The following is a 144179-nucleotide window of genomic DNA, read 5'->3' as shown; positions in this document are numbered from 1 at the left end:
GTGAGTTGAGATCATTAACATTCAGCATTACTAAGGATATGTGTTTGTGATTTCCTGCCATTTGGTTTTTTGCTATATTTTATCCTGTCTTAATTCTCATTTTGTAGATTACTGTTCTATTGAACATCCATTGTTGTTGGCTTTGGGAATTGTATTTTTGTTCCTTTGTATAAGGTTTTTCTTCCAGTGTTCTTTGTAGTGCTATTTTGGTGTTCATGAATTCTTTTGGTTTATTCTTGTCATGAAATGTTTTTTATTTCTCCCTCAAATTTGAAAATGAGTTTTGCTGGGGATAGTAAGCTTGGCTGACAGTTGTTCTCTTTTAGGGTTTGGAATATCTCATTCCAGGCTCTCCTTGATTTTAGGGTATGAGCAATCAGAAATAAGTCTTATTGGTTTGCCTCTAAATGTGACCTATTGTTTCTCTCTTGTGACTTTTAATGTTCTTTCTTTGTTTTCTATGTTAGGCATTTTGAATATGATATGTCTCAGTGAGCTTCTCATTTGGATGGGTCTATTTGATTTTAATTATTTCCTGTCTTCTACTGGTTTGGGGGTTATTTTGTTCTTCGGAAGAAGACTTTAAGCCTTCTGTATATGGTTGTGTATTTCTGATATGGGAGATGTTTTCAGTTAACTATCTAATTGAAAATGTTCTTAATGCCTTTAGTTTGTATCTCCATGTTCTCTTCTATCCCAATGATTCTCAGGTTTAGTCTTTTAATGTTGTCCCAGAGTTCTCGAATATTCCGATCAAGCTCTATAATTTTTTTCCCTTTTACCACCTTCTGTGTATTCAAGATCATATAGCCTATCTTCAATGCCTGGAATTCTAACTTCAAGAGCTGAAGTTCTATCTTCCACACCATGTAGTTTGTTATTGATACCTTCAAGTAAGTTTGTAATTTGATTTTTTTCTTTTATTTCTAGGAGTTCTACTTGGCTTCTTTTCACTGTGTCTATTTCTTTATTAAACTGATCTTTCATCTTCTGTAATTGCTCTCTTAATTCCTTCTTTAGCTCTTCTTTTAGTTCATTGAATATTTTGATAAAGAGCTTTTTATAATCTTTCTCTGGATTTTTGTCTACCTCTCAACAGAGAGGTTGTGGGTTTTGTGGGAGATTTATTTGAATTTATTAAAATTTATTTGTTTATTTGGTTTTCTTGGGTTTTCAGAGGGAAAATATGAACTTTAAACATAAATAAGTGAAACAAAAAGTTCACTAGAAGGATAGAAAGGCAGATTTGCATAGACAGAAGAAAGAATCAACTCGAAAATATAATAAAAACTATGAATTTTGTGGAATAGAAAGAAAAACATTGATTTTTAAAATCAGGAAATAGAGCCTAAGAGACATATCTTACCATCAAGTAGACCATTATGGGAGTCTCATAAGAAAAAGTGGGAAAGAAAGGGAAATTGGAAGAAGACTTTAAGAAGTAATGGTTCAAATTTGTTGAACCATTATTTGTTGAAGGACATGAATATAAACACTGATGAAGCTCAATGAATTCCAATTAAGATGCAAAAAGACCCATGCTGGGATTCATTCTGATTAAGCTTTCAAAACACAGAGACTCTTAATCAAGAGAAGTGTTTTATCATGTGGAATTCTTGATAAGATTATTAGAAGAATTTTTTTTTATCAGAAATTTTGGAGTCCAGGGCTGGGGATGTTCAGTGGGTGAGTATTTACTTAGCATGTGCCACCCATGGGTTCAATGACATGTACTACAAAATAAATAAACAAGAAACTGCAGGCCAAGAGGAAATGCGCTGATGCATTCAAAGTGAGAACAACAAAAACAAAACATCTGTCAACCAAGATCCCTACATCCCCACAAACTGTCCTTTAAATGTGAAGAAGAAATTAAGACATTCCAAAGAAACAAAAACTGATAGTTTGTTAATGCTAGACAATGTGCAAGAAAAGTCTTAAGGGAATCCCTACAGGGTCATATCAAAGGGCACTAAATAATACCTAAAAGCAGTATGTAGAAATAAAAATCTCAAAAAAGGGAAATATATAGGCAATTATAAAGGTTGTTTTACTTTGACAATTGCTTATAATAGTTCTCAGGTTTAGTCTTTTAATGTTGTCCTAGAATTCTGATTTCTACAAAATTTAAGAACCTAATGCATTTAAAATAATTATGATTGTTTTGGAGACAAAATGTCTAAAGAAGTAATTTTGTGATATATTAATATTAACATATTAATATAATATTTTATCCTAAAAGAGGTAGGGTTGGATTTGTAAAAGAGCAGCATCTTTGTATGTTAAGATATTTTGATATAAATTACAGCATTAAATTTAAGATGTTCGGTGCAATTCTCATGGTAAGAGAAAAGAAAAGGCTCAAGAATACTCTAGAATATACACAAAAGGAAATAAAAATGTCAACTTTTTAGTACAAAAATTCTGCAATAATCATTAAGAATTTTAAACCCTCTTCTGTTCTACCTTTAGGTACAGATTTTAACTAAGAAAATGGAATTAAAACAATAAAATATTCATTCTAATAGATGTAGGCAGAGCACAACAACAACAGCATACAGATTCTTCTCAAGTACAAATGGAACATTTTACAGTATAGACCACATATTAAGCCACAAATTCTCAATATACCTTCAAAGACATGTTACACAAAATATCTTATCTGGACACAAGGGGATGAACTTAGAAGTGAAAAACAGAAGTTGGAAAATTCACAAAATTGTGAAAATGAACACACATAACCAATGTTCTGAAGAAGAAATCACTGTGAAATTAGAAAATACTTAGAAAGGAATTAAAATGAAAACACAACATACCAAAACTTTTTAGATGCACTGAAATCAGGATTAAATGGGAAATGTATTGATATAAATGCTTAAATTTTAAAAAGTAAATCTCAAATCAACTTTTTTACTTTATATATGGATTACTTTTTTCTAGTTATAATGAAGCAAAGGAATAATAAAAATTAGAGTACAGATAAATGATGCATAGACTAGAAATACAATAGAGAAAATCTATAAGACAAAAGTTATTTGGAAAGAACAAAATTGGCAAATTTTTATCTAGATAGACAAAAGCAAGAGAGACTCAAAATCTTAAGTGAATTTTGGGATATTATTACTATCATTATTATTATTTTGATACTGGGGATTGAACCCAGGGGCACTTTACTATGGAGTTACCTCCCTATTCCTTTTTTATTTTGAGACAGGGTAGCATTAAGTTGCTGAGGCTGGCCTCAAATCTGTGATCCTCCTGACTGAGCCTCCCAAGTTGCTGGAACAACAGGCAGAATATTTCATCCTTCAATGAGTGAATACACATTCTTCTCAGCAGCACATGGATTCCTCTCTAGCATATATTATGCCATAAAGTAACTCTCAACAAATACAAAAATTATTGAGATACTACCCTGTTTTCTATAAGATCATAATGGAGTGAAACTAGAAAACAATTGATAAAATAAAAAATAAAACTACTCCAACATATTTAGCATACACTAAATAATATGCTACTGAATGAACAATAGGTTGCAAAAGACATCAAAGATGAGATTAAAAAACTCATAGAGGTAAATGAGGTCACTGATAAAACATATTGAAGTTTCTGGGACACTATGAAGGCAGTACTAAGAGGAAAGTTCATTGCAGGGAGTTCATTCCTTGAAAGAAGAAAACATCAACAAATAAATGACCTAATATTACATTTCAAAGCCCTAGAAAAAGAAGAACAAATCAACACCAAAAGCAGTAGAAGACAGGACATAACTAAAATCAGAGCTGAAATCAATAAAATTGAAACAAAGGAAAGAGCTGAAAAAATTGACAAAAAGTTGATTCTTTGAAAAATATAAATAAAATTGACAAACGGTCATGCTAATGAAGAGAAAGAGAAAACTCAAATTACTAACATATGTGATAAAAAAGGAAATATCACAATAGATGCTACAAAAATACAGAAGATAATTAGAAATTATTTTGAAAACTTGTACTCTAATAAAATAAAAAATATCGAAGGCATCAAAAAATATCTAGAGTTACATGATTTGCCTGAATTGAATCAAGATAATATACACAATTTAAACAGATGAATTTCAAGCAATGAAATAGAAAACACCATCAGAAGCCTACTAAACAAGAAAAGCCCAGGACTGGATGGATACACAGCTAAGTTCTATAAGACCTTTAACAAAGAACTAGTACAAATACTCTTCAAATTATTTTGTGAGATAGAAAAAGAAGGCCTCATTCTATAGTGAGGCCAGTATCACCCTGATTCCAAAACCAGGCAAAGACACACCAAAGAAAGAAAAATTCAGACCAATATCTTTAATAACATAGATGAAAAATTCTCAATAAAATTCTGGCAAATAGAATTTTTAAAAAAATCAAAAAGATAGTGCATCCCAGGGATGCAAGGTTGGTTTGATATATGAAAATCAAAAAATGTAAATCATCACTTCAATAAACTTAAAGATAAGAATCATATGATCATTTCAGTAGATGTAGAAAAAAATTCAACAAAATACAGCACCCCTTCATGTTGAAAACATTAGAAGAATTAGGATAAAAGGAACATATCTCAACATCACAAAAGCTCTCTATACTAAACCCCAGGCCAACATCATTCTAAATGGAGAAAAACTGAAAGCATTCCCTCTAAAAATTAGAACAAGATAGGATGCCCTCTTTCACCATTTTTGTTTACTATAGTTCTTGAAACACTGGCCAGAGCAATTAGACAGATGAAAGAAATTAAAGAAATACAGATAGTGCTAATTTGTGTTGTTCTTTTACTATTCGCCTACAATATGATTCTATACGGAGAATAAAAAAAAAATTCCACCAGAAAACTACTAGAACTAACTAGTAAGTAAATTCAGCAAAGTAGCAGGACATAAAATCAATACCCATAATTGACGTGAACATACTTTATACAGAGATATGAAAAATTGTGTTCTATATGTGTAATAAGGACTGTAATGCAAAAGAAAAAGAAAAAGATTTAAAAAATCAAATAAATCAAAATGAGAAAAGCTCTGAAAGGAAAATGAAGAAAACTACCCCATTTACAATAGCCTCAAAAAAAATAAATAAAAATAAAGTACTTGGAAATCAACTTAACGGAAGAGGTGAAAGACCTCTACAATGAACACTACAGAACACTAAAAAAAGAAATTAAAGAAGAACTTAGAAGATGGAAATATCTATCTTTTGACCATACTACCCAAAGCACTAAACAAATTTAATGCAATTTCTATCAAAATCCCAATGACATTACTCATAGAAAAAGCAGTCTTGAAATTCATCTGGAAAAGTAAGAGACCCAGAATGGCTAAAGTAATCCTTAGCAAGAAGAGTGAAGCAGGTGGCATTACTATACCAGACCTTAAACTATACTACAGAGCAATAGTAACAAAAACAGCATGGTATTGGCACCAAAATAGACTTGTAGATCAATGGTACAGAACAGAGGACAGAGAGACTAACCCACATAACTACAATTATCTTATATTAGATAAAGGTGCCAAAAACATACATTGGAGAAAAGATAGTCTCTTCAACAAATGATGCTGGGAAAACTGGTAAACCATATGCAAAAAAATGAAATTAAACCCTCATCTCTCACCATGCACAAAACTCAATTCAAAGTGGATCAGAACCTAGGAATTAAACCAGAGACTCTGCATCTAATAGAAGAAAAAGTAGGCCCTAATCTTCATCATGTGGGATTAGGCCCCAACTTCCTTAATAAGACTCCTATAGTGCAAGAATTAAAACCAAGGATCAATAAATGGGATGGAATCAAACTAAAAAGTTTCTTCTCAGCAAAAGAAACAATCTGTGAAGTGAACAGAGAGCCCACATGCTGGGAGCAATTTTTTACCACTCACACATCAGAGCACTAATCTCTAGGATATATAAAGAACTCAAAAAGCTAAGCACCAAACAAATGGGCCAAGGACCTGAACAGACACTTCTCAGAATCATACGTCTGATAAGAGATTAATATTCAGAATATAGAGAGCACCCTAAAAACTTAATAATGATCCAATTTAAAAATGGATTAAGGACTTGGACATTTCTCCAAAGAAATAAAAATGATGAATGAGCAGATGATAAGATGGGCTACATCACTAATTTTTAGGAAATGCAAACCAAACTAAAAGATATCAGTTCACAACCATTGAGATGGAAAATACTGGGGGGAAAAAAAGGCAAGGTATGGTGGTGCACACCTATAATCCCAGTGCTCTGTGAAGCTCAGGCAGGAGGATCACAAGTTTGATGGTAGCCAGGAAGCTTAGTGAAACTGTCTCAAAAATATAAAATGGCTCAGGGATTAATTTCAATGAAGGATCCCTAGGTTCAATTCCTAGTACCAGAAATAAAAAAGAAACAGAAAATGCCAAGTGCTAGGATGTAGAGAAATTGGAATTAGAACCTTTATATGCTGTCTGGGGACTGTAAAATGATATAGCAGAATGATGGAAAACAGTACGGCAGTTCCTCAAAACCAAAAAAAATCATCTTCTGACTCAGCAATTCAAGACTTCTGGAGATAGATAGATAGATAGATAGATAGATAGATAGATAGATAGATAGATAGATAGATCCCAAATAATTGAAAGTAAGGTCTCAAAGAGATATTTAGACAAAGAAGCTAATGCATGGAAACATGGAAACAAGACAAGTGTCTACTGATAAATGAAGAAGGAAAATATTAAATATCCCAATGTGTTAATATTTTACCTTACAGAGAAATTCTGCAATATACCACAACATCGATGAATCTCCAGAATACTGTTAAGTGAAATAAATCAGTCACAAAATAAGCAAATACTGTATGATTCCCCTTATATAAAATACTTTGAGTAGTCATTCAGAAAGTTGGTCAATTGTCAGGATTGGGGAAGGGGAAAAAGGGTAGTTGTTTAATAGGTACAGAGTTCAGTTTTAAACGAGTTATGAAGATGAACAGTGGTGATGGCTGTACAACATTATTAATGTATTTAGTACCACAAAATATATACTTAAAATGATTAGTATGGTAAATTTTATGCTATATATTATCATAAGAAATAGAAAAATATGAAATAAATTTTAAATAGTGTTTAATATTAAGGGGGGAAGATGGAAATTACTTTTTGTTTTATATTTTGAGGTTGGATTTTTGTATTTGTTTTAGTATATAAAGGGCTGGGGCTGTAGTTCAGTGGTAGAACGTGTGTGTGTGTGTGTGTGTGTGTGTGTGTGTGTGTAATATATAATTTTTTGTGTAATGGGGGTCTCATTAAATTGATGAGGTTGACCTTGAACTTGTGATCTTCCTGCTTCAGCCTCCTGAGTAGCTGGGATTACAGGTGTGCACCACCATGTCCAGAAAAAAGAAACAAATGTAAATTCATCTCTATAATAATATTACTCTCATTATTTGTTTTGCATGATAGCTTATTGAATAGAGGAGAAAAGGCAAAAGCCCACCGGCACATCAAGAATTGCAACAAAACTTAGGTAAGCCAATTGAAAATTCATTTCGTGTTTGAACATCTTTTTTTGTTATTGGAAGCAAAAACCCAGTTGAACAGTTACGTTAGACATAATCTATAGGAATTTTTGACTATGTCCATTCTAATTTGGTTTATATAGAACACAATATTCTACCCATTATTACATATACCCTGATTACCATTGTCAGAGTAGTTCTGTGTCCACAATTTGACCAGAACACTGCCTCCATTAAAACGTTTGTAATACCACACTACAGTACAGCATTCTTCCTTTACCTTCACTTCATCCCCCAGAGAACACCTCTCTCGTTTTCTTTGTTTTCCAACTCTCTGAATAAATCTATCTATCTATCTTAGGAATCTTCAGGATTATAAATCATTTTTGCAACTTGTAATTATTTGAAACAAAATATATTGAGTTTCCAAAATAACATGTTCATACATTATTAGTAGTAACACATATATTAATAATTGCTTTCTTGTCTCCCACACGCCCTCCCTTCTTCCTCCTTACCTTTCTGTACCATGTATAGATAGTATGTCTTTCTGGCCCCAAGTTTATACCACCTATGATGTTTTCCCATCATGAATTTCTCATTTTGAAGACATTTTAGCATATGTAAAATAAATCTCAGAATGAAAGCATCTAGGATGCCATAACCAGGAGCTTCTGATCCCATTTAAGTTTCCTATGTATTTGCCTTGTTTGTTACTCGATATGTTAGGTGTTCAAATTTAAAGCCTGAAGGAAATTTTCATAGTCTGTTTTTGGGTATTTTTCTTTTCATTTTGGAATTGACTGGTAGATGATTTATTGGTGAGAACACCAGCTCAGATAAAATAGTACTCATTGGAGCAGGACCATAAATAACATGTTTGTAAACTGTTAGTTTCAAACAATAACAATTTATAACCCTTACCTAAAAACTAAGATATTGTTCTAAGACTTTCCTATTTTTCCCTTTTCCACTATTCAGACTCATCCCCATCTGATTTATAATTAAATAAGTTGCTTCTTGGCATAATTACTCATGTCTGAAACCTGAGGCAGAATTTCTTTCAAGAAGAATCACATTTATCTCAACTAATGAATCATTAAGTTTCATTTCAATTGCCAAACGCACATTATCCTTTATTCAATATGATATGCTGAATTGAGAAACTTTCATGAGTGCCAAAAATATAGTTTCTCTTCTCTGCACACTTTTTCTCCAGGGATATAAACATTTCTGTTCACTCACCTCAGCCATGATCGACATGCCTGCTGTTTTCATTCCAGCCATCTCCACGAGCTGTCCATCATACCATACTGTGCTAGAAGGCTAGTGGCTTTTGGGTTTGTTCAGCCAAATATCTAGAGACTAGGTTTATTCCATCTAACACTTTGGATTTTGATTTTGGCATTATCTTCACACAGACTTCAAGAATTTAAAGATTGTTTTACCAAATTACCTTGCTACCTGGCTCTTCCTATTTATATTTTTCATTTTCCCATTGACAATGAAGCAGCCAACCCAGGAGAAGACAGCAGAGAGGTTAGGAGGTGCATTGCCTTTCAATGAATACATGCTGCCTCACTGCTGGCCAGGATGCTTATTTTTCTGAAGGGTTTGTACAATTTTGTGTCTTTTTTCCAAAGTAACCTCAGCAAGAGCTTTACTCTTGGATTTTAGTGGTTAGGGGTGACAGAATGATGACAGTTTGGCATGATGTAGCCTTTACCAATTGATTAGAAAGATGCTCAAAGACTTGGAAAAAAATAAAATCTGGAAGTAGCTAGAGATTGTTTCCTTTGAAAGAACTGAAGAGTCAACTGACTTGATTATAAACTACTAACAGTAACCTACTGATTCTAAAAGTACCATTCATTTTCCTTCTCAAAATTTGAAGTAAATATATGTTTTGAATTAGCATTACTCTGTTTTAACTCACATTTGAAGATTTTATTGTTAGGATATACAAATTCTAGTCAATTTGACAAGAGGATTTAAAAAAATACCATTTTATCATAGTTTTTTGTATATTCCTCATGAATAAAAAAATAATCACATTTCTTAAATCCACCCTCCAAAAGTGACATTTAGCATAATTAAAACTGTATTCTCCTGAACTCATAGGATAGTCTGGCTACCATTTTCAAACCTGATGTTCAAACCCTCACTGACAAGAAATAGGTTAGCCTCATTTCAACTCCTTGTACAAGTAGAGAAACCCCAAACAGAACATTTCTAACTCCCAGTGGCACATACTTGGCACAATTTTCTCATCTATACCTGGATTAAAATACAGGTCATATCTGGAGACCATGACATACGTGGAGTGCTAGTGGAGTTATCTTAGTAGCCTAGCATTTGACTCTCAAAATGTTATATGGTAAAAAGTCCTGTTAAAATTGTGAGTCTAATTTAAAAATGTATTAGAAATACATTTATAAAGCAAATTTCAGATACATATATTTATATTGCAACATTTCTTTCCAGTAATCAAAAAATCATTTGTATTATACAATAAATTCCATTCCTCGTAGTGAAGAACTTAGTAATCAAGTTGGCAAGCAGAGATTAGGGAAGGACCTCAGTGGGGTGGAAGATTTCTCCACTTAAGCCCTTTGAACACTGCCTTTGCCCGACCCCAGGGTCCAAAATATGTTACTCAGATCTTTCAAATATAGTCAGTCAATCTATTTCTCCCTCTCTCTCTCTCTTCCTTTTCCCCCTCTCATTCGCTTACTCTTTGCTTTCTAAAATCAATATATTACTTAGTTTTTTTGTTACTGTGACCAAAATACCTGACAAGTCCCTATTCAAGTGAGCCTATTGCCCTGGGTCCAGGATAAGGCAGAAATGTATGACAGAAGGGTGTGGTAGAAGGGCTCTGTTCTATCCATGGCAGCTAGGAAGTCTCAGAGGAAAGAGGGAAAGTATCACAGGGAAGATGAACTCTTCCAGGGCAAGTGACCTACTCCCTGAGCCACACCCCACCTACCTACAATTCCCATCCAGCCTATGCAAACTAGGATGGATGATTAGGTTATGGTTCTCCCAACCTAATCATTTTATCTCTGAGCATTTCTGCATTAACACAGGATTTGGGGGAGACACCTCATATCCAAACCATAATAATTCTCATCATCACCTGCACATTTTTTCTAGTTAGTTTTCTGTCTTATCTCCCCTTATAAATGTCCTTCATTTTCATTACACTAGTCTCTTTCTCCATTTAAACATACTTTCACATTAAGTTAAATTTACAATGGTATAGATTTTTCTTAGTTTTCTTGTGGAGTATCTATTTCCCATTTTAAAAAATTAATCCTACCAATAAGCCATTTCAAAATACTACTTTTTTTTGCATGCAGTTCAAATAATTTTGGAGAAGAAATCCTATCTATTCATAGTATATGTGTTTTTATTCAGTTCTTTCAAAATTGCTGATTTCTTTTGAGAGTCTATCTATATTTTAGGACTTTAAGTCTTATACATTTCCTAAATTTCCTCAACTGACACTTTCAAAGCACCATTGGAATTATAGAACCACCTACATTGAAACTACATGTGAAAATAATCTGGCTTTGGTTCCCTTACCCTAACCAGCAAGCACATAGTAGGAATAGATTAGAGGGGCAACATTGTGTGCAGTTCAGAATTCAGGTTGTCTGATCACATGGGTTTCCATTTGAACCTCCACATCACTGTTACTGTAATTATGAAAGCATGGATTGCTTATTTCTTTTATCTTTTGTTTTCCTTAATGTAGAAAAAAATCCCCTCCCCTTCCTGCACCCTTCCCTGTGCCTCATACACCACCACTAGGACCATTGGAAAGCATCAATTTGAAAATATGAAATGCTGAGCACAGAGACTGGCAAGAGTGGATTACTGAGAAAATGTTGGCCAATGTGCTTTCACCTGAAACACAGTGAGCTTGCTGGGCTGGACTGTCTATTACAAACTCATAACCCCACCCTTCTAAGAGGTGAGACATTACATTCCCCAGACACCCCTTCCCTATTGTGTTCCAGGTAGAATCTCCCCCACTGTAGAGAATGTCACTTGAGATTTGAACAGCAGAAGAGTTTTAAAGCCATTATTCTCTCAATGAGGTTGCAGCGTAACTTGTAGGCAGGGATGGGAGGTGACCGGTTTTCGGTGAACACATGAGAATCATGCATGGCACTGCTGCAGGCAACAGAGATACTTACCAACTCTCCTGATTCACAGCTTTAGTGCCTTAATTTTTCCACAGCAACATTCAGACCTTCCTTCTAAAGCACTCTCAAACACTTACAAGAAGCCTAATTTCTTAATGAAAGCTTTTATTATTAGAATACAGTGGCTCTGATTTTCTGACTGATGATAGTTGGCTGTGCTCAGGTTCAGAAATCTGTCAAAGTGCAATTCACCTGAAACAGGGCAGCTGTTCTTGTTCTCCATAGAGAATTTACAGATTCTGTGATTAAAACGATTCAGTCTTATCAGATTGTAGCACCAAATCTAGTGCTTTGCAAGTAGTAGACACCAGATAAACATTAGTTGAATGCCAGGATGCATATGGGATATGTTCTGTTTGACCTACCACCCATTCTGCTGCCTCTATGATGCATTCTTTCTTCCTCTCTTGTTCTCTCCATGTTTGAACAAGAGCCAAAATCAGCTTTCTTTCTTTTTTTCTTTTTAATATATTTTTAGTTGTCAATGGATCTTTTAATTAATTAATTTATTTGTGGTTTATTTAATTTAATTAATTTATTTATTTATCTGAGGATTGAGCCCAGGGCCTCACACATTCCAGGCTAAGTGCTCTCTCACTGAGCCATAACTCCAGCCCCCCAAAATCATCTTTTAATCATCTTTTAGACTCTATGTTTCTGGTTACACATTTTATTGTTCCTGGTCATAGATGACCTGTTATGTTTTTGTTTCGCTTTGTATTTTTGTATTGGAAATGATAGAAGGGTCCCTTGCTCCATCATGATAGCCTGGAAACTATCAGATAGCCATTACTTAGTGTTGTGGGGTACATTTGTCAGGGACAATGAAATTGATATAGAAATACTAGGCATGTGAGACAGTGACAAAATCCACCATCGTGGCATCCAAATCCTCTACCAGCAGTAGACACCCTTCCTTGAGGAACTAAACCTCATCTTTCTTGTATAAGCAATTTTGAATTTGATTTGTCATTGCACCTATAGAGTAACTTCTGATATATTCACTACCCCAATGATCTTATCATACACTAACTCCTGCCTTCACCCCTGGCTAGTGAACTTACCATCCAATTTTGAAAGAACAGAACTGATAGAGGTAAAAAACAGATCTGAATTAGAAAGAAGATATGTTCACTAGTCAAGGGAAGGCATGAAGAATGTTCCCAAGACTTCTTAAAAACCTCCAATGTGAAAAAATAAAATTTCATTAAAAGTGATTTATAAATTCATCATTATGGCAAAAAAAATGAACTGGTGTTAGAACAACTGCTTAGTGCTTCTTGTGTTAGTTACCTTATTCTCAGGATACATTGCTAATTTAGAGCCATTGAATTACACACTTGCTATGTTATATCATGATTTACTACCAGTCATTCTATTTCATTAAGTCATAATCTACTGGAAGGTAGAGATCATATTTTGTGTTTACATCCCCAGCACCTAGCAAATTGCATGACCTATAGTAGGTGGTCAATAATTTTAGGTCGAATGAATTTTAAAAATTGCATAAAAGACATGACAAAGGAACATTTGTTTTGACACACTTTTAAAAACTTCCAATTGGCACCTTAATTTAAAGAAGTACTGAATACATATTACATTTATGAAATGAGGGATCATGATAATCATAATTTCTTGGTATTTTGATTATGGGGAAACATAAGGAAATGTTCATGTAGTACTATCAATGTTTCTTAGAATTCTTAGTAAAAAAAAAAAAATTGGAGATAACTCTTTGGCATTTCTTTCCTAATTTCCCCTTCCCCTTTCTTTTTTGTCTGAGTGCCAGGTTACATGCTAGAAGCTGGGACAGCAAGAAGTACAAACTTTAAGTCCTTCCTCAAGACAGATGGTGAAATCTAGTGGTACAGAGTAGAGGTAGAAGCACTGACATCCATCCGTCTATCAGTCACCGTGCTCTAGAGTTAAGAAAAAACAAATATATTTTTATCATCAATTGACCAATAAAGGATCCACTGGTCACAGCAATTTTGTAAGATACTTAGAACAAAACACAACTGTTTTTAGTCTTGAAAATATTGGAAGATCATATAAAAATTCAATAGATAAAAAATACATGGAAATGATTATGCAGAATGAATGCTTTGTAATAAATAATAACAATGATAATATCTAATACTTATAGAGCACTTACTAAGCACCATGAACTCTAAGAATATTACATATATCTGTATTAGCCTCACAACAGTCTAATGCAATAGGTATAAATTGTCTCAGCAATGAATAAACGATTCTTAGAAGTGTTAAGTTAGATTACAAGATAACATGAGATGATGTCAATATTCAAATCCAAAGATGTCCATTTTCAAAGCCAGCACACATCTATAAAATAGATGTCATTGGGCTGGGGTTTTAGCTCAGTGGTAGAGTGCTTGCCTCGCACGTGTGGGGCACTGGGTTTGATCCTCAGCACCACATAAAAGTAAATAAATAAAGATATTTAAAAAATAGATGTTATGTTCAGGGCTGGGGATATAGCTCAGCTGGTAGAGGACTTGCTTCACAAGCTCAAGGCCCTGGAAGCTGTGTGAAACAGAGCTTGCCAAAAGCCTAGCAATAACCATGCGTTTGAAGGGATTGGAAATGAGGTTTAAATAGCTCAGAAGTAATCTTAGCAGGTAAAAGAAAAGGTTCACGCTGTCAGAGACAGAAAAATGTATCCTGCAAATATTTAACTAAAATACAGTATAAACATATTATCATACAATAGATGAAATCTTTAACAAGTCATATCTCAGAGCTTCGAAAGATAATACAGGAGAATATTCTTTTATCTACTTTGTAATGTTTATTATACAAAAAATGTCAAATCTTCAAGGGCAATAAATGCAGAAATACACAAATTAGCAATAATATTGCTCCTGAAAAAAGAGGTTCCATTCAAGTTACCAACTATGAAAGTCTGGAAGAAATATTTCATTGAGGAATTTTTTTTTCTTATTAAAAAAAGGTAATGTTGAACAGAAAAATAAAGAAGTAAATATTTACTTCATGTAGCATTAGGAATATCTGAATTTTTGTCTAAGATATCTAGCTGGACTTTTGAGTTATGTGTTTTTTTTTATTGTTGGTTGTTCAAAACATTACATAGTTCTTGACATATCATATTTCACACATTGATTCAAGTGGGTTATGAACTCCCATTTTTACCCCGTATACTGATTGCAGAATCACATCAATGGAAGTGTAACTGATGAGTTATGTGTTTCTCAAGATATTTGACTTGACCTTTTGTTATTGTTGTTCTACTCTTGCCTTTACAGGTGTCTTATCACTACTGGCTGGTAGCTTTGGTTTGTCACAAAAGAGGTCAGATATTATAGTAGGAAGAAGACCAAACTGAAAATCCTGAATTCTAGGCAGAACTCCATGAATTTTTTTGGTCTGCAATCCATTAAACTTCAACTGACTCTGTTCTAAATCAAAGGAAATTGGAGACTAAGAACCCATTCAGTTTTAAAATTCTATTACTCTTTGCTGGTCCTTGGCCCTTAAATTGTGAACTTCCTTCTTACAGCACTCCTCTCCATGGCCATGTTGAGTTGTCACTTCCTCTGTATATATTAGCATGTGAACTTGTGATCTCTGCCAAGTAGTTTTTGTTAGGTAAGAAAATTTATCTTTATGAATATCTATATATTATCTGAGCTATGAGCATGTTTTTAAAAGTACTATGAACATTATATAGTGTGGAAAATACATATTAGGTTCAATATAGTTGTTCAATTGACTAGAAAGTACCAAGTCATTTATCTCTTGGAATGTGGGGAAAAAAAAGTAATCTCTCTGAAAGAATTGTTTTTATCATTAGAAATCATTTAGTATAGTTTTATGTCAGAGAGGTAATGTGAAATGAGAGGAAGCTGATTCTTGTCTAGGTCTTACCTTTCATGTCTTCTGATTCTAAACAGAATTTTCTTCTTTCTATACAACATAATTATTTTATATAAATTGCATGATTGAAATTAACTGATTAACAACCTGAATCTTATTCTGCATGTCCATCCATTTATTCAACTTCACTATGTTATGTGATACTATGCCTCAGGCCCTATGCCTGGCATAGGCAACAGAAGGAAAAAGAAGCCAGTGATAGCTCCAAGTTGGCTTCTGGGGTGGTGGCAGGCTACTTGAGAGCAGTAAAATGGCAATAGTACCACAGCGTGAGGAGTGGAGGGGTGAGCCAAGGCAGTGTTTACTTTGGAAGTAAATAATGTCGCAGCACCTAATCCAGACCGAATGTGCCAGGGAAAGTTTTCTGGAGGATGTGATGATTACACTAAGTCTTAAAGGGTAATAGAAATCATTCAGGCACAGAAGAATGGAAATTCTAGGCAAATGAAGCATCATACACAAGACCAAAATGAGATAGAGCCTTATACTTTTGAGGAATACTGAGTGGTTGGGCTAGGTTGGTACCAGAGAGAAGAAAAGGCTTGATACAAGAATTCTTCTGTAGAACAATTAAAACGGTTTATACTGTATTTTAAAAGGACCTGCAATAATAAAAAAGTGAAAATGTTTTTTTTAAAAAAAAAGTAGGTGTGACAATAATATAAAGCCTGTAAGAATAGCACCAACCCCAGAAGGAAGGAAAATGAGACAGAAAAGCATGAAAATAGCTTGACCTTTGGTTGCTGGGAAGCAGATGAAGGTCTCTCCGTGGTCCCATCAGCACAAATCAAGTCAGCCAAGGTGCAAGTCACCTGAAGAAACAGTCATAAGTCATTGTGTGCGTTTATTTTCCCTACCACAACCCAGAAGGAGGACCAAATCAATTCAGAGTCCCTGGCTTTGCCTGCATGAGTGATAGCAGGTTGTTTTCAGTGGGCCAAGTCCAGCATTGTATTTATTCAGTGTTGAAATGTAGTGAGGGAACAGGGAATTGGTTCATTTCCAGAATTATGAAATAAAGCTCTTGGCTACAAAATTAACCAAATGAACAAGCGTCTTTTGAGGTTTGTTGTGGTAGCTGCATTTTGCATCAAGCCTGCTTTAGGATGTTCAGATTTTCATCTCAAACAACATCTCTTTGCCTCAGCTGATGAAAATCATTAATGTCAGAATACATATGATATTCTGTATCATGAGATCCCAATTCTTCAACAGAAATTGATACCCAGATCAACATAAAGGAGATTTGCTTTCAGCACTGGTCTTCCCACCAGGGATGTAAACCTCTATTTTTTTTTTAATTCTTCACATACTAAATATTAACACAATCCCTGAAATTCTCAATTCTCATCACTTTAATTGTCAGGGATTTTTTTTTTCAGTTGGGTTTAAAACTGGCTACCCAACTAGACTTAATTGTATTTTCTTAGCTCTGGATTTTGTAACTATTCAATAATGCCTGATAAAATGGAGTGGGCCCACCCACTCTGTCAAAATTTCCAAATTAGGAGGAAACATATCATATCAAACTATTTTCATTTCTTTATTCTTTTTATTCCATTGTGAATTCCAAAGCATAATTCTAAAACATGATTTTTGAGTAAGAGCTGTAAATTACCATTGTATAATAGCAAAAGCAAATTTTAGTTTCAGTATAATGGAAAACTTGGATTGGAAGAACAAGTTCTTTATCCCATATCTGGAACTGACTTCACACTGTATATTGAACAAGTCAAACCTCCCTGTTCTCCTATTCGTCTCATGTAAAATAATGTGCATAGACCAGTTGTCCTTTAATTCCTTCCTATGTCTCTCTGATTATTTAAACAAATATAGCATATTCAAGGCCTCTATTAAGGGAGAAATCTAGAGACAAAACATACCTTACCATGAAGTCATGGCATCGAATTCTTTGAATAGGTTCCATAACCACCTTAATAATGATAGCCACAATTATCATGATGTAACATTTATCAAATGTCTATATGTTCACGTCACCATGCTAGACACCAAGATATATCAAATAAATTAAACAGCTGTGGTTCTGGCTGGACTCTGAGAAGCACAATAGATAAAAGAGAAAATGGTTTCCCACATGAAACTTTTTCCTCAAAGGAAATATTTATCATACTTTTCGCTCAGCATGATTCATGATGTGTAGTATTCTGTACACTTCTAGGGTAAGAAAGAATAACCAGGAGCAGAACTGACAAGTCACTCAGTGCCACCTGCAGTTGGAACAATGACATAAATTCTACCACTTAAAGAAAAAGAAATGGAATATCTAACATTTTCTTACTGTTCAAAAGAAAATCAGTGAAGCCATCAATATTTGGTACTTATTAGCTAGGGTTTTTGAGGATGAGTAATAACATAAAATTGAGTGCCATTGTGCATTTATTCTTTAGGTAAGACAACAGTATTAGTTCTAATTGTAATTGATTCCAGAAATGCCAGTTTTTATCTTATGGATAGAAATATGTATGAGTGAACAAAGAACTTAATGATTGGCATTAACAGAAAAGAGTTTATAGGCTAAATATGAAGTACCTGCTCTGATCTTTCTAAAACCCAATTATACTTTGAATAAGGGAGAAATTAAAAAGCAAGGTTTGAAAAAAGGGATAAAGGAACTGAAAAAATGTATTGTTTTATATTTTACAAAGCACATTTATGTAGTTGATTTTATTTACGTTCCAATGATAATAAGGATAACAATGTCGATATTTTATGCATTGACAAAGTAAAAATATTTAATAATGAGAAAATGGGAGAGTATATGAAAATTAGAAAAAAATGCACTAATTGCCTCTTTTAAACTCTCTAATAAAGGTGTAAAAGAATTCATGTTTTCCATTAATTTTGGAAAATTTGTAGCCATCACTTTTTCAAATGTTACATCTCCTTTTTTCTTATTTTTCAGGAATTATAGTAGATATATAGTAACACATTTTAATTACTCTATCATTTCTTTTAAATTTCCATGCCTAATCTCCCTCAGTTGATATAAACTGAGAAATATTAAGTATGTCTGTTACATACTTTGTAACATCCAGGTATTTCTCAGTGGGCAAGGTTTTCCGAATTTTAAGTTTAACACAAGAATTAGTAGCATTGTTAGATTATAAAAATAATGACAGACATTCTAATTTTCCCAGGATTAAGTATCCCAGGCTTGAAAATTTGTAATCATCTTGATTCTGTATGTTACCTTACCTCTGTGCTCTAGTCATCAGAATTATTTTTTCCTGCCATAACATAAGGCACATGAATTCTCAAACTTGGCACCTATCAGGATTAGCCCTGTTCAGGTCATTTCCCTAGTTACATATTCCTTTTGTCCTCAGATTATCTCTAACACAGGAGAGAACTATTTTAGTTAGGATTTAATAAATTCATGTTGAAATGAGCTGCAATGACTCAGATGTTTGTTTCTACCTTTCTTTTTCCAAAGCTGCTTTTTAGTGCAGAAATCGAGCTATTTAGACAGACAATGAGAAAATCATTCTCACAGGAATCCCTGACTTTATCATCATCCCTTTTTCATTTATTTCTGCAAATTGACCTTAGAATTACCTTCTTCAATAATCCCTGCCACCATATGTTAATTCAAATATTTCATTTTCTACAAATGGAAGACTGCTTAACCGAATTTTTTTAAACTAAGGATTGAAATCAGAGGTGCTCCACTACTACTGAGTTACATCCCTAATTCTCCTTAATTTTTTTTTTTAATTTTGAGACAGGGACTCACTAAATTGCTTAGAGTTTCATTAAATTGCTGCGGCTAGCCTTGGATTTACAATCCTCCTACCCCAGCCTCTTGAGTTATTAGGATTCATTGGTGATTTTATATATGCTTTGCTCTGTTATTTCTTCAGGGATCCCAAATTTTTTAAAAATAGGTCAACTCAAAAGCTGGTTCTTTCAAAAACAATAAAATCAATAGTCCTCTGGCCAGGTTAAAAGAGATAGAAGACACAATTATAAATATAAGAAATCAAAGAGGGGATCCTCCTTCAAGTCCTGTAGACACTAAAAGGAATATTATGAATTCTAAGACCTAAAATTAGATAACTTAGTTGTAATGGATTAATTCCTTCAACGAGACCATTTTCCCAAAACTCCCATCAAAGAAAACATAAATAATCTATATTTTAACTGATAAAGGCATTTAATTATTAAAAACTAAAAAATAATCTTCCAAATAGAGGCACCAAGTTGAGTTCACTGTGGAACTCTCTCAAACATCATCAAAGAAAGAAATTATACCAATTCAGTACAATCTCTTCTAAAAGATAGAAGCAGAGGGAATACTTCTTAATTTACTGAGGGCAACATTACCCTAACACCAAAATCAAACAAAAAAAATTACAAGAAAAAAGGAATTATTCATTATAACCAAGGGTGATTTGTCTTAAGCATGCCAGACTGGTTCAATATTTAAAAATTAAATTGATCCATCAATCATTAAAATTAAAAATTTATGTTTCATAGAAGTCAATATAAGATAGTATTAAGTGACAAACTGTGAAAGTGTTTGCAAAGAACACATCTGAAAAAGAACTCTTATCTAACACATATAAAGAAATCTTAAAAGTCAACAATAAGAAAACAAATTTTAAAATGGAAGAAATCAAAATACCCTTTGTAGGTGAGTAGATAAATTGAGCTGCACCTAGATAAGAGTATACATTGAGAACTAAAAAAGTTTTTGACCCATGAAAAGACATGGAGAAAATTTAAATTCATATTGACATGAAAGAAGAAATTTTGGAAATTCTATATACTTTATGATTCCAATTACATAACATTTTGGAAAAGACAAAAATATGGAAACACTAAAACCAAACTAGTGATTAGTGAAAAGGGAAGGATATAGGGAGAGCATAGGATATTTAGGGTAGTGAAACCATTCTGTGTGATGCTACAATTTTTCAATGCTTATATAATGTACAAAATCAAGGGTGTAAACCCTACTGTAAAGTATAGATCTTGGGTGATAATGATATGTGAATGTAGGTACATTGATTGCAACAAAAATACTACTGTGGTACAAAATTCAGGAGTTGTGCATGTGAGGACAAGGTGTTTGTGTAAACTCCCTGCACTTTCTCCTCAATTTTACTGCAAAACTAAAACTAAAGATTAAACTTTAAAAAATTATTAAATTTATTAAAATTATTATTAAACTTAAAAATATGATAAGTAAAAAGTATTAACATATAAAATTAAAAATTAGAATACTAAAAGATTCTGCTCCATTCTCTGAATTTTTAAAGTTACTTTAGAATATAAATTTTAGAAGCAGAGTTTGATACTTGATTATATTAAAGGAGAGATAATGAGGCATGGGCTGGAGTTACACCTTAGTGATAAAGTACTTACCTAGCATGCAAAAAGCTCTGAGTTCAATCCCCACTACCTCAGAAAAGGGAGGGACGTAAGGGAGATAATGCTCATGGCAAGAATGAAAAATGCATCCAAAGATTAATAATCTGCCCCCTTGCAAAATTTAACCTAAATTAAGGGAATTTAGGCAAATATGATCTTATTAGAAAGAATCTGCCATTAGAACCAAGAAGCCAAAAACTTTGGGATGATACTTCTACATGCTGAAAGGAAAAGACACATCCCCCTCCAACACACACAAAATTCTACAACTGGTAAAACTGCTCTTCAAAAATAAAGAATAAATTAATTCATTTCTAACTAAACAAGGTAAAGGAGTTTATTCTTAGTAGATTTGCCCTGTGAGAAATGCTAATGGGAATCTTTCAGGATGAAATAAATGAACACTACATTGAAGCTGTATAAAGAAATAAACAACAGTAGTGAAGGTAATTCTAAAGATAAATATAATTGCAATATTATTGCTTTTGTTCCCGCATTAATAAAAATTAGAAAGGTCAAAATAAATAGAAAGTCATGTTGTTTTCATGGATTGAAAAAGACTCTAAGATGACATCTCCTCCCAAAGCAGTCCAAAGATTCAATGCAATTCCTATCAAAATTCCAAGTACCCTTTTTCTACAGAAATGGAAAAGACAATTCTAACATTTGTAGAATTTCAAGGGGTCTAAAGAGACAAGAGTATTGAAAGAGAAAACCAAACCTAGAGGGCTCATACTTCAAAACTTACTACAAAGTTACATTATTCAAAATAATGTGGTATTTGGCATAAGGATAAAAAAACAGATCAATGTAATAGAACTGAGAGTCCAGATAGAAGTACAAAATTTGATGGACAATTGATTTTCAACAAAAGTGCCAAGATCATCTAGCGGGCAAGACAATGGTATAACCACAAGCAAAAGAATACCCTATCTATTTTTTTGGCTTGGGGAGGGATACCAGGGATTGAATTCGGGGGCACCCGACCACTGAGTCATATCCCCATCCCTATTTTGTATTTTATTTAGAGACAGGGTCTCACTGAGTTTCTTAGCATTTTGCTTTTGCTGAGGCTGGCTTTGAACTCATGATCTTCCTGCCTCGGCCTCCTGAGCTACTGAGAATACAGGCGTGTGCCACCACACCCAGCCAGAATATTCTATCTTTATTTACAAAAATTAACTTAGAATGAAACAACAGCTTAAAGCCTAAAATAACAACTATTAGAAGAAAATATTGCCACTATTAATTCTCAATGACCTCACTATTGGCAATAAATTCTTAGGTTTGACATCAAAATCCCAAGCAACAAAAGAAAAAGATAAAATAGACTTTATAAAGATTAAGAAACCTTTTCCCTTCAAAGGACATTATTTAGAAAGTGAAAAGATAATCTATGGAATTGGAGACAATATCTGCAAGTCATATATTCAATAAGGCTATATATATTCAATAAGGCTTTCTATATCCAGATATAGAAAGAACTAATAATCAACAATAAATAGACAATCTAATTAAAAATGATCAAAGATTTTGAACAGATCTTTCTCCAAAGATGACATACCAATGACTATTAATATATGAAAAGATGTTCAACATCATTAATTATTAAGAAAACACAAATCTAAGCTATATTGAGATATAATTTTATAATTATTAGGATAAATATAGTGTGTTTTTTTAAGGAAGACAAGTACTGAGAATATGGAAAGATTGGAGCCTTTGTACATTGCTAGTGGAATTTAAAATGACACATCAGCTGGACAGAACAGTTTGTCAGGTCTTGAAAAATCTAACATAGTATCACCATACAACCAGCAATTCTACTTTTAGGTATATAACTAAAATAATTAAAAACAAGGAGTCATAAAGGTTCTTCTGTGTCAGTGTTCATCACAGCATTATTCACAATATCCAAAAGGTAGAAGCAATCCAAGTATCCATTGGCAGATGCATTGGCAGATTAACAAAATGTGTTATATACATATAATGGAATATCATTCAGCCTTCAAAGGGAATAAAATTCTGGTACATGCTCCAACATGCATGGGCCCTGAAAATAGACTAAATGAAGTCACACACCAAAGGTCACATATAATTTGTTGTCTTTTTAATAAATATTCAGAATAGGCAAATCCATAGAGACAAATTAGTGTTTGGGGAGTATAGGCAGAAAAGAGAAGAGTAGAGAATGTACAGTTGGTATTACTTAATGACTGCAAAGTGTTCCTTTGGGGTGACTTAAAAAAAATTGTAAAACTAAGATGGGTGATGAACAGCACTGTGAATGCACTAAATGCTATTGCATTATACACTTTTATATATATTTTTATTCTACTTAGTTGTACATGATAGCAGAATGCATTTCAATTCATTATACACAAATGGAGCACAACATTTCAATTCTCTGTACACAGTGTAGAGACACACGATTCATTCAATCATACATGTAACTAGGGTAACGATGTCCATTTCATTCCACCATCTTTTCTATCCTCATAACTCTTCCCTACCCTACCCTTTGCCCAATCCAAAGATCCTCCATTCTTCCCATGACTCCCATCATAGATCAGCATCCACTAATCAGAGAAAACATTCAGCCTTTAGTTTTTTTGAATGGGCTTACTCTACTTAGCATAATATCCTCAAATTCCAACCATTTACCTGCAAGTGTCACAATTTTATTCTCTTTTAATGCTGAGTAATATTCCATTGTGTATATATACCACAATTTCTTTATCCATTCATCTGTTGATGGGCATCTAGGTTGGTTCCACAGTTCAGCTAATGTGAATTCACCTGCTATAAACATTGATGTGGCTATGTCACTATAGTATGCTGATTTTAAGTCCTTTGGGTATAAATCAAGGAGTGGGATAGCTGGGTCAAAAGGTGGTTCTATTCCAAGTTTTCTGAAGAATCTCCACACTGCTTTCCAAATTGGTTGCACCAATTTACAGTCCCACCAGCAATGTATGAGTGTACTTTTTTCCCCACACCCTCTCCAACACTTACTATTGCTTGTATTCTTGATAACTGCCATTCTGACTGGAGTGAGATGAAATCTTAAGAGTACTTTTCATCTGTATTTCTCTAATTTCTAAAGATGTTGAAAATAGATCACAATGTAATAATACTGGGTGACTTTAGCTTTTCTCTCTCACCACTGGATAGATCTTGGGAACAAAAACTAAACAAAGAAACTATAGATCTCAATAATACAAACAATAATTTAGACAGACATATAGAGAGAATTTCATCCATCATCGAGCAAATATACCTTCTTAGCAGCACATGGATCCTTAGCAGCACACGGATCCTTCTCTAAAATAGACCATATATTATGCCACAAAGCAAATCTCAGAAAATACAAAAAAAAAATTGAGGTACTACCCTGTATTCTATGAACATAATGGAATGAGACTAGAAATCAATGATAAAATTAAAGCTACTCCAACACCTAGAGACTAAATAATATGATATTGAGTGAGCAATGGGTAGCAGAAGACATCAGGGAAGAGATAAACAAATTCTTAAAGGTAAATAAGAACACCCATATAACATATCAAAATCTCTGGGACAGTATGAAGGCAGCACTAAGAAGAAAGTTCATTGCGTTGAACTCATACATTAAAAGAATAAAAAGTCAACAAATAAATGACCCAGCATTACATCTCAAAGCCCTAGAAAAAGAATAAATCAATACCAAAAGTAGTAGAAGACAGGTAAGTAATTAAAATCAGCTAAAATCAATGAAATTTAAACAAAAGAAACAATTTTAAAAATTGACAAAAAGAAAAGTTGGCTCTTTAAAAAAATAAATAAAATTGATGAACTCTTAGCCATGATAAAAAAGAAAAGGAGAGAGAAAATTCATATTACTAAAATTCATGATGAAAAAGGAAATATCATGACTGAAACTATTGAAATACAAAAGATAATTAGAAACTATTTTGAAAATTTATACTCCAATAAAGTAGAAAATCTCAATGGCATCAACAAACTTCTATAAACATATGATCTACCCAAACTGAATCAGGAGGACATACACAATTTAAACAGATCAATTTCAAGCAAGGAAAAAGAAGATGCCATCAAAAGCCTACCAACTAAGAAAAGTCCAGGACCAGGATTCTCAGCCAAATTCTACAAGACCTTCCAAGAAGAACTAATATCAATATTCCTCAAATTATTCCATGAAATAGAAAAGGAGGGAACTCTTCCAAGTTCATTTTGTCAGGCTAGCATCACCCTCACACCAAAACCAGACAAAGACACATCAAGGAAAGAAAACTTCAGACCAATATCACCCATGAACATAGACACAAAAATTCTCTATAAAATCCCGGCCAATCTCAAACAAAAACATATTAAAAAGATAGTGCACCACAATCAAGTGGGGTTCATCCCAGCAATGCAAGATTGATCAACATATGTAAAAAAAATGTAATACCTCACATTATAAACTTTAAATCAATTACATGTTATGTGCATTACATCTCAATCAAAAAAAGTTTACGTATTGAAACTAAACATTTAGTTTTTTGGGGACTTAAAAATTATAAAAACAAAATCAAAGAACATTTTAATTCTGAACTAATGATTTTGAATGTTATGTTTTTCTTTTCAAATTTGAATTTACCATCCATTCCTATCTAAACCTTAGCTTCTCATCCATGTGAGGGATGAGGTAGGGAGCTATGGAAGGTTTTCTATTTATTTAGTTTCATCCAATGCTCAAAACTTGGAATGTTTTGAAAGAATAGATAAATCGAGAGAGGGGATCTGAAACAATTTTTGTGTCTAAGTCATGCACAGTACTTCAGACATTTCAATACCCTCTCCTAGAAGTCTGAGATGTGAACTCCAAGATACTATATAGGCTTATATTTCATTTTCACATATGACTTGCATTAGTATTTGTGCTGCTGCCCAGTCAGAGCTCCTGCCACTAGCATGTTGAGAAACAATGGTATTCAGGTAGAGATAGGTAATGGAGATGTAATTTCATGAATATGAAGTCCATAAAAATTCCCTCAAGTAGCCTTAGCTTCTGAAGAGACCTTTGGGGCAGCTGAATTAAAATAAGTATTGAAAAACTGAAAGGAAGATCCCTTTGCTTTTACCTCAGGTAAGAACCATTTAATGTCACTAAATGAACTTTGTTTAGTTGTAAGTTCAGTTCTCAACCTGATGACTCTAAAGCAGTTCATGAGAGCAGATATATTTTCATATTGGCTCAATAGCATTAAAAAATCTTTTTAACACAGATTGTACATGATCACACAATACACATATACAAAAATAGAGTTGTCAAACAGGAGGCTGTGGCATGACTCATGTCTTTGAGGGAAAAAATATGCAATCACATGAAAGTTAAATACCATTTAATGACCCTATGTCATAAAATCTTCACATGATTAGAATAAATTCTTTTGTTTTCTTCTATCGGGTATCAATGAATGAAATATTTGCTTAATATTGGTTCTTAATCATACCCAAATAGTAATTCAGCTAAGTTCCTATATTGATTAAAATTTTAGTGTTCAAAACCCTTCCAACATTTACTAAAACTTTATTTCACACTTACCTAAAAAAACAGTTAATCTAGTTAGGAATAAAAGGTAGAATTGGGTCCATATTTAAAGCAATACTCCACCCTGTGGTAGAGTATGAAAAATGCATAGAAATTTCTTAGGCAACCAATACTTCAAATCCATTGACTCTGAAATAGTCTTATTTTCCCTTGACCTTTTCTCTTTGAAGAAAATGCCAAAAAATGTGTTAACTTTTTTTTTAAATAATCAAAAGCAAAATTTCTACTTCACAGGAAATAAACCTTTGAGAATAAAACTCTCTCTTGGTGATGTTAGTGACTAATTTGAACATGCATATTTTGAAAAAATTTTTTTTTAAATTAGAAGTCTTGGATTTGTGTTCTCTAAGGAAAAACAAGACTGAAATTTTTGAGAAGTCAAAATAAAATTTAAAATTAATTTTATAATTTTAAATAATTTAAAATTTATAATGTAAATTATTTTACATGCCATAAGAGAAAACCTGCTTAAGAACAAAAGCATTATGTTTGTTTAGAAAGAAATCCAAGGTTTAAAATAAAAATGTCAATAAAAGTTTATATAAAATTAAAGTCTACAGACAACCCTGAAATGTCTATAACCATTAGGTTTTAATTAAAAACTAATACTGATCACTTTGAAGTTTAATTTTTGTTGTTGTTGTTTTTGTATCATGGATTGAACTAAGGAGCACTCAACCACTGAGTCACATCCCTAGCCCCAGCCCTATTTTTTATTTTTTTAAATTTAGAGACAGGTCTCATTGAGTTGCTTAGCACCTAGCTTTTGCTGAGGCTGGCTTTGTACTTGTTATCCTCCTGTCTCAGCCTCCTAAGCAGCTGGGATTACAGACCTAATAGTTTTATTGTCAGTTTTTCTGGGTATTTTTTTCAATATGGCAATTACATGACTTTTAAGGATGAAAATCTTTATGTATGTTAACTTTATATTACTGGAACAAGTGACCGAGGTAAATCATCTAAAGAGAAAAAGTGCATTTGGGCTCACAGTTTTGGAGTCACAGAATAGAACCCATTAGCTCCATTGCTTTGGGTCTGTGGTGGCACATCATGGTGGGAGTACATGGCATTGCAGGGAGATGTCCTCCAGGAAGTACCACCTTGGAACTATGTTTTTAATACATTGGCCTTTGGGGTACGTTCCAGACCCAAAGAATAGCAGTATGTAAACATATATTGCATGAACAAAGTTTTCTTGGATGCTAGGGAAAAAAAATGTTGAAAGCTCAGTTCTTTCAGGAAAAAAAAATTCTGTGGATTGCAGAAGTTATTGGTGTTTCAAATCATAACCATTTTGAGCCTACCACTGCCAGCCACTGAGTGATCCTTCTCTTATTCCTTTTCTTATTCCTTTTGTTGTTTCTAAATCTTTAATATCTTACAAGACAAAATTTATTGTTTGTACTTGAGAGATGAGAAAATAGGCTCATAGTTAATGAATCTACCCAAATATCTGATCTTAATTCTGCTAAAGTTCATCTATTTACTCCCTTGTACAGTTTTTCTGTTTTCGTGGCAAAGGCAAAGTGACTTATTAATGAAACAAAGCAAATTTCACAAATTATATGAGGAGAACTAATGCATTTTTACAACAAATGAGAAATTTACCTAAAAATAATGATTAAGCAATTGTTTCTGTTAGAGAAGTTTTATAACACTTGAAAAATAAATGTACATGTACAAATGTATTATTAAACATGTCTGAATCTAAAAATGCAAGACTTAGTAAACTTAGGTCAGGATAAATTAGCCTTTTTGAAAATGTTGTGACTATATATAAGATGGAAAGCAAGAACAATAAAATGAAGATAAAACAGGAGCCACATGGGCTAAAAAATACTTGTTATACATAAGTACTTGGTTAATCTAAATGGACTATCTTAAAAGCACCTAAGAGAAAAAGTCGGAGGGAAAATAATTTTATTAAAGTGTAGGCTAAGAAAATTCGTATCAAAAATTTAAAACATATAAAAAATATGATAAGGGTGAAGGATTTCTCCTTTGAGGAAAGCATTATGATTCTTTGATTTTCCCAAAGTTACTCTTCGAGAAATTGAAAGGTAATTGTTTTGGAGATGATATAAAACTTTGTTTTAAAAAAGCCATTGACATTTACTTGCCATCCCTGCTTCAGTAAAGCTTTTCTAGGTAGGTAGAGTCCTGTAAAAAAAAAAAAAAGCCTATTAAAAAAGGAAATCTACAATTAGCAGTTTGGGGGTCCTTTGGGTCCACACTCAGAGAGTTGGTATCCTAAACCCCATTTGGAATTCTAAGCCCTCTCATTATCAACAATACATTCACATAGTGCATGATAAGGATGACATTGTGTTAAGAAAACCATTCATACACTTAAAATTCAAGATGAAGGAAAAAAGAGTCATTTTGTAAGAAAGAAATATAGAATGAATTGTTTTAAAAAACTGTAACTCAGGAAAAGAAATTCTCATACTCAGGATACATTTAAGACTATTTTATACTATTTAAGGAGAATTTCAAAACTTTAATCAAGTATTAATTGCTTGAACCATGAAATTACACAGTAGACCTAAACCACATTTCTTTGTGTATACAATGTTGCAGAAAAACGTCCCAAGAACTGAAAGAAGTTATCAAAATTTTACTTACTTTACATATATAAACAACATAGATTGATTTTTTCACTAATAGAGAATTTGGATGTGTTCAAACATTCTTAGTACATGAGAAAAGGGGAAAAGACTAAGATTTATAAGATAAACAGTCATGTAAGGCTTAAGGACAGAGATACATTCCATGAATCATTAGGCAATTAATTTGTGTTAACATCATAGAATATACTTACAGAAACCCAGATGATTACAGCGTCACTAGAAATATGATCTTAACAAAGTATGCAGTGAATGACTGTATTAAATTTAGTGTTTCTACCAATAGAATTTTTATGACCCTAATATTTTAAAATACTGTGAAACTGACTTTTTTGATGCATAGTTGTGACTTTTAACACATACAGATTTATGTAACTAATACCTATACCAAAATATATAAAAGTTCCATAATCTCCAAAAATTGCTCTGGCTACCTTTTTGTAGTGAAACCATCCCTCACAAGCTCTCCCCTGGTGAACTTGTTCCTCTATTTATAATTTTACCTTATCAAGATTGCCATATAAATGAGATCATATGGTATCTGTAAGAGTTTAACTGGTTCCTTTCATACAACATACTGCCTCTGAGAGTCATCCATGTTATGGAATGTATTAGTGATTTATTCTCTATGTGGCTGAGTAGTATTCCATTGAATGGCTATGTCATGGTTGGTTTGAAACATTTTCCTGTTGAAATATTTCATTTTCTGATGATTAGGGATAGAGCACCTATAAATATTTATGTTTAGGTTTTTCTTCAACCTAAGTTTTGATATTTTTCTAGGGTAAATTATACTGTCAAGCAAGCTGCTGATCTGTATGATCTGTATTTTTAGAGGGGTTATATATTTTTCATTTTCATGAGCAGTTTGTGAGCTGTCCAGTTATTCTGAAACCTTGATAACACTTGGTATTCTCAGTTTATTTTATTTTGTTTGTTCTAGCTATTCTAGTAGTACCTTATAGGATCTCATTGTGCTTTTAATTGGCAGAATCCTAAAGCTAATATAATCTGGGGCATCTTTTCATATGCATAATGGCCATTCCTGCATCTCTTTCTACAAAGTGTCTATAAAAAAGTTCAGCTCCTTTTTATTTTTTCTTATTAGATTTTGGCTTTTTGATGTTGAGCTTTAGTGTTCCTTGTCTATTCAGAATATCAGTACTTTGTTGATATGTGATTAGAAAGTCTAACTGATCATTATTTGCACATTCCATATTAACACATTTACTTGTTCACTAAACATTTAGTTGTAACTCACAAACCAAGCTCTATCTTTTTGCAAAAATTCATAGACATGCATACAATGGATAAGTATTTGTATTGCCAACCATTCATGTTTCCAAATGAGGTTTAACAAGGCAACACTCTGCTTTCTTATTTCAGCTCTCATACTGTAGAGTGTTCATTTTACAGTCTCCTTACTGCCATATCTCTCATGTTGTCCATTTTTGTTGGCATGGTAATAATCTAGAATGGACATGAACATCGTGCTGACTTGTGATTCTAAGTACAAAAAGATTGTGAAGTACCTTACGAAGAAAATGTAATTAAAGAGAAGATTACTTAAGAAAATCAAAGTGAAATGCTAAAAACAAAACAGAAATTAGAATGCTTTCAATGCAATCATGGGCAGATTCAACATACCCAAGGAAAGAATAAGTGAATTTACAGATAGGTCAATAGAAACCGCACAATATAAAATGAAAAAGGAAAAGAGGAACAAAAACACATAATCAACAGATCACAAAACCCCAAAGCTGTGAGTCAATATAAAAAATAGGTATAATTGGAGGGCTGGAGAAAGAAGAAAGAAAAAATAAGAAGAGAAATATAGTCATACACAACCTAAGAACATTTTAGTCAATGATGAACCACATATACAACAGAGTCCCTTAAGATTATATTGACTAGTGGGATCATAGCTATCTTTATTTGTGTGAATATATCTTCTCTTATATTTGCACAATTATGAAATTATCCAATGCATTTCTCATAATTTATTCCTCTTGTTAAGTGACACATGACCACGTTTGAAGTAAAAATGCCTAAGAACTTTCCAAAATTACTGAGACATGCCAAATAACAAATCCAGAATGTTCCGAGAACACCAAACAGAATAACGAAAAGTCCCTGTAGAGATACATCATTTTCAAATTGCAGAAAACCAATGATAAAGGCAAAATTCTAAAAACATCTTGATAAAAAATCTTTTAAGTGAAACTTTACCTATAGAGAAATAATAATAATTTCAGTAAATTCTTACCAGAAACCAAACAAGAAGAAAGTGCACTGGAATATTTAAAATGTGAAGAAAAAAAACAGAAACAAAACATTAACTTGGAACTCTATAGCCAGCAAAAATATTTTTAAAAGTGCTGCAAACAAAAAGTTAGGAATTATCAAATACAAAACATTCTGCAAAAAATATTGTTCTTAAAGAACTTAGGCAGTAGAAAAAAAACATATAAGTCAGAAATAGGTAAGTTGGATTTATACAAAAGAAGAAAGTATTTTAAAGAGAAAAAAAATATTAAATATTTTTATTCTTAATTGGCCTAAAAGATAATTACTTAAATGAGAATATTATCAATGTATTAGAAGATTAGAGCGTAAATAAAATGATTGACAACAAAGGCTAGAATATGAGAAGCCTGAATTGACGACACTCTGTAAAAGTTACCTCTATTACCTTATAGCATTGTTACAGAAGTTCACCCATATGCATGAAAACACATTTCAAGACCCCTAGTGTATGACTGAAATTTGGATAGTACTGAAATCTAGATATAATGTTTTCCTACATACATACATACCTGTGATAAAGTTTAGTTTATAAGTTAGGTACAGTAAGATATTAATAATAACTACTAATAAAATTATGCAATTTACTATAATAAGTTATATTTAAAACACTTAATTCTGGAATTTTAATATTGTTAGATCAAGGTTCACTTTGGATAATTGGAATGTGAAACTGTAGGTAAGATGGAGCCTCCTGTATTTGAAAGTGGAAATAGCTTAGTTTAAAATCTATATTAGAAACACTAGAGATATCACCATTTTTTAAAGTATAACTTATACACTAAGGAAACATAATATGTAATCATATAAAATATACAATTTAAACCAGAGAAGACAAAATAGGAAGAAAAAAAGTAATAACTTCAATGGATGAATAGGCTCCCAATTGTAAAACAGATTTTGTCAAGGCAAGTAAAAAAATAATAATAATAAGGCTCAACTCTATGCTCTGTATGCTGTCTACAAGGATATCACTTTTTCTTTGCATTACTGAGAATCGAATCCAATGCAAATACTGCTGAGCTACATCCCATTACTTTTAATTTTATTTTGTAAATTATGAGGGTCTTGCTTAGTTGACAAGGCTAGCATCAAACTTGTATTCCTCCTGCCTCAATCTCCAAAGTACCTGGGACTATAGGCATGTGCACAACCATTCCCAGTTGAAGAAACAACTTTAGATAGAAAGATGCAGATATTAAAAGGAAAGGAATAAAGAAATATATAACATCCTACCACTAAACAACAAAGAAGCTGTGCCAATCTTAGGCAAAGCTTATTTTAGAACAAGGATGTTTCTCAGAAGTAGAGAAGAACTACATAATTGTAATGAAATCAATTTTCAGAGATGTAACAGTCCTAAACATGTACATACCAAGCAAAAGACCCTCAAAACAAATGAGGCAAAACTGATAGAAGCAAAGGGAGAATTAAGACAAATCCCTTAGTGTGGCTGGAGGGGTAAAACACTCCTGTCATTTATTCCTAGACCAAAAGGCAGAAAATCAGCACATATATAAAAGACCTAAAGAGTACTAGTAATCAATTTGATGTAATGGATAGTTATAGAATACACATCAAGGAGAACAAATATTCTTCTCAAACTCACATTAGATCATTTGATTTTTAAAAAAAAAGTGGTAAAAAGAACCTACATAATGAGCCATAAAACAATATACTGCTAAATACCCAATGTTTAAAAACCAAAAATAGAAAAAAAAATTGAGTTGATTTAAATGGAAAATACAACTATCAAAATTGATTGGATAGAATGCAGTGCTTAGAGAGAAATTTATAGCTTATATTACTTATATTTACAAAAGAGGAAAGATCTAAAATCAGTATCATAAGCTTCTACATTAGGAAACTAAAGAACAATTTAAATTTGATTACACAGAAAAAAATAATGGAATTGATATATTTAAAAGAAACAAAAGAAAAATCAGTACAGCCAAAAGCTGTTTTTTTAAAGCAATAATAAATCAATAAACCTCTACCAAGCAAAACAGAAAAATGATGACTATCAGAGATGAAAGAGGAGTCATCACTGCAAATCTCATGGACATTAAAAATGACATCGTATGAATACTCTATGTCCATAAATTTGGTAGCTTAAGTCAACAAACTTCTTGAACAGAAAATGCACTCAAGGAGTTAGAGACAATAACAGCTCTAAATATAGTAAAAGAAAATTAATAATGATCTAAAAACACAAGGCCTGGTTGGTTTCACTTGTGATTCTTTTAAACAAATATTTAAGTAAGAAGTAATAGTAATTCTTAATTCTCCACAATCTCTTCAGGGGGTGGGGCAGAGAGAACACTTTCTAATTTACTATATAAGGCTAGTATTATCCTAATTTCAAACCAGATACAGATAGTACAGGATTTTTAAAAAGTTCAAACCAATACCTCTCATCCTCTCAAATTCTCAATTAAATAGTATCTTCCTTTGGAACACTTCCTTTCTGTGCCTGGTGTACATGTCTTAGTTTTAGTCTGTTTTTAAGTCTGGGTCAGGAGATACTAGAGGAGAAGTGGAAAACTTGCTCTTTGTTTCACAGTATATTACTTTCCATTTTTTTTCTCCAAAGTCATTTGTTAACAATAACAAAAATGATTACATTTAATTACATAATATTTTAAAACCTTGAAATATTATTATTAACATAGTAGCATTTGGTTAAGATATATTACTGAAGACTTCGAGTGTTCCTTTTGCTGCCAGATAATTCTAAAGCTAAAAGGAAATAAGATGGACATTAGGTGGGGGTGATAATTTTTCAGCAAAGTTACAATTTTATATGTATTAATAACATTACAATGACAACAAAATAGTGGTAAGTTCATTGAACTACAACTTAGAAGAGGAAAGATTAATCTAACCAAACTAGCATCAAATAAGTGAATAAATGAAAATGGTTTATATTTTAAGTCCCTCAAAAACCACAGGGTAGGGAACTCCCATCAACTATATTAACATTAGTATTTATTGATATTAAAAGTTCTTTTGGTTATTTTTTTCCATAATTTAAATAGATTTGTGAGAACAGGCTAAATGAATAGCAGACTATTATGAATAAAGAAGATTAAACTATGGATGTAGGGAACTGGAAGGGATTTCAAGGGATCATCTCTTATGCATGTTATGGTTTGGATCTTAAATGTCCCCTAAAGGTTCATATGCTAAAGGCTTGGTTGCTAGCCTGAGGCATTTAGGAGGTAGTAGAACCTTTAAGACTAGAGGCCTTCTTGGAGGAAATTAGGTCACTGGGGCTATCCCCTTGAAGCCAACCTCTTCATTGTTTCTAGTTCTTTATTCCAACCCCACCCCAAAAGGTAAGGTGAACAGAACAGATCTCTGCCATCATACACACCCATGATGTTGTGCTGTACCAGAGACCCTCGAAGGATGGAGCCAACAAACATGGATGGAAACTTCTGGAACTGTGAGCCAAAGTAAATATCCTTCCTTTGATTATCTTGAATATTTTTGTCCAAGCAGTGGACATCTGGCTAATAAAATATTGGTACAAAATACTAGAATCCTTGGAGTGTCTATACCTGGAAATGTGATCTAGTAAACAGAGATTAATGGGTGACTCTGGTGAGGGCTCTGAAGACCAGAATGCAGCTAGGAATGTAGACAGGAAAGGCTATGCTGAAGTGTTTTTAGGAGGAAATGAGAACTCCATTGGGATTTGGACTAGTGGTGAGACATGTACATTCTGGCAAAAAAAATTGTCTGCATTTTGTCCATGTTCTGTGACTTTATGAGAAGTTGAATTGAAAGGAACAGACTAGTTTATCTTGTGGAGGAAATTTTAAGGCAGCACAGCATTTAGGCAGTTACATGAATAGTGCAAGCTACATTTAGCTAGGTATACAGTGAGAACCAAGAGCAAAAGGCAGAGTGGAAAGATTTTTAAAACTTTATAGTGGGCAGAAAAGAAGCATGTTTAAAATTGCAGCCACGGAGGGTAAGGTTATTAATACCTTTAAAAAAGAAGCCAAATATTTAGTACCAGAACAATAGGAAATATACCTTCAGGGCATGTTTGGAATCCTCAAATTTCAAGAGTGTACTTCTTATAGAGATTTACTTGAGAAGAGTCCCAGGATGGCTTCTTTACACAGGGCCACCTAGATAATTGTTTCCCTGTGATTCATTTCCAGTTTTCAATTATCAAGGGACTCAGGTCTCTGCAGCCATGGTTTGAGTAGTGCAGATATAGCTCAGATCAGCAGCAGACTTGAGCATCATCCACTTGATACTACTTTTGCAAACATGTAGAATTCAACATGTTTGGGCAATGGAGGTTTTGACCAAGGAAAGCTGGGAGAGGCCAGGAAGTTTTTGGCAGAATCAGAATCCTTGCAAGCATCCCCTGACAGGGTCAATTGTGATGCTGAAGTTGTGATGGAGGTCACAGGAAGTTAGGAGAAGCCAAGAAAGGATGGAGCACTTGTTGAGGGACACTTCTGACAGTGAGCAGAGCCACTGAGAGGCCTTGTGGACTGTAGCTTGGAAGGCCATAGGAGCAGGGCTTCCCAAGCCCTTTGAAGCCCACATCAGTCCACAGTGTGCTCCAGAAGCTGGACATGGAACTATAGAATTTAATATTTGCTGTGCTTGGTTTCTATCTTGTGATGACCATTTCATTCCTTTGTCTAGCTCTGTTCTTCCCCATTTGGGATGGGAATAGTTACTCTGTACCATTTTATCTTGGAAGTGTTTTAATTTTTTTTAAGAGGGGCTCACCATTGAGTTTACCTTGACTCTCAGAGGAGACTTTGGACTTTTGAGCAAATGTTTGAATTGCTAAGACATTAGGGAATTTTAGAGATGGAGAAGAATAATTGGGAGCCATGTGTGGAATGGTTTGGATCTTAAAATGTCACCCAAAGGTTCATGTATTGAAGTCTTGGTCCTTAGCTGATGGTTCTATTAGAAATGGTGGACCATTTAGAATGTGGAGCCTAGTAGAATTGGGACCATTAGGGGCATGCTTATGAAAGACTACTGGTATCCCAGATCATTCCTTTTTTCTCACTTTCTGGCTACCATGAGGTAAGTAACTTTGCTCTACTATGCTCTCTACTATGATGTCCAGCTTCAACACAGACTGCAAAACAATGGAGCCAAAATAAGGTATATCTTCCCTTTATTGTCCCAAGTATTCTGTCAATGACAGGACAGGCTTTACATGTAGTAGATACGTAGTAGATACCTGGCTGGCAGCTAGTCTCTCAAACTCTATCTTTCTGGAGCTATATCATCAGTTATCTACTCACAGAAGACTCTCTCTTTACTAAGACCTAGTTTTACTTGGTAATAATTTTAACTTATACCAGAATCTGGCTTGCTACTTTTCTGACATTATTTCCACTGTGAATTTAGAGCTACAGTTTCCAATATAATAAGCTATTTTAGGATTTTTTACAGATTTCAAGTTTCTTGAAAAGAGATTCTGATTATTACAGTTTGGGTCATTGTCCATTCTGACCAAATCAATGGCTAAAAAATGTAGTTGTATGACACAAGGGTTAACCTTACTAGACTGTGAGCCAGGTTAAAGGTGCTATGGTTTGGATGTGGTTTCTCTTCAAAAAGGTTAATGTGTTGGGAGAGTTGATCTCCAGTATGGCCATGTGAGAAGTGATAGAATCTTTAAGAGTAGGGCCTAGTGAAATGTCCTGAAAGGGGGTTGCTGCCTTGAAAGAGAATGCTGGTCACCTAGAGTAAGTTCTTATAAAAAAAAAGTTTTTGTTAAGAATGAGTCTAAACCCAGATTGCTCTCTGGCTTCTGGTTAGCAATATGATTTCTTCCTCTTGCACGCACTTCCACTGTAATGCCATCTACCATTAGATCATGTCAGAGGCTGAAGCAATGGGGCTACCTGATTCAGGACTCTTGGTCTCCAAAACTGTGAGCTAAGTAAACCTCTTTCTTCAGACTAGCCTGCCTCAGGTATATTATAGCAATGAAAAACTGAGACAGATGATACAAACGAGAAGAGTGGCCTATCATTTCTAGTTATAACTGAAGTATATTTTTCTTACCACTTATCTGTGTAGACTTTAAATCACATACTTACTACCATATGCAATTAAGTCAGATAACCATATGTAAAAGTAAAGTATCAAACTAGTTATTTTTATAAATTTGAGTATTATATATGTCTAAATATACGAAGAAAGCACACCTGGAATCAATAATTTAAATGTACTTGAAGATAAAATAACCTAAAATTAACATCTGGAAGCTACTATATCATCTGTCAAACATGAATGTTATTTGATCTAATTATGGCATACACAGTCAAAAATCCATAAATATACTTTATAAAAACTTATAAGACAGAACTGCTGGATCACAAATTGATATTTTCTATCTTCAGAGTATGTTCCACCAGCCCACCATTTGGTTTTCATAGGCAAGCCAAGGTCATGAGGTTAAACCACGCATCCTGCAGTCGAATCTTCAGTAAGGTGTTAGTTAATGTGTTTACACAATTTTAAAAGCCTAACTTTTGCTTAATGCTTTTTTTCAGAACTTCATTTGCATTCCTATATTATACAGTATGTGTTCACAAGGAAAAAAAAAAGGTAAAGTAAGAAACATTTCACATGCAAACTAAAAAAAAAAATTTAATGTTGTTTTAAGTTGTCAGTTATCCTTGATATAACTGGCATAAGTCAAATTACTAAGCAAACCCATTAATTCCATGAAAGTAATTTCTTCAGATTATTGGTAAAACCATTTTAAAGTTAGACATAAAATGATATGTCTAAAGTCATTGTGTCCCATCTTTACCTTTATCAGTTAGCTCCAGCTACAAAATTATCCTTGCAGACAACATTCTGAAATCCAGACTCCTCCTCCCACCCTCACCCTGAAATTCCGGCCCTTTAGTGTCCATCTTTCAAGGGTTTCCTCTAATTTCATTTTCTAGGGAGAACTTTTTTCACTGCCCTTTTAAAAATTTCAACAGTGAGTTACTTTGTCATACTGACATGCACTCAAGTCTTATTTTTCTCCATAACATTTATCATCATCTAGCATACTATTTTTTTTATTTATTTTTCCTGCCACTGAAATATACCCTCTGCTGATAGGTAATTTTATTTTGATTTTTCCTCTATAAAATTCTAGTACCCAATTTGAAGTTTGACAATTATACATAAACCAATAAATAATAGTCTCATGAATGAAGGTCTGTAGAGAAAAAAATAAAATTCTAAGGACAACAAAGCAAAGTGCTTTTTAATGTGAGAGTACATTCACATTCTACTTACAAAATTACTTAGGGCCACCAGAGACAGCTAAATTTGGGTCTTATTTTAAATCATGTGATATCAATAGGTTATATAGACTAAATACAAAATTAAAAGAATTCTAGATAAAAAAATTCATGACATGGTAAATTAAATGCAAGTCTTTCAATTTTATTGGTATTATAAAGATGTCTAAAAGAAAAATTGTTAGAGACCTGATTTGTAGAAATCACTTGTATGATTTGTTTTGGTATATAAACTCTATTTGTTAAAAAAAAAGTTCAGACTCCACTTTGGAATGTAGTACTTCAGGTTTTTTTTCTGTAAATTCTGAGTGATGTTCTTACAACTATTAGGATATATTGAAAATATGTACATAGAAAATACATGTTAAAATGTTACATCTCATTATATAATCACTTTTAAGGGGATGGAGTCAAAAATAAAATTGGGAATAGCCTTTCCTTCCTTTGCCCCTCCCTCCTCCTGTCATCTGTAGCCCTAATTGGCCTCTGAAGTATTCATGTTAGAGACCAAGAAGTTTTCACAATTTGAATGTGTTGCCAGTACAAGTTTATTCATATTTTGAAATAAGTTAAATTCAAATTCAGAAGCAGAGGCCACAGGGACGCTATGAGCACATAATATGTCTCTGTCATACGTGGATTGGTAAAATATATATATAGGTGCTCCAATATTTGGCTGGGTGAAAACAATGCCTCTCTTGGCTTTTCCTTAATCTGCTGGCATTTTGGCAGCATAGCTTATTTTTCTTGCATGGAATAACACACACTGCACTGGCCAGGGACGCTATAGTCTTTGGGTTAATTCAAACAATTGAATAGGAGGACTGAAATTCCGCTGCCCCAGGGCTAATGAATGATGTAAAAACTAAATAGTTTCCTTTCTAGTTTTTAAAAATTGATTTTTGAAAGGAGAAAACTGACTAGCGGAACATTTCAGACAATAAAATAAAAATTTCTAGTATCAGAACTAGTAGATAATTTTATAAATGCTTCTCCAAATCCCTACCACCTAGGACCCCTTGTGGAAACCCAGGCATATTACCTCTGGATTATAAAAAACACAGCATACATCTTCTCCAAGTTCATGTTCCCCACCTGACCAAAACATTAGCAATCTCTTGAAATTTGCTAATAGATTCAGACACTAATACACACCTCAGAATAATCCTCCATTCACAACAATGTAGATACTCCCATTTTTTACACTAAAGGATGTAACTTGGTAAGAATTTTATCAGGAAAAATTCAAAGAAAACAAAAAGTTTATTAGGATGACAATGTTATGTTCGTCAGGTACCTGGAGTACAAGTCACCTTTTTAAGTGTATTAGGTAATAAAGGATCCCTCCTTTTGTTGAACATTTCTCTTAACTCCTCCTTCAAAAATCCTGTGTGTTAGGCAGTCATGTTAGTAATACCATGGGTAGATACTATTCCCAAACTATCCCAGATTTTCTGAGAATTTTCTATTGAGATGGAGAACCAAATAATCGGTCTCCATCAAGCTGGGCCTGTAGAATCACTGCAAGGAGTGCCTATGGGTGATTGAGAAGCTCTTACTGCTTTCCAGTAACTTCTCATCTTAGAAGTTATAATCTTAGAAGTCACAATCTTGTCCCAGAATTTCTATGACACACCAAAATTTTTATAACAACTCTCATGTCCATGCTTGCTTGAATGCTTGTTTAAGTTCCAATAAGTTTTATTTGTTGTGAAAAATTCTAAATCAAAATGTGAGATTATGGAGAAAGGGCTAACTGTATGTTTTGTATATGTGTGTGAAATTCTTGTTTGCTCCAACAGAGACTGTCCAGGTGGAAATGTTAATTTGATGGTACAAGCAAATTTGACTCTGAAAAAAAAAAGCAAAACAAAATGTTATATATTATTGGCAAGTATGATTAGAGCTCTTTTCTAATCATGGAATCTAAGGGTGGTTTACTCAGACCCTTTGCCTTCATTTCAAAGGGAACAGGGCAAATAGTCTGTCCACTTAACTCTTGGACTAAAGGAGTATACATAGTCCTACGATGTCCTTTGTAATAATTCAGCCTTAAAGTGACTACAAGAAGAATTGGCGCATTTATACTTTCACTTATTCAACAAATAGGTATTCAGTGCTTACTATGTTACCAGCAGTCTCCCAGTTCTGGGATTCAGAGGCATTATTAATACCTCTCCTGTTCTCATGGAGGGAGTTACATGGTTTCTTCTCTCATAAAGGTGAGGAAAGGATTTTTTTGGTTTTTGACCCACTGAAATCAAGATGGTTCAGGCTTCAGATTGATCACAAAAATTCAAAAAATACTATTATTACCAGTTAACTTCAATTTTTTTTTTCTGGCTCTTTTGTCCTCTATTTTCCTGGTACTTAAAAGGTTTATTCCATATGAAAGCCAAAACAGTTATGACCATCACATCTAGATCCTACTAGCAGTTAGAAGTCTGTTAGGTCCTCTAAGAAGCATAATTAAACATGCAAGGATTTTATTAGCCAAAATATCTGTGACAGAAAATTTGAAGGGACCTGGAAGGTAAGTTTTCAGTTTTTAGGCCATAGTCTAGGTGTGATCCACAAGGAAATACAGAAGGAAAAGATTAGAGGGAAGCATTCTAGGTTGCTGTGTAATGTACAGGTTTGAGGCAGGGCCATGGGCATTCCTCAATTCAAGATGGTCATCAGAGTCCTGTGACTCCCAGGAATGGGTATGCCTGATGTCTGTGTTACATGCTAACATTGGCTAGAGCAACAGTAGGAGGCATAGTGCTGATGCAAATGCAGGATGGATGTCTGAGTGTAGCAGCTAGGATCCAAAGCTAATTAAACTTCTTGTTTTGAAATTCTGAGGTCCATTCTCATGGCAGTTGAATGATTCATAAGTATATAATCTACTTACAGTGTCAACATTATTACTGTTTTCCTGCTAGCTATTTAATGACTGGGTTATTTCAATATTCATGATTTCAAAGGATGAGGGGGATCACATGGAGCTCCAAGGGGTCCAAGTATTTCATAGTCTCATATGGAATGTATGTAGTAGAAGAGAGTTAATTTCTAAGAAAAAAAGGTGTTAAAAAAATTAGCATATATCCACTAGTTTGTGTACAAACATATGCTTGTATGTTTATATGTAGTACAAGTTTATTTCAATGTACACATATTTTAAAATAAGAAAAAAAACTAAGCAACTTGAAGCTGTACAATAAGCCCATAAAATAAAAATTAGTGAAATTTTATATTAAAGTTGAAAACAGTTCTATATTAGTATACACTAAAGTAATAATCTATAGAGGTATATGTATGAATTAGAGGATAATAACTTTTGAGATGAGGTGATGATGTAGGAAGACAACAGTCTAAGTCTCTTGCATTTCTGCACATCTTGTGAACAGAGGCAAATCACAACTTTAGTTCTTACTAATCTTTCAAATATAGTCTTGGAAAATAAAAATAGTCCCCTCCCTGCAAAGTAGAGGCATACAAACCAGGTTTGTTTATTGTCCAGTGTAATGGGTAACATGTATTTCTCTGGGGCAAAGTTTGGGTAGGTATGGTAGCAGTCTGTTAAAAATGATTGGGGTTTGGATATGTGTCCCCCAAAGGCCTATATACCAGCCTTTAACTAGATCGAGAGGTGGATCCTAGTGGAAAAAAATTAGGTCACAGAGGTTCATGCCCTTGAGGGGGATAGTGGGACCATGGCTTCTTCCTCTTTCACTTCCCAGCTGCCACAAAGTGAGCAGCTTCCTCCTCTCTGCACTACACCATGATATATTGGCTCACAACAAGCCCAAAAGTAACGGGATTGACCAACCATGGTCTAAAACCTCCAAGCCTAAGAGAAAGCCTCCTTAAGCACGGGCTTCTCTGGTGTGACAAAATCTCCCTTCATGCATGGCATCTACCTTGGGGCCTCTACACTATCTCCATAGGACTTGAGGGTCAAGAACTACTAGCAAAAACAAGAAGCACATGATGCTTGATGTAAAGATAATCCAAGTTGCCTGTACCTAGGAGACTAACCTGTTTGCTTACAAGTATGGTAAATAACCTCATTCTTCAGTTTTTAATACAAGCACAGTAAGTGAAATGAGATTTCAAGTACATAAAATGCCTACAATAGTGAACAGTATCAATGACACTCAGGATTTTGCAATTCAAAGAAACTTTTAGATCATCTAGATCCTAATTCAGTGTTCATTTTTACAAGTATATAAACAGAGCCTAGAGAGGTAAGTAAAATTGCTCAAATTAAATCTACTTCATGAGGGGGAGGCTAAGTCAATGTCATTTAACATGTAAAGTTTAAACGTAATGAGTAAAAATCTGGGTATGAAAAAAATGTGGCCATGAGTATCTTAGAACACTGAGCACTCAAATATTCTTGTTTAATTATAGTTAGTATTCTTTCAGGCTCCTTTACACATACTCATAAATAAACTTATACCAAATATGGTGCTTTCGATACCTTATGTTTTACTGGTGGCCTGGTCTACAGACAACCAAATCTGAAAGACATTAGACTGTAACAAAATATGGTGGGATGTAGAATTAACAGGAACTTCTTTTATGTACTGGGCACATAAAACTGTTTCTTTTCTTACTCATAATCTCATAAATTTCTATGTCATTTTATATTTACTGTTACATTTTCATTTTAAATTCTAAATTATGATCTCTGATGGATCCTTTACCTTCTATTTATAGCTGTTTACTAAGACAAAAAAATTATAAGGTAGTTCATCTGTCCCACTTTTTCCTTGAATCAGTAAGTACTGGAGCATTTTCTAATTATATCCAATGAATGTGGAACTAATTACATACAACTATACTGACTGTAGCTTATTTGCTATTGAAATCCTGGTTGCATATTTGTTGATTCTGCTTCTATTCTTAATTACTCTAATTTTATAATTTATTACATTTTTGCCTTACTAAAAATGTTCAAATACATTCAAATAATCAAATCTATGAGAATAAGTGGGAACAGGTTTAGCATCTGAGAAAAGGCAACTGGCTTTAAGATAATCCAGTGTATCAAATATTTACTTGAAAGAAGTAGAAGACAAAACAATACCATGAAGTTATATATTATTGCCAAGGCAAAGGTTTGGGAAAGAAAATAGTATAGACCAAACACTTTACCATCTTTGTTTTACATAAAGGGAGTCTATGATATACTAAGTTAAACATCTGTTTAACTTTCTATGAATCATTTAGATGCAGAATTATGTATTTTTCATTTTTGTTGCTACTCCTCCTGCATGGTATATAAAATCTATTTTTCTACAGTGCTTTGTACATTTTTAAAAGATTCTTTTTAAGCACTTAAAACATAAAAGAAGAAAAAGAAACCATGTACTGGCCCTAAAGAAAAATCTTAATTTCTAAAAGAAATAAGAGCTTAGCTTTGAAGGCTACATTGCACAAGACATCTAGAAACAAAAGATAGAAATAAAAATAGCAGGACTTCTTATAAGCTTTAACAATGTACTTAATCTTCCATGATATAATAATTCTCAGGTGAAATTTCAGAGTATCTAGACATTTAGAAACAATAAGATTACTACAGTATCATTTAGAAATCATTCTATTACTAAAATAAGAAAGATTGAAATTAAATGAGAACTAAGAATTCAGCTTAAGCTAATGTGGCAAGGGGACAAACAAAATATAGGATTTAATAAAAGGTAGGAATTAACAAAACAAAAACAAGAAAAATGTTTTTGTTTTTTTTTTAGTTTAAATAAACCAAAATAGATGGTAAATAAAACCAGTGGTGATTTGAGAGGGCCAATAAAATAGAATTTTGACATGCCTGGTCAGATAGAAGGTTAATATGAAATAAATTAATCTGTAATATTTCAGTAAGAACTAGTTAGGAAATGTTATGTTTAAAAAAAAAATCCCACTGACAAAAGCAAGAAATGCTATAAAATTGCTGGAATTAAGATATAGAAAGACACTGGCAAAAATGTAGTGCTACTTAAGGATGTAATAGACTAGACTGAATGAAGAGACTCTGTGTGTTTATTGGTTAGGAAAATTTAAGTATTTTACAGAATTTAACTGTCCCTTAACTAAGCTCTCAATTTAGGGCAGTTCCAATCAAAATCCCAAAGAGCTTTTTCTAGCTTGACAAATATCCATTTTAAAGTATATCTAGAAGATATGCAAAGATGAATCAATAGTTTTGAAAATGCATAAAGAATATTTTAACCATATATCAGACATTCTTATGCAATGCATGACTATATATTTGTTTTTTATGGCTATCTGACAAATCACCACGCACCTATTTAGCAGTTCAGAGTTCTGTCCATCAGATGTCCAACAAGGTAGGTACTCAGGACGTTAAGACTGACATCAATGTGTTAGCTAGGTGAATTCTTACCTGAGAGTTCTGAAAAATATCTGTTTCCTGGCACATTCTTATCATTAGCAGAATTCAATTCCTTAGAGACATAGTGCCCTGTTTTCCTGCTTGCTGTTGGCCAGGGGTAGCTCTCAGCTCCTCAGGCCTTTGCCATATGGCCCTCTCCATGTTCAGTAAAAGAAACGATTCTCCCTTCCATTAAATTCTTCTGTGTTTCTAATCTCACAAACTTTGATTTTAAGGGCTCATGTGATTAGGCTAGGCCTAACCAGATCGCCTCTCTTTGTTAAAGCCGTTGTGACATGTAATGCAACCAAATTATGGAGGGAAAAATTTATCTTTAATCATGAAGATTAGGATAGTAAATCTCAGGGGCCATCCCTCTTTTCTCAAAGATACAAATTCTTTTATAATGTGGGAATTTGCTTATTTTGCTAAGCCACAATATATTTTTCCATGAACAACATAAACTTTTTCTTGGAGTGTGTGGAAGGATATTAAAACTTTTGTTAACAATTTTCTATACTGTCAAACAATTCTAACTATATATTGAAGTTTGAGTATGTTACTACGTTAAATCCCGACAACATAGCTTGTTCAACTTTGCTGAATTCATTTCTTAGTTCTAGAAGTTTTCTAGTGGAATTTTTGGATCTTCTAGGTATAGAATCGTGTCATCAGTAGTATTTCTTTCTCTAATGTTCTGTAGTTTTCATTCTAGAGGTCTTTCACCTCTTTGTTACATTGATTCCCATTATTTAATTAATTTATTTACTTACTTGAGGCTATTGTGATTGTGAATCCTAATTTCTCCTCAGTGGATTCATCACTGATGTATAGGAATGCATTTGATTTATGGGTGTTGATTTTATATCCTGCTACTTTGCTGAATTCATTTATTAGTTCCAGAAGTTTTCTAATGGAATTTTTGGATCTTCTAGAATCATGTCATTCAACCAATATTTCCTTTCAAATAGTATTGTCCAAAACCAATGTGAGCCTCATAAGCAATCTTTGTAGAAAAATAAAATGCAAACAGGCTGAAATTAACATTTTATTTAACCCATTAAACCAAAAATATTTTAATTTTACTAATATAAAAATAGATATAGTTTACATCCCAATTTTGATGATATATATTTGATATTGACAATATATTTCAATTTGGATTAGTCACATTTCAAGGGCTAATGCATCTCAACTGTAATGAAAGACATTGTCTTGCATGTTTCCATTGTCTGGCACATCTACTTGTAGACAACATATTGTGAGTTGTCTGTTACTTGCCAAACTCTATCTTATTCTTATAGATTAGACAGTTCACTAGCAGAATTTACTCATTATCAGTTTTTAAATTGATAATTGTGAGCCTAGCACTATGTCTGGTACTAGAAGAATGGCAACAAAATGGCTGACATGGAGGAGTCAACTGAACCATTTGACTGTTTGCAGATACTAACACAAGTAATAGGAGTGGTCAGGTTTTTGCATCATAGCATTTGACACAATTAGTAATGTTCTGTATTTCCTTACTAATACTGTTTGTGTGCATCTGTTTCTCCTATGGCATTCCATGAGGGAAGGAACTACATTTATTTACCTGTTTTCCATTATAGCACTGGCAAAATAAATGCACAGACACATACTGATTATCAGCCTCAACCAGTTCTCATTTCATTACTGTTTTCCAGTAAGTCACAAAACATCAACATCTTCTTAATCTCCTCTTTAAAACAATTCTTATGGCCAACTCCAACAAATAAAAAGTAATCAAGAAATTTGCCACTGGTCAGTATTGTATTTATCCTATCTTCATCTACTTTCTTCCTCCAACACAAGTGAGGCACAAATAAGTACAAGGTAAGAGCACTTTCCATCAATTTTCAGAATTTAAAACACATACACCTCAAAGGAGAGTGTAGTAAATACTGTTATGTACCAGTCGACAGTGGCATGGTACTCAAGGGTTCTAGAGATTTCAGAAGCTCCTTTGGGAAATAATTTTTTTAAGTTAAACAACAGAAACACTAACAGCTATGATTAAAGAAAACAAAATAAGCAAAATAGCATAAAATGACTAAAGGTGACACCTATTATTAGAGCAGGGGAAAATCCCAAACTTGTTCCTTAATGATAGCAATAACACTGTACTATAGAGTACTTCTGCTAATCTTCAGCATGCAAAGAAAATTTTATGTGGACAGTTAACATCTGGAAGAATATAAAAGTTGAGAATGAGAGTAGCTCTTATCATTTTATTCTGTCTACAATAAAATGGCAATTTAATAACATGGGTCCTATCCAAATTATTGCCAGTTAGCACAAAAACCCTCCAATTCCTAATCAAGTGTTCCCTGTTTTATAAATTACTGGTATCCATATGCCTTTTTATTTTATAGTACTGGGGATTAAACCCAGGAGCACTATCTAGCACTGAGCTACATCCCCAGCTCTTTTTGAGACAAAGTCTCACTAAGTTGCCCAGACTGACCTCTCAGCTTCCTGGGTAGTTGGGACTACAAATGTGTGCCACCACACCCAGTACAATATAAACATTTTTCAAAACATGTACTCATCTACTGTGTATAAATCCTTAATCAACTATCCTATTTAAAATGCACTAATTACTTTTTTGTTTCTTCTTAGGTGAGCATTCCAGAACTGCTGTAAGTTCAGCCTCTTCACTATGTTTTCTTTTCTTTTTTTTCTTTTTATGGTCACTTTGGTAACCACTGGAGTCACTGCACTGAAAAATAGGATCCTGATCTTCCTGGTGCTTCTTCTTCTTCTTCTTCTTCTTCTTTGGCTCTTCCTCACAGAGGCCATTCATGTCATTACTAACCTGTAGCTCTTCCTCTTCCTTTGGAGTGATACCTGTAAAATCTGCTGGCTCTGTGGCACCATCATTTACTTCATAAATTTCTGGATCTTTCTTTTTCTTTTTCTTTTTCTTTGGAATTTTTTCAACAGATTCTTCAGTTAGAGTTTCTGTTACTTCTTCAGAAACATCAGGGTGCTTGGACTGCAAACTATAAATAAACATTAAAACAATAAATAGCACTAAGCAAAAATAAAGGAACAAAATGATATCAAGGATAGCTCAGTATGTAAAAATTTCCTAAATGAAAGCAGCATAAGATACATAACTATGATGTAAATTTCATATACTCTCTTTTTTTATCCTGTAGCCTATTAAAACTTAAATTCAGTGCTGATAGCAATAATACTGTACTATAACTTTATAAATTTCATTATTAATTGTTTAATTCTTTGTTTCTATACTACTTCAGAAGTCAAAAATTGACTTCCAAATTTTGGTTTGGTTCAGTTCAGAAAAATTAGGCCATTGAACATTAAACCCAGAATTGTTAAATCAAGGACAATAAAAGAAAAAAATACTTTCAATATATATCAAAGCAATAGAGTTTCCCACTTTAACTGTGTTTCAAATATGAACTTACCAGGCAATATTTATTTTTCCTCGAATGCAAAATACTCCAGCAGCATCTGAGTCTAAACGAAATACTTCAAATTCTAATTCATCACCCACGTTTATCTCCAAGGTTTGCCACTGCTCAACTGACATCTGTTCGGGTTTAGGGATTGAGGCATTAAAACACCCATGTACCAAACAGCCAATGTGGCTAGAAGACACTTTATTAACTGTACCCTGGGAAGAAGGAAGAAAGGACATAACATCAAGAAGACATCCAAAGAGTTAAAAGGTGAATCAAAATTTCTAGGCTTTAAACTCACTTCAAAGAAAAAATATCAAATTAATGGTATAATTTAATATGGGAAGTTTATCTCAATTACAACTTCCATATGCCATACCCAAACAATATTAGAGGTTTTAGAAAGCAAAAATTACATGTTAATTGTTTAAAAGAATAAACAAATAATCAACTAACCCACCCAGCCTCCACTGCAGGATTCTCTACAGAGTAGATTTCTCTATAACCACATGGAAACCAAGCAGAAAATACTCCGATATGATGATGTATTTATGAAAAGACCTCAAGGCAGGAATCATATTTTTTATAACTAGGATCGACATTATATTTCTGTGAACAGACTAAATTTCAAAGTGCACTCTTTAATGATTCAATTTAGCATAATATAAGCAGTTCTATTAGAAGAAAGTTTTCTCTATATATATAGATCTTGGGTATGGTTTTATTGGCTAAATCACAAAAATGTTTAACTTGTGTTATATGATTTTTGAGCTTAAAATGAAACTTCATAAAGCAGTTTCTTTCTTTTTAAAAAAATTTTTTTTAGTTGCCAGTGGATTTTTTACTTTATTTCTTTATTTATATGTGGTGGTAAGGATCGAACCCAGGGCCTCACACATGCCAGCCAAGTGCTCTACCACTGAGCCACAACCCCAGTCCCTCATAAAACATTTTCTACTTTCCCCCAGGAATCAACATATACAAAGACTATGAATGAAAACCCTAAAAATATTTTTTAAAAATTCACATTTTCTAAGCTGGGCGCTATAGCGCATGTCTGTAATCCCAGCAGCTAGGGAGGTAGAGACAGGGTGATCACAAGTTCAAAGCCTCAGCAAAAGTGAGGTGCTAAGCAACTTAATGAGACCCTGTTTTTAAATAAAATACAAATTAGGGCTGGGGATATGGTCAAGTGCCCCTGAGTTCAATCCGTGGTACAACCTCCCCCAAAATTCACAATCTCTGAAATACAGAACTGTAAATAATATGGCTATGTATTCAACACCATTTAGCATCAAACTATGGTACATCCATAGAATGGAATATCGTCGCATGCCATCCATGGGCTGTGTGTGAACTGCTCTGCACCAAAGCATACTGAATAGGAGAATCTGGTGTCTGGGAATGACCAGTGGACATTTCCTCTGGTTGACTGCCCTCACTCACTATGATCCCTATTCAAGCTCTGCTACAGGTCCCACACAGCCCCTCTGAGATAGGTGTGACCTGCTGACTGCAAGACATCACAAAGCAAGACTCCACCCTTAAACCGTATCCCTGCCTTTGATGTACCCCCTTAAATAAACCACTGGAGCTATCTACTTTTCGTTGAGTTCCAGCTCCCCTCCATGTGGACTAAACCTATCAGGGGCTACATTTATGAAAATAAATTTCTAACTCTTTGTCTTTTGTTCTTCACTAATTATTCTAGACTTTAATTTCTGAGGTGGCTTATACCCTCCTTGGCAAGAACAACAACCCCCCCCCAATGAGATGCTGGCCATCACCCCTTAGAATATTATTCAGCAATGAAAAGCAATGAGCTATCAAGTGAAAAAAATGGAGAGGAAACTTACATGCATGTTGCTAAATGAAGAAGTCATTTTGAAAATTGTGATTCCAAATATATGACACTCTCGGAAAGGCAATGAGACAGTGGTTTCTGGGGAATAGTAGATGGGAGGATGGGAGAGGTAAACAAGTGAAGCACAGGATTTCTAGGGCAGTGAAACTACCCTGTATGATACCAAATATATACCAAGATACATTTGGCAAAATTTATGGTTTGTACAACATAAAAAGTGAACTCTACAGACTTTATTGGAGAGCAGAGTAAGATCCTCTGGCAATTTCTCTCCATACATGAACCAAGCTGAAAAGCTGTTTCTGAATCAAACTAAGTTCACAAGAGCTAGGGAAATCAGGCAACCATAGTGCCTGCTTTTAGTATAACAAAAAATATATTGAAGAAGGTAGGAAGTTAAGAGTTGTATGAGAGAAGCCTCCCAGTGGGAAAGGGGGGAGAATTAAGTTCAAGTCTTAGTTGAAACCCAGTGCTGGCAAAGCCCCATGACCCCTACAGCCAGGCCAACACCTGTGGACTGAGCTACTGGAAGTGCCTTAGGCTGGTGGCAAAGAGACTGCCTCACCCCTAACATCCAAACTTAGATAGCACAGTGGGAAGCTGGGCAGAAAAGCTGGCACAAGGCTTTCTCTCAGAGTCCAGTTTCAGACGCAGTTCCGTAAGAGGTCCAGTGCCAGGGGAAGACATGTGGTCCCCATTTATCAAATTTCTAGCAAGCATCACCACTGGTCCACTGAAGTAGCAACTGAAGACTCTGTTCACAGGCAAAGCTCATAAAGCCCCTAAGCCAGCCCTCACATCAGGCAGAGATCTGTGTGCCAGTGGGACAGACCCAAATTTCAGCCACTTCAGCCTCATAGTGGACTTTGAGAATACCTACCTACCTCTAAAGACTGAAGAATCCCATGGCTGTGAGACTCTGGTGACAGAGCTTAGCACCAACCTTGCTATCTAGACTACCCATCTTTCATTGAAAACTTCCCAAACCTAGAAAAGGATAAACAACATCCAGGTATAGGAAGGTCAAAGGTTATTATTCAGATTTAACTCAGTAAGTCTAACTGAATAAGTCTACCCCCAAATATATTATAATCAACCCAACTATCATAGATCAGAAACAGAAAGATTCTCAAGGCTGCAAGAGAAAATGCCTATCACAGGGATACGGCAATTTGACAGAACACTTCTGAGCAGAAACCTTATAGGCTAGAAGACTGGCCCATGATTTTCACTAAACTGAAGGAGAACAAAAAGAACAAAAAACTGTCAACCAAGAATAGTATATACCCAGCAAAGGTACCCTTCAGAAGTGAAGGACTCACTTTTCCAAACAAAATTTGAAACAAAATATCTCCACCAGAACTGTTCTAAAATAAATGTTCAAGTTCTTCAAATTGAAAGAGATATTGAAAAAACAGTTTTTTTATGAGAATAAATACACAATAATATACAATAAATAAATATAGAATAATGTATAAACCATTCTTTAGTACACAGATTAAAAAAATAACTAGTTTAAGTAACAGGCCATACAGAAAGATTGGATAGAATTCAACTGGACTGTGTTCTTATATCTTATTCTTTTGTTTCTCATCCTTACTATCACATTAAGTTGCTATCATTTCAAAATAGCTTGATATAAGCAAGATTTTTTTTTAATCAGCCTCATGGTAACACAAAACAAAAATTTAACAGACTAAGCAAGGAATCCAAACACACTACTAAACTAATTCATTTAACCACCAAGCAAGACTATGAGAAGAAACTATGACAAAAGTAGAAAATAAGGCATATAATAGCTTTTAATAAGACATTACCTACCAAAAATTACCTTAAATGTAAATGAATTCCATTCCCCAATTAAAAGAGTGAGGAGGTTAAAAAATAAAATTGCCAATTGTATGCTATTTATAACACATTCACTTCAATTCTAAGGACACACAAAAAGTGAAAAGATGGAAGATACCCATACAAATGGAGCCCCCCCAAAGTAGCCATACTAATATCCAATAAAATGACTTTAAATCAAAAACAATAAAGACAAGAAAAGTCACTGTATAATGATTAAGGGGTCAATTCAAACAGAAGAAATAATAATTCTAAATGTATTACATACACACCCACTATCAGAACACCCAAATATATGATGCAAGTATTAATATACCTAAAGGCAAAAGTATACTCCAAGAATTGTTGGGGACTTTTAATACCACACTTTCAGTAATGAACAGACAATCCTTACAGAAAAATAAACATCAGTTACACTGTATCCTAGACTAAATGGATCTAACAGACATCTATAGAACATATCCATTTAACAGCTGCTGAATAAGTTTTTCTCATCAAACTTTCTCCAGGATAGATTATAATAGATCACAAAGCAAGACTCAATTTTTAAAAAATTGAAACATCTGAGTATCTTTTCTTACAAGAAAGCAATAAAGCTAGAAATTAACAATAAGCTTTAGAAAATATACAAATGCATGGATATAAAATAACCAATGGATCAAGTAAGAAATCCAGGAAATTTTAAAATTTCTTGAAATGAAAAGAAATTAGACAAACAGACCAAAACCTATGGAAATAAGCAGAACCAGTATCGAGAGAGATGTTATGGCAACCATCACCCACATTAAAAAGGCATAAAAATCTCAGACAGTCTATTGCATTAAAAAGGAAGAGGAGAAATAACTAAACCCAAAATTAGAAGAAAAGAAATAATAGAATAGAAATAAATGTAAGAGACCAAAACAAAAAAACCAAAAGATAAAGGAAACAGAGCTAGTTCTTTGAAAAGGCAACCAAAATACACAAACCTAGAACTAGAAAAGGTAAAGAAAATGCATATAAATAAAATCAGATGAGGGCTGGGGATGTGGCTCAAGCGTGTGTGCGGCCTGGGTTTAATCCTCAGCACCACATACAAACAAAGATGTTGTGTCTGCCGAAAACTAAAACATAAATATTAAAATTCTCTCTCTTAAAAAAAAAATCAGATGAAAAGGGACCCATTATGATTTATACCAAAGAAATACAAAAGATTAGGGATTATTATGAACAACTATGTCAACAAATTTCATAAATTAAGAAGAAATGGATAAATTCCTAGACACATACACATTTCTAAGACTGAATTACGAAAAATAATATAAACAGGAAACCTAAATGGATCAGTAGCAGGCAGTGAGATTCAATCAGTAAAAAACTTCCCATCAAAGAAAAGCCCAAGATCACATGGCTTCACTGCTGAATAAGTTACTCCAAAATATAGAAGAGAAAGGAATTCTTCTAAGAACATTAAATGAGGTTTAATGCTGATACCAAAACTGGATGAGGGGCCACACAAAAAATCTAAGGGCCAATATCCTTGATGGACACAGATACAAAAATTTTCAGCATAATACTAGCAAACCATTACAAGCAACATTAAAAAGATTAGTTACTATGATCAAATGGGATTTATTAGGGATGCAAGAATGGTTCAATGTATGCAAATTGATAGATGTGATATATCATAACAAAATGAAGGACAAAAACCACATGGTCATCACACTTGATATATCAGAGAAAAGACATTCAACAAAATTCCATATATCTTCATAATAAAAATGCTGAAAAAATGAGAAAGATAAGGAATATCACCATACCATTTATAATAGGTCAACAGCTAACATCCTTAATGTGATAGAAACTGAAAATTTTCTCCCTAAAATCTGGAACAAGGTAAGAATGCTCACTTTCACCACTTTTATTCAATACAGTGCTGGAAGTCCTAGTAATCTGATTAGGCCATGAGAAAGAAAAAAAAAAGGGGGGGGGGCATCCAATTTGAAAATGAAGTCATTCAAATTGTAACTGCAGATGACATACTTATATAAAAACTCCCCCAAACTGCACACAACACAAAAAAACCCTCTAGAATTTTTTAAACGAATTCACATCAAAAATGTAGGGCAGAAAATCAACATACAAAAAAGGAGTAACATTGTTATATGCTCATATCGAATTATCTAAACAGAAATCAAGTAAGCAATGCCACTTACAATAGTTACCAAGAGGTAAATAAAACAACTAAAGAGTTGAAAGACCTGCACAATGAAAATTATAAAATATTAATGAATGAAATTTAAGAAGCAGAAAGACATCCTTTGTTCACAGAAGAATTAATAATTTTAACAAATGTCCAGTACCCAAAGTGATTAACAGACTCAATGTATTATGTATCAAATAACAATGGCACTCATCACAGAACTAGAACAAACAACTCTAAAATTTATATGAAACCACAAATTTCCTCAAATCGTCAAAGACATCCTGAGTAAAAAGAAAACAGGAAACGTTACACTACCTAATTTCAAAACTTACTACAAATCTATAATAATCAAAATGTTATGGTATTGGCATAAAAATAGACTAATGGAACAAAATGTACCCTAGAAGCAAACCCATGAACATACCAGCCAATTGATTTTTAAACAAAAGTGCTAAGAACATGCACTGGAGAAAGGACAGGCTTTTCAATAAATGATATTAGGAAAATTAGGTAAAAAAAAAAAAAATGAAGCTAGACATCTATCATTGGTTAAAAAGATCAAGTCAAAATAGATTAAAGAATTAAATGTAAGCAAAATTATTCAAACTACTAGAAAAGAGGAAATGCTCAGGACATTGGATCATGAATACCTCCCAAAGAACAGAAAATAAAAGTTAAAAGAGGCAAATGGGATTACATAAAACTAAAAGGCTTCTGCATAGCACTCAAGAGTCCTACAAAGTGGGAGAAAATATTTGCACTGTATACATCTCCCAGACTATATAAGTAAATCCAAAACCTCAATAGCAAGAAACCAAATAGCTCACTTTAAAAATGGGCAATAATCTAAAAACATTTCTCAAAGGAGGACCTACAATCTGCCAATGGGTACATTAAAAAAAAAAAAAAAGTTCAACATTACCAATCATCATATAATTCAAACCAAAACAACACTGAGATATCACCTCACCCTAATATGAAGACTTAGTATCAAATACTAATTAGTGATGGAGAGGATGTGGAGAAAGATGCCTTGCATAATGTTGGTGCAAATGTAAATTAGTATATCCACTATGGAAAACAGTATGAAGTGTCCTCAAAAACAGTAAGCAGAACAACTACCACATGATACAACAATCTCATTGCTGGGTATAAACCCAAAGAGAATAATATCTGTATGCAGAAGAGACAAATGCACACTTATGTTCATTGCAGCACTATTACAACAGACAAGAAATGGAAAACAAGTGTCCATCAGTGAAGGAATGGACAAAGAAACACAATATTTCAATGTGTACACAATGGAATACTATTCAGGCAAAACAATGACATCCTGTCATTTAGGACAATATGGATGGAACTGGAAATCAACATGTTAAATAAAAGTACGGAGACATCAAATGAAATCTAAAAAAGGTGATCTCACAGAAGTTGAGAGTAGAATGCAGTTATCAGAGGTTAATCAATTGGTATTTAGATACAGTTAGATAGGAGCAAGATGCTCTGGGGTAAGACTGCATAGTATTTTGATTATAGATAATGTTTTGTGTATTTCATATGGTTAGAAAGGATTTTGGAAGTTTTTACTGCAAAGATAATAAATGAGGAGATAAGTATGTTTAATTCGATTTATGCATTTACATCATGCAATGTATTCAAGCATCGAATATTACGGCACCATTAATATGTGACTTTTATGTTTTTTTATAAGTTTAAATAATACAAAGTCTGGGAACTTCAGTTAGTAATAGTGTGTCAATACTGGCTAATAAACAATTATAACACACATTTCACTACTGCAAGATGATTTCAATAATAGGGGAAACTGCCTGCTTGAGAGGCAGGGAATATATGAAAACTCTGCATCCACTCAATTGCTCTGTAAGGCTGAAAAAATATATTCTATCAATTTAAAAAAGGAAACATTTTAAATATAAGTCTGGAACAACTGAACAGCCACAGGAGGAAGAAAATAGATTTCAAGACCTATTTCACACTACATAGAAAGAAAAGCATAAGAAACTGATCACAGAGCTAACTATCAAAGCTAAAATTACAAAGCTTCCAGAGTTTTTAAAAGAATATTTTCACAAATTAGAAATGGGTAGGTTTCTTTGTAAGATCCAGAAGCAATAACCACAAAAGTATAAAATGGACCTCATCAAAATTAAGTGCTTCTGTTCATCAAATGGTACCATTAAAATGAATAAATACGCACATCAACAGAGAACAAAGGTCTGAAAAAAAATTTATCAATACTAAAAAGAACTACAACTCAATAAAAACAGAAAAATCCAATTAAAAATAGGCAAAGGCATTTTCTCTTCTCGCAGTTCCCTTCTCTGGTCTTCCATACTAGGCTCTGCTATCCCAAAATAGCAGTGTCCAAAGCACCCACCAGAATCCCAAAACAAAGAGGGGAGGAACAGAGTTACAACAGGAGAGTTGCTCTATGTGTACAACTGAGGAATAGGAGGTTTACTATTCCTTGTGATTCTCTATTCTTCCCCAACATCTCATCCCTGCAAAAACCTCCAGTACAATGCTGAATAGAAATGGTAAAAGTGAAGGGCTCTTCAAGATGGCCCATCCGAGGCACCTGCTAGCACTCACCTGCTCTTCCAAAAAGGAACCAAAGCAACAGGTGTATAGCTACATACTGAGGTGACTAATTGTGACAGCAGTGGAAATGAATAGAGGAAAAACATACATGGTAAGATCCAGAGACCAAGAACACAGTAAGAGAAAAAAGATATCTTGTGAATTCTGTCATAATGAAATCTGATCTGTATTTTTATTAACAGTACTGATGGTTAGTTAACAATTCTTATCTACTAGATATATAGATATACGAATATAAATATACATAAACCAACACATATACACAAACAGATCTGATGGTGGAAGAGCAAGTAAAAGGGATAAAAGATACATTTCAATAGATTTTACATCCATTTCTACCTTCTAGAAAATTGGAAGATCTTCTACACATAGCCTTCACTTTCTTGGCATGGACTGGCTGTCCTGTCCTGTTATTCATTCATTTTTATTACTTGCTTGACCCCACAGCCATATGAATGTCTGTTTCTTATGAAAGTATACTGCTTGAATCCTTTATAAAAACAAGATATAAGGGTAGAATTGAGGAATTTCAAAGTACTGCTTTTTCCCTCCTCAAGATTATCATAAGGACTTTGCAAAAAAATATATATATATATATCAATTGGATAGGTCACATACTTTGCACCCATGTGTTTCAAAAGGATGGAGTCTACAAACTTACCTCGATTGAAATGATAGAAAGTATTTTACTTTTAAAATACTTTTTATTTATTCGAAATATTGAAATCTCTTTAAAGTTTCTCAAAGTATAAAATTATTTCAAGAAAGCTAAGAAAAAATGATATACATACCATAAGTTTTTGCCCAGGTTCAGGGCTGAAAATAACAAAATCAGCTTCAATGTTAAGATGAATGTGTCCTTGATCATCATATATATCTCCCAGTTCACCCACAACTTTGATGTTATCATATGCAATAGGGACACCTAAAAGACTGTTTAAAAAAGAGAAGAAGATGATGTCTTTTATCCTGTTTTTAAACTAGGTCATTATGATACTGATTAGATAGTCTAAGAATCCGAAAAGTATTCATCTCCCAAATATATAACCTATGTCAAAACTGTAACAGTATATGCTTAGTCTGTAACAACTTTTTAGCAGTTCCACTTCACCAAAAGGTTCCAATGTGCTGGCTAAGTTAAAATAGAAATTGACAAGAAAAATGTGTATGCATTTTTTATTACTGAGTACAGGTAATATTGATATTGATACTCTCCATCTGCACTTGGAATACAAGGAAACCTAAGGGTTAAAGCTGAAGCCCCTGAATACTACAACCAGTAACTTAATACAAAAAAAAAAAAAAAATCTCAAACTGCAACTGTTGCTAGTAAAAGGAAATTTTAAGACATACAACTACATCATTTATTAAGAATTGACTTTTGACACTCCGTGCACATTTTAAAATCCGGATTAGTTGGCAACTATTATTTCAAAATATCATTTCTAACCTATGAAGGATAAAAACCTGGCAGCTTTTACTACCATACCCACTACTTAGAGGAAACTTCCCTAACTTTCCAAGGCAAACCTGAAATCACTCTTCTATTCCATGTACAAATTTATCACTGTTCTACTTTTATTGAATCTATCTGTACATGTTTGAATTTCACACACACAAGCGGTAGACAGCAGAAAGGCTTTTTTTTTTTTTTTTTTTTTTGTGGGAGACAAATTCCAGCATGATTTACATAGAATAAGAGAAAAGAATTTATCCCTAATAGATTTGATTTTAGTAAAATAGCCACAACTCCCAAGAAAGGAACTATAGTAACTACCAAATTAGCAAAATCAAACTTAGAAATTTCCTCAGGAATGCTCTTTTTAGTTATTACTTTATGCATGTAGCTTTCCTCAGAAGGAACCAACTATTATCAACTCAGACTATCTTACAGTCACTGAAAATAGCAGGAAGGAAAGAAAAATTGCCAAAACTGACAGGAAAAAATAATTTAGAACCTTGTTTCCTTTAATCAAAGCCTCCTCTCTCTACTATAGAATGATGTTCAAGTGGAGACAGTACTGCTGTTCTCTAAAAGGAACTTGGGAATTTCTGGTACTATTCATGTTTGTTACAAACACTACAAAAATAAATAAATAAATAAAGAGGACAGGGAGAAAGTCTGTTATGCACATGACAGCCCTATACAATGATGAAATATCCTTAGCTCTGCATTACTTTTGAGTAAAGAGATGAACTTGTTTATAAATAGATGGGCACATAATCTAACTTTAAAAATAAATGTATCAACATCTTTGCATGGTTTCAATATATGTTAAATTTCTAGGAATGGAGTAATAAACAAATGGTATTTCCCTCATTCCCAATCAGGTAAAGAAGAGAATCGCGGGAAAGCACCAGATCCAAAACAAACAAAAACCGATCATCGTGTTTTACAGAGAAACTGTTGTTTGTACAAATGCTTATGTGATCTTACAAGTTAAGAGAGAGAATCTACTCAAGTACTAATACGAACTGTTCATTGTCAAATGAGAAAACATTACCGCCGGAGGTGGGAAATGAAACGTTCAACGTCAAAGAAAACTCCGTATACTGGGTCTCCAGACACCTGGTTATTCTCATCTCCACTACCTCGGTCGACAGTTCACCTGTAAGTTTTCTTTACTGTTCATGGAAGGACCTGGCAGAGATCCCGACCCGGTCGGTAGAGGCCTCGCTGGGCGGACCACAACTCTAGAACACCTCCGGACTACGCTCGGGTTGGGGTGGCCGGTGCGACCTTTCCCACTCCTCTACCTTTCTGTAGCATGCCCTCCCCACGCCCAAAAGAAGGGGCTGCCATCTACGTTACGGCGTTGCTGGCTGGGAGAAGGACAAGGCACACAGACCCGTACCTCTCGGAATAGCGCAGGAGCTCGGCATCCAGCTGCTCTCGGATACCGGTGCGTTTCCGGTTAAGGTAGCGGGGCGACAGGGCGATGTGCCGTCGGTGCGGCGCGGCCACCAGACAGGAGTAGCGGCTGTTCACCAGAGCACAAGCAGCAGCATAGGTGGGCAGCTCTAGGCAAGGCAGGACGCCGCCTGTTCCTACCACAGGCGCCTCGGAGGCCGCCTTCGGCCGCGGAGACTCTGAGCAACCAGCAGCCATGCGGCAGGTTAGGTCTCTCCCGGCGCTTACCACTGACGCTAGCACAACCGCCTTTCCTCCGACTCTGGGTTTCTGCGTCATCCACCAGCTACCACGCCCCTACAACTTGTATCTCCGTTCGCTGCACTATGCAGGTCTGACCAGCAGGGGGAAACCTTTTATGTTTTTCCTAAATCCTCTCACTTGGAGGAGAAAGCCTGGAGCCTGTGGTTGTCTGTAGAGAGCATGCGTCAAGTTTTCTCTTTTTTCCTAAGGCAGGCAAATGTGTTTCCACAAACTCCTCAATGGATTTAGTATATAGATTAATGGGACTGCCCACTTTGATCATTTGCAGTAATAACATGTTTGGGTAGGAGGTTTCAAGCTTAAACTATTCAATAATATATCAAAAAATATAATAGAGTAGATTTTATGCAGTGAACCCAGTCTTACACAGAAGCTCTCAGGCCTCAAACGCAGTATCTGAACAAGAACTCACATTCTCTCTCCAATCCAACTTTACCTCTCGTTCAGCAAATCACTTAATTAGAAAATCTCCCACTTTTCCAGGTATCCAAGCCCAGCTGTGATCTTGGGGTCTCTCTTGTGTGCCCACACATCAAATCAACCCAAAGTAAAAACCACAGCTGTATTTTTACAGCTCTGTGTTCACGCTGTCAAAACTACAAAACTCCTTTCCTGCCTATGGAAGGTCAACTTGATGATCAAAAGCATACCAGAAACAGCCTAGTCTGTGAAACAACTATGGTGATGATGTGCCCTTTTTAAAGCCCTAGGTAGGCTCCTGGTTTTCCCTAGGCTAATGCAGACTTCCTTAACAGAGCTAATGAATTACTAGGCCATTTTATTATTTTCCCCTAGCTGTTTTCCTCACTATCATTCATTGCTTTCCCTATGTTAACAATATCTGCTTGCCATCCCTGCTTATTGAGCCACTTTCAACTCTCTCCCTCTCCCCACTCCCTCCCTCCTTCCATTCTTCAGCCATTTCTTCCACCTAGTAGTTTCTCACGTGGGTAAATTCTATTTCTGTCAATGTTTAGTTTAGATTTTATATTCTCTTCCTCTGCAAATAATTCTCTACCTCCTTATCTCCCTCTTTTCTCCTTAAGGATTAAGTAGTTCTCCATCTGTTTGTCACCACCACCACCACCACCATGAGCTTGTTTTTATGTTGAATTTGTTATAACTGGCTACTTGCCTGATGCATCACTAGATTCCTGTTTCACTGGGGGAAACACCATGAGGTTAGTCTTGTTCTCCAGAGAAGCCCCCCAAAACCAACTCTTCCTTCCCCCCAAAATAACCAATGCATCCTAAATGAATAATGTATGAATGAATTAATAAATTATATAACTACTGATAAAGGGTTCAGAGCCCAAATGAAAATGGGATTGTTGGGGCAGGCCCCAAATGGCTGTGGTTAGGCTCCCTCAAAGAAACTTCTGATGGGCTATGTTGTTGTTAGTGTGTAGCCAGGGCTGAAAATCAAATATGTTATGGTTAGTCAAGGCCAGAAACAGGGTGATTTAGTGCATATACTCAAGGTCATAAACATTAATTTGTGAGCATACGCCCCCTTATGTAACCTGTTGGCAGTATGTCTTATTTGTTTGGCCTGCATATAAAAAGCGTCTATGAAAAAGACTCAGGTGCTGATGGGGGCAAAACTAGAGCTAAAATGGAACTGGCTGGGGGCTAAGCTGAATCTGGAGGCTGGAGGCTGTTACCACCTCTGAATAAAGCATGTCTACTATCCTAACTGAGTCTTGCATCTTCTTCCACTTGCTGACTGCAAATCTGTTTTCTGGGTCAGAACCCCTGCATGATAGGTATTTAAACAAACATTTAACATAGGTTATAGTGTATAAGTTCCAAGAGAAAAGTATAGCAAGAAGTGGTTTGAATGCATCCCCCAATACTGCAAAGTCCTTAAAACCCTGTTGTTTCATTTGCTGAATAGGGATAATAATGTGTATCCTACCTACCTTTGAGAATTGATAGTAGGTTCAAATAAGAGAAATACAAAAAATGATTTTCTTTTATTCTTCTTTAACTTAGTACAAATTCAAAATGGAATGAAATTTCTCTCAACATCCAGCAACCTTTACCTTCTATTAAAAAGTTCTGTAACACCTTTGTAGAGGACCCTTTTGTTCAGTGTTCTCAACTTTGGCTGAACATTGAAATCACCAAAGGTATAAAAACTCCCGGATGCTGAAGAGTCATCTGTGGGGATGGCCTTAGGCCTCAGTCTAAGCAACTCCAACTCCAGTTTGAAACCTGCAATCTCACCAAGCATGCCTAACAGAGCCCTCCAGTATGACTCTCAGGAACAAACTAGTCACTTCTCCCCACTCTGATAAACTCTGTGAAGCTTCTAATAGGCTGTCCTCACCCAATAAGAGGAAAAGATGAAAAGATCAGGGCAGGGATCACCAGACCAGACGTTTTAACCCCAGTAAATGACATAAATGAAATCTCAGTAAATGACATAACTGAGAAATCCCGGCAACTGATAAGGATTGGAAGGGGAGTCAAAAGCTCCCAACCCCAAAAGTTAGTATAAATAATAGAGCAAATGAACATACATTCAGCCAGCCGTTACTGATGCCCTCACACTGAGAGCCTGATGAGGACCTGGACTGACATCTCAATACTGTCATGCCAGATTCCTGGGACCCCAATAGGAGCCACGAATGAGATTCCTCTCCAGGAGCCGAATCTGATGCAATCACACAAGAGTCTTTATTGCAAGCTTGAGCCTGGACTCACAACCATTTCAGATGCAGCGGTCCCAGGGAGTGAGTCCTGGTCCTTTGTTCAGTGAGATTTTATAGTTTTGGAGGGATACTCTATGCGTCACAACATCACACAGCAAATCATTCCATACCTCTGCTGGAAAGTCAAACAACAATGTTGATTAGCAAATTCACTGGTGGGAACAAGTTGGGTAGGAGTGATTGGTTAGTACAAGAGGGGAATTCCTTTGAACTGATAGGTTTAGGCTATGAGGGGTGTAGTGCTAAACTACATGGTTTCCCAAGTGTTATCAACCAACTTAAATTACTGGGAGGGTCATCTGGCATCTCAGGTATTTCCTATCTCATGCTGATTGGTGGTTGCTAGGGGGTCCCTATGGGTCCTCACCTAGCCTAACTGAGTCAGGGACATGTTGAGTCAGGGACACCTGGCATCACAGATCTCTCTTGTTATTTGCAAACAAACAACTCAGCAGGGTGGGTATGTGCCTAGGAATGCTCTGTGGGTTTTTCCAAGGACAAGGGTCACACCCCTTTCCTTGGACAGGCTTTGCTTTGAGGTAGAGGCTGGTTTCTCAAAAATGGAGTCACATCAGTTTCTCAATACTTGGCATCCTTTGCTGATCCTCTGCATCTTCCTCATCGTTCTCAAACTCTACAGCCACATCTTAACCCTAGTGAGAGCCATAACTTCTCCCTACAACCCTCTCCTCCACTGGCTGTCAGCTCCACCCCAGGAGAAGCCTGCCTTAGTTCCTGACCTCATCACTGCAGTCTGAGTGAGTGTGCATCTACTGGACTTAAAGCCTAAGGCTTGAAACTTTTGAACTGACACTTGAACTTAGCATGCAGAGGGAATGTCTATCATTAGCCTGTCATGATTAAGTGTGTTTGCAGTGCTTAGAATTAATCTAGAATTGTTTGTTGTGAATTAATTAATCTAGAATTGTTTGCTGTGAATTATGTCTATTGCAGGCCTAGCATTAAGGATTGACGTTTTCTTGATTAAGAACCTATAGAGTGAAATTGTATTATTGAGTGATTTGAATGAATAAAGCATTGAAAAGGGCAGATTCTTTATTTCTCCCCCTGGACTGCATAAGTCACACCTTTGGCCCATTACAACAGCATCCTAGGTCATTTAAATAAAACTTCTCCAAGTAATTGATTATAGTTTGCCATCAACATACATCTGGATTGTCTGCAGTTATTTTTAAACTAAAAACAATTTGTCCAAAAAGTGAAAATTTTTTTAGTAAAAAAGAATCTGAACAATTCAACCAAATATCTACACACTTTACCTGAAATCAAGTATTCTAGCTATGATTTTGAACAATATTAAATGTGGTGCATCATGGAACAGTTTTGAAACCCTTTATGTATCCATAATTATTTCTTTAACTCTGAAAATTATTAGGATGGAATTTTATGAAGAAATGGAATTGGACAGGATTTCCTTAAGCTATGTGTAACACTTTACATAAAAGGGTTTCATATAGAGGGTATCCCAAAGATACCATTGACTTTTGCTTCATAATAAACTGTTTCTCAATTTAGTGGCTTTATACAACAGTCACAACTATTAATTTATCTCATAGATGTGGGCTGGGTTCAGTTGGGCTCACTAATGGCACCTGTGGGCAGATGTGACTTCATGTGACCACCAGACTAGAATGAGCTTGCTTTCCTGTAACGCTGTGAAGGTTTGCAAGGATGGGGCATGACTTCAGGTATGCATTAGAAGTCCTACAGCAGGTATGCATTGCAAGTCCCTAAATATGTCTGCCCATAAAGAGCCAAACCGACAGGAAGGTTGTCATCACTGCTTTAGGCTGATTTTATCAAGTTGGTTGAATGAGTAATAATCATTTTGTTTACTAGCATTCCCTTCCTGCAACAAAATACCTGAGATAATCAATGTAGAAGGAGGAAAGATTTATTTGGCTTAACAGTTTTAGGGTTTTTAGTCCGTGGTCAGTTGGCTCCGTTGGTTAGGTCCTGTGGTTAGGCAGAACATCACAGTGGGGAGCCTGTGGTGAAAAAGAGCTGCTCACCTCAGGGCAGCTGGGAAATAGAGAAAGAAAGGGGCAGGGGCCAACATCTGCTTCAAGAGAAGACCTCCAATGACCTAATTTCCCTCCTCACAGTTACCAGTGAGGAGTCCTGCTCCCTCACATGTTGAAGTATAACATTAGAGAAGCACGCTGAGGCAAGAACATAAAGTAGGGTTTATTTAAAAAGGGGTAACATAGACTTTTTCTGGGAGGGAGAAGGGGACCTTGGCTAGAATCCTGGTATTCCAAGAAGTGAGGTGTTCTGCCTTTTTATTTGTCTTAGGCTTCCTTTGTTCTCCTGCCCTCTTCCCCTTATCTTTCTCCTTCCTAGGAGACTAGTAGGTGACTTGGCCCAGGAAAGGGTTGGTGGGCTGAAGGGGGAAAGGTGGGCTGAAGGGGGAAAGGCAAGATGGAGCAGCCCAGCACACATTCACCAACAACTTTTACAACTCAGTGTAGGGAGGGGCCATTCCTGGGTCAGGTTACCTTAGCAACAGGTTGGAGCAGAGGCAGGTTCTGGATAAGGGTGGAAGAAGGGCTCTGAAGGCATTTCAGTCCCTCAGAGGCAGTTTCCAACTTACCCTATTCGCTCAAATTGGCCTTCTTGATCGGACCTGACTGGATTTACCTATCTACACTGACTGCTGTCTAATTCTGGCTTCAGTTCTACCACCTCCTAATAGCACAACTGGCTGGTGACCAAGCCCTGAACATGTGACTTTGGGGAAAACATTTTAGATACAAACTCTAACAATCATTGTCACAAAGAGCAACATAATCATCATCATCATAGTCAGGGTCAAACTTTATTACAAACCTGCCAGGCACAGTGCTAAGTGCCTTGTATAAATCACCAACTCAGAATCTGTATTTATTTACCCTCTGCCTAAAAATGTTAAGGTAAAAATCAGACCAAAATGATAAATATTGACATTTTAAACAGGTTTGGGAAGGTGTGAGACAAGCATTCGTTTTAGCCAAATCATGAGTACTGGTGGTCTTGTGACAAATAATACAAGAAATATGTCCTGTAGGAGCCAGATACTAAACTCAGGTCATAGAAGCGCAAATCCCAGCTGTCAACTTGGACAACTTGCTTAGTGTTTTTAACTTCAACTTCCTAAACTTTCCTGTAGAGGTGTGATGATATGGTCATGTCTTGAGGATTTAACAAAATAACAAGATGCAATATTAAATCCAGCAACTGCCCCACATTAAAGACCTGAAAATATGTTTCTGTGAATCCACGATCAATAACTTGTCTGTGATATGCTCTCGATTCAACATGATGAAGGCTGTACAGTTAAACTTGAGATCAGGAGAAAATGACCTTCTTGAATAACAAAGTCACCATAATGTAAGAGAAAAATGGGGACAAGAGTATGAATAAAAACTGGAGGATATTTTGGCTCATATTCTCCGAAAATGATTTTTATTTTCTTACTTTAGTGATATTAACATGATTAATTTCAGATCCTTCTCACTATATTGTAATTATAAGCAATTAATACATGAATATTTGATTTAGCTTAAACAACTTTGGCTATAGTATCCCTTTAAAATATTTTATTGATAAAATTTAAATATTATATATATAATATATATATATATATAATACCCACTGAGATGTAAATTTGTAGTGAAGCCAGAATTAGACAGGCAGTCAGTGTAGACAGGTAAATCAAGACAGGTTAGATCAAGGAGGCCAATTTTGAGTGACTCTGGGAAGATGGAGACTGTTCCCTGAGGGATTGAAATGTTAATTCCTTCAGAGCCCTTCCTCCACCATTATCAAGAACAGGTTTATCTGTTGCCAAGGTTACCTGTCCCAGGAATTGCCCCTCCTTACAGTGTTGTTAATGTGTCCCTGTCTACTTCATCCTGCCCTTCCCACTTCAGCTCACCTGTTTCCCACCTTTGGGCCAAACCACCAAGCCTTCCTGGGCCTAGTCACACACACAGGAAGGAGAAAGATAAGAGGAAGAGGGCAGGAGAAAAAAGGAAGCCTGGGACATAAAAAAGGTAGAACTCCTCGCTTCTTGGGATACCATGATACCAGCTATGGCCCCCTGCTCCCTCCCTACAGAAGTCTATGTTACCCCTTTTTAAATAAACCCTGCTTTATATGCTTGCCTTGGTGTGCTTCTCTAATGTTCAAACTTCAACATGTGGGGAAGCAGGACTGGTCACCAATAAATGGCAGTATCAGTAGTTTCAAGTGTAAGAATTGAAACAGGGGCTGGGGATATAGCTCAGTTGGTGGAGTGCTTGCTTGCCTTACATGCACAAAGCCCTGGGTTCAATCCCTAGCACCAAAAAAAGGAAAAAAAAAGAAAGAAAGAATTAAAACAGCTCCAATACAAATCAATCACTTGAAATCAATGCGAAGGAAATAGTTTTATTTGAATAGTTTTTTTAAAAAAATCGTAACATGGAGTTTTTAGGGAAAATCCATATTTAAAATTTGCCTAATGAGTTGTGGAAATAAAGAAACAACAACAAATCTAAACATAATATACATCAACTATTGATTGATAGAGACCCTTTGTAATTCACAAATACATCAGCAGATGGCAAACGTGAGCTTTAAATTTGTTCTAATACACTAGCAATGGCAAAAATCAAGGCAGTTTTTTATTGATGATTTCTTTTTTACATAAAACCTTCTTCCAAAAGGGACTTAGGATCAATTTTTGACTTGGAAATCTCCAATTTGCTTGTTATGCTGATGTTACTATCTGAGGTAGACAGATAATATGTCTACAGAAGATAAGGGGAAAATAATAGCATATTACATTTTATTAAATATAACAGATTTCACTTCACAGGATATGGTTAATGCTATAAAACCATATACATGAATGACTTTGGTGAATGTAAGTTAAGATCCAATTTCTTTAATAAGAGTGTTGTATGGGTGGTCCTCAAATCAAGGTTCTGAACACATAGCATCAATATCATCTGGAAACTGCTTAGAAATCAAAATTTTCAGGCCCTCAGGCTCATTCCATCTGGGGCTGGATCCCAGCATCTGTTTTAATAAGCTCTCCAGGTGAGTATAATATCTGTTGAAGTCTGAGAGATTGTTGGTAGATTGCTGGTAGATCCTGGTAGATTGCTTCATTTGATTCAATGTAAACACAGAAAGTTTGCTAAATAATACACATAAACAAGTATATACTATACATAGATTCAGACAAGGTAAAATACCATTACTAAATTTCCATCTGTTTCTTACATAATGAAGAATTTTAGTTATATGTTCTCCATGGATTATACTGCAAAAGATAACATTGTCATAATTTTTATAATTATAAGTAATGAAACAAATTATAATTAATTCAAAACCTGATTATATCTAAAGCATATAGAATGTTTTATAGGAAGAAAAAATAATTCTGCATAAAACATGCTTTTCTTATTTGTATTAACACATGTATATTCTATTTTCTCCTAGGGATAGTCAAATCTTCTACAACTCTTCCAATCACTGAAATAGATATAAGCATTTTAAATGAACAACAAATACACTCAAGTTTTATTTCATTTCTAAGTAAGGAAAGGCAAGCAAAAATTATATGGTGATAATTTTATCCTAAGTACTACTTTGCTTCAATTATCTGAATGTCTGTTGAATTTTACTTTATTAGTTCAGAATTTCTGGAATAGCACCAAAAGGTCTAATTCTCTTGAAGAGGCAGTGTGTATTGTACTTTCTTAGTCTAGAGACATGCTGTATCCTTGTCTGTAATGTATAAACACAGTTTTTACAGGTTTACAGTTTTAATAGCGATAATGTGTAAATCATATCAGGTACTTATGAGGGTAATAATGAGCAAAATCCTCACACATGGGAAAGGTGAGAGAGAGACCTGGATTAAACCTGAATTTAAAAATATAGGCCTAAATAAAATCATGCTAATTTTTTTTAGCTTCATTTACCTAGGTTGTAAGTATGTATGTAGGTGTCTAGCAATCATTTCTGGGCAATAAGCCCTTTGGATGAAAGATGATAGTTTGAAAGTATTGATTAAAATAATAAAATTAATTTAAGGTGTGTGTATAGGTGTGTGTGTGTGTGTGTGTGTGTGTGTGAGTGTGCACGCACACTAAATGCACACACATTCAACTATGAATATAGATGATTATCTTCTGGGTTTGGAAAGGTTAAAGATGGTACCTCAATGGGGTGGGGCTGCTTTAGAAAGACAGGATGCCATCTTTGGCATAATTCGTTATTCTTTTATGAAAACCAAGGTTAGTATTTCTTCTAAGGCCCTGTGTCCTCTTCAGTTGACCCTTACAACAACTATGTTTCAACACACTTCTCTAATGTTTTCCAATCCAAGGAATCTGGTTAATAAAATTAGCTATGGTACTTGTAAGGGTGCCTGTGGAAATCTCATTTACTTCCATCTGTCTTCAGCTCATTGCAGAAACAAAATAGGAAACTGCACCTTTTTTTTTTTTAAGATTACCTTAAAGCTGTAGTTTAATAAGCCACCTGCTGGCTGCAGAATATGTGGGTGTGAACTCAACAACTCAAAGATCCTGAATATTAAATATTTCAAAAGAAGGAGATATGGAAAGTTTGAGGGTGGAAAGTAGACTAAAAATGAAACTTTGACATGGTATTCTTTTACATATATATAATTTACTCTGACATATAGACAAACCCCCTATTACTGTAGCATACCCTATACCCCCTTTATTGTTATTGTTGGGCTGTCTAGTTGGGGTCTAGGTCTTAGGCATCCTGAACAAAGAATTAAGCAAGACACACACAAGTTATAGGCAAAGTATAGATTTTTTTTTTGAAAGTAGAGATGAGAGTAGCATTCTGCAAGTTAGGGCAGAGTGGGCCAAGTGAGAAAGAGAGGCTCAAGGCCCCAGGGTCTGAAAATTAGTGTCTTATATGATGAGCTGTGAGTTGTTCTCTTTACTATAAGGACTAGATTGAAGACCACACCCCATATGTTCCCATTGGTTATCTTATGATACCTGATTAGAATATTGTCTAATTTTCCCCCTTTGGTTACTTTAGAAAACCTAATTTTACCATGAAGAGAGAGCCTACAGAATGGGAGAAAATCTTTACCACATGTGCCTCAGATAGAATATTATGGTCCAAGGATATATAAAGAACTCAAAAATTTAACACCAAAAAAAAAAAATGAATAACCCAATCAATAAGGATCTGAACAGACACTTCACAGAAAAAGAAATACAATCAATTAACAAATATATGAAAAATGTTCAACATCTCTAACAATTAAAGAAATGCAAATCAAAACTACACTGAGATTTCATCTCACTCCAGTAAAAATGGCAATTATCAAGAACACAAGCCACGGGGCTGGGGATGTGGCTCAAGTGGTAGCGTGCTTGCCTGGCATGCGTGCGGCCCGAGTTCAATCCTCAGCACCACATACAAACAAAGATGTTGTGTCCGCCAAAAACTTAAAGATAAATATTAAAATTTTCTCTCTCTCTCTAAAAACAACAACAACAAAGAATACAAGCCACAATAAATGTTGGCGAGGATGTAGGGGGAAAAGGTACAATCCTACATTGCTGGTGAGGCTGCAAATTACTATAACCACTGTGGAAAGTAGTGTGGAGATTCCTCAGAAAACTTGGAAGGGAACCGCTATTTGACCCAGTTATCCCATTCCTTGGCATATAGCCAAAGGACTTAAAATCAGTGACATAGCCACATAAATGTTCTGAGCAGCTAAATTCCCAATAGCTAAGCTATTGGGAATAAAACTAGGCGCCCTTAAACATGTGAATGGATAAAGAAACTGTGGCATATACACATAATGGAATATTACTCAGCCTTAAAGAAGTATGAAATTATGGCATTTGCTGGTAAATGGATGGAGCTGAAGAATATCATGCTAAGTGAAATAAGCCAATGTCAAACAACCAAAGACTGAATGAGAGGTAATTTGGATTAAACAGAGGGGAATGAAGGGAGTGGAGGGCATATGAGGTTTGGAAGGACAGTGGAACAAATCAGACAGTATTACCCTACATGCATAAATTATTACGTGACTAGTATAATTGTATATCATGTGCAAGCAGAAAAATGAGAAGTTATACTCCATTTATGTAGGATATGTCAAAATGCATTCTATAATCATATATATCTAATTAGAACAAATTAGAAGAAGGAGGAGGAGGAGGGGGAGGAGGAAGAGGAGGAGGAGGAGCAGGAGGAGGAGGAGGAGGAAAATTCTAGTTAGAAAACTTCCCACTTTACCCCTATTAGTCATTTTAAAATACTGAACCAGTGGTGAAGTTGTCATGGTGATAAGTCCTCAGTGGTGTCATGATAATGGGACTTATCATAAACAGGAACATGACTTTGTCTCCCTGTTTTATCCTCTAGTGGCATCTTTCTTATACTCTGCCTCTACCATCTTGGCATCCCTGATTTCCTACATAACATTATGGCCACCATATTAATACTTCTAATTTGGAAATGATTACAGTAATATACTTTCTTTCTCCACTGGCAAAGTGGACTTTTCCAGTGGCAGAAGAATGGCCTTCAAAAATTTACAAGGGAAGGTGTTACCTAAGGGGCCCATTTGCTAATAATCTATTTGGAACTTCAAGATCTGCACTGATAGGTGTATTTCTGAGTGAAGTAGACCAATGACTAAATGAAAACAATTAATCGCTTTGTGTCTCACTTTCTCTTGATATTTTTTCTAGTGATTCCTGCTGTCTTATGCCATATTGATGAGGGTGATACTGACAGTCTTAGCTCCACCTTGAATAAAACCAGTTGTAATATTCTGAGGAGGCTAAACTAGAGATTTTACAAAATGGGAAAAAACACCCAGAGAAATGAATATATCTGACATATGAGGGAAGCATTTTTTTCTAAATCAAAATCAGTTTTCTCTATAGCTTATAGGTCCAATCCCATTATCTACAGAGCCCAGGAGGAAAACTGATGGTCTTTCATTTCTAACTTACAGTTCTCTGCCTATCTCTAATGACATTCCAAATTTTCCAACTTCTTTATATCTAAGGAGTACAGATTTCATGTTTTCTTTCAATTTACTGAGATTTTTTAATATTTATTTTTTAGGTGTAGATGGACACAACACAATGCCTTTGTTTTTATGTGGTGCTGAGGATCAAACCTGGGTCCCGCCATTGGTAGGCACGCGCTCTACCGCTGAGCCACAATCCCAGCCAGAGATCCTTCTTTTGAATTCCTTTTTCTAGGTTAAACAAATGCCTAATGGCCAGGTCATGAATATTGTCCAAATGGCTTCTGTCACTAGCTGGCACTGGCTCAATGACCCAGGTTGGTATTCACTGGCTGTTTCAGGAGTTGGTAGATTTGTTAAACAATTCTGAGCGCCTAAAGTGAAGGGTAGCTGTAAAGCTAGACAGTTGGAGAAAGGAAAGTGAGGTCCAACTGGAGTGGACAGAAACTGAAATCAAGGCAGCACTACAGAAGCAGAAATTTCGACATGCAATCAGGCAATCAGAAGAGCAGATCAAATGAAGCAGAAATTTGAATATGAAGTCAGAAGAGCAGATCAAATGAAGGAGAGAGAGGGAGAGGGAGAGGGAGAGGGACATGGGGGGAGAGAGAGAGAGAGAGAGTGTTAGTTAGTTGTGTGGCTTGTTTTATGGACCTAAGAGTATATATATGCTACATGACTTGTGTGAATGACTGAAGATTTGGAAGTATAGCCGGACATAATCTCACCTTTCAAGGGGAAATATTGAGATGTACTTGGTGAATGGTTTCCTTTCACCTGCTGTATGACTGACTATCTTTTTTGCTGACATAGCAATAGATTAAAATTACTAGGGCTCAGGCTGTAGTTCAGTGACACACGTAAGGCACTGAGTTTGATCCTTAGTACCACATAAAACAAGCAAATAAAATAAAGGCATTCTGTTCATCTACAACTACAAAAAAAAATTTAAAAAAATTACTAGTACTTCATGCTGTAACTTGGAAATTTGACACTTTCTCTGGAGTTTCATTTTATTATAGAGGATGGAACCTTTGTTTTATTTGCTTACAGATTTAGTTAAGAATAAATATGAACATATTTTGAAGACAGAAAGACTGGATCTCAATAGACTTTGGGGTAGGAATGAGGGCAGTGGGTATGTAGGCAGCTATCTAAACAGGGGCCTTGGAGTACATGTTTTAGAGAAGATTTCAGTTTGCTTGTTCTGAATGATCAATGGTCCAGGGTGAGGGGAAGTTTGTCAGTGGAAGAGCTTTTCTTTATTGGGCAGTGACCTTGGCAAACCCAAGGGATTTCCTTTTAATTCTCCCTTAAGGTGTTATGGAATAATATTTGAGAACCACTGTCCTAATGATTAGGCAAACACTGGTACCCTGACTGATTAATAGCAAGGTTTGGTCCTAAGTCCTGATTCCTCGTGGTTAATAATGGACATGGTTCTGCTTTGACAAGATTATAGATTTTTCTGTGATGTATCAGCCAAGTTCCAGAGCCTTCTTGGCAATTTTTAGTAACATAATAGATGTTGGCTTCGGAGAAAGGCTGTAATATATTGCGCAGCTAAAGGAGTACAGCCTTTGTTTGTTAATGAAGAAAAACCTTCCAAATCAGTAGATTTTAGCTGATGTGAAGGAAAGTAAAGATGGTTCGTAGACCTTCAAGAATTCCAAATATATGAAAGCTATCTGCCTAAAATGAAGAAGTGTCTTCCTTATAATTAGTTGATAATAGATAACATTAAACTGTTACACCATTGAAACAAAGATTTAGCTCTATAGCTTGATATTTTAACAATATATTTCTTGGATAATGCATTCCTAGTAAAGACTCTGGTATTCAATACATAGTTTTCCTGGCAAAGGGAGAAAAATATCCCTCCATATAGTTTTACTAGGCATCCCATCAGAATTGGTTTCCTCTGCTATGAGTAACTGACAACTTGTGATTTATGGATTTAGAATAATTGAATTTCTTGGCTGTCATACACTTTGAGTAAGAAGTATTACATATGTTTCCAGAAAAAAAAGTGGCTTAAAGAAGAAAAGAGTGAAGTGATGCCAAGTTTCAAAATTTTATTTGGAAACAGTGTTCTAACCAAACGGTACTTAAGATGCTCCCTCTAAGTTTCTGAAACATGTTTGCTAAATAATTTTTGAAAATGTAGTTTGGGACATAAGGTTTTACAACATGCCATTTTTTGAGCTAAATCAAAGAATAAAGTAGAAGGCAGTATATTGTTATTATCACCTTCCCAAGCACAGGAAATGCAGGTTTGTGCATTGAAACATGGCAATATGTGGAGTAAACTTCTCCCAAAATAGAAGTTACCCAACATTTCATTTTGCCTGTCAAGCATAGAATATTTGATGATTTAGTGGAATCTTTCTGTGAGCAGATTTTTTAACATGAAATCTCTAAAACCATTTCTCAACATTACTATATATTGACCTACTGCAAACTACAATCACCTACTTTTCTACTTTTTACTGGTTTTGTACAGTCTGTGGAATTATTAGTCCATATATTTTCAAGTTCCATAGAGTGTTTACAAACTCTTGTCACACTTCCTATTTTAATGATTGATTGACTGTTGAAGAACATTCACAAGGATTGAAAGAAAGGCAGGTAGTTCTTTGTGTGCTTTTGACCTATACTGTCCAATAGGACTTTCTGAGGTGATAAAAATATTCTGTCCTATTGTAGAATATTACAGAATATTTCTATTGATAGAAATATTCTGTACCTAAAAACCATACATGGTTTTTCAGCTCTTGGAATATGATTAGTTTGATGGAGATGGAATATGGAATTTTGTTTTAATTAAGGTTCATTTAACTTTAAATAGTCACAGGTGACTAGTGTCTATCATATTGAATAATACAGGGAGACTTTATGCATTAGAGACAAAATACCTGAGTCAATCAACTTATAGGAAGGATAGATTTATTTTGGCTCACAGATTTAGACATTTCAGTGCATGGTCAACTGGCTCTATTGCTTTGGGCCTGTGCCAAGGCAGAGCATATAGTAGGAAATGTGTGGTGCCTAAGGCTACTTATATGATGGCTGCTGAGAAGCAAAGAAAGAAAGAGGAAGGGACTGGGTTCTCAATATCCCCTTCAAAAGCACACACTCAAAACAGAACTTCCTTCCACTAAGTCCCACCTCCTAAGGGTTCCACCACCTTTAATAGCACCATCAGCGAGAGGCCAATTCTTCAACACATAAGCATTTTGGAGACATTTCAAATCCCAACCATAACATTCTGTCGCTGGCCCCCAAAGTCTCATGTCCATCTCACAATGCAAAGTGCATTCAGAACATGTCAATAGTCCCCAAAGTATTAAATGTTGCAGCAATGCCCCCAAGTGCAAGTCCAAAGTCTTGTGAGACTCAGTGAAAATTCTTTTTCTGTGATCTCCTGTAAAAATCAAAACACAAATGACATACTTCCAAGATGTAGACATGAGGTAATAATTCCTATTCCCAAGGGAAAGAATAGGAAAATAGCAAGGAGGAATTGGAACAAAGCAAGACCAAAACCTTGAAGGCCGACATTAATTCTTCATGTCTGCCGTACAGTGGTGTGATGTGACTTCCAAAAGGCTTGGGCAAAACAACCTCTGTGACCTTGCCAGTTGCAGTACACATGGCCTCTTTTTCGGGATGGCTCTGCTCACTGCCTCTCATTTCCCTTGGTAGATGTTTCACATCTTTGGCATCTCCAACTTCTCTAGCTTTCTCCACTGCAGCTTCAGCTTTATTCTCACCCTCTCAGAGACTGCTTGCAGAATTTTAACCCTGCCACATACTGCCTGGATTCCCAGTCCTTTGAAATCTTGGTGGAAGCCTTCATGACTCTACACCTTTTGCATTCTTTGTGCATACAAAACCAGCACCAGAAGAACAATGCCAAGGTCTTCCACTGGCTTGAGAGGCAGCTAGGCCCAGTAAAACCGTGGTTGTAATGGTCTCTGAGTACCTGGAGTGGGGTGAGGTGAATCCTGGGGAAACAATTCCCTATTAGGCCCTGTGCCAGCACTACATCCTGGGACTCCCTTTCGAACAAAAATCTTTGAGCCTTGCTGACTCTTGGGATGACCTGAAGGTATCTTGCCTATTTTTCTTGTGCAAAATACTTGGTTTCCTTATAATGGAACCAACTTTTCAGCAACTGCATGAACCTACTTGGATGCAACTTCAAACATGCTTCTTTTCTGACCAAACATCAGGTTTTAAAATTTTTTTATGCTCTGCTTTTTGCTCCTTATTCTCACAGTAAATCTAGCTGAAAACAACAAGCAATAGCCATGACATTTTGTGAATGCTGTGCTGCCTTAAAATTTCCTTCACCACGTTAATTATCCTGTCACCTTTAAACTCAGCTTCATACAAAGTCTCAGAGAATGGACAAAATATAGACAGTTTGCCAGAATGCAACATGAATGGCCTTCATTACAGTTCCCAATATAGATCTCATTTCCACCTGCAACTTTACTCTCTGTATTCCTATTAATATTCTGGTCTTCTGAGCCCCCTACCAAAATCTCTTGTTAACCTCCTCTTTTATTATTTTAGGCTTTTATTAACCCTCTTATCCACACTTTTTCAAACTCCTCCCACAAACTAATTCTGAAGGTTCTCATTACCATCATCAGGTATAATCAAAGCAATGACCCTACTTCCTGTACCTATTTCTTATGTTAGTCTGTTCCTGTTACTCTGACAAAATACTTGAAAAATATAAGGAAAACTTTATTTTGACTCACAGTTTCAATTTTCAGTCCATGGTCAGCTGGCTCTGTTGTTCTGGGCCTGTGATGAGGCAGAACATCATGGTGAGGATTGTGTGATAGATGAGGCTATCACATCGTGGAAGCCAGGAAGCAGAGAGACGAATGGGCTGGGTTCCCAATATCTCCACCAAGAGTATGTCCTCAATGACCCAACTTCTTTCCACTAGGCCCCTCTTCTAAAAGCTTCTACTACCTACAACAGCACTATCAGGTTGAGATCAAGTCTTCACCACATGAAGATTTGAGGGATATTTAAGATCTACATCATAACAGTTTTGGACTGTAAGTTTATGACCTTGAGCAATTCAGGTCTACACTTTTGGGTAGCATTAAAAGTGGCTGTCCTGAATCATGTTCAATGGTTTTCCTCAGTGGTTCTAAATTGGGCAATACTTCCCTACCATACAAACAGATGAAAATTTGTTAGGGCATCTTTGGTTGCTAGGGTGACTAGGTATGTACTTCTAGCATTTAATGAGTAGGGACCAGAAATGGCAAATAGCCTGAAATGCATAAAAAGTCTCCACAATAAGTCATTGGCACCCAATTTGAAAAACATAAGCAGAACATCAGAATTCTCTAAATGTTGTTGTTTTACTTGTGAGATTTGCAATCTTAGTTCTACCTATAATTAGTTCTGTCCTCTATGATCTGTATCTCATGTCCCCTGCTTCCCCAGGGATTTTATTTTCTTATAATCATTGTATTTTGTGTCCTCAACCCTCTCTCTTTTCATTTGAATGCATTCTAGTTTTTCCTATATTAAGCAGTGTACTTTTAAAATTCCATATCCACTGTGGCTGTTTCTTTCTCCTTATTCACAACAGTGTTTACCTTGCCAATCAGAATAACACATTTATTTATTTGGCTTTGGGGGTAACTATTTTTTTTGTATTATAATGAAAACAAAGCTGAAACCATACAATGTTTCAAAGAACACCATTTTATTACATAGACATATTAGTGGAATCATTATACCACTTTATACTTCAAAACCATTGTGTGTGAGCACACACACATATACATCCACACACATATATGCATACAAATATGTTTTAAAATTTCTAAAGAGAGTCCACTTTTATTCTTTTAGGCTAATAATAACTCCACCAGTTTATAGTTTGTCTCCGAACCACAGCTTCACACCATTTTTACATATTTTTTCTAATTTAGGATCACATTACTCTCCCCCAAGAATGAGCTCATACTAAAACTATATTCACTTAAAAAAACTAGTTCATAGTCAGTGTAATGTCAAAACTAAGTCTTCAATTATTTGAACAATGTCTTTTTAACCTTCCTCACTTATCCTAGGAATCATTATACATCCATAGTAAATACTCTACAATGAGCCTTGAAAACATTGGGTTGAAATAATTGTATTTAAAGATATAGCTATACTTGGTTAAACATAACACTGTACTATTTGGATAATTGTGATGACTGCAATTTTTTTAACTATGTCAAAGCCGTGGTATGCTACTTTTGTCTTTTATTGTGTGGTTTTATGAAATAGTTTAAAGGTGTTAAAATATCTTACTTATGTATTATAATTCTGTATTGTACAAATGTGTCTACAGAGAGAAATGCCACCAAAATTACAGTTGGTGGTTTATTTCTTTCAGTACAAAACTATATCTTTGCATAAATTCAGTAGAACTGCATACACACAAAATTTCTGCATTTTATAGTTTAGATTTTCAGTGACAAAATCATGACTGTTTGTGGCATCAAATGAACTGTGATGATATTGGTTCACTATTTGAGATTGCATTTATGGACGATGTGTATGATCTACTAGATATTGAGATTACCTGAATGAGTTGGGAAACTTTATAAACTATATTGAACAAGAGTCCAGTTATTACTGTTGAATTGATAATCAGAATTTTTAAAGGAACTAATTTAAACAAGTTAAATGATAATCATGTTGCTATAAAACTAAAAGCCTTCAGGTTTCTACCAATTAAAATTATTGTTTTTTTAGCACAATTAAAACCCATATCTTCCTTATAAATTATGGCATGTTCTCATAATGGAGAGTAAAGGTTTTGATTTTACCTATGATTTAGTAAGTAACTCATAAAAAATGACTTGAAAATTGACTCATGTTGGGAAGTAATAAAAGCTACAATACAGTGTGTTATTATTTAAAAACATTAGATTTCTTCATTTTCTGTCAGAGGTTATATTCTCAAAGACCATGATATTTTCTTGTCCATATACAATATTGGTTGCTATTTTACCATTCCATTATGGAAGAGAGTATTGAATGTAGCTATATGAATGTCATTCATATTTTTATTTCCTTCTACAATAACTGTTTCAGTGCCTTTGGATATATGCCTTCCCAAACATGGCCTGTCCATATTATTTCATGTTAATTGTAAAGGAAAAGAGAAAAGGGCCGGGCGAGTAGGTCAGTGGTAGAACATTTGTTTGGTACACTTGAAACCCTGGGTTCCATCCCCAGTACTGCAAAACAAACAAACAAACAAATAAATGAAAAAGCAAACACCTTAATGAAGTATAGCAAAGCTAATTGTGATTTTGTTTTTAAAGGGAAGATTGGGATAGGGTACATCATCTGTTTTTGGTATAATTTAATGGGGCTGGAATGTGTTTAAAATCTATCACAAAGTAATCATAAGTCAGAATGTCTTTGTTTATAATATGGAAGTATATGATTCAAAGTTATATTTATAAATCAATCTCCATGATTATTATTACATAAATACTATAACCATAGTAAAATAGCCAAAAAACTAAGTAATCTATCTTTATAATACTCTATTTAGATCACTCAGCTCCATCAATATCAGTCACGAAGATATGTATATATAACAGATAAAGAAGAAAAATGGAAAATTTTAGTAGAAATTAAATTTGTGATTTTTGTGGGCATAGAAAAACCTTGAGCAATTGCCTTGCCATTTCTGTTGAAATACCCCACAGCATCACAATTTCTTTTCTACTATCTATATACATTCATGTAGCTATAAATATATGCTGTATATATGTTCTGTATTTACAGTATATACACACACACATACTTTATTAACTCATTTGTGAACATGTAGATTAATCTGCACAGTATGATCAAAACATTTATTTCTCTTAGATGGTATTTACTTACAACTTTTCAGTCTTGTGCAAAAATGCAAAAATATCATACAGATTAATATTGTCTTTCTAAAAAATTCTCTTCTTTATGTTTTTGGGTTTTTATAATTTACAAATAAATTATGAAACATAGTTCATTCACAAATCGAAAATAATTACAATGTTTTTGTAACAAGGCATTGCTGAGGTTTTGATTTGTGGCATTCTTGAAGCCATGGTCTTTCAAAACAAAGACATCAATAAGTTATTGTTATTTTTTGTTATTTGCACTTTTTAATTGCTCAATATGAAACATGTAATTACAAATCTAATACTCATGCTAGCCAAATGTTTGTGTAGAATATGACTTTTATTTCTGTTTTATTTATTTATTTCTCCTGAAAATTCTTCTTCAAAACAATCTGTAAAGTCTGTTGAAATGACCAAACTAGAGCATTTCTAGAAAGGTTTTCACTGCATAAAAAAGGCTAGAGAGTAAGTGAGACAAAATTGATGAAGAATAATTTTAGTGGATGCTCAGGAGAAAGAAAAGCAAATGCAAGAACGGTTTTAATCTTATCTCCTAGTCCCTTGATATCTCCTTGCCTCATGAACATCCTAAAAACATTGATTATACTCTTCCATTAAATATCAGTGGTGGTCCTCCATTGCTCATGTTGTCTGTCACTTCCTGTTAGGAAAATAACATGAATTAATTAACATTCACTTACAGAGTAAGACATTGATCTGGGTAACAGGGTAGAAAACAGAAATTTCAAGCCATTGAAAAACTTTTTTGGGGAAGGACAAGAGTTGATATTGTTGCTCCATTTTAGGAAATAAAATTTTATGGGATTTTGGAGCACATAAAAATGCTAAAGGGACAGTCTTGTAAACCAAAGTCTTCTACCCACAAAATCAGTTCACTCTCCCTACTTTCCTTGTTTTCCCTCAACTTTATTTTGGAAGGACCTCACCTAGAAAGAAAATGATCAAGGGCCCAAGTTTTCCCACAGGCTGCTCTGTTATACTAGCACACTGCCTGGATTACCTTCATTCTATAGAAAAATGCAGCCTTTTGACTACAAACTGAGAAGGCCCACAAAGCAGTCATTCACTCGTAACTATGGACCACTACAAAAATTATAGGAGAAAAGATTTTTTTTTAAAATGATACTGTCACCTTTTACAGGGAAAGCAGAACAATGAAATTACTGAACATGTCTTTAAGGGCCCAGTTACTAAGAAGTTAGGCAATGAAAATATAGATGTAAAGAATCACACAAAAAGTTCCATTTGTAATTATAGAATTTATTAATTTAGGAAAAATTTAGTTGTTTTGAATTCATATATCTTATTAAATATTAAGCCTTTCCTTACAAAAGAAAAGATGATGAAATGTGAGGCCCACTTACTTTTATTATGGTTAGTGCACCATATTATAAATAATATATCAGCAAAATTATCTAAAAATAGATTGATGACATCCATATTCAAACAAGCCTATTTGCAAAAGAGCAGGAATAAAAAAGACCTTCAAGTGAAATTATTTTCTCAATTATCTAATTTCTATCTAGTTTCTGTTTTGAGAAAGTGCTTGATTTCTTTGGAGAATCTGCTAGAGATTCACATTGTGAAAGTGGTCTGAAAATATACTCATGTTGTTGTACTAGTATTAATCTGATTTGAGGCTTCATTTAATAATTCACTATTAATGGCAAGATTAATAGAAAGCATGCCCCAAAATGATAGTCAACAAAATTTATTCAAAATTTTTTCTTATTCATCCTGCCAGAAGTAGAAGAATTTTATTAATGGATTTATAGAAATAAGAATCTTATTTGTCGTTCCTTTTCAGAAAAGTATTTGCATAAATAAAATTGCTTTAAAATAATAAAAAACTAAAGTATCAGTCTTTTATTGCAAATTTAAAGAAAGTTGTTTTTAAAAATTTTATGAAATAAGATAATTGTTTTAATTAAATTCACCCCATAAGGACACAGTTAAATTATTCATAGGAAATAACAGTAAAAATTAGTTTTGAAATGGATGAGTCTTATCAACTTATTTGCAAATAGGAATGTCCAATTAAACAAGATGTTTCTATTAGAAATTTGGGTAGGGCCAAATGTGTATATTTGCAAATGGACATACTTTCTGCAAATGGGTCACTATATAATTTTCTGTATTTCCAATTATACTGTTAAAATAAATCAAGAACTTTATTTTCAGCAATTGGAAATATGGAAAATAAATTGGAAAAATGTTGTATTGGATAATTTTGCCAGAAAACCTTTTTTTTCAGAATTTGTGCTACATTAGTGCCAAACTTTGGCTCTCCGTTCATGCAATTTTGGCAAGCTGGGGATACAGTTTGTAGACTCATCTATTATTGAAAGCAAAACTGGTCTGTGAATGATGATATTGAGTCAGAATCATGATGTAGCAGAGAATAAAAGGAATTATGAATCATCCAAGCAGAAACGTGTTTGGATGCTTAAAGGCAGGCTGAATATTTTAAATACTCAACCAACTTTCAAGCTGCAAGACACTGCCATGTAGGTTTATGTCAACTCCTCGAAGCAGCCCTTATGAAAGTGATACTTTGAGGAACAACATTACAGCATCAGTCCAAACTGATCTGCTGACATCACCGCTTCCTGAAAGAAGCAGTGCTTCCTGCAGCAACGTTACAACATGGCAACTCCCTGGAAATCAGCGTACCTTGTAGGTAACTCTGGTGTCGGGGGCACCACCGGGCAGCTGGGCAAGTCGGTTATTTCAATAGCCCTCAATCTCTAATGTAAATATAACAATTATACAATAAATATTGAACAAACATACAAAAAAAGGTGAAAGCACACTAGAATAGAAATAGAGCACAAAAAATTCACTATCCAAATATATAATGATCATCTATTTTTAATGACCGAATATTTCTTTAAATTATCAGTCCTGCTACTTATACTATTAATTATTTTTTGAAGGATATGCAGAAATCTGTCTAAAATTGCTTTCTTGGGACAATTTAGGAGCATCTTCTTTCTGTTTGTATGGATCATATACAAAATGAAAACATATCAACTGTAAAATAAATATTTAACTTCAAGGGAACATTATAAAGAAAAATGCAGTAACTCTTGCCACTATTTCTTTTTTTCTGTGGTTGTACAATTTCATTTCCATGACACAAAACAAAATATGATTTGGCCATTATCTTAATGAGTTTATTTTACAGATGTTTATCTTAACAGATCCAGTAGCAGGAACTGAATTAAGAAATGTGTGCAAAATGTAGCAGAAACACAGACAGCTCTCTATATTAATTCTTCTTTTATGCAATTAATATAACTTTCTGTTTGAATAGGTTTCATGAAACAATTGTGCAAGGACCATTGTTTAAAATACAGGCAAAGCTATCCAAATATGCATCAAATTAAGATGAGAATTAAATGAAGCTTTATATGGATTGTAAAATATGCACTGATAGATGAAGCATTTTGTCGCCTTCTTAAAAAGCCCCTTTATGCTTGATGATCTAATTTACATAATCAAATGCATCTACTTACAAGAACAAGGGATGAGCTAGATAGAAAAGGGAATTCATGCAATTTCTAAAACTGGCACTATTGAGCGGAGACTGTTTTGAGTTTATGTGTTTTTCCTCAGTATAATACATAAAAATTCATATTTATAAGGTATTCAATATTTTATGAAGTGCTATTTTAGGAAATGTGTTTTGAATACACAGGCTACAAAATTATGTTGAAAATAGGTGTAACCATAAATTGCAGAGAGAAAATAATTTTAAAATTCCCATACTTAATCCAATAGGGCCAAACTTATAAAATATGACCCCTCATATTGTCATCTAGGGTTGCCTGTTGATTCACCCAGAGCAGACTGCAGTCTTCATCACATGACAGCAGTAGGAGGCAAAGGTACAAAACTCACTTTCTCAGCCATTTCATGAGAGTGATGCAGGGAATGCTCCCTTTCTGAGAACATCCTCCTCTGCTCATAGCTGGCTAGTCGGCAAGTGAGCCAAGAAGACAGGGTGCAGCCCCCAATCCCAATGCACGCCAGGGACATGGAGGCAAGATGCAGAGGATACAGGGAAGAGGTCTTCTTTGTGACTGCCCGAAGGAACTGAAAATTCAGGATGCCCCCAATGAGCCCACAGATACAGCAGGCTGAGAAGAGGATCATCTGACAAGGAAAAGAAAGAGGGGTTAAACTTGAAGACACAAAACTTCCTGGAACACAGGCTATTGCACGTCCAGGATGGCTGACTTTGAAGGTGCTAATAGAGGACAGAAGCTAGCCTTTCAGTAGGGATTCTACTTGGTCTGACTTATTGGAGAGGAAGTACACCAGTGTCTCAGAAATAGAAATCAAGGATATATCTGATGAGAATTCTGAAATAAGTATTGTCTTTCAGCTAGAAACAGATTTAAACAACATTTATTTAATACCTATTGTGGGCCACTATGCTAGGAATAGCAAAAGATGTCATCTCAATTAGCCTTGCCAGCAGTCCACTGAAAGAGATACTAATGCATATTTTGGAAAAATGAATGGTGATTAGAATAAACTCAAATTTAGGTACTTAGATTTTCTAGCTTAAATCCAGTTTCACTATGTCAGTCCTCTCAAAGTGTCAAAATATCTATTGAATTTTCATTACTTCCACTTAACTTCAAATATTTGTGCCTCTTCAAATATTTGTGCCTCCTATGTATATGAACTTAGGGAATTTAGTTAAATCCTTTTTACTTTCAGTAAGTCTTTTATTGCTTGTGTATCTTTTTCCTCAACAGGTAGATTAAGGAATTCCCATGAACTGGCCCTCTACCTTACAAATCTTTTGTTTACTCTGGTGGCACTACAATGAAATATAAATAATAGGTGTTCCAAAAATACTGTTTGATTATGGCTTAGCTTTCAAACTTATTATTGGTTTGATCTGGGTCTCTACTCATAGGAGGGGGCAGTAATCAATCTAAATATCATCCCAGAAGATGAAGTGCAATGCTTTCTGTAGCAATGTTTTCTGAATATTTAAGAAACTTAGTTTACTATTTCAAGAAATTTAATAATTTTACTTTGTTTTTGCATCTGGTATAAATTATCCTGTGGGCTTTCCTGGTATTTGATAATGTGATACTAATTTAATTATCCAAACTTATTTCCATTCTTCTCTGGAACATAGTATTCAATCACTCCACCCCCACGCCCACTGGGCTAGGGATGGAACCCAACCTCTCAAGCTCCAAGTCCAGCACTGATCTACACCCCAGCCCAGATTTTCTTGTCCATTAATGGAGCTTGCTCATTTACATCTCAAGGATATTTTTAGTTTCCTGGAAATGTTTTTGCTTTTTCCTTGTGTTCCTAAATGAAAGGCACAAATCAAGTCTTAACTTTTCAGAATGCCTTCCTGGATTTATTGATCCCCTCCTTTGCTATAATTCTCCAGAGAAAGCAGCTTTATAACTTACTTTAGCATTTAGTTTTACATGAACAGGTATTATTTGCTTTCCACAGGTAGTTAAGTTCAGCAGCATTAAGGAGTACCTAGCACCTGTGAGATCCTAAGTGAGGCAGCTGGCACTACCAAGAATAGCTCATAATTATTCTCTTTGAGATCTCGTGAAAGAGAAGACTCAATTCCTCAAGGTGATGTGATAAATATTAAGAGGAAAAGATGAATTGTTGCCCTAGGAGTAGGAGAAAGGGGAGGTTAGAGTTTAGCCAGTGAGGGTTGTTGGAAGCTTCCAGGATAACATGCCATCTTAGCTAAGTGCATCTAGGTGCCAACAGAAGGCCCAGCCATGGGTGGGTCAAGCACAATGAAAAAAATGTTCAGATCTTATGATTTTTTTCTTTCATACTTTATAAGAGACTTAGAAAGACAGGAAACAGACACTAGTGTCTTTTTAAAAAGTTCCTCCTTCCTTCTTCTCTCCATCCGTTTTTCCCTTCTGTCCTTCCTTGCTTTTTTCTCCCAATAAGTTGTTCTTACACAGCCATAGAGAGACTCAGTAGAGGAAAGATGGAGAAGAATGAAGGCCATGTCTAAAGAATGATGGGAGAATCATAGGTGCCAATTCCATGTATCCAAGAAAACACTTTTTTCCTCCCAAAGATTTCTTTTTCCCACTTTATATAATTTTTAAATATTACAGCTCACATGTCTACAGCAGTGAGTACGTAATCGTTTTTGTCACAATGGAAGTTATCATAGAAAAAGGCATAATTAGAAAAAGGGACAAAATGAAGATAGCTGCAATTCTATACATTTCTGGTCCTGCTCAGACACCTGGCCTCTCCTTGTAGAACCGCAGGCTCAAAGGCCACTTCCTAGAGTTGTTGTGCAGCATTGATTTTGCCATTTGGCAAAGGTTTATGATTTTTCCTTTTGTATTCAATAAAATAAGACATGCTTTTTCTTTCTCTTCAAACTTTCATAAAATGACATGAAAGGCAAGAGGAGGATTCACATTTCAGCATGTGGTGTTCTCCTCCAGCCCAATGTCAGAGTCAACCAGGAGCATGTTCCCTACCCCAGAACCTAAGATAGAACCATTAAACATCTGAAAACACTTACATGTGCATTTATAGTAATAAAATAAAATAAATCTTTAAGAATTGTCTGTAACCATAACAACACAGCTGTCTTGCTGCATTGTGAAATTAGTTTCATAAAGCCAGTAATTCTTAGGCCCAGATCCATATTCAACCAGCTAAATTTCCCAAAGACTCAAGCTTTATTGTTTTTAGCTCATGGAAGGTTTCAGGTGATTGCCCAGGAGTCTCTAAGTGGAAAACTGGAGGCTGTCATCCCTAGCAGACATTAACGCTTGCATATTTATGTATTAGGAGAGCATATCAAAGCTTTTTTGTGCTGGTGTTTTGTCATTGTCTCTCCTACTCTTGATGATTTTCTTTGAAACAAGAAAGTCAGGATTTATTCGTCAGATTTGTCAGTCTCATTTTTATCCTAGCTAGTAACATTCAGTACATGGAAGTTGGCTAGTCATCTTTTCTGGTTTTGAATTCTTATATTTTAAACACTTCAATGCATAGTACAACAAAGGAAAAAACTTACGACAAGTCCTGATTTTTTTTTGGCGCACAATATCCCACATATGCCACAGAGAAGAAACTGCAAAGGAAAAGAAGTAAAATTATTCTATTTTCAAAGACAGGAGAACACCTAGCTTTTTAGCTTATTATAATTCACTCACAACACTTGCTCCAGGGAAGTGTAAAAGTTTTAAATTCCCATCAAAATCTTGAAAGAAAAATATCTGATTATATAATAGTGAAGGCTAAAAATATACACTCTAATTAAAATTTATTTTTTGAAAGTTGATAAGAGTAATAGTGAGGTTTAAGCCCAAATTAACCAGGTTCACACCAGGCAAAATTATGAAGTAAATGAATTTAGAGTTCTGTTCCTCTTGTTTCCTATTACGTCTTATCCCTTTCTACTTTCTCAGGAAGAAAAGTGGTGTGATACATTCATTCATACTAAACAATTAGCAATAAGTTTTTACTTCAGGTAGGTGATTAGTACAAAGGAAAAGATAAGGCATCAGTCAGGGACATATTTCTCTAAAAAGACATTATTTGTACCTGTCGAATTGGTACAATGGCTACCTCATTCCATCAGAATTGAGAATGCTGCCCTTGTGGAAACATCAAAAGAACACAAGGGAATGAAGTGACTAGAGGCATATAATTTCATGTAAATAAGAACACTGGTGACATAATTGCTTTGCAAAAGCAATTACATTAAATCATCTATCAACAAAACATTATTAGACATTTTGATTATCATGAAATGGTAAAGAGTAAAGTTTGGATATAAACATTTAAGGTCATTTCAATCCGAATTGGCAAATACTTCAGACTGGAACTATTATATAAATAGATTAACTCATTAACAAGTGAACAAGCCCACTAAAGGCTTTCAGATTTGCAAAAAGAAACTCGATTCCATTTTACTTTTGCTTTCTCAAATGAAAACTAAAACACAACTGATTTAAACTATGTATCTCACACCTGGATAGATTTTAAAAATATGTATCAAAATATCCTAAGGATTATCTGAAATAGTATGCATGTAAGAAGTACAAATAAACTTGTTGGAAAATAATGGGTAAAGGAAATTGTTGCCAGGGAACTTCCCACATAATGGAGCAAAATGATTTTATAATCACCTGCTTTATAGTAGGCAGTGGTACAGGAGGACAGATGTGGGGACACGAGAGTACATAATTTAGATGACATTTCAAACTAATGAGGAAAGGATCAGGATTATTCAATAAATGAAATTAAATAATTTGTTGACCTTCCCCTAATATCATATACCATAATTAATATAAAGCCCTTTGAGTTTTAGAGGCATAAAAATTTATAAATGTGTTAGGATATGATAAAGTTACAAATGTGTAATTTTAAAGAAGTGGGGAGGAATATCTAAATATAACCCTGAAGTCCATAGATCAAGGTAGGAAACACTTATAAATTGAGGAGAAAATTATGATTTTATGAATCAAAAATATTAAAACTCAAAGGTAAAAAAAATAACTTTAGGATCATATTCACAAAATATATTATGGGCAAAGGGTTAAAACACTCTAATCGCATAAAATATTTATAGTACTAATAAAATCAGGAGAAGATAGAAACTCAGAACCTTATAAGACTTGAATACTTACATAATTTTCAAAAATCTTAAAAAGTGATTTCTGAGTAAAAGCTTCTTACAGCCCTCTGTGCCCTAATTTAGACCTCCTGTCCTTGTGTGGAGTCCTTCTAACTGATTCTATCTAGCATATTTTAAGGCTGTGCTGAAGCAATTTCAGTTTGGACCAATCCTGTACCTCTTCATGCCTTAAACCTCAAAGCCAAGCACATCTTTCTCCTTAACTAATTCTAACTCGACCTGAAAATCCGTTCACCCGGAATTCATTCTTGAAATAATTTGAAAGCTGTGTAGTTTTATGTTCTTTGGATCTGTTTTGAAATCTATAAATATCATCATTATTTATTTACTGTAGACTCATGGGACCTCAGGAGCATAAGCGGAGGTCACTACCCCAGCCACTTTGTTGGAACATCTAGTTGGAAGTGAAATTGCTACATCTAGGTAGCAATTTGTCCCAGTTCACTTGAATGGAGCTAAGAAATGGGAGTTCAGGGATGGGGAGGGGGAAGGCAGAGGAGGGAAATTAAGCAGTGTTTTCCCATTCTCTCTCATCTCTGCAGTGTAAATAGTCTCTAATAGTTACTTCTGTATCTAAAATCCACATTCCTTAGAGGAAACCTGTAATCCTAGAAGAAAATATAGATGCATGCAATGGGAAGTATATAAAATTATGGAATTTTTGAGAAGGAACTGGGAGATCTTGACTTAAATTTAGCCATTTTAATTTACAGAGAAGAGAAAAAGCTCCCGCCCCCAACACACCTACCAAGCTGTAAATTGACCTTTTATTCCAGTGGCTGTCTTTTACCCAAGTAATACCACTGGAAGAGAGCTTGAGTTATGATTTAAGTAGACCTCATAATTTATACATGGAGACCTGGGAAACTAGATGTCCAGGCAGGTTTAATGTCTTGCTAAAGGTCACACATATAATTTAATGTTTTACTAAATGTCTAAATTAATTTGTTTCTACTAATATAATGGAAATGCTTTTGAAAATGATTTTTTAATGTGAGTACAGTGTACGTTAAACTAGTAAATCCAATGGAAGTGTTTAGTGAACACCTATCCACCTATGACTGCTGTCTCTGCTCTTGCCATAGTTGATTTTCATTGTAATTAAAATAATTAGATCGGAATTACTCTAAGATTTCATCTCACTCCTGTCAAAATGGCAACCATCAAGAATACAGGCAACAATAAATGTTGGTGAGGATGTGGGGAAAAAGGTACATTCATACATTGCTGGTGGGACTGCAAATTAGTGCAACCACTATGGAAAGCAGTATGGAGATTCCTCGGAAAATTTGGAATGGAACCACCATTTGACCCAGCTATCCCACTTCTTGGTTTATACCCAAATGACTTAAAATCAGCATATTATTGTGACACAGCCACATCAGTGTTTATAGAAGCTCAATTCACGATAGCTAGACTATGGAACCAATCTAGATGTCCCTCAATAGATGAATGAGTAAAGAAAATGTGGTATATATGCTTAATAGAATATTACTCAATTTTAAAGAAGAGTAAAATTATGGCATTTGCTAGTAAATGGTTGGAGTTGGAGAATATCATGCTAAGTGAAATAAGCCAATCCCACAAAACCAAAGGCCAAATGTTTTCTCTAATATGCAGATGCTAATTCACAATAAGGCAGAGGGGGGGCACTAGGGAATAACGTTATCTTAGATTAAGTAGAAGGAAGTGATGGGGGGATGTGGGGATAGGAAAGATAGTAGAATGAAACAAACATTATATATATATATATATAACTGAATGATCAATATGATTCTGCAACATGTACACTCAGAAAAAAATCCCATCTATGTATGATATATCAAAGTGCATAAATGCATTCTACTGTCATACATAATTAATTAAAACAAATAAAAAATGAAAATAATTAGGAAATGTGTCATGGTGTTATGGTCTAAAATTACTTGTACCTTATTTTATAGGGGAACCTGCTATAATAATTTAAAGGTTCTTATTTTTCTCAACATGACTTTATGCAGCATGGAAAGAACTTATTCACACAGATGGCTTGTCGTGTGTGTGTGTGTGTGTGTGTGTGTGTGTGTGTGTGTGTGAGAGAGAGAGAGAGAGAGAGAGAGAGAGAGAGAGAGAGAGAGAGAGAGAAGAGATGTGAAACCCTGCTCTTTCCTTAGTTTTTCCCTTTTTAACAAATAATAGCCTTAAGACTTTGGCAGGAAGGAAAAAAACCTTTTATTTCCAGGGCATATGCAAGCTTAGATGGCCATTATAATTAGAGGAAAAGTAGAAGAAAATTTGTTTACATAGGAAGAGAGGCAGGAATTCATTGGGGACCTAATATTCTATGCCTATACTTAATGAGCATCATCAACCACTGGAGAAGAGGCGGGAGTTCCCTACTTAAGACCAATCACAGATACAAGGCAGAATTTGGCTTGTCACAAAGAGGAGGGTACCGAATGCCAAGAAAGTACCACCACTAGGCCAGGTACACAGGACCTTTCCAAGATGAGATGGGCCTAAAACAACAAAGAATCTTCTCCTGGATCCCATTTGCCCTTAACTGTGAGCCTAGCACATGGAAGTAACAAGTAACAGGAGGTTTCCACTGAGGGGAGGCAAGAGCATGGGAAAAGACCCCTCTGGTAGAGGTGAGCAGAGACTCAAGCTGAGGGTGGGACATTAATACTGGAGAATATGTTTTTGCACTCAAGTTCCTTCCTGGAGCACAAGATGACCACAGTGCACCACTAGAAGAATTTGATGACTATTGTTCACCAAAGATAATTATAATAACAACAAAATTTAGTTCTTCCTTAGAATGACACTATCTCTAACACTGATAGTCTAAAAGAAGATAGAGAGATAAACTACAATATTCTGAAAAAAAAAAGATTTTGAAATTGGAGCTATACCATCCATCTAAACTCTTACTCAAAGAAGAAATTATTAAAAAGCCATGCACATGTGGCTAAGGACATGGTGGTAGAACGAATTATGGCCCCACATATTCTAATCCCAAGACCTTTGAATGTCACCTTATTTGGTTAAAAAAAGGGGGGACATATGTGATTAAATTAAGGATCTTGATATGGGGAGATTATTGTAGATTTTCCAGAGATACTCTAAAAATATAACCACAGGGGTCTATTAAGGGGGGGGCAACATCAAAAGGAACAGAAGGAGGAATCCAAGATGGTGGCCAGAGGGAGGCAGAATTCTGTGTATCTCTGTGACTTGGTCTCAACTAGTGGGAATACTGCTTCTCTGAGAGTGAGAGAGGACCCCTACACAGCTGCTCTCATGCAGAAATCACCATGGCTGTGCCCCTACTCAGGGCTCTGGGCCTCAGTGTTAGAGCAAGACTCCTGACTCCTGTCATGCAACTCCTGACTATAAGCCCACACAGGGCTCCCGAGAGCCTGAGCAGGATCACTGCATCAGCACTGCTGCAGAACTCCCAGACGCTGCTCTGCTGCCATGCAGGATACTGAGTTGCTACCTACCCAACAGGAACTCTGACTGCCACTCCCCTGTGGACCCCCATCTACCAACAGAGGCTCCCCAGGTCACCTCCATCTTATGATTCGATTTAGCAGCTACAGCCATAATCCCCTACATGGTAATCTGCCCACATCAGGTGACTTTTCATAGGCTCTGAAGTCAGACAAAAGCTGCAGTACTGAACATCACAGAGCTCATCTCTGAACACACTGCACAACACCATCACCGGACTCCGCCCACCCCACCTGACACCCCAGTGGTGGAAGCAGACGGCCTCCATCTTGGGTCATCTTCCTCACCATATTTGGTGGGGGCATCTCCCAGATTGGAACTCCAGCTGGCCAGATACTTGGTTTCCAACCACCCTCCCTCCCAAGCAGTGGTAACCAGGCACAGTAGCTGCCCAACACAAAACATCTTTCAATGAGATGGGGTGCGCAGACCAGGGTGCTGCCTATGGAAGACCTGCAGAGAGAGGTCCCTTAATTGGGAACAGCTAAGGGAGAGGGAGACGATGAAAAAGTTTTGAGACTAAGAGAGACCAGGAACTGGGAAATCTTTAGGCAAGATACCGAGACAGGACCAGGTGCTCAAGTCATATGAGCAGACTCAAAAAGAGACCTTCGAGGTGCAGTCTATCTGCAGGGACTGGCGGGTGCCACACATTACTTCCAGGCACCCTGACCCAGGACCAGCCTTCCCACCCTGGTTACCTTCATTATCCTGAGAGTGGAGGTACCAGCTAACAAACAGGCAACTTCACCTATTGGTTGAGAAAGGAAGCAAGAAAGAAACTGATCTCCAAAACAATCAATAATTCTGGTTTCTTCCTTTGAGAACTTGTTTTTCTTTTTTCTCTTTTTCTTCTCCTACTCTATCCTCCCACCCTTACCTCCCCAACCTTTGTGAAACCAAGTACTTTTCATGAATTAGGATTTTGATGACTGCGATGTCTGAATAATATATTAGAGGTGTGTTCTATATGCTTTTATGTTTTTTCTTTTTCACCACCAATTTTTACTATTTTAATATCCTTTATTTTTCTGAACACATATATATGTTTGTTTTATGTACTCTACTGTCTTCCCACATACTTGTCTACCCCAAATTACTTCCTGATTATTCTCCTGCTAATAGCCTTCTTCATTAGATTTCTCTTTCACACTTCCTAAGATATATTAACTCTATACCCTCACATCCTGCCTCTTCAGCATATTATCCTGTGCCTCACCCCCTGTTCATTGTCCACCATCATAAACTGTAAACCCTTTTATAAACCTAATGATTACATTATAGATAATAATTGAATTCAACATTTGTGTACATGTGACCAAACTGTAAATGTCTTAATAGTAATGAATTGTTTATAGGTGTTATATTGCTGATATTGGGATCTGTTAACATTGTCCTTCCTCCCAAAGGAGAAGTATTTGAATCCTACAGGAGCACTATAAGCCTACAGGGTAAAAATAATAACACATTGGACCCATAATGCTAGAAGGGAAGACACACAAAAAACATGAAAAGACAAGGGAAAAAGTGCCCCAAACAAATCAAGATACCACATTATTAGACTCCATGGCCAGCACAGCAGAAGAAATGACAGAGAAGGAATTCAGGATATACATAATTAAAATGTTCTGTGAATTAAAGGATGATATAAGAGAGCAAATACAGGAAGCAAAAAATCATTTCAACAAAGAGCTACATAAACAAATACAGGAAGCAAAAGATTACAAAAGATTACTTCAATAGGGAGATAGATAGTGGTTCTAAAAAAAAAAACCCAGAAATACTTGAAATGAAATAAACAATAAACCAAATTAAAAGTTCAATTGAAAGCATCACCAAAAGAGTAGACCACTTGGAAGTATGGACATCAGACAGTGAAGACATATACATAATATTGAAAAGAATCTAGACCACACAGTGAAAATGATAATAAAGCATGAGAACATTCAAAAAATAAGGGATAGCATGCAAAGACCAAATTTAAGAGTTTTGGAGATAGAGGAAGGCATAGAGTTCCATACCAAAGGAATGAACAATATATTCAGTGAAATAATATCAGAAAATTTTTCAGACATGAAGAATGAATTGGATGTCAAATGTTCAAAATCACAATAGATCCACACTGAGGCACATTATAATGAAAATGCCCAACATACAGAATAAGGAGACTATATTAAAAGCCACGAGAGAAAGGAATCAGATTACATATAGGGGGAAACCAATTAGGATAATGGCAGATTTTTCAACACAGACAGCTAGAAGATCCTGGAAAAACATACATCAAGCTCTGAAAGAAAATGGATGCCAACCAAGAATCTTGTATCCAGAAAAATTCAGCTTTAGATTCAATGATGAAATAAAAACCTTCCATGATAAACAAAAGTTAAAAAAATTTACAGCTAAAAAATTGGCACTTCAAAACATCGTCGGCAAAATATGTTTTTGTTTCCATGAAGAGGAAACAAAAGAAAAAGCAATGAAAATTAGCAGAGGGAGGTATTATCCTAAAGGAAAAACTAATCAAAGGAGAAAACAAGTCAAGTTAAATAACAAAAATAAACAAATATGGCTGGAAATACAAATCATGTCTCAATAATAACCCTGAATGTTAATGGCCTAAACTCAGCAATCAAAAGACATAGGCTAGAAGATTAGATTTTTTTTTAAAGACCCAACAATATGCTGCCTCCAGGAGACTCATCTGATAGGAAAAGACATACACAGACTGAAGGTGAAAGGTTGAAAAAAATCATACCACTCTCATGGACTGTGGAAGCAAGCAGGGGTTTCCATCTTTGTATCAAATAGACTTCAAACTAAAGTTAATCAAAAGGGATAAAGAAGGTCATTTCCTGCTGCTCAAGAGAATGATACACCAACAAGACATAACAACTATAAATACATATACCCCAAACAATGGAGCATCAGTATTCATCAAACAAATCCTCCTCAAGTTCAAGAGTCAAATTGACAACAGCACAATAGTCTTGGGTGACTTTAACACACCTCTTTCTCCACTGGGTAGATCTCCCAAACAAAAGTTGAATAAAAAAACTATAGAACTCAATAATAAAATCAATAACTTAGACTTAACTGACATATATAGAATATTTCATTCTTTAACAAGCAAACACACTTTCTTCTCAGCAGCTCATGGATCCTTCTCTAAAACAGACCATATAATATGCCACAAAGCAACTCTTAGCAAATACAAAAGAGTAGAGATACTACCCCATATTTTATCAGATCATAATGGAATGAAATTAGAAATCAATGACAAAATAAAAAATAAAAATTACTCCAACACCTGGAGACTAAACAATATGCTACTGAATGAACAATGAGTTGCAAAAGACATCAATGAGGACATTCTTAGAGGTAAATGAGAACATCGACAAAAAATAAGAGGAAAGTTCATTGCATGGAGTTCATTCCTTAAAAGAAGAAAAAGTCAGCAAATAAATGACCTAGCATTACATCTCAAACCCCTAGAAAAAGAAGAACAAGTTAACACCCAAAGTAGAAAAAGGCAGGAAATAATTAAAATTTGAAGTGAAATCAATAAAATTGAAACAAAAGAAAGAATTGAAAAAATTGACAAAACAAAAATTTGGTTCTTTGAAAAAATAAATAAAATTGACAGACCCTTAGCTATGCTAACGAAGAGAAGGAGACAGAAAACTCAAATTACTAACATACGTGATGAAAAAGGTAATATCACAACAGACAGTACAGAAATACAGAGGATAATTAGAAATTATTTTGAAAACTTGCACTCCAATAAAATAGAAGATACTGAAGGAATTGACAAATTTCTCAAGTCATATGACTTACCCAAATGGAGTCAGGATGATATACACAATTTAAACAGACCAATATCAAGCTATGAAATAGAAGATGCCATCAGAAGCCTACCAACCAAGAAAAGCTCAGGACCAGATGGATCCACATCCAAGTTCTACAGACATTTAAAGAAGAACTAATACCAATACTCGTCAATTTATTTAAGGAAATAGAAAAAGAGCACTTCCAAACTTATTCTATGAGGCCAGTATCATCCTGATTCCAAAACCAGGCAAAGACACATCAAAGAAAGAAAACTTCAGACCAATATCTCTAATGAATGTAGATGCAAAAATTCTCAATAAAATTCTGGAAAATTGAATAAAAAAATATCAAAAAGATAGTGCACCTTGATCAAGTGGAATTCATCCCAGGGATGCAAGGTTGGTTCAACATATGAATATTAATAAATGTAATTTATCATGTCAATAAACTCAAAGAGAAGAATCATATGATCATCTTAATAGATGCAGAGAAAGCATTTGACAAAATATAGTACCTCTTCATGTTCAAAATACTAGAAAAATTAGGGATAACAGAAACTTATCTCAACACTAATCTCTAGGGTATATAAAGAAATCAAAAAGCTAAACACCACAAAAATAATCCAATCAATAAATGGGCTTGAACAGATACTTCTCAGAAGAGGATATACAATCAATCAATCAATATATGAAAAAAAATGTTCATCATCTCTAGCAATTAGAAAGAATTCAAATCAAAACTTCTGTAAGATTTCATCTCACTCCTGTCAGAATGGCAGCTATTATGAAAATAAACAACAATAAGTGTTGGTGAGGATTCGGGGGAAAATGTACACTCATACATTCCTGGTGAGACTGCAAATTGGTACAGCCCATATGGAAAGAAGTATGGAGATTCCTTGGGAAACCGGGAATGGAACCACGATTTGACTCAGCTATCCCTCTCGTTGGTTTATACCCAAAGGACTTAAAAACAGTATACTACAGGGACACAGCCATATCAACATTTATGGCAACACAATTCACAATAGCTAAACCATGGAACCAACCTAGATGCCCTTCAGTAGATAAATGGATAAAAAACAATGTGGCATATATATACAATGGAATATTACTCAGCAATAAAAGAGAATAAAATAATGGCGTTTTCAGGTAAATGGATGGAGGTGGAGAAGAAAATGCTAAGTGAAGTTAGCCAAAACAAAACAACAACAACAAAACAAATGCTGAATGCTTTCTTTGATATAAGGAGACTGATTCATAAGTGGGGTTGGGAGAGGGAGTTTGGGAGGAATAGAGGAACTCTAGATAGGGCAGAGGGGTGGAGTAGGGAGGGGAGGGGGCAGGTGGTTAGAAATGATGATGGAATGTGATAGACATAATTATCCAAAGTACATGTATGAAGATACAAATTGCTGTGAATATATATAACCAGAGATATGAAAAATGGCAGTCTATATGTGCAGTATGAATTGTAATGCTTTCTGCTGTTATATATATATATATATATATATATATATATATATATATATATATATAATATATATATATAGGGGGTGGGGAAGCACAGAATAAAACAAAATAGCAAATCTTTTAAGTAGGAAAATATTGATTCAAAAAGTTAATATATATTTAGAATAGATATCCCAGGTGATAGTGGCATGAGATAAACTGTAAGCAAAGTTTTCTTTGTTCTTGTATCATTTAGCAGAATAATAGAGATCCTAACTCATTGTCAATATTGATAGCAAAGAAGAACTTTAAATTTGTGCATTTAATTATAGAGAACCAGAAAAATAAAAAGGAAATACAAAGTAATAATCACAAAGATTTCAGGAAAGTTAAAAAAAATCAATGGATTTCAGGAAAGTTAAAAAAAACAGTGAAAAGAAAGAAAGTGAAACTATAAGACAAGTATGCACATGAATAATTCTCATAATGAAAGCAATTGGACTAATTATGAATGTGTTCAATTTTCCTAACAAAGGATTTTGTTAACATGAATGAAAACCTGTCCTTTTCTTGTCCCTCTTCTGTCTATCTCTAGGAATAAAACATACCAAGACAGGCAATTGTGGAATTTCCCGGTTTGTGTTGTGTAATAAAGGATCTGGAACAATGATTACTGTGGAAGCAGATAAAAGCAGTGGTTCTTCAACCAATTTAGAGCATGTGAGACTGGAATGATGGGACTATGAAAGATGATGAGCCAATCTTGTTCCAAGACAGCATAGTAACATTTTTTCCTACCTTACATTTAACTACTTCAGATGAAATGCTTTTCTCAGAAATTCTGTAACTATTACAGAAGATGCATTCATTAGAAATAGAAACAGTTTTAGTTGTTTTCCCCTTAAGATCATGAGCTGAACCGCAGATGGAATAAAATACTTTAAGACCACTCATGATTTACATACTTTTATGTAAATTAGTCAGTTTTAAAATGTATTGAAAAATTATCAGGAAAACACACAAACATTACATGTAAAATTGATCTAATATTATCTATTTAACTTAAATAATATATTCTATATCTGGATTAAAAGTTGTATCATTTGTTTTGCTACTAGAAATTCTTGAATATTTTTTATTCTGCTTCAATCATTTCTTAGTTAAAATGACAACTATGAAATCTCTTAAATAAATTATTTTGGAGTGTAGCATGAAAAATGCATAAAAAAGCAATTCACATTTTTCTTGATATTGAGCTGATGTAATTGTGACTATTTCACACCAACATTGGGGGGACTCGAAGTATGCCACCACTTTCATGGGCTTCCTTTCATTTGAGATTTCATTTCCCTAGTGATTCCCGTAAAAATTATTTTTGTAAGATGGGAAAGTTTATCAATTTGGAAAGTTTGCCTGTAAGCTTTGGATCTCAAATTTGGCTGCTTATCAGTTTAAAATTCCTGATGCCTTGAAGCAGTTAGAATCTCCAAGAAAGTGTCTGTAAATTTAAATCTTCCCAGGTGATTACATTGTGTAATCAGGGTCCAAGAGCCACAGACCATAAGACTCACACACATACTCAACATTGTCTTATCTGCAGACCCTCACTTCAGGGTTTTCCACAGAAGCACTGGTACTGTCCTTAATTCCCTTAGTGAATTATGGGCAAACATGAAGACCCGAAAAGTGCGCTTTAGGGAGAAGCACCAAGTCTATGTTTATAATATAAGGTCAGAGAGTCAGAGCTGTTTAGTCCTAATGGCTCTTAGAAATTGAGACACTATATCATCAGTGTTTAGTTTTTGTTCTACCTAGTGCCTTTCATCATTGCTAATGTTTTCCCCCCCGACCTTCTGATCTTTTCTAAACTTTCTTCAAGTTTTCTATTTTGCTTTCCTTTACTAGATCTAGAGCTAACCATAGTACACTATTATCAGGAAGAATCACAGTATGTTGAGAAAATGGGTATAAGAAAAAAAAACCTATACAAATAATCATAATTGTAAGAAAAGTATTGAAAAGGAATAGATTAAAATTAAGTGAGAGAAACAATAATAAAACAAACAATTGAATTAAAATACGGGCAAAATATTTGAACAGACACCTGAACAAAAAAAAGACATACTTGGCAACTAAGCACTTGAAAAGATAGTCAACATTATTTGTCATTAAGAAATTTATATTTAAACTACAACTAAACACCAATACACATCTATTAAAATGGGTAAAATGCAAAACACAAGCCTGATGATACTAATTAGTGTGATGTGGAGCAACAGGAATTTTCATTCATTGCTTATATAAATGGAAAAGGAAATAGCAGTTTTGGAAACAGTGTGGCAGTTTCTTATAACGCTAAATATAGTCTTCCCTTATGCCCTGATTGTGCTTTAGGTATCTGTCCAACAAATCTGAAATGTTATGGCTTTATTCATCATTGACAAAAAATTGGAAGAAGTGAAGTTGTACTTTACTAGGTAATGGATAAAGTGTGGTACAACCTTGCAAAACAATATAATTCAATGATTAAAAAATGTGATATCAAATGACTCAAAGACACAGATAGAATTTAAATGCACGTTGACAAATGAAAAAAGCTAGTCTGTGTACAGTACAAGTCTGATTATAGGGCATTTTGAAAAAAGTGAACAAAAGAGATAGTCAACAACAACAATAAAATGAGTAGTTGGCATTTAGGTGAGAGAGAGCGGGTAGAATATGTGAAACAGATATTTTCAAAGCAGTAAAATTACTCTGTGTGATATTGTAATAGTGGATATATGCTATTTGAATTTGTTAAAACTTTTTTTAACCACAGAATTACCTGGGGAGTTTTTTTTCCTAATATTTATTTTTTAGTTTTAGGTGGACATAATATCTTTATTTTTATGTGGTACTGAAGATTGAACCCAGATCTTCATGCATGCTAGGCAAGCACTCTACCACTGAGCCACAACCACAGCCCAGAATTTGTTAAAACTTTACAGCACAAAAAAACCTCAGTGTGTGCAGAATTAAAAAAAAAAAATGAAAAATCAGCCAGGACTCAAAAGAATAGAATACAGAATGTTACCAAACAATATAACTATTACAAATGTGTAAGATGATTTTACTGAAAGTGGCCAAAGAAAGACTCTGACATAGGTAACTTTGGAAAAAGTAGAACAGAAAATTAAAGGAAAAAAAAAAGAAAGAAAATCTGTACCTTGCCTCGTACCTATGCACTGTATTTGACAAAATTGTTTCCTGCAGGGTAATTGGTTAGCAGTTCTGATAGAAATATAGATGTACCTTGGAACGGAACAATTCAGTTAATATGTGATGGTGGGGGAAGCCAGATTTCTTACTGTTGGAATATGAATTTATAGATAATCAAGGGGAAGAGGTTAGAATAATCTATATGGTAAGTGATTAGAATGAAAGATATCAGTATTAATCAATTGTATAATCAGCATAGATACAGATGGTTAAATATAGAAAAATTTATAGATATGATCATATTCACATTAGTATTCATTCATATTCCATTGCTTTGTCAGCTGATAAGGCCTATATACAACAAAATCTCAGTAACATTGAGCATACCTGTCACCCAGATCTTGGTTTTTAATATCATTCTCCATAAAAGGAGCTGTGTCTCCCTGAAGAAATGGCTGATTCTAGATTAGGGCAGGAAATACACAAGGTGAGCTTAGAGTATATTATAGTACCAGAAAGTAACTAGATACCTAAAAAACAAATAAACAAACAGAACACAGTGATGAAGTTTGTCAAAAGGAAAAAGGAACCAATTGAAAAAGCTTCCAATGACCAAAAGTGGAGCAACTTGAGCAATATAAATTGGATTGTGACCCTCTATGCACAATAAATATCCACGAAATCATAAAAATAAAAACAAATGACCAAAAAATCAATAAATGGGAAAAAGAAAAAATATCCTATGCAAAACATTCTGAATAACTTATGTAGATACTTGGCTCTTAAGTTGACAAAGCATAAATCTTTCTCCCTAAGTGTTGGTCACACATAATGATTTTCTTTTAAAAGTATCATGTATAAAGGGAAAAAAGAATAAACTTAAGGTAGAGAAATGGAACAAAAGCTTCCTCAAGTCAGGGGACAAAGGTCAAAGCAAGAGTGATGACATGTTGATCTTACATGTTCTTGATATGATATGACAAAAATGGTAAGGATGTCCAATGATCATAGCAGCACAATTTACAATAGCTAGACTGTGGAACCAACCTAGATGCCCTTCAATAGATTAATGGATAAAAAAATGTGGCATTTATACACAATGGAGTATTATGCAGCACTAAAAAATGACAAAATCATGGAATTTGCAGGGAAATGGATGGCATTAGAGCAGATTATGCTAAGTAAAGCTAGCCAATCCTTAAAAAACAAATGCCAAATGTCTTCTTTGATATAAGGAGAGCAACTAAGAACAGAGCAGGGAAGAAGAGCATGAGGAAAAGATTAACATTAAGCAGATCGAGTGGGAGGAGGGAAAGGGAGAGAGAAGGGAAATTGTATGGAAATGGAAGGAGACCCTCAATGTTACACAAAATTACATATAAGAGGTTGTGAGGGGAAAGGGGGAGGGAACAAGGGAGAGAATTGAACAACAGCAGATGAGGTAGAGAGGGAAGATGGGAGGGGAGGGGAGGAGGGATAGTAGGGGATAGGAAAGGTAGCAGAATACAATAGTCACTAATATGGCATTATGTAAAAATGTGAATGTGTAACCACTGTGATTCTGCAATTTGTATTTGGGGTAAAAATGGGAGTTCATAACCCACTTGAATCAAATGTATGAAAGATGATATGTCATGAGCTTTGTAATGTTTTGAACAACCAATAAAAAAATGGTAAGGATGTCTACTATAATCAATTATGTTAAACATTGAAATGGAAGTGCTTAACCTTTGAATTAGACAACAGAACGAAATTGATACATTAAAATTGGAAAGGTAGAGGCAAACTATCATTGTTTGCAGACAAAAGATTGATTCGTGAAATTCCCAAAAGAATAAACTCCAGAATTTGCTACAAAAAAGTAAAGTAATTTAGTAAGGTAGCAAAGCACAAATTAATATATGGAGATGAATAATATTTATGTATAAAGCATCCTATTAGAAAGTGCAATAGGAGAAATCCCATTTTTAATACAAAAGGATGGATATCCTAAAAATTTATTTTATAATTTATGTGTAAATAAATAAGTAGAAAACTTGAAAATATGAATGACCAAAATAATCATAGATTTGTACAATCAAAAAATATATAACATGATGGCTATCTATGTTAAGTTTCTGAATAGGATTAGTGCTCTAAAGGAGACCTGAAGAAACTTGTTCATCCATTTAGCTGTATGGTACACTAGAAGGTGCAATCTTTAAAGGAGAGTGAGTTCTCCCCAGATGCTAACTCCAATGATTACCTATCTTGTAATTCCCAGCCTCCAGAGCTGTGGGCAATACATTTATGCTTTTTATCAATTATTCAGTCTAAGGCATTCTGTTATAGCACCCTAAACTGACTAATACAGTGATCTTAGATAGAAAGGTTTAATAGTAAAGAATGCTAATAGTTTTAATTTAATTTGCTAATTTAACACAATTTAATAAAACACCAAAAAGATTTATTCTTTTAAATTAGAAGGCTGATTTTAAAATTAATATGAAAGCATAAATATCTTTCAGGAGAAATATCAGAGGAAAACTGGTAAAGATGAGCTATGAAGTTGTTAAACGTTAATATCAGATATCAAAACATATTGTAAAACCTCAGTGATTTAAAAAGATGGCATTTGAAAATGAATAGAAAATTGAACGAAGTAATAGAATTATAAAGTCTAGAAATAGCCAAATGTATATGAAATTCATCTTATAATAAAATGGTATTTTTAAGCAGTTATAAAAAGATAGCTTTTACAAATGATATTTGAGCATCTCTGTATCCATCTGGAGGATAAAATGAAATTACATCTATAATTTATATCATCTCAGGGTAATAGCCCAATGGACTAAAGATTTCACTTGCAAACAAAACCATGAAAGTACTGGAAGAAAATAGAAGTTCTTTATTACTTTGAAGTGGCAAGAATCTTTCCATCTATGACTAATAATCTAAAAAAGACAGGCATATTAAAAAACTAAGAGCTAAAAAATTAAATAAAAACTGGCCCAAAACAACAACTATGAGTAAGTTTAAAATAACATACTGATGACAGTATTTGCAATTATTAAAAAGTCTAATCTTTCCAATGTAAAATGAACTCCTAGGAGTCAATAAAGACTAACAATCCAATAAAAATGTAGACAAAAGATATGAACAGATACTTCTTTGAAATACAAATGACTTTCAAACACGAATAAACTTAACTTTATCCGTAATGAGAGAAATGCAATTTCAAATCAACTTGGTGATGCTTTTTCCAAGTATCTGATTGGCAGAAGCCTTAAAGTTTAATAGGAAGTTTGCCAGTCTTGGCAAAGATAACCAGATAGCCATATATAGTTTTTAGAAAAAATTAATTGATACAATCCCTACCAAGAGGAATTTGGCAGTAATTATCAAAGTTATATAATACATGTATTTACACTCACCAGTCCCATTTTTGAGAATTTAGCCAACATCATGTAACTGCAAGTATACAAAGTGATTTATGTGCCACAAGAAGGGCAATCCCAAATGTCAGTCAGTAGGGAATTGGCTAAATTCAATGGCTAAATTCAATGGAATTCTCTGCAACTATTTAAAAAATATGAGAAAACACTACACATTGATATGGAAAATTCTCCTAAATATAATGAAAAAAGCAGAGCTCAGGATCATGTATTATATAATACATTACTTTTTGTGTAGATAGGCAAGAAATCCATACTACTATGGATACAATTTTCACATACATATATAAAGTAATTCTGTCAAAAACACAGAAAAAAACAAATGGCTGTGGTTACCAGCAGGGGTGAGGGGAGAAGAGTGATGGGAAACTTGCAAAGGATTTTTAATTGAATATTTTTGGTTTTATTTATTACTGAGCCATTTGTAGGTGTTGCCTATTTGAAAAGTTATATAACCTCCTATTTGCTCAAGTCAAAATTATTATGTTGCTATGAGAAAAAAAATAGCCCATTAAGATTCATCCTTACAGAGTGAATGACTCACCTGAGATTCATGCTTCCTCTGGGTATTTAGAAAAAACCAACAAAATCCTCCCGAATCTGTACATTATCAGAATATATACTTAGGAAGAAGAATTGCCAGAAATATTGAGGGTCAAAGAGCTCTGCTATTGTGTCTTCAGTCATAACCTGAAGGTCACCATTTTGCCTTCCTATTTGCAAGGCTGATTTTCCATGTTGAATTAAACTGAGGTAAGAATTTCCTAGGGTAAGACCTTTCAGGCACAAATCCAAAAGTGCCACAGAGTAGTTACAAGAAGTGAGCACAGTCCTTAAAATAAGATGAAACCTATCATGGAGAACAGAGGTGGAAGACTGAGTGAGGTTTTCTTCTTTAGTTAAATATAGTGAAACATAAATCACTACATATTATAGTAGGACTGACTTCACCTTTAATGACCACTGTATTTCATCTTTATTTAGAAATGTTTTTTTAGTTCCACCTACTCACAATAGAAGTTGAAATAGTTTTTATTTTGAAAAGTATTCTGATTGTCTCTCAATCCTCTAGGGAAAAAAATGGGTTGAAAAGGCAGTTTTGCTCCATCGTGTGTAAGTTGATAAAAATAGATTGTGGAGCAAAGAAACAGTCTTGAAGTTCATAGGAACCTCATATATAAAAATAGAATTCAGTGTATCATTTCATTTGCCATTGCTGGTATTGTTCAGATGACAGGTTTTGTTTGTTATACCTAGCTCTGTCACAGCTTCTCCTATGAAGCTGTAATATTGAAATAAAATTTCTAGCTGGCATAATGTAACTTCACACTGAATGGATGAAACAGCAAATGACTGGATGATTGTATTTATAGTATGCAGGGGGACAGGCAAAATTTAATCAATTTCAGCCAATTCTAAAACCTATAAATGGGTGCAATCCTTTTTTCGTGGAATAAAATTCAATTAAACTCATTTTTTTTGAAATATTCACAACTAGATTGATTTATTCTCTTCTCAATGAAAAGTAGTTGAAAATAATTTGGATGGTGTTGACTTTTTAAGTATCCTAGTTTTGTTTTATGGGTTCCAGAAGGTTCCCGGTCAATCCTCAGATGCTGTTAAGATGTCAACAAAAAGACATTTCCAGGTCAAAGTCAATGGAAAGAATTTTACCTTGGCACTGAGTGATGATTGCAGAAGATTCTTATTTAGTGGTGCAAATGACTTCCCAAACTGGAAAAGGTTGTATTCTCATGAGACAGAAAATGATTCAGGAAAGCTACCTACGAGCATATGTCCCATGTGTTGTTGATTCACTTTCTCTTGGAATAAGTTTGACATAGGATAGGTTTTCTCCTCTGATGAAACTAAAATGTTGGGCAATATCACAGCACTCTCATCTGACTGCTATCATCTACTATAATCTGGCACACTTCTGTGAGTTCAACTCTCTCTGTACTCCCTCCTCTAACCTTAATACACAAGCAATCCCAATTCCATTGCAAAATTTGCTTCAGGAAGAAATCAGATACTTTTAATTTACTTGAGATCAAATAATTTAAAAGCAATCAAAAGATATCAGAAAAAGCTTCAGTTCATGAAAATGTCAGAATAAAAAAAAATAGATTCAACTGTTTTGCCACTTTGTGGTTCTTTTAATCCATCAGATATTATTCCTGGCAAGCCATGCCTGTCTAAAAGCAGACTTTTAAAGGCAGAAAGAGGTACACCACATTTTCTGATTATGATCAATGGCTCATCTTAAAAGCACTATGACTAAATCTAAGCCTTTGCCATCATTGTTGGGTATATTTCTGGGAAAAAAAAAAAGATAGTTCCTTTACAGAGTGTTTAGGGCTACCTAAGAACAATTTCATCAAATCTTAGGGCTTCTGTTATATTAATAACACTTTTGACTTTACATACCCAACTTGAACTTTTGTATGAGATCTCATTCAAAGTGAAGGAATATCTGTTTGAGAAATGTTCTTTACAAAGAAGATAACCAGCTTTCAGCATGGAAGGGAGCAGCAATGGTAATCAAATATTAAGTCACAAAGACTCCCTAGGCTTATATTATGAACCAATGAATCCTTTTTTAAGGGTCTATACTTTTTGTAGAAACTTCATTTCTCCATTCCTAGGTGTTAAGCAGCTTTCTAAATGATGCAAGTTTTATGTGGTTTATTTTTTATTGGCTGATACACCATCAAAGAATTGTTGGGTTGGGTGTGGTGGTGCATACCAGTAATCCCAGAGATTTCAGAGGCTGAGGCAGGAGGATTGCAACCCTGAGGCCAGCCTTAGCAAAAAAACGTTGGGAAAGTATCTCAGTAATAAACTATCCCTGGTTCAATCCCCAATTCTAGGGAGAGGGAATTGGTGATATGGTTGAAATTTGAAGTTCTTTTAAGCTTTACTTGCTTCTCTGTTTCCCACAATGAGGAATCATTTCTGGAAATCAGAACACCTATATTGAAAGGAAGGTGGGGCTATCAATATTCCAAACTGTGCCTTCCTCCTATCCTGGGAATTGAACCCACAACCCGGTGCATGCTAGGCAAGTGCCCTACCACTGAACTACATCCACAGCCATTTTTAATCTTATTTTTGAGACAAGGTATCTAAATTGACAAGAATGGTCTTGAACTTGTGAACCTCCTACCTCACCCTCCCAAGTAGCTGGCTTTACAGGAGTGAACCACTTGTGCCTGGCTTGGAATTGCCTTTTTAAGGGGCATTAACAAAGTGAAAGTTTTCTTACACTACTTATGTCCCTATCTTTTTCTGCCTCCCTCTCTCTTTTTAAGGAGTCTGGAGCAGTTGATCAGAGGTCTGTGAAAGAAACACAGAGAAGAATTTTTATTATCACTCTGCTACAATTCTATGATGCATATTTTGTGTCAGGCATAAAATTATGATTTTCTTCTTGAATTTATCTATGTCAGAGCTCATCGGTAAACATACTCGAACTGTGAAAATTAAGGGACTGGAAAAAGTAAACTAGAATGAAGTACTTCCAAACTCCATTAAAAACCAATGAGTTGCAGAGCACTATTTACAATTCACTTGAAATTCCCTGAGAGGAGAGCATCTCTTCTCTCCACGCGAATATCCAGTTAATTTCAAACTGGTTTTAAAGGGCAGAAAACGTGTGTGGCATCTTTCCAGTACTTAGTTCAATTTGTCTTCCAGAAAGACCCAAAACCCTCATAAGGTTAATAAGGAGACTTGAAAATCTAATCTCAAAAGGGGACGTTAGAGAATTACACATTTTGAAAAGAGATTATACATTTCTCATTGCTTCAAATAGTCTAAAATAAGACTTTACAGGAACACGAATTAGGCTGTTAAAACTATCAGATTCTGGGAAGTGAATCTAGAGGGTGAGGTTTTTAAGAACTGGATTTTGGAAGGAAGCATTGTAATTGAAGTGTAAAAACAGTGCAAATGATTTATGAACTTAAGGACCCAGAGAAGACGCTGAATTTCTGAGCTGTTTAAGAATAGCTCTGAATGGTGGTTTCTGTGCCTCATTGATTTATATTATTAATCTTATAGCTTCCAGCTCCCTCTGGGTAAAGAAGAATGTCATAAAATCATTTTAAACCCTTCTTCTAGCCTTTCACTAGTTCATTTCTTCATGACTCAGCAATCTACTACTCCAGCAAAGATGAGCAGACGACTTTCCACTTATTATATTATAACTTGATGGTACAGTGAAGCAAAACTAACTTATAATCCCACAGAGCCAGACAATGGTTCTGGCTCATAAAAAAGCAAGAAGATTAAGCCTGACAGATTTTCTATTTCCTAGAGTTAAGGTGTATGTTTACCAAGAAGCCCACAAAAGTTATAGAAGGAAATAGCAATGTGGTACAAAAAAAACTTTGGAGTCATTTAAAAAAAAACACTAGAGTTATGGGCTTTGAGGAAAATACTAAACACTGATATGTTCATTGATATCCTTTTTATTTATTTATTTATTTATTTTTTGAGGGAAATCTCTCTCTCTCCAGAAGGGCAGCTATGGAAGTAGCCTGTCACCTCAGTGTTGACCTTCCCATTGAGTTTTTATTTTTTTCCTCCACTCTCACAATCATATTTAACCTTAGGTTTCTGCTGTATCTCTTGCCCAGTTATAAGTAAAACTTAACATAAAAAGTAAATCCCTTTCCATTTATCCCGTAACATAAACAAAATAAGCTGATATTTTCGATGTAACTGGAAAACAAAGTGAGTTCAAAAAGAAAATGAGCTAAGAAACTGTAAGATAAGTCTCCTTCTTGGGACGTAATCCATCTAATTCGCAGGACCTGCTCCATCTCACATCCCATCTAAGGGTCCTTTTGAGGGTCCAGAAAAGTTAACAAACCTTAGGAAATGAAGGGTCAGAGGCCACTTCTGTGTTCATTTGCTTATAATTGAAATTATCCTTTGATGCATTCTGTGGTTCATTTTTATAAAAAAAGAGGATTTTTTGTGTATTTCATATTTCTATTGTGTATTTCTGATTTCTATTCAGATATTTTTTAGTCAAACAACTCAGAGGACCTATGTTTTATTTATTTATGTGCTGAAGCTATAAAAATACCTGTGTATGAAATTACATGATTGCTTAAAGATAAGCTGTACAGAACAGGTACATTTATCTTTGTGCTGCAGGAAGGGCATATTCATAGGTTTAAGCTGCTATGATCCAAAATTCAGTTCTTTAGCCTAAGAACTGAGGTGTCTAAAATATAGTCAACTATTTTCTCACTTTCAACAAGAATGGAAAGGAGTTACGAGGAAGATTTCAACTCATTACCAGGAAAAATTTTCTAACAAATAGACTTGTTCATAAAGTAGTTTGATCCTCCTCATAACATCAATGAGGATCCTTTAACTGGAAATGTTTGGGGAGTAGATGAATAGCTACCTGTTAGGAGTGCATAGGATGAAGATGAAATAACTCTAACAAGGGGCAGAAGAATATTTCCTATGAAATATACTGATATTCTATTTGACAGCAATATAACACATGGCTAAATGCTCAAAGAATTAAATTTTAGTGGCATACATGTGATATTGTGGAGTTTATCTCTGATGAGAAAAAAGACATTTTAGGCTCCTTCAGTGTCCTGAGCTATTTATTTTTATGAAAATATATTAGTCACTTTACAAATGTAAAGTTGTGCTGGTTCATTGAGACTACTGACTATAGGATATCAGATAATAGTTCAGTGTAACTGAAGAAATCATCACACTATTTTTACCTTTACTTTTACTTAAGATTAATAATAGATGACTTTTTATATTTATTATTGTATGAAATTATAACTGGCATCCACATATAAATTTTACATTTTAGGCCACTTGTCATAAGCACTCATTGATTCATATTCTTTGTAATACTGTGGGAGTTGGGAGAACTAAAAATAGGCTTTAATTGCCTTGCCCAGCACCTTAGCAAGGAGAAGCCATGAGTGCCTGATCTATATGAAGAGCTTAGAGGATTTCTTCATTTCTATCTTTACACTCTCTTTAGAACCAAAGAAATCATAAAACATCCTATAATGGTTATCCATGTGTTGTTATGATGGTTTCACCTACTTAGCTTGCACATTTTTAGGGTTGAGTTGATATATCAGTAATAATTGTAATGACATTAAATATTTAGATCTGGGGAAGGGAAAATGGTCATCATAATAAAAAATACTGCGTAACATTTACTGAGCAAGCACCAGACTCTGGGCTAAACCTTTTGCACATATCACCTAAATTTGTTCCCATATCTCAGCACAGAAAACATCCTAGATAACATTTTGTTCACATTCTAGAGCAGATAAGTGGTAGAACTGGTATCTGAACACCAGAATTTCTATCTCTAGAGGCTGAACTAGTTTATAATTTCCTAAGAATGATTTTAAATCAACTCTTTTAGCATTCATCTCAGTTTTGGTACAATTTTCTGTTATTTGAGGAAGCTCCAGAGGCAGAGGTTAAAATAAACCCATAAATTTTATATTTGGACAGGATAATATTTAAAAAATATTTTTGTAGTTGTAGATGGACACAGTACCTTTATTTTATTTGTTTATTGTATGTGGTGCCAGGGATCCAACCCAGTGCCTCATGCATGCTAGGCAAGTGCTCTACCACTGAGCCACAGCCCCACTCCTGGACAGGATAATATTTTGATAGTGTGCATATAGAAAACAAATTCATCTTACTATTTTATGAAGATCAAATCCTGGATGGTTATTGATGCAAAAGAACCGGTATTTGGGTCCAAGTATAACGGGGGCTTTTGCTCCTAAAAGTTACTGCATTCTCTTTTCCAAGGAAGTATTTTGCCACCACTTGGGGGCAGCAGTTACCAATTAATTAACAGGTCTGTTTTCCAATTTATAGCTAAAAATATTGTCTTTATCTCTAGGTAAAGTGGACGAAGTATTTTTTTTTTTTTAAAATAAAGATCTATCCTCTCAATTAATTAAACTTTCAATGTGATCAATTTATTTCCATGGGTTTCTCCCATGATGATGATAATGATAATGATGATGATCATGATGATTATCTTGGACATCATTCAGCAATGTCTTCCTGCCTTTCCTAAGTTAAGATTCTATGTTTCGCTTTATAATAAAAGCCATAAACAATGACAACAGAACAGTTTTCTTCACTCAATCTTATACTTTCAGAGGTATAAGCTGACCAAAATAGAGTGATGACATAGCTTGGAAAGAATGAGGGCTTATGAAATCAGAACTGGAAAACAACTTATAATCTTCAAGAAATAACTTATTATTATTATGGGTTTGCACCTAATCAAGGAATTTGAAGCACATTTTCTCAATCCATATGACCAGTCCATTTTACAGAAGAGGAAAAAATTCAGAACAACTTCAGGGATTTTTGTCTAAGATATACTTGGACAATGTACACAGCTAGTAAATAGCTAGTAAATAGTCATCCACAACTGTATGACTCAAAGCATGTACCCTCTCCAACATCTCCATGCTGTCTCTGTGATGATGGTATCGCCATGCCTAAGGGAAGACACAATTAAGCAAGACTTCTAATTTTCAATTTCAAACAGGGATATAAAATTGTCAAGGATCTAAATTCTCCAATGTAGAGAGAGGTAGTAGAAATATATTTATAAAGAGTATAGAAAGACTATATTTTGGTTAGCTTTAAAGATAGATGGAATTTTGGAGTGTTCTACTAAAATTAGCTAAGGAAAAATATTTTGGGGGAGCTATAAATAATCTATCTTAAATAATTATGTGGAACTATCTGAAAGTAGAAGATAAGACTACTGAATCACTAAAATTTGGCCCTAACAACTCTGTTAGGTCAAAATTTAATACCTGGAGACTATTTAAAGATGACAGTTGAGTAAGAGTCTCCGATGATTGTCTCCTCATATATACACCAATTTGAACAGTTACCCATGCATCAAACTACCTTCACTATAGCTAAGGAAGCCAGGTGAGAAAACACAGTGTTTGGTTATAGTATCATAGTAATAAAAGAAGTATTGAAGAAGGTGGAAAGGAGATTCCCACATATCCCTCTCTCAACTCCAAGCAGCATAGAGAGATTCCTCCTACTTGGTAGAGGGCAAAGATATTAATTTCAGGCCTTAGACATGAAACCCAGTTACCAGGCCCTCCATGGTGAAACTCAATGTTGGGAAGAGCCCTAAAACCGTGCCTCCAGACTGGCACCAGCAGACTGAGGTACAAGAACTGTATTGGTAGCTAAGTGACTGTCTCCACCACCCTTTCCCCTACCTTGGGCAGCCACAGGAAGAACATGATTCCATGTTCTGGGGAATAGAGAATGAAAGCTAGCACAGAACTTTGCCTGAAAGCTCAATGACAGTCCCATTATGGTAAGATCCAGCACCAGGAAGAAACCAAACATCCTTATACTCAGGCCAGAGCTCACAGAAAGATTCTTTAGATCTTCTCTGGGTCCATACAGAGACATCTGCCCTGGTGGAGCTGCAGTGGTTCTGAGTGTAACCCTAAGACTGTGCAGGTTTTTGTGACCATCAGCTTCAGATGTTACCCAGTTGGTTGTCAGCTTTGGTAGCTAAGACTAACTTCATTACTATTCCAGCATTCAGTATGGAGTAAGACTCTATTTGCTAAGGTTAGGACAAGATGGTGAGAATAGGACATTGCTGTAGAACCCAATGAAACTCAGCACTGGGAATATCCTAATGGCCCCCATTCCCAGACCAGTGACCATAGATAGAACCTCTGAAACTGGTAAAATCCCAGTGCGAGGTGGACACATGGAGCCCCAGTATATTGATAGAACTCCTATTCCTGCCAGCATCATCTCTGACTGGCTGCAGCATTCCGGGCCCCAAGGAACAAAGCCCTCTGTCGTAGGAAGCTCATGGCAGTGTGAGCTTTGTTCCCATCACAGTGCTGTGCTGATTTCAGTAGGCTGTGAGCTCAGGATGTAACATAGCATTATAGCATTGGTGGCCACAAGTGTGGCATAGGAACCTGGGGCATCTCCCTCTGTGATGACTCTTCCCACAGTCAGGCAAAATCCTGTTGTGCACAAACACATGTTGGTAACTGTGGATGAGGCAACTGGACCTACCTTAGCTCCAGGGACAGACTCACAGGGTCAGACTGCTCTTTTTAGGTACTCTCTCTAAAAGCAAACTTGTGGCAAACCTGCACTTAAGGCCCCATCTAGTGCTCAAATAATGCTAGTGACTACATACTAGGGGAAACTAAACAGGTTACTTATAATTTCTAAAAAGATAGTCACAAACCTATATCACAAAAACTGAAATAAAGAACTGTTTCTTTGATGCTCAGATGACATTGCACATGAACAAGTATCAAGAATCTGGGAGGAGCCATGACCTCTGTAAAAGTCCAAATAAGGTACTAGAAATTAAACACAGAATAAACAATATGGATGAACTCTTAGATGGAAGATTATTAGAAAATTGAACAAATTCTTTAGCTGAAAATACAGTAAGTGAAATTAAAAAACATGATAGAAGAAATCAATAGCAGAGTAGATCAAACAGATGAAAGAATTAGCAGGTAGAAGACAGGTTGCTGGAAAATACATAGATGGAGAAGAAAAAGAAAAAAATAATGAAGAGGAATGAAGAAAGCTTTGGGGAACTTTGGGACAGCATTAAAAGAGAAAACAATCAGGTTATTTGGGTCCAAGAGGAACTTGATAGTGACAAAGATGTAGAAAGCTTATGCAAAGAGATAATAACAAAATGTTCCCAAAGCTTGAGAAGGATACAAATATTCAGGTACAGGAAGATTAAATGTTGCTATGTCCAAAATACCCAACAAGAGCAACTTAAAGGAGGGATTGTTTATTTGAATTCATAGTTTCAGAGGTCTCAGTCCATAGGTGTACAAATCCACTACTGTGAGTGCAAGGCGAGGCAGCCCATCATGGGGGAAAGTGTCCAGCAGAGCAAAGCAGCTCAGCACATGGTGGGCCCAGGAAGGAGAGGGGAGTGGGGAAGGGACCACAGCACAGAAGCACCCTTGCAGGGCACGCTCCCAGTGACCCACCTCCTCCAACCATGCTCCACATGCCTAAAGTTACCACCCAGTCAGTCCATACAAGCTAGGATGGACCTATTAGGTAAATCTCTCTTAATTTAATCACTTTACCTCTGATTATATTAATAGGAGTTTGGGGGCATGTCTCATATCCAAATCATAATAGTCATCATTAAGATTTGAATCAACTAAGTCTTCTTCAACACACACATATATAGAATCAAGCTCTCCAAGGAGAACAGTAAAGTGGATTTTCTCAAGGATTCAAGAGAAAAGAAAAAAATAACATATAAGGGTATTCCAATTAATCTGACAGTAGAAAGCTTACAGGCCAGGAGATAGTGGCATGAATTTTTCATTGTACCGAAGGGAAAAAAAAAAAAAAAAAACCTTGTCAACCGAGGATATTCTACTCAGCAGCCTATCATTTAGAAATGAAGGAGAGTTAAACAGTCCCAAACCAGAGCTAAAAGAATATATTTCCACCACACCTGTCCTACAAGAAATGCTAAAGTGATTTCTTCAAAGTGAAAGAAATACAAAAAAAAAATGAATAAGGAAAATATAAAATCCACTGGTAAGTATAATTATACAAATTCAAGTATGCTGTAATATTGTAAGCATGGTATGGAAACCATTCATATTATTATTATGGAGGATTAAAAACAACTGAAAATAAAAAGATTCCAATAATGTATTAAGAGATAGGCAACATAGAAAGATGTAAAATGGGACACAAAAATTCAAATGTGGGGAGGAATTGAGTATAAGTTGGAGTTTTTATTAGTACATTTTCTATTTTCCTTTATGAACATGTTATATTGCTATCATTCCCAAATAGCTTACAGTCAAAAGATGTTTTTTGTAAGTTTTATGATAATCAAAAAGGAAAAATCAATAATAGACAAACCAAAAAACATAAGCAAGGCATCAAAACACTATTAGAACAAATCCCTTAATCACAAGTACCATCAAATAATACAACAATCTCACTCTTGGCTAAATAGCCAAAGGAAATAAAATCAGCATTTGAAGAGACATCTTCAGTCCCACTTTCATTTCAGCACTATTCAAAAAGGCCAAGAAGGAAAAACAATATAAGTATCCATTAACAAATGAATGAAGAAAATGTGCTAAACATAACAATGGAATATTATTCAGCCGCACAAAGAATGAAATCCTGTCATTTGTGACACTATCCTGGAACTGCAGATTATTTTGTTAAGTGAACTAAACCAGGCAGCTCATGTGGAATTTGAAAAGGTTGATCTTATAGAAGTTGAAAGTTTTTGGTTACTAGTGGCTCCAGAGATGCTAATCAATGTTATTAAATTACAGTTAGGCAGGAAAAAAGAAGTTCTGGTGTGCTATTGCTCAGTGAGGTGACTATATGTAGCAATTGTATATTTCAAAAAAACTAGAAGAAATTACTTCTTAATGTTTTTCCATAAAGAAAGGATAAATGAGACGGATATATTTATCCTGATTTAAATATTATGCAACACATAAAGGTATGTAAATATCACAAGGTAATAAACATATATAATTTTTATGTTTTATATATCAGAAAAATTTAAGACTATTGTCAATGTAAGGACATGAAATTTATGCGACTTTGTTCTTATAATATGAAAATTGTTATTATTTTCATACTTATGAAGCTAAGGTAATATATCACAATCCTCAAAGGATATCTATTTAAAATCTGATCCATAACTTGGGTTAGATTTGCACATGCAAAATTAGAAACCACATGGTAAAAACACCATCTTGTTTATTACTGTGTCAGCAACCCTTCGTAATAATCGAGAGTTGTGCTAAATGTCTGGGAGAGTTATGTTTTCTTTTTTAAATGAATTTTATTGTACATATTTAAAGTATATAATATGACATTATATAACATAGATAGATAGATAGATAGATAGATAGATAGATAGATAGATAGATAGATAGTAACTTCAGCAAAGCAAGTTAATGTATTCACCATCTTTCAATGAAAGGAAAGTCAAGTCTTTGAGTTAGTCTTGTACTGATTAAGAGTTCCTCTAGATTTTTCTCTTCTATTTGTCTTCCTTTCTTTTCCCTACTTCTCTTGCTACCTCTGCATAAGCAACAATCAACAATTCTCCTACTTACTTGGACTCGGCTCAATCTGATGCAGTGGAAACTAGGGTGTTAGTGAATCAGACCCACTACTTGTCCAACATCACTATATTTCTGGGATGCCTTGCTTGACACATTTTTACAGCTTGAGATCAACCTCCTCCATGAACAAAGGCATTTATAAAAAATCCCTGCATAACTCTGATTGTCAATAAGCTTTCTTTCATTAAGCCTAAAGCATTTATCCTTCTCCACAAGTTAAGGTGAGTCCACCATTAATCCTGTATCTTCTCTAGAAGAAACACATTCTAGTTTCCTGGCCATTTTTGCAACCACTCTTTCCTGAGTTGTTTTTATTTCTCTCTCTTTAAGAAACTTATCAGCAGCCTCTTTCCATGCTCCAAAAAGTACACATTTAAATGTTTACACCACAAAAACATAAGACTGTGAGGTGATCAATGTTATTTAGCTTGATTTAATCACTTCAGAATATAAATATATATAAACACCATATTGAACTCTATAAATAAACACAATTATTATTTGTCAGTCAAAAATAAAAGAAAAATTAAAAAGTGTCAGCCATGAAATTGCTTGGAAAGCAAATCAATACACTGACAAAGTTTCTTCTTTTAGTTAGGACAGGATTTTTTTTTTCTAGCAAATTTTCGAATAACTGATGTCTCTAATCATCCTTTTGTCTGGTCCACATTCTCCTGACAGCTCTGTATTTCAGAAACTCCCCCTGATATGTATCAGTTTTAAACTGTTAGAAAATTGCTTTCGGGCTGTGATGACTTTAAAGCAGTGGATCTCTGGTGTTCTTTGTCTATTCCATGCCGTTTTCTACTCCTTAAACAGAACCATGGAGTTTAAAATATATGGGTTTCCAATGTTTAGAACTGTATAAGCAAACACTATCCATCCATTATCCAATTCTTTTCCTCTAGAGGAACTCCTATACTTTACACAACTCAATCAAAGTAGCATCATCCTCCTATAAACAGAATTGTATTCAATTTACACCAAAAACACAGCTTCGAAATCTCTGAACTAGAGGACAATCACATGCCTTTTAAGTATCTGCTTTAAAGTTTTCAATTTCCCAATGCTCATTTCCTTGAACAGTGTTTTGTTTCCAAAGGTGTCTGAGAAGACTAACTGTAATACTTAAATCAAGTTAAGAGGAATGGATAAAGATGTAATGTATTTGAAGTTTTCTTCTTGTCTCCAAGGGAGAAAGCAGGGAGAGTATCTGATTTGAGGAAAATTATATTATAGTTATTATTATTTTTTAGTATACAACTGAGAAGACATGGACTGGCATGGTTTTTCTGCTAGACCATTCGAAGAAGAAATAAAAAGTTTGGAAAAGAAAACAATCCCATTCCCTTGACAAGATAAGTGGTGTGGTGGCTGTGCATTGGCTAGAAGGAAGAGCTCACAGGTGAAAGGAAGGTGTCTATAAAGACTTTTCAGGTTGAGCTGCTGGTTTCTGAAGCACTAGAGGAGCTATATTGATACTTCAGAACACTTTTCATTCTGAGAAAATGTTAATTTTGGGGTGGTATTCAGAAAGGACAGGGATATAGAATTAACACTGCTCTTAGAGAAAGAACTTTAAAAAATTAACTGGAGAGCTTAAGAGTACATTCTTTGAAGTCAAGGAGACATGGGTCTTAAATTTGACTGTACCGCATAGCAGTAGGACTTAGAGAAGCTACCTAAACTCTCACAATCCCAATTTCTCTATCATTAAAATGAATACAAGTATGCAAACATTCACATCTCCACTAAAAGAATTACTGAGATAATGTTTCTTATGTTTTGGGTATATTTCTAGTTTATAATAAACCACAAAATAATGGAGTTATTTAATAATAATCATTAAAATTGTATAATATTTTTGAATATCTGATAAGTCAGACCAGTGCCTGAATTCCTGATACAATTTATACATTCTTTTTTTTCTTATTTATACAATCTTGCCTAATATCAAACGTGTGTAAATTTGCTTCAAAGTATTCTTTCTTTCCTCTTTGAAGATAAGTTTTCCTATATCACATCATATGGACTTGGGATCTAAGCACCATCATTTTCTTCAACCTCTGACTCTAATATGATGAGCTGCAATTAGGAAGACTTTGTGCCTTGTAAGTAGACTACCTTCTAGAAAATAATTATCAAATTATTAATTTCTATTTAATGCAAGAGTAATTTTCTAAAAGTAGCCAAGAATACCTGCCTCTGAATGTGATATTTCAAAGTAAATGCCAGGTCTAAAGTGTGTCTATGCTCCAGGAGACCAGAGAATAGCACAGGATGCTGGTCATCTTGACAGCTTTGCCTATTTTTAGCTCAGTCTGCAATCATTTTGCAATTCAGTGTGTGTGCATCCAGATGTAAAACAGTCAATGAAAGTGATTCAGCAGGGATGTTCACAGCTTCAAAACTCACAAAATGAATCTTAATTCTGTTTCTATTCCATCCCTTTTATGCCTATCAATCTTTCTACCATTCTCCCCAAATTAAGAGACCCTAATGAGTTTTTCCTCCTCTTCTCATAATCTCCATCAAATCAATTACTGTATGCCATGCATTCTACCTCAACAATGATCTTCTTACTTCATTCAAGGGCTCACCAACCCTCACCACAATTATCTAAAAGCCTTCAAGAAAATCTTCCTCCCTTGTGTTTCTATAATAGCATTTAAGTTTACCTAAGCATGATTTTTTTGCACCTAATCTCTTTGTCCAATCTTTTTTCAATGCCTCTCCAAACTTCTTGGCCTGGCATCAGAACCCAGATGGACAGTTCCAACCCAGCTTGACAACTGGTCCCCTGCTAATCTTCTATGGCCAGAGTGATTAATGTAATTCCATGTACCCTAAATTTATCATTTTTTCTCATCCTACTTCTCCACTTAAAAAGTTTTATTCTTATTATTACCAATTCTCTAGTGTCCATTTCAAATTCTCTCATCAAATATGATGGCATCTATTTTTCTTAATCCTCATAGTACTCTTTATGGGTCATCTTACATTTTTTACTATTATTATTTATGTTCTTATTACTTATATCAGTAGAAGTTAAGCTCTTTAAAGAAGGAAAGCATTCTTTATTCATCTTTATAACTACCACTGATCTCAGTAAATGCTTCACGCTATTCCCACTAGAAATACTTAGCAGGGTCCCTGGCTTTGAACAGGCACTTGCTAAAATGCTGTAATGGAAGGGTAAGCTCTGTGGTTATCGGACTTAACAATCAATGGATTCACAATACACGTTGAATAAATAAAACAGTAGTTTTAATTCCACATTCCACTAAATCGTCCTTTCAAAAATTATCAATGAGAGCTGGGGTTGTGGTTCAGTGTTGGAGCGCTCACGTAGAACGTGCAAGGCCCTGGGTTTGATCCTCAGTGCCACATAAAAATAAGTAAATAAAATCAAGGTATCACATCCAGCTACAACTAAAAAAAAATTTAATTTAAAAAATTACCAATGACATTCCCTTATTTTTCAAATATTCTCCTTGCTAGCTTCAATGGTGCTCTCCTGAGTGAACTCTGAATTTCTTCCCATCACTCCCCTTCTCTGTTATGGATTCTTTACCCCTACTTATCCTTTAAGCAGATATTCATAAAATTTAAGTTTTCCTCTTCTCACTCATGCACTTTATGTCTTTAGCTGTTACTTCTCTCCCAACGACTTTTCACATCCATACATTGAGTATGGACCTTAATCTGAACTCAGCCTTCCATCCGTCTTTTCTACAACAATGCCTATGCTTCAAATTATACATTTCTCATTTTGAAAAACTACTTTGATTACATCAATTACTATGTGTGGTTGTAGAAAGCTGTAATTTTGCTTCTCAGAATTTATTTATCCATCTCTTTGCACTTCGGCTTCATTTTTCTGCTGAGGAAACAGTCTATCCTTCACTCTCAGTTGTAGGCTTCTTATCTAGATGAGGTCTAATGCATTAGAATCTTTTAACCACAGATCTCAGTAATTGCTTCAGACATGACAAAATAAGGTCTGAGGAAAAGAGAACAAATTATAGAAATTTTGTTTTATCAGTCAGGGAAGCAGCTTCTTTCTTCTGCTGGTTGTAGGTATGGTGATGACATGACAAGATGGTAAGGGGAACAGCAAGAAGACTAAGAACAAAGCTAACCACAAGAATCAGGCACCAAGATGCCTCAAAAAGATCTTTTATACTCAGGGTGTACTAATCACTGTTATCTTCTCCTGGAAACAATTTCCTCCTCCAATATTTCTCACTTCTGGAAATAGAACAACTATCCCTTCTGTTCTCATGCTTGACATCTTGGACACAATGACATCCCCTTCATAGCCTCACATACTAGATTCAGTGAACCACACCCTATTGTTCTTTTGGTCTCCAGAATGTTTCTGAAACATATCTGTATCTCTTTGTTTCCATTACTTCAGTTTATTCCCTGCCACTATCGTCTCTCCTCAGTTTCACAGCAAAAGCTTTCAAGTTGTTCTTTCCACCCTTGCCTTTGCGAAAGCCACTCTCTTCTGAACTTGTTTCTTCCATGTTTAAAAATCTTTCCCAGTATTTTTCCAAGTATTTACCTGATCTATGAAGTGTTCCATTATGTGCCTTCTTCTCTAGCCTCAGCCTTCCTTGACTTCTCCCTTAACTTCTTGAAGCTCATTAAATTCTTTCTACCTCAAGGACTAGGCCTATCCTATTTCTTTTTCTTGAAATGTTTCTATCCTTTTCTACCTGGCTAATTCCTATTCAGGATTAAACTCTTTGCCTAGGTTTATTTCTTCCTGGAAGACCTTGTTAACTTTCTGAATTGAGTCCCCATGTTAAATTTTTATGGTGCCCTAGATTTTTCCTTTGAGATGTTGTAATTTAATAGTTGTTTGCACAATTATTTGTTTAATGTTCTGCTCTCCATAGAATATGAATGTCAGAAAAAGTCAGGGACTTTATATTCTTGTTCTTTATTGCATCCCTAGACCAATAAGATATGTCAGAGTGTCAGATACTCATATAATGTAGGATATTTTTTGTGGTAGATACCAGGGATTGAACTCAGGGGCACTCAGCTACTGAGCCACGTCCTCAGTCCTGTTTTGTATTTTATTTAGAGATAGGGTCTCACTGAATTGCTTAGCACCTCACTTTTGCTGAGTCTAGCTTTGAACTTGTGGTCCTATCATCTCAGCCTCCTGAGCTGCTGGGATTACAGGTATGCACCACAGCACCTGGCTAATGCATGGATATTTTATGGAAAAAAAAAAGAGGCACAAGTTGTTTAAAATTAATTCATTTTTTTTTGCTCCCCACAACATGGCTCTATTTTTGTTAGCTGCATTTTTCATAGCCTGTATCCCTTTACTTCTTATTGAATCTGCCTCCATAAGGTTTCTCACATGAACTTTGTTGTTGTTTTACCCTTTCCACTGGTAAACCCTTTATTCTGACAATTTTAATGTTAAAGATGTGCATAATCTCTTTGACTCTAATTCTTCACATTGTTTCCTGGATGATTATTCTGACTGACTACTGTCATTCTTAATCTCAAGACCTTTAAAACATTTTTGGTACATGTTCATTTCCAACAAAATATATAATTAAAATCCCATTGTATAGTACTCTAGTTTCTTACAGCTAGGCCAAGCCTACTTCTTTGGGGACCTCTCCTTTCTGTGCTCTGAAATCAACCTTTTCTTAAGCAATTTTTAAGCTTTCAGGGGCCAGGCTTCACCAGCCTGATGTGTCCTCTCTTCCTTCTCCTCCACTTCTCCCTACTTGCCACCAAAGGTATATCCTTCATGAAGTTATATGTCTCCTTCTTCACCTTCCTTTGTGCATCCACAGGAATTTCATGCACCTCATTCTTTACTGAAGTATAGTTATTGGATTTAATAGAAGGCAATCAAGCTTAGTGATTAAGAGTGAATGCTTTTGAGTAAAATTCAATGTATTGAATCCTGGCTTTGCCATTTTCCAGTAATGTGGCATTGCAAAAACTACTTAAATTATTTTTTTTTCAGTTTCTTCTTTAGCTAGATGTGTAATCATGCATACCTCATGGAAAAATGAAAATATTAAATAAAATCATGAATCTAAATCACTTAGAAGAATTCAACTGCTCAATATCTTAGTGTTTCCAGGTTTATTTCTCCCACCAACTTGAGTCCAGGGGCCAGTATATGTGTCATCTATGTTGCCTTATTTTTAGCAGATATTTGTCTAGTATCCACCATGACATAAGTCATAGCTCTCTGAAATTAAACATATTATTTATAATGAAATTATATTCTCCATTCTTTTAATAAGAATGAGGAGACTGCTGTTATAATAACATATGATTATAGAGTTTAAAAGGAAAATTCTTGTGAGAGTACTTAACCTTGTGTATGGGACACGGCAGATGTCAATAAAGGTTTATTTTCTCTATATGGGAAATTCCTTCTTAAATATCAGAATCAGTATAAATATTAAATGTATTTGTCAAGTCTTCTTCAACCCCTGTAGACAGTCCTAATCAAAACCTAATAAAATGTATTATATTGATGCCTATGATAATACTGATGTGCAGATCATATTTTATGGAAATTATTTATTATATATGTCATTCTAAAAGGTTTGAAATGTTTTATAATCAGGTAGTGTTTTTTTAATCTTTAAAACTTTAACATTATCATAAGATTTGGCACACACAAAAATTTCAATGAATATTTGTTGGTAAATGGTAAGTAAATGGATTTCAGGTTTGTGGGAGAAGTGGAAAATAACCTCTTCTTACCTCACACTTTTGATATTTGCCAGATAATACTTGAAATCCCTTTAATAACATGACACACAGAAACTTTGATTGCAACATCAAAGTAAAGGTTGAAAGGCCTGCATCAAGGGAGTAAGCAACTTAGGTGCCCATTTTGGGGAATTGTATGCTGTAACACTCAGCTGTCTCTGGTGTCTATACCAACCAACTAATTTTGCTTTCCCAGTGAACTAATTAATACCTCAAATTGTCTTCAAGGATTTCCTCATCTTTGTTCATATCTTAGCAAAGCAATAAAGAAAAGTTTTCTAACAAGATAATCACTTCTTTTCATCAAAAATGTATCCAGACAAGAGCTGTGCAATAGAAATAGAATATAACCCCACAAATACAAATGACATATATTTTTTTCTCATACTCACATTAAAAGAAAAAGGTGGAATTAATTCTAATAATATAGAATATATACAATATATAATATAATATATAATAATATAGAATAACATAAATTTATGAAATTAACATAAACACATGGGACATTTTACATTTTATACTTAATCTTTGAAATCCAGTGTGTATTAATTATATTTATAGCACATCTTAATTTAGCCACATTTAAAGTGCTTAATAGCCACATGTGGCTAGTAGCAGCTCTCTTCGACTATGAAAATATGGATGACATCAACTTCTATTAATGATCACAAGTCAAAGGAGAACATGTTTTCTCCAAATATCTTATCACCCAAGGAGATATAGTACTTTCCCTAATATAATTTTTATGTGAGAGTTTTAGAGGCCATGCTCTCTTTCTGCCAAGTTTCTTGATAACTTGTTAATATAATATCTCCAAACTTGCATATTTTAACAGAGAAGATACTTTCATCTTACTATTTAATAAATGTTCTGAAGGTCTGAGAACCCAAGATGGTTGATGGATTTTGTCTAGACTTGAGAAGATCATTCTTTCTACAATGTAAATATTTCTTGGAGAAATTATTTTTTGCTCTAATTATAAGTAATTGGCATGTCAAGTTGGTGTAAAATGCTTTTCATAATGATACTTTAATTTCTTAGCTTTATACAAGAAAACTCAGCTGACCCTGTCAATAGTAAGTATGCTACTATACTACTATGGCCATGATCAAAAATAAATTTAATTAAGCCATACATACTGTATGCAAATTAGTAACATAAGCTACTTGGGAGGCTGAGGCAGAAGGATCACAAGTTCAACACCAGCCTCATCAACTTAGCAAGAGACCTGTCTCAAAAAAATAAAATAAAATAAAAAAGAAGGAGACTGGGGTTTAGTCAATGGATGATAGAGCACCCTTGGGTTTTACCCTCAGTACCAGAAAAAAAGCTATGAAAAATAAATTTAATAAAAGGACACCTTTCTTAATGTGTTACTATTAAAAGTAAGACATTTGTTTGTATAAAATATTTTTAAAACTATGTAAAGACATAATATTCATATACATATTTGCCCCTAAACGCCTCAGGTGAATCATATAGATTTTTTCATCTTGATTTCTATATAATTGAATTAAAAAGAAAACACACAGCAAATATTCATTGCTATACTTTGACTTCCAGTATTCATAGCTATAGGACTTTGACTTCCAGTCCAACTTCTTTGAATGTCCAGAGTTTGATAAATGAACTTTGGAATCTGCTTTTAAAGCCTCTTGAAAGCAATTCATTTTACTTATCTAAACTGATCTATAGCTCTTGTGGGTTTGAAATTATTAGCTAAGTTCTAAAAATTAGCTTCCATTCCAGTTGTTGTGGAAAACCACCATGGAGTACTTGCCAAAGATTCTGCAGAAAGCTCTTTCTTTGGAGCCTGAAGTGGATGGAAACCCCTGAAATCTGTTGAAATACTTATTATATTTTCATGATAGTTTAGCTGTTGAAATAATTTGAGATCATTCCTGTTCAGTCAACATTTTCCTTTTGGTAGAGAACATATTTTAAGGATTCTTAATATATTGAGGAAACTGTGGAAATAATGTTAGACTAAGAATTAGGTGTCTTGCATTCTTTTCCAAGTTCTGTAGCTAGCCAGCTATACTAATTTTCTGGGCACTAGTTTACTTATGTGTAATATGATGAATTTAGAATAATTTATTTCTAAGTCTCTATGCAGTTTACATCGTGTGACTTAATTATAAATCTCACCATCAGGGATAGAAAACATTTATGATATTTTTAGTCTACTTCAAACTATAATCCTATCCTTTCTTTACCCTCAGTTATTAAATGTTTAAGTCTCAGACTAGATTAAAATAACAACAACAACAACACAACAGCAGGCATCTGAGACTTCCTTCACTATTGGCCATTAAATGTACCAAACTCTCTGTATCTTCACTCAGACTCATGTTGTTTTCTCTGTTTTTGTAATATACAAAAATAAAACAATAAAAACCTTCCCACTTCAGCTCTAAACCCAATCATCCTTTACTTACTCAAAGACTTTTTCTATATACTTATATTTTTCTTTTCTATTTCATTATTCATATTGGCATGCAAAGGTCTTCCAAAATCTCCTTTAAAAATAAATTAAAAATAAAAAAGTCCTTGATTCCAGATCCTTTATAACTATTTCTCTCCCTCTGTGCACACAGCCCATCTCCCTTCCTAGGGTTCTATACTTACTATTTCCATATTCTCCCTTCTGCACACTTTGCACTGACTTATATTCCTATTACTTTACTTCAACTACTTTTGCTAAGTAAACAATGACCACCACATCTCAGTCCTCCTTTCCCAAGGAAGGCCTCTCCTTTGGGGATTTTATGACACCACACTGTTCTGGTCTTCAGCATATTGTCTGGCCACAACTCTCAGTCTCTTTTTTCCTTGCTCCTCCCAACTATCACACCACTGAATTTTATAGTAAAGAAGACTTTGTTTGAGTGCTTGTAACAAATTACATGGCTTTGAATACCTTGTATTTTCAGATTAATTCCCCATTTAACAATTTACAGGCTCTCTCCATTTTGATATGTCACATATAACTCTAATATAACAGGCAGTAAATAAATTCTTTTTTTATTTGTGCATTATAATTATACCTAATAGTTGAATTCATTATGCCATATTCATATATGCACATAATTGGATCAATTTCATTTCCCAGAACCTTCCTTTTCCCTACCTTCCTCTCTCTCCCAATCCACTTGCTCCATTATCTCCTCTCTTCAAATAGATTCTTGATCTCTCCCCACTTACCTCCCCCCGACATAGAGTATTTCCCTCTTCTAATCATCTACTTCTCAGAACACTAAATGGAAACTCTATTCAGTTAGTTGTTTGATCTCAACATCTAGGAATCATTCTTAATATTTTTCTCTATGATGGTATATAATTAATCACATCTTGTCATTCTATACCTTAAATATGTTTCCTCTATTTTTACCACCTCCACTATGATCCTAGTAATCATATTATACATCCTAGTATTTATCTGATTCCAATAATGTTTTCTAAACTATAGCCCAGAGATGAGCTTCTTTCAATACAAGTATAAATTTGTCCTTTTTCTGCTTAAAACTTTTTTGTTGGTTCCTCTTAAAAATTAGTAGGAAATCAAATCTATCATTTTGACAAAGTTTCAAAAAATGGGCTGGAGATGTGGCTCAGTGGTAGAGCACAGCATGCACAAGGCCCTGGGTTCAATTCCCACTGCCGCACACACATGAATAAATGAATAAAGAAGCCTTAAATGATTTTCACCTCTGTTTGCCTCTCTACCTCACTCAGTGCCTTCTACCTCCTCATTCTCAATTGCCACAATCCAATTGAGATAAACCCAGGTCTTTATTCAATTTCTGAAAGAAATTGAATAAACCCAGGTCTTTATTCAATTTCTGAAAGAGACCAACGTTTTTCTATGTAAGGGTCTTTACCCACACTGTTGTCAACTTAAAAAAATGTTAATCACCATCTTCTCTGAGTAATGCCTTATTATCCTTCAGAAGAAAGTTACATTATGGTAAAACTAATCAATAGAAAGTTATAGTAGTTACATTCTAGACAGATTTCAGAATTAGAAAAATATGAATAGAGTCATTCATACACACACACACACACACACACACACACAATACTGATTCTTTAGAGATGCTTTTACTGGTTCCTCCTTTGCTAAGAAAGTTCATTTGTATTTTCCAGAAAGCTGTATCTTTTCCTGTCCACAAAGTACAATCTATAATTTTAATTTGTGCATTATTTATTCATTGTCTACCTTCATTTTTAAATTATGCTTCAGAAGTTCAGGGATCATGCTTATTTTATTCACTGCTAGATCCTGATGACCTAATTCAAAATATTGAATTTTGTAGCTCTGGCATCAATATTTGTTGACTAAATCTAATAGGAGAAGGAACTGATAGAGTGAGCAGCTGTATTGTGAGAGTCAGAACAGTAGCCTACCCTTCCTGGCTCCCAACAGAGCTCTTCCTCCACACACCACTGTTATTTCTCTCCATGACTCATTCCAACCCAGTGCAGACCATGGAGTGCAGGCCCACTGAGTCTCCTTGCCACCAAACTCAGCACTGATTTGGCCCCATCTCTGTAAGCCTAACCCTGGAAGGTGCCAGGCCCTGAGTCATGCTATCTCACAATCCAGTTTCTGGGGTTTCTCTGCCTGTCTTAAATGGCCGTGGCCTTCCCCTCTTCCAGTTCTTCAACATATTGTTCATCTTCAAAAGAAGACACTTTTCTTCTTTCCTATTTATATTCCTTTCTTTTCTTAGTCCATGGAAAACCTTGCTAATTATGCAGTGTTCTTTCTTCCCCTAAAGCTTAAACTAATTTCTTATTTTCCATCACTGAATGATGTGCTGACAGTTGCATATTGCAGTTTTCTTCTGCTAACCACTGACATGCACAATCAGTTTTACCAGAAAAAGGTGAATGAACATCTTTATCAACAAAGACATGACCTCTCATAAATATAATCAACTGTGCAGAATAATAAAATACCTAGAGGACAAAATGTACAACAAATATATTCATGTGATAAGCTGTCTTCAAGTACTGCCAAGCCATCTTGGTGATTTGGCAGACCAGGTGAGATAGGAGGCAATTATAGCAAATGGAGAAATTTTAAAAAGAAAAAGAAAAACACAAACCACTCAAGGGAGAAATGGAAAGAATGACCTCTCAGCGGTACATGAAGACGCACAGCAGGTAGTGGGGAAAACCTCTTCAGAGACTACAGAGTAACTGAGTGAATAGTGAACACAAGAATGAATTTCCAAAGAAATCATCAGACATAGCATATAGCTAATAGGCATGTCAAACAATTCTAAATAAATTCAAGTCCAAAAACTATCTCAGAAACTTCCCACTGGCCTAGGATTCAAATCTTTCAGTGCAGGGAGTTGTGGCTCAGTGGTGGGAAACTTGCCTGGCATGTGAGAGGCAATAGGTTCGATTTTCAGCACCACATATAAATAAATGAATAAACTAAAGGTCCATCAACATCTAAAAAATATACTTTAAAAAATCTTTCAGTGCAAAGAACAAATCAAGCTTGATTCTCAGAATGTCATTTTCCACATCTCCCCCTCAGTGCTCACGTAATGTGATCTTTCTTGATTTTAATGCACTATGCATTGTTATGCTCTAATTCTGTTTTGGGGTGGCTTTTCTCATTTAAAAAATAATCTATTGAATATTTTGATCATTCTAAATAAATGAGGTTTTTGATTTTAGAGCTGTTTCTTCTGTAGCTGTAGCAAGGAAAATTATAACTAAATTCAGAAACTTAGTTATAAATTTATGAATTTTGTGTGAGAGGGAATTTAAATTTTGCAGTATCTTAAATATCAATTGTTCAAATAAATCTTTATGGTCATTATTCACATTAGTCCTGAAAACAGAACAATACAAAACCAATCTCATAGATAGCAATAACAAAACCAGAGGAATTTATCTCCTGAATTCAAATATTTTTATGTTAGTCAAATATAATATAAACTTTAAAATTAAATCTACATAAATATTTAAGATAATGAATATTTCTGGAGGGAATTAAAGGGGAAAATGGTCAATATTAAATATTGGGTATAGGTATTGTTACCAATAACATTCTTTTTACTAAGGTAATTTAAAATTTAGATATATATTATATAGAACTTGTCTATGTAATTACATAAACTTGTATTATATAATTCATGATACTTTAATAATTATATTTACATGTAATTTAATTAGTCATGTAGGCTATCCTAATTTGGATGATTTTTGCCTATATTTCTATATTTAAGATTTATTTTATTGAACATAAGATGAGCTTAGATTTTTTTTAATATAGTAGAAGAACATACATATATAATGCTCACAACTTGATACATATGGAAACTATAACAGCTTAAAATGTTAAAATGATAGATGTATTGATGGAGAGAGAATAAAAATTACTCCCCTGGGGATGTGCCAGCTTTGAGTCTGATTTATGATCTGTTCTTACAGTTGAAAATAGCCAGGGACTCTAGGGGATTAAAGCATTGAAATTTTGCTCTTCCCAAGAATCTTCAACACAACAGCCATGCAATATGTGTGGCAGTTTCTGAAAGCCAGTTAGTTATAGAAATTAACTTCAGCTTCAAAGAGGGTCCCAACATTATGAATCTGTCCCCAAATCAGAGGCATTAAAGGCATAAAAGCAGAATATACTGCATATCAGTGACAGTTATCAATTTTTCCTATAATGGCTCATGTTTCCACCTGCCCTGTACCAGAGTGTACACATCTGCATCTACACATTTTTTTTTTCTTTATGTGACTTAAATTTTAGATTTTTATCTTAATCTTGTTACTGATTTCACTTTTTGGTATTAATCACTAAATTCTAAATCATTTAATTTCTCATCCCTTAAGTTAAAGAATTTGTTGAGATAAAAGATAATAAAGGGTCAGAGATATAGTTTAGTGGTAAAGCACTTGTCTAGCATGTGTGAGGTACTGGGTTCAATCCTCAGCACTGCATTAAAAAAATAAATAAACAAAATAAAGGTTGATTGATAACTTCAACTAAAAATATTTTTTTAAAAAGCATAATGAAGCCATTGGAATTCTTAGACAATGTAATATATTACAAGCATAGACTGCCATTGAAAATGTCATTAATGTCATCTTTATTTTAATGCCTCAGAATAATCCACATAGAAAAATAATTGGCAAAAAACAAGTTGAGAATAAAACGAATTCCAACAACCTAGTCAAAAATAATGAGAAAATAAAAACATCACTATTTGGTAAAATAAGTAAATGCATGCCCACTTTGCCCAACATTTACCTAACATAATTATTTCTGGGAACCTGGAATATGCTCACTAAATCACAATTAATTTTTACCGATGTCTAAAATTGGTTATAAAGATAACACATTTATCTAAGAGGGGCTGTGCAACTTAAATGTTAGAAAACCTAAAGTCCAACCAAGATCAACTTCATCAATGGTCTTACAATAAGATCCTTTTCAGAAATGTAAAATGATAAAATGTCGCTATAATACACAGAAACTCATAGAGAATATGTATTTTTGCAGAAAAATGGCAAAACATGCAGTCATTGTTGTGGATTTACATTGGTTATTGAATATCCAACAGGTATATGGAATGCTTTTATATAAATATTACATTCAGTTTTCAGGATAAGTTTGCAATAAGCTGTATTGCTATTTTTGAGATCAGTTAACTGATTGATCAGCAAGATAATATAACTCACTTAAAGTTTAATCAGAAAATGATAAGCTAGAATTTGAACTCAAACTTAATAACTTCCAGGTCTTTTATCCTTTCTTAGTATTATACTGATATCCTCAAATGTACAAATTCCTATTTTTGTATGCCAGGCAGCTATGAGAATATTGAACACAAGGTACTTATGTGCTTACAAATCCACCATTAAAAGAAATATACTAAACTATGTGATTAGATTTGTGGAGATGAATTTACACTTCCCTCAAATTTTCCTTCAAACCAAGATGCACATCTTGGGACCTGGGTTTCCTGTTTGACTTGAAAGTAGGCAGTAATTCCTGAACACACTAACTTGGTCTTGTGATAATCAAGTTCTAGCTCCTCAAGCCTAGCTGGGAACCAAGACTACTGCCAAGTAGTCTTGTTGTTCTTTCAGAACTCTTTTTAAAGCTACTCCCATCTTAATTAGATGAGGTAGATCTTCATTTAGCAGTTCAGACCACGAACACGCTAGACTAGTCTCCTCAATACCCCCAGAACACTCCATTGCATTCCACACCTCCATGAATTTAAACATGCACAGCTTTGCTTAGCAAATCTCTCCTTAGCCCATGGGAAATCTGCTTCACTTCCAAACCCAGATAAGTTCCTCTTGCATGAGAAAACCATTTTGACCCTTCACTGTTGTTTCTTACTTTGAACACTTTAAAAACTTTGTGGTCTTTCATCTTTCTGACTTTCCCTCATAATATTTAAGAATCATTTGAAATGAATAATTTGGTTTAGCTTTTATTCAAAGCTAAGGTTTAAGCTTTAAGAGCTGGAAAAACTTAAAGTCAATATCAATTCTGATAACATGTGGGTTGTGCTTGTTGATTGATTGACTCTGCCAGTATCTTCTGGAAAGTTAGAAAGAGAGAAAGATCAGAACCTGGCCTTAAGCCATCCTCCCTGACTCATATATATTCAGGTGCTGAGGAGCAAATAATGAGGTCAAGCCTCAATAACATTTTTTAATGAAAATTTCCAATGTTCCACACAATGTGATGGAAAAAGTACAGATTTTGAAATAAGACTGACTGCTCTGGCTTTAAATACTGCCTAACTCATCTACTGCCTCTCTGATTAAATAATTGCAGACTCTAGGTAAGTTACATTTTCACTTAAACTTTATAAAATAACACATTCTTTACAAAGCGATTAATATTAGAAATAATAAAGTACATGATGGCATCTTGGAATTAGTTGATAATTAATAATAAAAAATCAATAATAGTATTATTTCTACAAGATGAAAAGATCAAGGCACTGTGACTGCTAAGGTTATTTATTTAACTGTTAATATTTTTATTTTGCATGGACCACAAAATTTTGTCCTTTATTTAACAATGGATCATAAACTAATGAAACTTAGAACTGCTTCTCAACTTCTCAGGAGTCTTAATGCTGATGCTAAAACATCAGGGGCATTAATTAAGATTATAATGGTTATATGTAAAATCTAGATATTTAATTGATGCTTCTGTGAATTATACAAAGAGTAATAAGCATTGCTTCAAGAGCTATTTGGGCAGTCCAAGGAAAACTACAATTGTCCAAGATATTAAGTATTTTTGTCAGAGATAGTAACTAGTACTTTTCTTTTGACTTTCTGAGAAATACTTGAAATAGTTCTAAAAATATTTTGAGGGCTATTTTATAACATAAATAGTAGTCACCATCTCTCCATTTGTGTAGCATAATTTATATAATTGTTTAATTAATATTTTATGATAGAGTTTTTGCTGCCATCTCTCACTCCAACAGGAAAACAAAGGAGCCTGGCAATGGTGGTGTGTGCCTATAGTTTCAGCTACTCAGGAGGCTGCGGCAGGAGGATTCACTTGAGCATGGAAATTTGAGTACAGCCTTGGAAACAATAATGAAAATCTGTCTCCAAAAAGGAAGCATCACCATCACCACCACCAACAAGAACAAAAAGGAAAACAAAGGGAGAGGTGCTTTGTAGATACCACTGTTTCCTCATTCAGTTATAGGGTAAACATTTTCATGATCTCTAAATTGCAGATATTTGGTACATTTTCGGAGTTGCTAAAGTCTATATACCTGAATTAAACCAAAAGCTAACTAGACACATACTATATGTGAATAACAACAAGAAGAAAGAGTCAAACTAGAGTTGATTAGGGATGCTGGTGAAATGTTGAAAGCCAGTACACCCCAGTGGGCCTTAGGTTCAGGCAGTCAGGAATCAGCAGAAGGATAGCAGAGGGAAGGCACTGATTGTCACTGAACACCTGCTTTGTACTGGCTCAGTATTAACAGTTAATAAACATTGTCTTCTGAGTTCCACAACAGCTCCGTGAAACTAGCATGTTCCTGCTTTTACAAATTCAGAAACCATGAATTAGTGGAGAAGCATAACTCATCTACTGCCATACTTATATTGAGAGAGATGTATAAATTCAGTCTGTCATTCAACTTGAATAACTTTCAACTTGCACACAAGGAGAAGGGCTGCATTGCTTGGTACATCACAGAGGGAAGTAATTGCACAATTTCTTTCTCTCTTTCTTAGAAATATGCTCAATAAGAGTTTATATGCTGCCATCTACTTATCTGCATATTGTCCATTTGGCATTTTGAAACACCTAAATGTAGAGTAATTTCACTAAACCCCCAAAACAATAAAATCAAATATTTTCACCAACCCTGGGTCTAGTTCCTTAGCATTTGTAATCTGAAAGTGTGAAATCTGAAATGCTCCAAACTCCCCAAATTTTTGAGTGCTGACATATCGCTGCAAAAAGAAAATTTCACATCTGATCCCACATAATAGGCCGGAGCTAAATGACAGGTACATTAAAGTACATTAAGCATATTGTATAAAATTACCTTCAGCCTACGTGTATATATAAGGTGTATTTGAAACATCAATTAACTTTATGTTTAAATTTGGGTCTGATGGAAGATCATCTTATTATTTAGATGCAACTATTTCAAAATCCAGAAATCATGAAATTTGATACATATGTTGTTCCAAGCATTTCAGGGAAGGATTACTCAACTGTTTATATCTGTATGTGCATGTATATATGTGTGGGGGCAGTGGGGTGTTGATAATTCATTTTATTCAATAGCGCAATTAAATTTGGTACTTCACAGGTGAAATGATTGTGACCCAACATACCTTGAACATGAAGCTGTTGTGACTCCTTCTCTTTTGCCTGTGTATGTGTAGGGGGAGTGTATGAGTGTGGGAGTATGCAGGCACATGTGTGAGCATACACAACAAAAACCACTATAGTTTTTACTGAGATGAAAGATGGGCATTTTGCTTTGGATAATTGGGGTACACTTTCTGTCTATTGAAAGAATTTATTGTTAGCCAAGACTAAGTGAATATATAAAAACAATAGTTTGGTTACATTGGAAGTATAATTGAATAGTCTAGCTAATAATTAAGCCCATACAAAGAGCCAACTCAAACATTTTAGGCAAAAGGATCCAAATTCAGAGATTTGATTTGGTTCAAAACATAATTATATCAAGTAAAACGTCAACAAGTAGGTGACTGTTATATATATTATCAATTATGCCCTAAAGATCCCAGGGCAAAGATTTCAAGGTAAGCTATGTTCCCCAGTCAGGGACATAATTAAAAAGTCGATTTTGTCTTGGACTGAATAGAAATTTCAAAACATACTATTTTAGTGTGATTAAAATTTAGACAAAAAAATTTCATCAGCTAATGACAAAACCATTACCTTTTCCATAACATCATTATTGGTCAACACCAGAAATGGACATGTATTTTTGCCTTCTTAGATATATGATATGGTCCCTTCAATAATAATTACATTTCTGAGTAGTTTGGTTTGCTCTACTTATCTAAATTTGAGAATGAGAGGATGAGTCATACATGAGATTCTTCACCTGGGCTCCAAAGGATTCATGAATGATTTTTTTCTTCTATCCAAAATCTTGATCACACACTGGGTTTCATATCCTAGAGAAAACTATTTATGCACGGAGAAATGTTGAAGATTTTAAGATAATTTTGACTGCTTTTGATAAACTGATAAGGAAGAGCATGCCAGTTTTAATTATTTTTATAAAAATGTTTTGAAATGTCTTCTTCATAAATTACTTATAAAATTTAAATTACTTTTAGAATAAGAGATAAACATACATTTGTAATTTTTTTCCCTGAGGATACAGGCAGTGTTTACATCTCATTATAAAGAGAATGAATCTCCTATTTTATGTGTTCTGACAGTGTAGAAAAGTGGCATATTCTCTAGACAGAGATATGCTAGCTTCAGATTGTATGCATTTGAAGTAACTGGGGGCCTTCTTTCATGTTTTGGTTTTAATTAAAATTTAAATTAAAAGCTCTGAATATAAAATAATATTTTTGAACACATATCATTTGTATATAGTACCTCATTTGTGATGCTATGTTATCAGAATGTTTAGATGAACATCTTAACCAAGTCTTCAATTTGGCTGAATCGTTGCCATGGTGAACCAGGAGTCTACAGAATAGGTATATTTGCACTGATTATGCTATAAATTTCATCCAACAAAAACATCATATTTATTAAGCAGAAAATTATGATATATAAATCAAGTATAATCCTAAAAAATAAGTAATAAAATCACTCAAATTTTTAAATGATTTGGATAAGGGAACTTCTGAATATTTTAAAAGACTGCAATTTTAGTTTACATGTGGGAAACCTAAGTTTAGAAAAATTATTTTAATAAATTAAAATTTACAGAAGATTATCAGATATAGATGGGTGGGATTATAGTATGATGTATATCAAATACAAATCAGCAACAGACTCTATTCTGGACATCAACATCTGAATCTTTGGATTTCAAATGCCAACCTAAGGCAACAATATAAAGTTCTTTGGGATTCATGGATATCCATGAATATCACTAAACCTCATCCATCTGCATTATAGATGATGCACTAAGGGTGACTTTTGCACAGCAACTTGGAAACACAACTCTGTCTACTTAACTCCTTGTCAAATTTTGCATATCAATTCTATATCCTATGACTTTATCTTTTCCAAAGCAGTCAACTCAATGGTCCATTCACTGTCACTTAAAGGATATACTTTCCGATTTTGTAGTTTCATTTTAAGTGACTATAACAAAGAATCAAGAAAAAACAAAAATGCTATAAAGGCATCTATAAAATTATAGTTAGATGATTTGTTTTCCTTCTAACTACCCGCATTTTTTTAGGCTAATCACAGGAAGTACCTTGTCTGATTGTGAAACAGTGACTGTAACTATCTTTGTAAGCATCCCTCTCATTTATTTTAGATCCTTTATCTAGATACTACTTTATTTTTAAGCCATTTTAAAAAATATTCACGTTTGGGGTCAAATAACCAAACTAACTGCCTAAAACCTTAATAACCTTGTCCTAGACTAAAGATTATGATTTCAGTAATCCTTTATAGTGTAGCTTTTATTTCCACTAACTTTAAATTTAATTCAGAAACCTTGTAATAATGATGTTAATGTTTTGAAAAAAGCTTCATGACATCAATCAAAACATAGTCAGCTTTGTACTGTGTATATTCTGACAGGTTAATTATTGAAAGATCTCATTTGGTATTCATAAATGATACAGTTTTTAATTCATAAATTACCAAAGAGATGAATAGTTTTTTAAATCTAGTTTCCCTTTGCATCTTCTTCAAATCTCTTTGGGAATTAAGAATTGGTGTTAATATTATTAAAAGTATAAGGGAATAAATCTATTGCCTCAAATGGGCACACAGCCTCTTATGATCTGGCCACAAACCCTCTCTGTCTATCCTTATCTTCCTCTCCCACAACTAAACCCCAGAAAAATATGAAGAGCCAATTCCTGGAACACAACCTTCCCTATCCCTGTTCTTTGCCTACATCCATGCTGCCTGAAAGGATCTCACTTCTCACCCCCTATACTGCAAGTTTGTGTGTGCAGTGTTTGCTGTTCCTATTAACTCAATGCTCACTGCATACCAGGCTCTTTACTTAGAGCATTATTTAATCTGTGCCTTGTACCAGTCCTGTTTTACACATGAGGAAACTTTGCCTCGTCACCCATCTAGAAGTGACAGATCTGAGATTTTTTAACCAAGTAGTCTGATTGCAGATCCTTACACAGTGATACATAAACACTGAGATAACTTGATTCCATGTCTCAATAAATTTTCAAGTTCAAGAATAAAATAATATTTCTTCCATGGATATTTCATTGACCATGCCAACCTTTCTCTCCCTGTTTGTCCTTGTACCCCTCTGAGGTCACACTAACTTTTTACCACTAACCAAGTTAGTGATGTGCACATATTGTTTTCTTTGCCAGCAGTAGCCTTTTGAGGATGATGCTCTGATTCATTTTGCTACCCTCTGTAGTAAATAGTAAAGTGGTTTTCACACGCTCAACTCTGTATTCTTACTTGTTATATGAATTCACCGGTGAAGGAATTAAGAGGTAGTTCAGACTGTTTCACAAATGTCTTACCACAAATAATTTAAATACTCTACATAGCCAGCCAATAAAATGATAAGCATAAAGATCCTAATTGAGTATTTACTTCTTCACAAATTTGAATTTTCTAAGTTGGGTTTATGGCAGTGAGCAATGGTATTGGGCTCTTTAGTTTCAAACACATTCATTCAGTCAAATGTATTATTTGATTTTACTGAACTAGACTATATAATTAAAAATTATTGTTCCCGGAATCTAGGTGAATTTGGCTCACTCTGAACAACAAATTAAAAATGGAAGAAATTCTTTGTAATAGTGACTTTATGGATATAAGTATTATATTTTACATGATACCAAGCTAATGTAGTCATTTAAAATTTTTGAATATAAAGTGGATATGTTAATATTTAGAGACACTTATGCTTATTCATTCAATTTCTTGAATTTTAGGGGGGGTAGGAAATGACTTGAAGAGTATTTGAGTCTTATCATTCTTAAGCCATAAAAAGATGGCATTTTCTCCCCCTTTCTCCACATGTTGGCATTACACTTTGACAGCTGTAAAATAGAAGTTTTAAAGTCTTATTTCTGTTTATATAATAACAACAATAACCACAACTCTCAAAAATATTTATAACCACATATAAGATGTAGAATTATCAGATTTAAGATGTTCCTTTTATCTGTTCAAACTCAAATTTAATATATACCTTCACAAAAATTACATAATTAAGAACAAGATAGCTATTTGTAGGTTAATAGTAGCTAATTATTGATTTCAGAACAAGTATTCCTTAGGAGATTTCAATACCATTTTTCTTTCAAGTTCTGTAATATAAGTATATTTATCTCACCTGGAAAAAATTAAAATACAAAAACTAATTACTCCAAGCACAATTTTATCAGTTTTAAGCATGCCAGAGCATTTTTAAAAAATGAATTACTTTGGAATGATTTTTCATGGACTCCTAACTGGTCATTTTCTCCTAGTGTCTTAAAGCTCAAATAATGAAGCCATGGTTGTTAAATACATTATGGATTATCAGTGACAGAATACTTATTTAATAGATTATATAGAATAGTGGGAACAAGCTGGAGACTCAGAAGTCCTGACAACCATATAATTTAAAGGAGAGGTTTTCTTTTTTCTTTTTTTTTTTAAACAATTAGGTCCACACTAAGAATAGTGCTAAATTATTTTATTTATTCTTGTTGGAAGAAATGGGCCTCTAAAGCTTTCTTTAAGATTCACCTAAGTAACTAACCAAGAAGCTTGTAGGGTCTGCCACCTTACCTAGAAAAATTATGACATTTTCTATGAGAGATGGGTTATTCTCTAATTAGAATGCTGTTGCATTCCTTACCATTATTGATAAACTTACCATTCTTACTAAACTTATTGCCTCCAACTTACAAAAGAGTTTTCAAAGGTAAAGTATCAGAAAGATAGCAAAGAAAAATTGAGAGTGGTGTTTTCTGGGATGAAATGCACTCATATGCTCCTTTCACAAGCACACCACATTGTTTTTTTTGTTTCTTTCTTTTTGTCATTGTCATATTGTTGTTGACTTTTTGTATACCCTAGGCAATGTTGCCCAGAGATAAATGCATAACTATCCCTGCTTGTTTCTGACACAAGAAAATGATGTAACACTCTCATTTTGTTCTTCCTTATAAAAGGAACAAAAGACTGAGTCTACCCTTGACAGATGTGACTCCCAAATCATTAACACTGGCCAGCCCTTTTGTAGAATCAGCCAGTGGAATTGAACACAGTCCCCCCCCAACTTTAAACAAAGCCATTTAATTTGGTCTTGGCAAAAGAAAAAAAAAGCCTAAATAAATAAAAGGACAACATAAAGAAGCATAGTTTGCCGATTCGAACCTACATGCAAGCCAGAGGAGATTTATGATTTTGTTTCCCGGGGAGGGGGTGACTAACGCACGCACACTGACCATCACCGTAAAGAGGTAAAGAGAGAGTGAAATGGCTCAACGTACACACACCCCGCTCCATACCGGGGACGAGTCTCCGAGCTGCGGCTTGTGCTCTCGGAGGGCCAGGCTGAAGCTGACCGCCCCCACGGCCACGCTGGATACCCCCAACCCTATCTCCAGCACGGAAAGCACCAAGAGGCTCCCAATAATCTGGCCGCTGGTGCACATCCTTCCTGGGTCATCATTCCTTTCAGATCACAGAGGAAAACCAACCATCCACCTTCTTTCTTCCACGATTCTCCTCACCCCTTCCACCCCCTACCAGATCCTAAAACTTTTCTTTCTTCAGCAGCGAAACATTATCCACAAGGACTGGATTTCCAGAACTGGAGACCCTCCTCCCTGGCCCGGTCAAAGGCAAAGAGCTGCTCCACCCACTGGCACGCTCAGACAGGGATCGTGGACAGATCTTCCTGGGCTTGATAAGAGTCCAGAAGAGATCACAGCGGTAGCAGGGCTTTCAAAGAGCCTGAGACGGGGGAGACCTGGGAGCCAGAGCCGTGCTCAAGAGGCGCTGTCCAGAGTTCTGCCGTGTCCCAATCTCCGCAGGGAAACCCTATTCCTTCCTCAGCCTCCAGGACCTTTCAGGGTCTCTTTTCTTTCCTTGCGGAGGAGAATGAGCTTAGCTTCCGGGAGAGCCTAGGGGGACTGCTCAGAGCTTCTCTCTGCCTCTGCCTCTTGCCTCCTCTCCTTTGTTTTCGTGGTATTGCAAAGTGCTTCTGCAAGTCTCTAGGTCCCCTGGCGGAGTCGGCGAATGGTATTCAGCACCACGCTCCTCGCAGTCTCCGTGTCGCCAGAAAATGCGACCTTGTCTGATGGCCTCTTTCCCTCTGGGTTTCTTCTCCCTCGTCGTCGTCCTCTTCCTCCCCCTCTCTCTTGATCCGATTCTCTCTCATTGCTATGACCTCATTGGAATTTAGGAGGTTGACGGAGGAGGGAAAAGCCTGATGTATTTGTGGGTCTAGGACCGGTTCTCTTGGCTAGCCCTTGATCTGCCCCGCCCGGGGACCCTAACCACAGGAATCCAAGAGATGCCGACCTCCGCATCTCCCCCATTCACTCCCTTCTGGGCTTCCATCCAGCAGGGAGAAGAGGCGATGCCTACGTCAACGCGGGGCTCATTCGGTGTAAAACTTTCTTCTTCTGCGTATACGCGGGGTGGTGGTGGCGGGGGAAGGGGCGGGGGAGCAGTGAGCCAGGAAAGGCAGAGAGAGCAGGGGCTGGAGAAGAGCCAACACTAATTTCACTAGACTCCGAAGGACCCTTACAGAGGAACTCCTCTGTGCAGATGGGCTGGACTCAAGCCTGCTTATAAAGAACGTCCACTCCAGGCTATCAGGACCTGTCAAGTTCCATATCCCAGGGAGAAGCAGCAGTTGGCTGGAGCCTCACTTCAGTGAGGATGTGGCAACAATTCTCTCTAGCCCACAGATCCCTGCTTCCCTCTAGGCGCACTGCAAGTCCTGGGATGTGTAGCCAGACTTGGCCCAGCTGGTAACCCTCTGTTACCACTGAAATTCAAGGACTACATTGAAACAGACATTAAAAAAAAAAATCGTCTGCCTCAAAGCACAACCGTTTTTGATTGTCAACCTTAGCCAGAAACATCAGCGCACAGACCAAGCTTGGCCTGAGTATTTTTGTTTTGTCATCTTTGACGCATATGGACCTCCAGATGTGTGAGAATCGCTATATTTGAATCTTGTTTCCATTTCTCTGGTCTTACCCCGTGAAAAATCTCAAGGTATGCTATTAAGGATATCCAGAGAGTAGGGGAATGAGAAAAGGTTTTGAGCTGTGGATCATCTTTCTCAAAAACTGGGTTCTGCAGGTAGAGATGGACTGAAGGAAAACAGAGTAAAGGAGAATTGAGTAGGGGTACAATAACATAAGGTTAGTTCATCCTGACCTCTAAATACGTGCAGACAAGTGCACAGTGCAGGCACTTCGGTTACTGGAGACTTCTGTTTTTAAAGCCACAATATTGAGAACACAAAATCTGAGTGACCTATTGCCTAAATTCTGTAGCCTAAGCGCTACTGCCAGTGTTCTTAAATTTGATTTGGGGCTTGTTTCACAGTTTAAATTCAATTCTACAGAATAACTTATTTCTTTATGGCATATTTATTCTGCAATTTTAAAACTTGAATTTTTCCTTAAAAATAAAAAGAAAGAAAAAACAATTACATGTTGTTTGGCCTTAAAGAGTTGTCAGTTATTGTAAAGTTAGAGAACAATTTAAACATTTATATTGAATAGTAATTAGTGAATTCACTTGCTACTTCTTAAAACTTGGCCCATCACATAGCCATTTGCTAAAATCCTTCAAACAATTTTTGCCTAGTGAACCATAGTTTACTGTATTTAAATATTGTAAATGTCATCTAAATGATCCAATCTATACATAGAAATAATGAAGGATCTGTGTTGTCTAATCTTTGGTTTGAATTTAGTCATCATGGTTCTTTTTGTATTTTCTTCTTCCTTTTACATAAAAGAATAATTAGTTGTTTAATTAGTATTTATTAAAATAAAGTAATTAATGCAGACATGGAGAAAAATTAATAGTTTATTAGAAGAGAACTTAATATTTGTAGAGAACATAGCGTTGGCATAAACAATAAATGAAATTCAAAGAGAAATGAACAAATATTGTCTTATGGCTGAATTTCTATCACTGACAAATGTGATGGCAAGAAATAAGCTTACTTAAATACTTTAAAACCAAATCAGATATCCAAATATAACCAATCTTGATTGATTCTGGGACACTGGTACAGTCCAGAACTTTGAAAATGAAAATTTACATAGAACAAATTAAACTTCTCTTTACTTTTAAGTAACTACCAATAAGTCACAATATACGAGAAATATTCTCAGGACTAAAGTTAAAACAATCACTATCCACAAATGAAATTACATATTATTATGTGTTTAAAATTATGTCTGTCAATGTAAGAATTTTCAATAGATTCTTACATTACTTTTTCTGGCACAGAATGTATTTTGCATACCTGGTAAATTGGTGTTAAATATTCTCCCAAAAGAAACACGAATGCATCTAAAACTTCATAATTGCAGAAACTAAGAACAAAAAATGGGTTAAAACTGACAAAATGATTTATTATTATCATTATCCCTAAAAATTATTTGTTAGAAAAAAATTATAGGATTTAACCTTTAATAGAGAAAAACTACACAAACTACATTGCTATTCAAACTCTAGTGCCTCCACAATTTGAAAATTTAGTTTTCTTATGTCATGGTGTATCAAAAGTGTTACTCATGAGATCCATTGAAACTTGGTTCAATATTTTTGAATTTTTTTGAATACCTCTTCAATAAAAGCAACAATATAAAAACAACAACAAAAATCTCAAGCTTGCCACCTGCTGGCTTGAATGTGACACAAGTAGATGTGTGAGTAGCCGCAAAATAATTCTCATAAAGCTCCATCTCTAATAAAAAATTCTCCATTGTTGTTCTCTTTAATGACCCAAGTTTTGCTAGTAAGTATTCAAGATTTCTGAGGTATTCATATACGCATTTACATAAATTATGTTAATAGATATTTATTTGTATAAAGAAATTTCTAGGAATTAGAAAACAAATATACCCTGCTATGATCTGAAGAAGAGTCCACTTTTATATTAAAAGCTGTGTCCCCAACCTGTAATGCTATTGGAAGATTGTAGACCTTTAAGAGGTGGGGCCGAGTGTAAGGTAATTAGATCACTTGGAGGACAGGCTTTGAGGAGGACCCCATCCCTCTTCTTTCTCCTTGATTTCTGGCTGCCATGAGTTGAGAATCTTGTTCCCCCATGTGGTTCCTGCCACGATGTACTGTAGGCTTACCACAGGTTCAAAAGTGATAGGGCCAACCAGTCATGAATTGGAATATGTAAAATTGTGAGCCCAAATAAACCTTTCTTTCTTTCAAATATATTATTTCACATATTTTCTTATAGTAACAGGAAGCTGATAAATACACGTCCTGTTTTAATGTAATAAAGTACACTGACAAAAAGACCACTGTACTCAATTCTGTAGAGTTAGTTTTTGAGAAGCCCTCAGATTTTAAATGATTACTTTTCATAATTATGATCATCATGCTCTGATTTACAGAATCTAAGCTTTAGTTATAAACAAATCTGATGATCACCATGTGCACTGGACTGAATAGCCAATGTAGTAAAAAACAATCAAGGGAAAGAAAAATCACAAAATTATTTCAAACCACTTGACAGTTTTGAAGTGCTCAATATACATTTTGAAGATCTATATGTCTACTTTAATACATACATACATATACACATACACATACACACATACATATATATCCCATACCAATGAGATAATATGGTATCAAAATGATTTATTATTATCATTATATATTATAATGATAATAATAAATCATTTTGTCATATATATGCCTAATTATTACTCAATAAAATATATGTATATTTAAGTGAATATAACTCAGTACTTTATTTTTTTTGTAATAATTCAAAAGGAAGTTTAAAACTGGACCACTTGGCCCTTTCTCTTATCTCCTCTTAATTCAAAATGCTTGTATCTCTAAATAGCCAGTATTCTCTTGGATTTTCAACACACTCAAACCCCAGTGGAATCATCTTTGTAGTTGTAGCCAAACTGGCTTAGTATGCCCACCATGGCCAGCCACTGTGCTTCCTGTCATAATACCACTTTATCCGTGCAGACAGTGAACACTTACCTTTCTTGCACTGTGTTACTTTATGGGGTTGGTGCTTGCCACACTTCTTACAGAAAGTCTGGCAAGTTTAAGAACGATCAC

General features: G+C 34.7%; 2 protein-coding genes and 1 long non-coding RNA gene across 12 annotated transcripts; all 3 read right to left on the bottom strand.

Annotated features, from left to right (window-relative positions):
* Positions 1–11808: 11808 nt before the first annotated feature.
* LOC120891928 (uncharacterized) lies at positions 11809–20299 on the bottom strand. The gene is made up of 2 exons (XR_005736517.2): positions 16373–20299; positions 11809–13642 (listed from the first exon to the last, which is right to left on the bottom strand). It is a non-coding gene; the product is annotated as an uncharacterized LOC120891928 (long non-coding RNA).
* A 19808-nt stretch (positions 20300–40107) lies between these two features.
* Positions 40108–60371, bottom strand: Polr1f (RNA polymerase I subunit F). 3 transcript variants are annotated; one of them, XR_013435116.1, is made up of 6 exons: positions 60069–60371; positions 58005–58146; positions 48701–48909; positions 47868–48268; positions 46019–46251; positions 40108–40714 (listed from the first exon to the last, which is right to left on the bottom strand). XR_013435116.1 is itself a non-coding variant. In XM_078039995.1 (5 exons), the coding sequence occupies exons 1-5, from the start codon at positions 60320–60322 to the stop codon at positions 40686–40688; spliced, it is 1035 nt and encodes a 344-aa protein (XP_077896121.1). In that variant the 5' UTR covers positions 60323–60371; the 3' UTR covers positions 40108–40685. The 3 variants fall into 3 exon arrangements, 2 of the variants coding, with proteins under 2 accessions (XP_077896121.1, XP_077896123.1); XM_078039995.1 differs by lacking the exon at positions 46019–46251; XM_078039997.1 differs by lacking the exon at positions 40108–40714 and having other exon boundaries at positions 44881–46251.
* A 17498-nt stretch (positions 60372–77869) lies between these two features.
* On the bottom strand, positions 77870–140757 carry Tmem196 (transmembrane protein 196). 8 transcript variants are annotated; one of them, XM_078039993.1, is made up of 6 exons: positions 139385–139441; positions 101146–101219; positions 87161–87217; positions 84004–84258; positions 82774–82847; positions 77870–80740 (listed from the first exon to the last, which is right to left on the bottom strand). In XM_078039993.1, the coding sequence occupies exons 4-6, from the start codon at positions 84256–84258 to the stop codon at positions 80734–80736; spliced, it is 336 nt and encodes a 111-aa protein (XP_077896119.1). In that variant the 5' UTR covers positions 87161–87217; positions 101146–101219; positions 139385–139441; the 3' UTR covers positions 77870–80733. The 8 variants fall into 8 exon arrangements, with proteins under 8 accessions (XP_077896119.1, XP_077896114.1, XP_077896113.1 ...); XM_078039988.1 differs by lacking the exon at positions 101146–101219 and having other exon boundaries at positions 139373–140752; XM_078039987.1 differs by lacking the exon at positions 101146–101219 and having other exon boundaries at positions 139367–140742.
* Between the last annotated feature and the right edge of the window lie 3422 nt (positions 140758–144179).

This window comes from Ictidomys tridecemlineatus, chromosome 2 (genome assembly GCF_052094955.1).
Source record: "Ictidomys tridecemlineatus isolate mIctTri1 chromosome 2, mIctTri1.hap1, whole genome shotgun sequence".
Taxonomy (NCBI): Eukaryota; Metazoa; Chordata; class Mammalia; order Rodentia; family Sciuridae; genus Ictidomys; species Ictidomys tridecemlineatus.
The sequence above is the reverse complement of the archived record's forward strand: the minus strand, read 5'-3'. Positions and strand labels throughout refer to the sequence as shown.

Coding starts and splice junctions, on each gene's coding strand:
- Tmem196 (XM_078039987.1), bottom strand. CDS start 139,531: ATGTGCACCAGCGGCCAGATTATTGGGAGCCTCTTGGTGCTTTCCGTG. Junction 87,218..139,366: donor CGGTATGGAGCGGGGTGTGT/GTACGTTGAGCC, acceptor TTTCCTTTGCAG/TTTCTTCTCTGTGGCATATG. Junction 82,848..84,003: donor CTCATGAAATGGCTGAGAAA/GTGAGTTTTGTA, acceptor TATTTACATTAG/AGATTGAGGGCTATTGAAAT.
- Polr1f (XM_078039995.1), bottom strand. CDS start 60,322: ATGGCTGCTGGTTGCTCAGAGTCTCCGCGGCCGAAGGCGGCCTCCGAG. Junction 48,910..58,004: donor AACCTGGGCAAAAACTTATG/GTATGTATATCA, acceptor CCTTCTTCCCAG/GGTACAGTTAATAAAGTGTC. Junction 48,269..48,700: donor GGAAAAATAAATATTGCCTG/GTAAGTTCATAT, acceptor GTTTATTTATAG/TTTGCAGTCCAAGCACCCTG.